At 42.4% G+C, this 128,619-nt stretch overlaps 2 protein-coding genes across 5 annotated transcripts; both read left to right on the top strand.

Moving 5' to 3' along the window:
* Positions 1 to 9,888: 9,888 nt before the first annotated feature.
* Positions 9,889 to 75,329, top strand: PARVB (parvin beta). Of its 2 annotated transcripts, none has more exons than XM_068401246.1 (13): positions 9,889 to 10,173; positions 34,926 to 35,015; positions 37,882 to 37,952; positions 46,861 to 46,963; positions 50,323 to 50,463; positions 51,353 to 51,468; positions 57,194 to 57,252; positions 58,933 to 58,952; positions 60,695 to 60,756; positions 62,454 to 62,522; positions 64,777 to 64,878; positions 68,344 to 68,416; positions 75,177 to 75,329. In XM_068401246.1, the coding sequence occupies exons 1-13, from the start codon at positions 10,059 to 10,061 to the stop codon at positions 75,251 to 75,253; spliced, it is 1,098 nt and encodes a 365-aa protein (XP_068257347.1). In that variant the 5' UTR covers positions 9,889 to 10,058; the 3' UTR covers positions 75,254 to 75,329. The 2 variants fall into 2 exon arrangements, with proteins under 2 accessions (XP_068257347.1, XP_068257348.1); XM_068401247.1 differs by lacking the exon at positions 9,889 to 10,173 and adding an exon at positions 32,181 to 32,315.
* A 5,433-nt stretch (positions 75,330 to 80,762) lies between these two features.
* On the top strand, positions 80,763 to 106,985 carry PARVG (parvin gamma). Of its 3 annotated transcripts, XM_068402125.1 has the most exons (14): positions 80,763 to 80,934; positions 86,774 to 86,875; positions 87,382 to 87,446; positions 88,966 to 89,022; positions 90,376 to 90,478; positions 91,531 to 91,671; positions 92,079 to 92,194; positions 94,120 to 94,175; positions 95,070 to 95,092; positions 97,180 to 97,241; positions 97,353 to 97,421; positions 98,610 to 98,711; positions 102,424 to 102,496; positions 104,405 to 106,985. In XM_068402125.1, the coding sequence occupies exons 2-14, from the start codon at positions 86,797 to 86,799 to the stop codon at positions 104,482 to 104,484; spliced, it is 1,026 nt and encodes a 341-aa protein (XP_068258226.1). In that variant the 5' UTR covers positions 80,763 to 80,934; positions 86,774 to 86,796; the 3' UTR covers positions 104,485 to 106,985. The 3 variants fall into 3 exon arrangements, with proteins under 3 accessions (XP_068258226.1, XP_068258228.1, XP_068258229.1); XM_068402127.1 differs by lacking the exon at positions 88,966 to 89,022; XM_068402128.1 differs by lacking the exons at positions 80,763 to 80,934; positions 86,774 to 86,875; positions 87,382 to 87,446; positions 88,966 to 89,022 and adding an exon at positions 89,050 to 89,151.
* Positions 106,986 to 128,619: the final 21,634 nt, after the last annotated feature.

Here is a 128,619-nt window from a genome sequence, read left to right as displayed (position 1 = left end):
TTTTATAAGGTTGGACTGATTCACTAGTTTAGCACTAACAACTCATTTTTGAAGATAGTTTCATATTATTTTTTTTTACGTGTATCAATCCTGAATTGTCATTATCCTAAGAGAACCTGAACCTAGAATCCACTTTCCCTGCATCTAAATTTACATTTTTTTTTTATTAGGTGTTGGCAAATTTAAAATCATAATACAAAGAAGATTCTGGGAGAGTAGAACATAAATACACAAGCTATTGTACTCCTGATTTCTTCTACTCAGCTAAAGACACAGGTTTAGAGTTACTTGACTTTGCTGAATGCTGTCAGGATTCCCATGAAATCTTGTTCCCAGTCAAGTTAGCACTGTGACTCCACTCTCTTTAAAGAGACCACAGTTTTATACATTGCTTTAGCACTGGCATGTATTGCTGTTGCTGTAATAACTAAATCTGTTCATGTTGATAACTCGCCTTCCAAAATATGAAGGCTAGAAACTGACCTGCTTGGTTGTGCAGAGCTCTGCTTGACTAAACAACCTTCCCTTTGTATAAAGTTGCAGCAACAGGCTTACAGACGTTCAGAACAGAAAATTGTGTGAATGACAGAAGTCAGGTCTATTTCAAATACCAAAATTTAATATAAACTTGTGTACCTGATAGCTACTGTAGCAAATACATATTTAACAAAACATTTCCGATTATTTTTTGTTGTTATGAGATAAAATATGATACTATGTGAAGAATGTCAACAAATCTTACTGGTTTTTCACCAGCACTATCTAAGTTTTGACATACAAAAATATTTTTAGTGGGAAGAATAGGAATGTTTAGATACCAAAATACTGTTAGGATTTTCTCCCAGGAGTTCAAAGTTTATTTTGGCCCTGTTGATAAAATTTGATGTATGCTGTTGCCTTAAGAACTCCTTGTTGTGCACACTGTTATTAAAGACTGAGTTCAAGTGTAGTACTTGAGAGAGTACTAAGCTAGTATCAGTTGGCCATTTTAGAGGGGAAGGTAGCCCTCCTGAGTTGAGCAGGCTTACAGAAGTAGCCTCAGCCTGCACACTGAGAAGCAGCTAGTCCACAGTTTTTGAGAGAACTGAGATCTATATGAGAAATAGAGGATGAATGGAGAAACTTTGCTGAAGGCTGAAGAGGCCTTTCAAGCACATCTGCTGACAGACCAGACCACGCTATACTGCACACCACAGAATTGTCCAGTAAGAATAAAGGGAGAAAAATCATGTTACATGAGCCTTTACCTGGGCCACTCTTTCCCTACTTGTATTGCACTACATTGAAAGATAACATTTTCTTATGGCATATAACGAGTGCACAAAAGCTATCACGGTACGTAAAGTATTCCTGTATTCCTCTGGAAACAGCATCTGGATTACACTGTTACTCTACAGAATATTCATATAATTAATATATTCCTATTTGAAATTTGTTGCAGAGGCTCTAATAATTAGGATGGGTAAGACAGATATCAGAATCCCACTAGAAGCTGCTGTAGTGCTAAGCACAATCAGTGGTAGAACAGCTCTGGACAGATCTGAATCAATTCTTCTCTTGGCTGATTGCGTTTCTGGCCATAACAGGCATAGGGAAGGCCTGCAGTTGTAACTAGTTCAAAAGCATGGTATTTGCTTAAATTGATAGTTTTGGATATCACTTTACTTACTGAGTAGTCAAGATGCTCTTGCTTTTATAGCCATGCCTGCTGTTTGGCACAGTAAGATGGTGATAAACACCTCCAAATGGCACACCTGGAACTGGACTGCCCATGTGCTTGTGGACTCTTAATTTTATGTGAACGGTGCTGAGGTTGCACATACCATCTGAAGCAGAGTTTCTTCAGCTGGGTTGTTACTTTACTGCTTACAGTCCTTTCTAGGGCTAAAAGAGGCCTGGGGAGGAGAGGAGGGCTTTTTGGGACAAATTCTGCACAGTCTTGTTGCTGTATTGCAGTCACCTCTGAGCCAGTGAAAAGAATGCCGTAATACCTCAGGGCAGGGCTATTACTTGTATCACTAGTTGTAAGACAGTGAGTGATTTCTTGGAGCTATTCTACCTACATAAAACCATTGAAAACGCTCTTTCTGGTGATATAAGGTACTGCTAATGAGCAAGCTGTTAGCTTTGGGGGAAGGTGGAAGAGGAAAATGGGAGGTTGTTAGAATGTAGGGGGCAGGTTCGTTGTCATATTGTTAAGAGCATGACTGCATGTGATTTATAAATACTAGCTTTAAAAATAAAATAGGGCTGACTTTGAATAATATGGAAGCGTTCTTCAACATAAGTACGTTTGCTGTTGCTCTGTGCCTTTTTTAGTACAGGTCTGTACTTGCTGCCAATGGAAATCTCTGCAGAGATGTAGCAACTAATGTTTAATACCTACTGCCTTTCCAAAATAGCTGTTGGTTTTGTTGGGCATCTGTGCAGAAATTGCTGTCCATGTTGTGCCCTTTGAGGGAAGCATTCAGACTCTTCCTCTCCTGTGTGTGATAAAATGTACAGGCCCACAGAAAAGGGAGTAGGGGTCAGGTTGGCTCTGCCTTCTCTGGGGGGTGTGAGCAGTTACTCAAAAAGTGTAAATTTTTACTGTGATGTTACAAGAAATCACTCAGGAGTAATATTCCCCCTTACTCCTTTGTGGGAATATTAAGGAGTTGGTCATGTGTCTGGATATTATCCTGAACTCTGTATGGGATAACATAAGAAATCACCCTAAAATTACAGAATTTGAGTGTATAGGATTGTAGGTTTGTTCTGCCATTCTTGTTTTTTCTTTGAAAGGGCTGGAGCCTGACAGCCACAGCGGTAGCGATCGTTTTCAGGAGGATTTTTACACAGCTTCTCTACCATGGAAAGGTTTTTGAAAGTGTAATTGAATGTATGTTTCACAACAGCAGAGATAAATTGCTGTTAGCAACTGCAGTGCTCTTGGATGTTTTTATCTTAATTGGGACAAGACTTTATGCTGGATGTATTCTGTGCAAGTCGGAGCATTTGGCTTTCTTCGGTTGTTAAGCGAAAAATGCAGCCTGGCCTGCAGCTGGTACAGCTACTGTCTGCGTGGAATAAATGGTCTTTTAAAAAGTTTTTCAGTTAAACAGAATATATAATAGAAATCATTCTGAAGCAAGTCAGTAGCATCAGTTAAGTGGTACATTTCTACCTCAGTATTAAATAAGTAATGTTACTTAAAAAAACCCAACCAAACACCACCACCCCCTCCCCAAAAAAACCCACATTTTCACTCATTTGGTAGACCAGGAAGAAAAATTAACAGTGTCTTGTGTCTATAAGGTATCTATCATCTTAGAAAAATCAGTAAAGGTATTATTATGATAGAACAAGACTGTATGTAATGATTTTCTAGTTTTAAAAGCAGGTTGGTTTGCTTTGCTTCAATATGTGAAGAACTATGAGAGACCGTATATTCAATGTGAGCATTATTTTGTGGTACGTCTAATTAGACTAATCTCTTGTAGTCTAAAATAATGAATACAGTATAAAATGCTATGAGGCTAAAGTAGAGGAAACAGAAAACCTCTATAAAAATAAGGCCAGCAATGTCAAAATGAGCAAATGTGAATTCAGATTTTTAAATGTTCAGCTAAATATTAAAGCTAACAGTTCAGGGCTGAAATTAAAAACGGATTTCGAACTAGGTTTAGTCTTTCCAGTGTAATTGTCTATTTCTGAAAAGACATGCTTATGCTCTGACAGATTTCTTAATGAATATACACTCACAGGAATCTCATCCCTGATGAGAGGTAGAGTGCCAGAGAGAATTTTCTGGGATGTAGAGTGCTGGTACCTCATTCAGTATGGAAGGTTTAAACTAATAACCTTTCTGGCCTTCTTTATACTTGTCTTTAGACAGAGTATGCACTTCACAGTGAAGGCCATTCAACTCATGCAGCAGCAGCTGTGTCACTTTTAATGGCCATCAGCCAGTGAAGTATTGAAGACTAACACACACTTGATGAAAAGTACTGATACAAGCTCTTCATTTCCTATTTAGAAGAGCACTGTTTGTTTGAAGCACCATGATGTGACTCAGAATGACTCCAGGTTTTGTTTTGGTTCGCTTGAAGTGTAATTTTACTTTCTTTTGGCATAGGCTGTCTCTTCTTGTTTCAAACAACCCAGCCTCCTTTTACTTTGCAATAGGCTGACATACTTTTTCTACTTCTGCTACAAATTTAAGCATTTCTTTATAAATACACAGGACATCAAAGTCAGAGGTGAGTGGATCTATCTGTGTGGTTTTATGTCAATTATTAAAGGATACTTGCTTGTAAGTCATTACATCTTGAGTGCTGTACTTGAGTCAGTGAAGTTTTATATGCGGTTTGGACTATGTGTGTAGCATGTGAACCAATTTGTGTGCTTTCTTCCTTGGAAGTTTGTACTCACAGGTTTTCTGATTATGATTTCATAAAACATTCAGGTATGAGAACTGGTTGATTTTTATTTTTTCCCCAGAGGTTGGATGAAATGCTTTTTCCACACTGCCTTAAAGCTAAATGTCATCTAAGACTTCAGTATGAATTTTATGAAATGGAAACATCCACTCTGGTGGTCCTGTTGCAGATCAACATTTATGTGTGCTTTGGTGTTACGAGTGTTTTTTGTATGGATTCAGGTTATTTTTGATGCATTTGATGCACTGATCATTTGGCTTGTGCCAGCAGAATGCAGTTGACGTCCTTGCTAATTATTTAATTTTGCGAAGATGTATAATAACCTTAAATGAAATGGTCAATTTAACCAATGAATGTCTTTCTATGTACTACTTCAGCATAATTAAGGCTACTCCTTTTTTTTAATCTCCTTTCTGACTTATTGATTGTAATGTTAACTTACAACATAGAAGTGCAGGGACTGCTGTTCTCTGTGGATGCGATGTGTGCCTGGTCTTTGGGCGCATTGCTGCATGGGAGTTGATTTTACTGTCAGTGTTTGTCTCATAGGTCGTAAGTTCTACTCTATGAAGATTTTGAGAGCATTCCTCCAAAAAGCTGGAGGAGCTGTATTTGAATTAAATTATTTAAGAAATGATGCAACTTTTCAACACTCACAGTACTGGCACTGCTGCTGTTAAATGCTGCAACAACACACTTGACCGGCAAACTTGGTACTGAAGGAGCGTGGCAGCTGTGTTTTTGGGTATGTAGACACAGAGCTGTGTGAAAGATGCATATATGCATACCGTATGTGAATCTGGGTGGCAAATTGGATGTGCATCTCATTAGCAACTCCAAGGGTTGAAATATTCACTAGAAAAATGTGTAATAGTTGAAGTGTAGGTATTTGAACACAGCAGAATAGCTAAAGTTTTTGGTATGCTAATCCACTTTTTCCACTAGCAAAAGCACAGGGAAGAATTCCATCCTGCACAGGAAATAAACATAAAACATTCATTACATATAGCCTGAAACCTCAAAATCATTTAAGTGAGAGGCGGTTTTGTAACTGGTATTGATCCCAGCCTCAGTAAGTTCTCACTTACAGTCTAAAAGCCTTTGCTATGGGCAAGACACTGTTGTTTCAGGAACTAGAATGTATTTGTTCTTCCAAAGAAATAGCATCGATAAAAAATAATCATCATCATTGCCTTTATGGGCAAACACAAGACAGGCTGATCTTGTTGTGAGGTACAAAGATCAAGTATTTGCAGGGAGGAAGTTAGTTTACTAACGGTGGGGCAGTGGGCTGTCTAATTAAGAGTAAACTGCTCCATTTTAAGTTTTAGGTTTCCTACACATTCCTAAACCAGCATAGCATAAAGTTCACAGCTTTTTAAAGGTAGTGTTATCTATGAGCTAAGGCAAACATTTCTGTAACAAAGCAAGACACGAGTGTCCTGGTGCAGCAGTAACCTTTAAAGAAAATCTGAGCTGGTTAGGGAAGAAGTGAGCATGTGAGAAGAATACCATAGTGCTCAGTACGCAGGAACATGGAGCTGGGAGGGTGTGGAACGAGACTGTGTGGTCCATGCAACTTGCATCAGCTATGCATTAAACATGAATGCACACAGACCCTTGTAAAATCTCTTCCGTATGCTCCCTGGAACATAGATCACAGGATGCTTCCTCATATCCTGCAATAAAACCATTGGCAGGTTTGGGACTTTTCAAAGAAACGGGAAGAGAAGTTGAGGTTATAATCAATGTCTTAAGCAGGATTTCCACTTACTGATTTCTGAAATTAGGAGAAAGAAACTTTGGGAAGCAATGAGAAAATAGATTTTTTGTAAGTTTCAGGATACCTTATTGATGAGTGCTTAAAGCAAGAAATTACGCTTTAAAAAAACCTAGAGTGCAAATGTAGGGCATACTTATCTGGACACCAGTTTATCACATGAGCCCTTAACTCTGGCATCATCTTCTGCTTGTGCAGCTCCTAAACTTGACAAAGTGGTTCTTTTCATTCTGGGCAGTGCCACTTAGCTACTAGGGCTGCATATGGGTCATCATAACTATTAAACTGTTTTACACCCCTCCAAGACAGTACATGGGCTGAATGAGTGGTTTGGTCAGCGAAGGTCATTTCCTGAGGTTCCTGGAGCCTTTGTTGTAGTCTACAGTACTCTGGCAAGAAGAGGTGGGCACCAGTAGTCTGGTCTGGTCTGATCTGGGGACTAGACCTACCGGAAGCTGGAAAACGTGCAGAATGCACTGTCGATCCAATGGTGCCAGGGCATGCCTTGTTTGTATGTTCTTTATAATATTTCTCACTGCTCTTTACGCAAACAAAATAGTGAAGTTTTATAATTGTTTCCATGATGGATTCTATGATCAATTAGAGTGAATCCGTGTGTTGCACTCAGGTTTGGGCCAGATGTGAGGGACTGCCCTAATATACATCGGGGCTTGCTGTGTTCCCTAAAGTTCTCAAGTATAGTGCGCTTACAATTTTGGTTTTGCCTTACTTGATTTTAGGGAAGTCATACTTTTTTTCAGAGAGGCTTTGTCCAGGATTTCCTGAGATTTTTGTCACCAATCCATTTTTAAGCACAGTGTTCCCAGGGCTCCTGAATGAAGAAGCTCAGCCGGGCAGGATCACCACTCAGCAGCCTGGCTAGCGGAACAGACCACAAGAAACATGGCTTGCAGGAACACCTAACGCTGCCTGCACAGCCAGTGAGAGTGACCATTATGTTACAATCCACAGTATATATTATTTTGTGAGATATTTAAATGATGTGGTAACACATAACGTAATGGTAGTATGGGGCTGGAGGAAAATATGGATGTGGCAATGCTGCTTGTTAATCTGAGGAGGAACCCTGGTCCAAGCTCCCTGCAATGCAGGACTTCTGAGACATAGAAACAGCACTCCCATTTCTTGGTTGCTTTTGCCAGTGATGTACAGCGGTGCTGTGGGCGACTTCGTACTTCGCTGCGCTGGAGCAGCAGGCAGCTTGAGCAGAGGAACGTTATAAACTTGAAATTTTATCCATTAAAGGCGAACATTAAAAGTAGCTGCAGGTCCTCCTCCAAACCTGTGACTACCCCTCATTTCTATGCTTTGAAACAGTATTTGTCTCTTTGCCACTCGCCTGTTGATTTGCAAAACACAACAACAGAAATAGAGCCTGTTAGGCAAACCTATGGTTCAAATGCAGAAAGAAACTCAATTAGAGAAACAGGTGTGGGCAAGCATTGTTTGCTTGAATCTTTCATTAGCTATTGTGTTAAATATTACTTTCAACAGGCAAAAGCAAAATCTTTTTGTACAAAAATTTACAGATTTTTTTACAAAAATATACATTTTTTTAAATGCAACGTAGGTAAATTAACAGTATTTCTATATTTAGAAACTGTTCCATGTTCTGTTAACAGCAGTTATAGAGAAATGCAAAACACTCATCTCTTTTCTTAAGAACACCTTCAGGCAAAATAAAACTACATCCTGTGCTGTGTTCTTCTTTGGACAAAAAGCCACATTCCAGTTCAAACACCCTCCTGTTTCGGGCTTGTATTCTGAAGAATCCTCCACTGCTTCTGTCTCACTTAATGAAAAGGCATTTTCATTAAATGCTGAGTGTTGTGCAGCTTTTCTTTCCCTGCAATTTAGGGCAGCTCTGTCCTGTTTGGGGTAGTATCATATTCTCAACAGACACAGTGGGATAGGAGCTGGGTGCAGTGGGTCCCTTGGGCCTGTGACCTCAGGGTGAGTTAACAGGCTCTTGATTAAAGCTCCCTGCTGTGCCCCGGCTGGTGGATTGCACTGCCCAGTCCTGAAATGCGTAGCTCTTCTTAAAAAGCATTTGAACTTCTCAGTACCCCTCCTGTTCTTCGGTCCTGTCTTTATAATTGCAAAGCTGGATTAAAATGTCCAGTTTGGCACCTTCCTCTGAAAGCATCATCCAAAAAATTAAAATAAAACATGATTTTAAAAAAGTTAGTGTTCACTCTTGAATGTATTTAGAGTTGGATCCCCAAAGAATTAATGTCTACTCAAAATAAGTCATAATTCCATCATATATCAGGCTGCAAATTCATTATACTCCAGTTCACAGAAGTCTGTGCTGCCATTTGGAAGGGTCTTCCCAGCCCCAGTCATGTGTTCCCTCCACTTCCCTTCTGCTGGCACTTGCCCTTGTGTGACTTTATGCTCAGTCACACCAAAAAGCTGGGCAGGGTGGTTTTGGTTTTTGTTTGTTGGGGTTTTTTTTTAATTAGTTGCTTAAATGCCTGTAGAAAAGCAACACGCAGATGGAGGTAAGGGACAAGAGTAGGTCTTCGTGATGGAGAGGATTAGCTCTCCTTAAATCTCTCGTGAAACTACACACTCAGAAAAGTATCTGCTATCTTACACTCTGGATGCATCATGTAGTGTTACTTCTGTGTCAGGTCAAGCATGAAAATCTGTCCTGTAAGCTGGGTGTGCGGATTCTGTGCCAAGTTGCATTCGATTTGAATATGGTTCTTTGTTGGGGCAAGGGCTGCTGACAGGGAACTACTTGCAGGAACATGGCCAAAGGTTGTGTATGACTTTAGGTCCCAGTAGTCTCATTAAAGCCAATGGGACCACTTCAGGGGCTTAGAGTGAAGTATGTGCATAAGACTTCGCAGGATCAGAGCCTATCGCTATAAACTCTTCAGGATCTGTTTTTAATGTGGATGCTTGCGTCAGTGCTCAGAGACCTGGGAGGTGGTGGCTTCTCTCTCGGAGGTGCCTGTGGGCCTTCATGCGTGCGAGCTTGGCAAACATGGAGCCTACAGCCCCCTTCTCCTCATCCTTACCACAAGGGAGATGCCAAACAAACAGGCCAGGAGGAGAAGGCAGGCTAGTCTGATAGAAGAGGTGCTTGGCTGCAGAATCAGGAGGCAAATCTGAGTGTAGCCAGCAAGAAGCTGCTAAGCAGAGCCCTGACAAATGGCACACTCTTAAGAGTTTGCCCTCAATTCTGTCTGCTGGTCTGGCTGTGATGGGACTCAGGGCTTTGCATTTCTGTGATGCTTTTTACCCACTTTTTCTCCACCTTCGTGGGTTTGGCCCACGTGGTCCCTGTGCATCTGCCGGTGCCTGGGTGCGAGGCCCGGGGTACCGCAGCCCCTGCCAGGCCGCAAGCGCACACGCACAGCTGCGGCGCGTCCGACCCCCGGCCCCCTTTCTCAGCCGTCCCAGCACAGCCGAAGAGGGAAGAAACCTCCCGACAGGTAAGGCTGCGATGTTTGCCTGAGGCCGGCTGGGTGCCCGCGGGCAGGGGGTTCCCCTCGGGCAACTCCCCAGGGCGGTCACCGCCCCGCGGCCCCTCAAGGGGCGCCCAGGGCGGCGGGGCCGGCTCGTCGTGGCAGTCTGCCCCCGCCTCCCGCGGACTTCCCGGCCGTGGCAGGGCGCTGTGGCCGCCGGCAGCGGCTCCCAGCCCGCCCCCCGCCCTCCGTGCGGCGCCGGCTCGCACACCCCCCGCCTCCCGCTGACGGCTCTCCCCTCTCGGTCGCGGCTGGCCGGGTGATTCACCCGCTCCCGGGCTTTGTTCGGCTTCGCGGGCCGCTTCAGCCCCCGGGCAGGGCAGGGCAGGCTCTCCCGGTCACCCCCCGGTAAAGCCGATGTCCGCCGCTCCCGTCCGATCCCCGACGCTGCGGCCTCACAGGATGAAGAAAGACGAGTCGTTCCTGGGCAAGCTCGGCGGGACCCTGGCGAGGAAGAAGAAAGCCAAGGAGGGTGAGTTCGCCCGCGCGGAGGGGAGGAAGAAAAGTGCATCCGACCGGCGCGACTTGCAGCGGTTCCCCCGTCCCGTCCCGTCCCGTCCCTCCGCGGCAAGCCTGCGGCGGGGGCGGGCGGCAGGCTGCGGGCAGGGACCCCCTTTGTTCGCCAGCCCCCACGGAGGGGGCTGCAGGCGGGGCCGGCGCGGCGGCGGTCTGCCTCCCGGCGCGGCACGGGGCCTCGCCCGTCCTCAGCCCGGCTGGGGGCGGCGGCGCGGCGGGAGGGGTCTTCGTGCGGCCCGCGGGGCCCCAAGAGCCGCGGGCGGGCGGTTGGGGGGCGGGAGGGCTGCCGGGAGGTCCCTGCGCCTGGCAGCGCCCGGCGCTTCCCGCCGCACGCCGCTGTGGGGTGGCCGTTCATCGGTGACCTCGAGGGCGCCGGCGGGCTCGGCAGCTCGCACCGCCGCTTCCCGGCTCCCCTTTTCGTACGCCCGCCCACCCGCTGCCGGGAGGGGAACCCCCGAAGCCGCTTTCTGCTGTAAAATAAACTTCTGGTGACCAAGGAGACTGTGGGCGTCGTTTCTTCTAGTCTGAGAGTTGAGGAAGCCACGACGGAACGATTAAATCCACCCGTGTTTCGTTCCAGGCCCGCTTCATCCATAGGTTTTATGTTGGTGTACATACTTTGCCCAGAGTGGTTTTTGTAACCAAATACATTCAGCAAAAACACGTAGCCCTCGAGCACCAGGATTTTGCACTAGTACACTTACACCGGGGTGTATCAGCTGTGTTCATGTGGGTTGTCACCGCCAGCACAGTGGGTGCCAGCCGTGCAGGGAGGCCTTAGCCTTCCCCTGTGGTGCGGGGAGCCTGGAGAAGCTCCCTCAGCCCGAGCCCAGTGGGCTGGCACCTGTGTTGGGGTGGCTGAGCCCCCACTGCACACCCACCCCTGACGCTGTGCGGGGCAGGTGCCTCTGCGCGGACTCGCCTTGTGCTGCAGCCCCGGCCTGGCCTCCTCGCGTTGGGGGCACGCGTGCGAGGCGTTCTCACAGCGATCTGCTCGCACCAGAAGCTGTACGGAGATAGCGCTGTTTACTCTCAAGCAACATGACTTTTTTTTTGTTATTGTTGTAGACGGGGACGGCGTGTTGCCTCTGGACTTGATAAAGGCAGTCCAGCCCTGTATACACAGAGTGTACCTTTCTCCTGAGTGTCGTCTCCTCCGAGGACGGCGTACTGTCCTCCTCTGCTTCTCTGACCAAATACTGGCTTTTGCGGAGAAACTCTTCCTCCACGTTACCCCCAAACTGCTGCCATCTGCTAACAGGAAAATTGGGTGTCCTTGCCTTACGCTTTAATGAAATGTAGACTTTCTGGCCTTGGTTTTGTTCTAGTGTGTGATGGGTGTCGGGTTAGGGACGTAATGCGAATTTCAGCCTCCTTTCAGCTGGCTGTTGAGCGAGCACATGTTTTACCCATATTGAGTCTATCAATTGCCAGCAACATTTAGAAGGCAGCTTTTTAATATTTAGAAATAAAAATTTGGCCTCAAAACCTGTCTCAAGGAAATTGCTTCCTTTTCCTTCTACTGACTGTTTTGGTGTGGCTTACTGCTATTTCCTTTATTATCTATTTTTAATCAAGTTTGTCCAATGTGGTTGTGCTGAGGAGCAGCAGAAGCGGTTGTGCCTTCCTGGTGATCTCATTTGCTTCTGAAGGAAGACGGTGGAGAAAACTCACCTTCACTGGAGGATGCCGACCTCACGCTCTGAAAGAGTGTATTTCTTTCAAAGGTGACTTCTCAGCTTAAACAGGTTGGCAGCGTCCCTTCTTAAATGAGAAATTTTGGCATTGCTAGGCGATGTTTTTGAGGCGACTGCTTTTGGAACGGGCCACCCACTTGTTTTGCCGAGTTTGTCCATTATTTTGCCTACTCTTGGCGGTGGAAGGGCCCGTTGTGGTTACGGCCCTCAGTACTTAGTGGGGAACCACTGCTGCGGTAAAGCGTGGCGGTCACGCTTCTGTCAGTGTGACGGGGAGGGAACTGGAACATGTGACTCAGCTTTTGGTTTGAGTATTCCTTCCAGTCTGAAAATGCGAAGGGAGAAAAGGCCGTTTGCCAGCCCGTGGAGGCGCCCGTTGGGTGCGATGTGCCTACACACAGCGCTGTGGGGATGCAGGCGGCTGAGGCCCTTCGTTGTAAGGGGAAATGCCTTATTACCCTTTTACGTTTTCCTCCATTGGCAGTTTTAAGGCCAGAGAAAGGCACATTTTGTGCTTTTTTACCCAGTGGGATAGCTCTCAAATGCAGGCTGTCCAAACGACGGCTGTGAAACTGGAGGGGGCAAAGGGCTAAGCGGTGATGAGGTGGTGGGGTGGGGTCAGCACCAGGGGGGAGAGAGGCTGGTCCATGGCTTGTGGTAGGACCTGGGCAGCTGCAGGAGCAAATTTCAGGGCTAGAAACGGGATCTTTGTATGTGAGCGTGAAGCAGAAGTAAATTGAAAGCTCATCTGAGTGGCATTCCTTGAATGAGTTGACAGACCATATAGGAGCCATGTGGTCAACTTCTCCTGTGGGCTTGGGAACTGCTTTGCCCTGGAGTTTTCCTCCCTTCCTCCTCCCTCAGGCAGTTTCTGCTGGGTTCCTCTGCGGGGACCAGCAGAGGTCAGAGTGGTCTTCCCGGAGTGAGTACTGCCCGCTCCACCAACTGCTCTCCACCACAGCAAATGGAAGTGCTGGCTGCTGATTTCCCACAATCAAAAGTCATTTTTGCCCCCTCTGCCTCTAACAGCATGAAAAGCAAGCAAGCCAGAGGGCTCTTTATATGTCTTGCTTTCACTGCCTGTGTTTTGTATCGTAGTGTAAATACAGGCCTGCTAGCACCATCCCAGCTGTATTTATGTAATGGCCTTTAACCTGGTCTGTGCAGGAGCTGTAATCCAGTTATATTCATCCTTTTCTTCTTTGTGCAAAACTTCTGAGCCATGCAGCTCAAAGATCCTTATACTGTTACTGGAAAAGTTTTCGTTTGTTACTTATGTGGTTTTCTTTTTTTAATCATGGGTGGCAGCTGTGTTATAAATAACCATAATGTGTGGCTACCAACCCATAAGCAACTAAATTTAAATGTTTTTTTGGCTAACTACTTTATAACATGCTGCAATCTATTTTTAGAGAGGCTATATTGGGAGAGGAGGGTTCATTAGGCTTATCAAGGCGGCCAGCGTTAAGCTCATACTCTTTCTTTATGACGGGAGGATAAATAAGGTTCCTAGGTACGCTGGTGATAGTCACTGTGCCAGTATTCAAGGTATTTCTTGTAGCATGTAAACAACTTTGCTGCTGCTCTTGCTTTGGCAGTATGGCGTGACATAGCACTTTGTAAGAGGGTGCCAGTAGGTGAGGTAGGGTTAAGATTTCAGGTCAAATTCATCAATGTTTTAAGTCAAATTCGATAGGTTGCCTACACGTTCGAGGAAGCCTTTGAATTTCTACCTTGAACCTCTGCTTCACACCATTACACCTTATATTTATGTTTCTGAATTTTTATGGCTGAACTGACTTACTAGGCAGCCCTGACTTAAAAGAAACAGCAGCCACCGTTGTTCAAGGGGAACCCATTTTTACCCTGGTTTCCTATGGAAATACGGGGAGCGTGATCTCACTGTCTGTTTGGCTCCTCCCTTCCTCTTCCTTCCCAGGAGTATTTTTAACCCATAGTTTGGCTAAAAATGTCCCTGAGAGAAAACTACCGGTTTTAAGGATTATTAAATGACTGCAGATTGTGTCAAAATGGATCACCAATGAGTGACAATAGAAAGACCTTAGTGGAGTCCTGCAGCAGGAAAACCTGCAGATGAGCTCAACCCTTACATGCTACTGGAGGGCCCATGTGGGAGGGACACGGCTGGAGAAAGGACCTGTCTGTGAGGAGAGCACTGCATGGAGATGTGCATTCTCAATCTTACCATCAGTCATGACACACCTCCTTAACTGTGTTAGTTCCAGTGCTTGTGGGACTGCTTCGTTTTTACTTCTCTCGGCCCCCCTCCATGAGGCTATGTGGGAATCTGCAAAAATCTAAGTTTGCCTGATCTTACTGTGACATGGCTCTGTCTAGGTCTATCTTGGGCATTCAAGATGTGCCACATCTGTAATGTGATTAATAAACTTATCACACCTGTTCAGAAGCTCCAAAATCCACTTTAGGAAACTATTGGGGTGCTGGCAGGGCCCATAGCAGGACACAGTTTGTAAGCTAGATGATCCCTTAGCTTCTTTTCAGACCCTGTAGAAGATACTATTTCAGATAGTGCTGTGTTTCATGTCAAAGTGTAAAAGGGACTTAAAAAAAAATCTGCCCTTTACTGTCGTCCAGAGTGATGTCTTTGTACTGAAATAAAGTAGGGGTTTTGCTGCAAGCTTCGCTCCAAGCCTGCTTGCAAAACTTTGTTTTCTTTTCCTCGTATCACATTGTATGAAAGATCTGTGCAGCAGGTGTTTGGCTAAATAAACCTTCTATTATTGTATCTGTGTATGTGTGTGTGTATATATAGCCTATACGGAGGAGTCAGTGAGAGAAATACAACAGACTTAATTGATTAGTGTTGTTTCCCAGTGACAGGATTGAGGGTGGGCATAGGGGTGAGGAAACTGCTCCAGAAAAGAGCGATCTGTTGTGCCTGATGAAATCAATAGGAGGGGGAGGAAGGAGGAGAGAGATGACAGTGCTACAGAGGGCAGGATTATTGCAACAGCAGCTGAAGAATAATGAAGGTTTTATGCATATCAAGGGAGGTTAAAGTATTGTTCTTGGGGTCTGTGGCTCAGTGTGACAGTGAGATGGTGTGGCTGTGAAAAGTTTGCTGTTGCGTTTGCCTGCAGGCACACCAGTTTGGTAAATAGCTTGGAAGATGCCTGTTTCACTAGATGGCACGATTTTTCTCCCAGAGAAAGGTGGCAGTTGTTGCCTCTGTTTTGCAGGGAGAAAAGGTGGAGGGTGAGGAAGTGGAAGTGATTTGTTCAAGTCATCTGGCAAGCCAGTGACAAAGCCAGGGAAAGAAACTGTATCTCCTGAGTCCTCTCTGGTGCCCTGATCCTTAGGCAAAGGTGCTGAGTAATCTGCCTGTTTCTCACAGCTCTGCACATGCTAAAACCCATCTCCGAATTGTTCAGGTGGGACTGCTTGTACTGCCCGATCCACTTTGGCTTTCTGGAGCGAAGAACATGAGGAAATAAGCTCCACAGCAGAATTAAATTGGAGGAAACAGTTTCTTTATCATTCCTTTGAAACTGATGGGACTGCTTATGTGGGTAATTGCTCTCTGGAGGAAGAGGTTCAAAAGCAGTTCTACTTCATTGCCTTTGTATTGATGAGCACATCTCAAGTCTGTAAGGCATACCCTTGGACACAACTGGATAGGGGAGTTGGACTTGCTTAGAAAATGGATCTCATCTTTCATTTGAATATAGTATACTGAAAATAGTTAAAATCTCTTTTTAATGATGTCTATTAATCAGTCTCCAGAGAAGTATCTCTGTAAGCAGACTGCAAAAAAATTAACTTCTCTGTCTCAATGTGCTGCACCTTTGCTTTAGCCACTGCCTGGTGGCTGAGACTTCTAACAAATGTATTTAGCTTTAAAACAATATTGAAAGATGCCTGTTCAATAGATCCTAAAAAGATGTAAAGCTGTAAGGCAAGCTTAACTCAATCTTCAGTCACCTTGCAGGTGACGCTCATGTTGGTCACATTCATGCCTGGGATTTGTCCTGATCACAACCATTCCTGACCATTGCAGATTATGTTTCATACTGGCTGTGCCCATGTATCCTACTTTATGATCTGGTACTGGTGGAGTAATTACTCTAACCTCTCTGATACTGAAGAACTGGGACTTGGGCATTCCCTTGGTGCCTAGAAAGGTCAGGATGGAGGTGTGCTACTGATGTGGTGCCTGCATTCTAGCTTTTGTCCTGAGGCATGTCTGCATTTCTGAGTAGCGGTGAAGTGCCAGGTAGCTTGCAGGGTGCTGGCTGGTCTTGTATTTCTCACCCAACAGGAAGCTTCATGAGCAAATCCGCCTCTTGCAGATCCTTGAGCTGCAGTCTGAGATAAGCTGGTTGCTTCTTACTGTCTCCTGACCTGATATTCAATGTGTTTTTAAGGCTCTTCCTTTCAGTAGACCAGTGTTGGAGCTCACCCCCATCTTAACTTACTTTCTGTGCTTGTAGTATGTGCCAGTGAATTCTTAGTCAGATGATTAGACAAATACAAAGTATGTACGGTCTAATTCTCTTGTCCTGGTTCACAGAAGTATGTTTGCTGCAGTCTGAGAGGATACTGGCCTGGGGAAGTGTGTTTGTGCATTGTAGTGGGTTACTGCTGCTGCAATATCCAAACAGGATAAGCAGAATTACTTGCTTTTTAAGAGAGGAATTTGCATATGATTATATTGAAGATACATACTGTTCTAGGCGTGTATGTATCCATAGAAAGACTGTGTGCAGACATATGCAAATTCAGTTTCAATTTGTTATCCTTTCTACTACTAATTTAAACACAGAGAGACCTAAATTTCCAGTTGGAACCTGTGTAGCCTAATTGCCGAGTTTCTTCTGTGGAGCTTAGACGGACCTCTGACCAGGTCTGGTTTCAGTCTTTTCTTGCTATAGCAGTGACAGTTTGCGTTCTCACACTGTTCTTTTCTGGCAAAAGCCCTACTGTCGATATAACTTGTGTCAGTGTCTCAACCGAAATGAACTTTACGTGCGCAGGAATCATCCTTTTAATGGTGTCATAAACCCCACGTTTTTCTCCTGTAACTGCTGCTAGGCTGGGATGGTTCGCCCAACACAGCTTTAGGCACAGTCTCACTGTGAGACAATAGAGTTTTGAATTACAGCTGAAAGCTTTCTTCCAGACAGGATGCAGCAAGGTATGCGAAATAGCTCTGTAGCTCTCCAGTAGTGGATTGAAGAAAGTGACTTACTTTTATTTAAGAAAAACAAACATTTTGAAGTTGTTTTATTTTCAGAGTTGCAGTCATTAATGTAAGATTCATTGTAGGAACATTGTTATGTTGCATCACAGACCTTAGCAAGGTGGTTATCAACACTTTTAATTTTCCAAAACCAGATTTTAGAATTTCTTAAAAGTACTAATGCAGAGATTTGGAAAGAGACTCCTTTTTCTCCTTAAAAATGAGTCTACCCTTACTTAAAGGCACTTGTTCGGTGATAGCTGTTTATTTTAGTTTCTTCTAAAGATTTTATTAATACTAATATCTTGGGAGAGACTTCTAGAAGCTGGCATCTGGCTGTTTGTTTTGAGGAGCATGTGGGTGAGCCCTGTGAGACTTCGGTGTATGGAGGGCTGCACGTGGACCTGATACGAATGGGGGGAGCTGCCAAGTCATGACTTTATGCAAAGCCTGTGCAGATGCTTTCTGCTGGATGGTGTGAAGGGGGGGATTTGTGGTCCCACTGGTGGATCTGTGCAGGGAGATCAGGCTGTGTTCTGCAATGCATTGTATCATACGGACTTAAATACTTGTTTTTTTATTTAAGAGTTGTAATATTTAAGATCTCTTTATTAATATAAATGCATCCTACTGATCTGCACGGCAGCAGTGCAGGAGTCCAGAAGATTTAGTATAGTTATGCATAACACTGCTAAATGTCTTTTTATATACTTTAAAAACTGTTACAGGCCAGCTGATCTGAAAACAGATGAAGCTGGTGGAGTTTTCCAACGTGCTGCTTTGAGCTTTGGATTATAGTGTGATGTTAGGAGATTTGGGAGATTAGCTGGCAAGCTCTTTCCATTGCAAAAGCATGTCAGAACAACTTGTTGCTAGGGGATCCAGGGTTACGTGGTCTATGGCAAGACCAGCATGAGGCAGAGTCTGGCGATTGCAAGAATTGGTGTTTCAGCAGTTACAGCTTTGCTGTTCAACTGGGAAGGAAATTTAGTGTGTGTACCTTATGCATGCAAGTGTCATGGACACAGCTGAGGAGATTCAAGTTTGTAGCTGTGGAAGTGCCAGTGTAGCTGGTACTTCAAGCTGCTCATGAGGGATTTGGATGCAAAATTGCTGTTCATTTTCAAAGGGAGTCAAGAGTACAAATCTCTTGAGCACCACTAGAAATCTTGGCCTGCAAACACGTACCTGAGAGGTTGTCTGTGTCAGGGTTCCTGGGACATCATGTCTTGATGTGGACGTACGACCGTACAGAGACACTGACGTATCATAAGGAGGAGGAATTTTCTGCCTCTCCTATAACATCATCTGTTTGTGATCCTTCTCACCCTTGCTGCTGCTGGCAATGCAGGAGGCTCTGTGCATGCCTTCTTAGCCCTGGAGTCTTGTTCCCTTTTCAGCATTTTCAGCCTGTCCATGTTCTTATGCTGATGGGGCAAGGTCTTCACTGCAGCAGCAGGCTAAGGGCCAGCCTTCAAACTCCTCAAAGTCGTTTCAGGAGACCTGAAGGCCAGAAAGAGAAAAAGAAGGGAGGGAAGGCTTGTTTCCCAAAGGCTTCTGCTTGTGCTGACCTCTGCTCATTACAGCAGTCATGACTTCAGCAAACCTCCAGGTTCTTTGAACTAACGGGATCTGGGTATTTTGTTGTAGAAGCCAGAGACCTGAAAGTCAACCACATGGCTCCAGAGAAAGATCTGACCTGTGCCAGTGTCTGGATGTGACTGCTGCACGGGCTCTGTTCTGGTCAGCTGTCATGGTGTCCACTGAAAGATGCCTCACTCTGCACAGCCCTTTAATTGAGCTCTTTTGTGTGGTGACTTTGGTAGTTGCTTGTCCTCTCCTTCCTACGTCCTCTGTCTGCTCTGTGAAATGTGTTATTTATACACATTGTCACTGAGGAACCTTATTTTTTTCCTCAGGGCATGGTATAATCAACTGATACGGTTGTCAGAGTTGTTTGCTGTAACTTGCAAAGCGTGTGCATCTGCGGCAGGTTTTCCCCGGGGTGCATGTGGCACACATGCACTGGCCTTTGCTTTACGTGCTGTCCCGGTGGCTGCGGTGTACCTGCCTCTGGTCACTGTCGTAGGCAGCATCTGCACTTCTTGCCCTGGGCAGTGGAGGGAAGCATGGCATGTGTTGTGGTGAGGAGGAGCTAAGTGGAAGGGAAGGAGGGGCAGGGTGAGCAGTGGGAGAGCCCTGCTTTTCAGGGGACTTTTCTAGGCTGCCTGCAGGAGGAGTGCTGGATGCTGGGACCTCTGCTGCAGGACAGGCCACTCAGGGATGGTGCATGCTGTCCCCACCATCACAGGAGGGGCTGCGTGTGAGGGATCTTAAACCAGCAGTTCTTACGTGGGTGACAGTGATCCCCATTTATCTTTGGGGGTCGGCTGAGCTTGGAGGGGAAGTGGGAACAGGAACCTCTGAGTTGCACAACTAGTAGATCAGTGGCCAAGTGATCTCTCCAGGGTGAAGCGTATTCAGCCTGCTTAGGTATAGATATCCTAATTTGGACTCTTCTGTTGGCCAAGTAGAAAGCTGCAGCCCAAAATTCGTGACTTCTGTTGTGTATGTCTAGGTTAGCTGGAAAAGTGTTATGGCTAACATACGTGGTTTTAGGGTTTTGTAATTTGAACCTGGTTAAGTCTTACTGTGAAAACCAGATGTGGAGAGAACATGCACACCTGGCAGCATCTACTGGCCTAGAGCAGTGGCTCTGTACTCTTCAGGCTCTTAAATCACTGTCACTTCCTTGTGGAGGAACATACATCCACACAATGAAGCTTCTAATTATAAATCCTGTACACATGATTTGTTTCCATGCACCCACTGCAGACCCCTCTCCAGAGCCCTGAGGCTGAGAGGGGAGGCCATGGGACGAGATTTTGGTTTTGGCTTTGCTAGTGACGAGCAACAGGATCTTTGGGAATTCTGTTTTGCCTCTCAGTGATTGTTTCTCCAAGTTAAAAAAGGCTTCTTTATAATCCCCAAGACCTGTCTGGCAATCAGATATAAACTCTTCTAAAATCTCTTTTCAATGTATACTGCATTTTGGTTATAAAACAAGCAAGCTGTTCTGGCTCCTACAATTCCAGTTCCTTCTTTAGTACTTCTTTCATTGCGTGGTTGAACCATAATGAAATCCACTGAAAAAAGAAATAGTGTATTTTCCATTGTAGCTGCCATATGGCCTTATTGCTAATTTTTAATTAGCTGAGATGATTGCGTACACAATTTCTTTGGAGTAAGGAAGGAGACTGTGAGAGCTGGATGAGGAGGAGAGCTATTCTGGTGTCTGTGTGAAGGCACGGTGTCTTTTTTTCTGTCTTTAAATAGAAGAATGTGTAATCCTCAGAAAGTGTCTTTCCACTAGGTCTGTTTGGCAGATGTATGCATTTGTGTTATTAAACAGACGCAGACACTTCTGACATTTTAAAATAGAATAGCGTTGTTTGCTCTCTGGCTTGCCTAGACCAGCAGATGGATTTAGAGGCTTTACAAAATTGACAGGATTTTCTTCAGAGATGGTAGAATAGGACAAAGTACCAGGGCATCCAGGCTTGCATTTTCTGCTTAATATTCCTCCTCAGGAACAGGGTTATAAAATTGCCCCTCAGGATTACAGTTTGGCTTCTTCCCTGTATATGGCTCTCAGTATTGTTAAAGTGAATTGGTTCCATTGGAAAATTGGGCAGGCTGCAAGAATGCTAATACTATAGATGTATCTTGGATCTCTACTGAATTTGGTCTGACAGGGATCTTGACACTCTAATTAGGTAATTAAAAAAGCGTGTATAATGGAGCCGTATCATTGGGAAACTGCATTTTAATTGGGTGCCGGATGTCATGCTCCAAATGGTCCTGCTGTGCCAGGTGACAATTGTCTGGGAGCATACCAGACCTGCTGCCTCTATAGCAGAGAGGCAGTCTGCCACACAAACTGATAGGGTTTTTTAACGTGTGGAAAGGGAGAAGCAGTCATGACTGACCTTATCTAGTGTGGCAATAGTTTAGCTTCAAGCTGGACCTTGGCAGGTCCTTCCAAGCAACATTTCTCTGATTCTGTGGAGCTGGATTTTTTGAGGGTCCCTCATCAGGGAGAGAGACATATGGTTATGGGAAGGGAAGAGTGACTGGCCTTGGTATCCACTTTCTGCTGTATGATTGAAGGAGAAAGGTATATATTTGTTTCCATGATGTGTCTGGGATAACTGAGTGCTTGTGAGTTTTTCCTCTGCCTGCTCACACAGATTCAGACTAATAGTTTCCCTCTTGACCACTTATGATGTGCTTAATTAGACCACTGTCTTGAAAATGCCCAGTTTTACTGCAGCACTGCAGCTGTAGCTGCATTAGCACAGTGAGGAGCCATAGTTTAAATCATCACCTTGGATCCTCAGTATCATTTAGCTTCGTATCATTTAGTTTCAAAAACTAAACTGTGGTGGCTGTTGCTCTGCTGACATCAGTAGTAAGAGCAATAAGAAGACTAGGGAGCTATGCTTGGACCAGGACCAAGCCATGACTCTGACATTTAAGGTGTTTGTTTTATACTGTCTTTCCAACTCTATATTTCTGATCCCTTAATTCTTGTCATTTACATGTTAACAAACAGATTACAGGCACCTAAATTTGCCAAGCTAGGTCAGCATCTGGTAAAAAGTCTTTCTTGGTTAGCTCTTTAGCCAGTGGAGAACACTTGTTGATTTTCTTTTCTGTGGACAAACTGGTAAAACAAATTGTGGTTTTCAGTGAGTGACTTTTCTTCCCAACACAGGAGGTTCCACATAAATATGAGGAAAAACTTCTTTACAGTGAGGGTAACTGAACACTGGAACAGGCTGCCCAGAGAGACTGTGGAGTCTCCTTCTCTGGAGACATTTAAAGCCCGCCTGGACACGTTCCTGTGTGATATGGTCTAGGTAATCCTGCTCCGGCAGGGGGATTGGACTAGATGATCTTTCGAGGTCCCTTCCAATCCCTAACTTTCTGTGATTCTGTGAATGGCATTACGTGCAGATGCTATACTGCCCAGAATCTTGATAGAAGGCATCCTCACTGGGTTCCTTCATTTGCTAAACAAATACGCTGTTGATCCAGTGGTTGGTAAGAGGTTTCTCCAAGAACGCAAACACAATTACATTGAAACTGTCTGAGCTGAGAAATTCCGCTTTTGTACTGAATGCATAGGGGATGGGCACTGATGTTCCAGGGAGACTGAGTAATTTGGTGTGTCGCAGCATAGTTGGCCAGATGATTCTGTGGAGCTGTATTGGGAGTGTGAAAGATTTAATCTCTATTACTTTGGAAGAGTAAAAACAGAGTAACTGATACCTGTGCAAGAGAAGGGGAGAAAGATCCTCATGGCTGCCTGCGGCACAGCCCCTATGTCGTGTGATCTCATGGTCTGTCCTGGGATGTGTCCTGTTTAAGATCTTCATCAAGGGCCTGGAGGAGGTGATGGAGTGCATGTTCTCATGGTTTGCAGATGACACCAAACTGGGTGACCAGCTGATACACTTGAGGGCCGGGCTGCCATTCAGGAAGACATAGACAGGCGGGAGAAATGGGCTGACAGGAACCTTCTGAAATCCAACAAGAGCAAATGAAAAGTCCTGCACTCAGGAAAGAAGAGCCCCCTGCAATGACAGGGGCTGGAGGCTGCCTGCCTGGGGGGCAGCTCTGCTGGAAAGGCCCTGGGGGCCCTGGTGGGCAGCGAGCTGACCATGGGCCTGCAATGTGCCATTGCTGTGAAGGAGACCAGCAATATCCTGGCCTGTATTAACAGAAGCACAGCCAGTAGATTGAGCAAAGCGATTATCCGCCTCTACTCAGCACTCCTTAGATCTCAGCTAATACACTGTGTCCAGTTTTGGGCTCCTCAATGCAGGAAAGACATGGCTAAACTGAAGCACCTTCAGCAGTGGGCCACTGGGGTGGCAGCTGGAGCACTTGTCTTGTGAAGAGAGCTCAGGGAGATGGGCTTGTTCAGCTTATGGAAGAGATTGCTTCAGGGAGATCTTTAATAAGCAGTCTGCTGATACCTATGAGGAGGTTATTGAGGAGATGAAGCCAGGTTCTTCTCCGTTGCATAGCAGAGGAGAGAGACAACAGGTAAAAACTGAAACGAATGAGGTTCAGTCTGGACAAAAGGAGAAACTTTTTCATGCTGGGGACTATGAAGCAGTGGGACAGGATGCCTAGAGAGTTTGTGCAGACTCTGTTCTTGGAGGTTTTAAGATGTGACATGGTAAAGCCCTGAGCAACCTGGTCTGATCTCAGAGCTGACCCTGCTTTGAGGAGGTTCAGCTACAGACCTCCTGAGGTCCTTTCCACCCTGAATTATCCAATGATCTTACGCGACTCCCTGGCAGCTTAGACCCTTCAAAGGACATTTCTTGAAGTCTGTGGATTAATGATTTATGGGCGTGTGAATACAAGGGTGTGCAGTGGAACTGTGCTTCTAATCAAGGTCCTTTTACTGGTTTTGCACTGAGGTACTAGTAAAAGTACAATTTTTTTTTTTCTGTCTTTTTTGACTGTCTAACCTTTCAGTGAGGAGGAAAGCATGGGTTCCACTGGGCTCCTGCTCTGGCTGCTTCTTTAGTGAGGGTAAGTTGGAGAGGCTGTGTAGTTAGAAAGCTATTTTGGGACTGACCAATAGCTGAGCTTGAAAGTCTTTTAAGATATTTAGCCCCACTGAAACACCTTGTCTAGCCCATAGGACCTGGTATTATTGGTACAAAGGCTATAAAAGAGACCACAGAAAGCTAGAACTGCAAATGGTGTAAATCTTTGGTGTGCTGGCTAAGTAAACAATAACAGCTGCAGGTCTTTTTGATACTTGGTGAAATGTGACATTTTCTTGTGCTTTGGACTTGTTTGGGCTGGCTGTTGTTTCATGATTGCATTTTGTTATCCCTTGAGGGCTGTGTTTGGGAGACTGGACTGGAATGGCAGTCGGAGGCCTGGGCTCCACTCTTTCTACATGGTCTTCAGCAGCTCCGTTAGGACATGGTGGTGTCTATTTCCTGGCAGAGTTAAACATCTGAATGCTTTTATGGTAGCTGCTATCTTCACTGTACCTTCCCCTTGTGGGCTGGCTTTTATCTGACCATGGGCTCTGACTTCCAGACTTTCTTTTACTGTGAGGTCTGTAGTGCTTATCACCGAAGTGTTTGTCTTGGCAGACTCCTCCGGTGCTCAAAGCAACAAGTAAAATAATTTTCCACATATGTCTTGTCTGGAAACCATTGAGAAAACTCTTTGTATTTATCAGCATCTGCTTGTGTAGTGAGATATGTCAGTTCATTTTCAGTACACTGCTTTACTTGCCCTGGATGCAGGTAGGACACAGGAAAGGTAGAGCTGCGTATGAGCAACCCCAGTATAAGGTACTCTGAAAACTGTGTTGCGTGTTTGGGTTAAAGCTTCTAGTCTGGAGCACTGCCTATCCCTCCATTGGTCCTGTGCTCTGTTGAACTGAAAACTAGTATTAACTAGAAAACCCTCAATGTGTGTGTTGCAAATGTAGTTGCTATATATGAATGTTTTTCAGGGTTTTCCTTGTCTTTCTGGCTGACATTTGGGCAACTCCACCGATTAGGCATGTGCACTTTTTGTGGTTTGCAGGGTCATTTATCTCAGCTTATTTTTCCTGTGGAATAATGTTGCACAAGAAAAAATGTTGCTTTTTTTGAATTGCAAGTCATAGCTGTAGCCTCCTTTCCCTTTGCCTGAAGTTGGTTTGTTAAGCTCTGTCCTATCAGCTGGAGAAGACAGTGCCTTTCTGTTACTTCTTGTAGTCACCTGCCATCACTGACTTCAGAAGTGAGTCTGTTACTCTGTACTTCTCTTGACATGCTCAGAAGAACAAGCAACATCAAATATTTTCGTATTTGCACAGTAGACTGTTTTTGGTGATGTCTGTTAACCTTTTCATGCCTTTGGAAAGGGGGGCGAAGGATATGGGGAAAGCAGTGAGCTGAAGCAGGTAAAACTGCTTGGGCTATTAATTAACTGAGGTGGTTTAGTTTGGGTACCTACTAATGAAGTGTCAAACCATGAGAAGGAAGCAGAAAGAAGTCGTTGGAGGGATGGAAACCAGCTCAGTTGTAAAATGCGTTACTACGAGCTGCAGTAGTGACTTTTTGATGTCAAGTGTTCTGCTTGGTAAAGTTTGCACAGTTAGATTTGTATGTGGGATCAGAGATAGAGCTTGTAGGAGGGAGTAAACTGAAGTGCTGTTTTCTCTCTGATTTCTTCATGATGGAGAAGACAAGAATTGAGTGAACAGACTAGAAATCTCTATTCCAGAGTAATGCTATTAGTTCTGCATCTGACTGCTTCTGCTGTCTCTCACTTGGTGATTTGCTTTGGCCAGACCCATCAAAAATGGATGCCTTAAGTAGTGAGCTGATTATGGTTTCTGGAGTTGCTTTGGGTTAAAGGGATCTTGTCAGTGCTTGGCATCTTGCAGAAATCAACCTGCTGCGTTGGGTTCTCAGACTGAGTCCTAGACTGTGAACGTGCTGCTCCATACCTGCTTCTGCCCATCATCTTTGGTTGTAGGAGTACACAGAAGCCTTGAAGAATACTACGCACTATATAGTAGAATACAGCATTTCATGGAGAATTGATGGCATGAAATTTAAAATGCCTTGCAGGTTTTCTGCTGGGGGCAGATACAGGCCAGAAGTCTCCTTCAGTCCTTTCCTCTTACCAGAGTTTTTCTTTCCCTCTGTTCTCATCAGGTGGATTTGACTCCGCATCCTTCTTTCAGGTGGAAATAGTCATGGTGCTCATGCAGTATGCTTGGGAGAACGTAGTCCTCCACCAGTGCTTCGTGGGAAGAAATGACGTTTTGTATGTTGTGATGGAATTGTAACTGGGAGAGGCTGAGGAAGCACCTTTTCCCTGTTTTCAAGTAGAATTTGTGTGCAGAGGGAGGAGTGTAGCTTTCCCTCATTGCTTTTAGGGTCCTTTCAAGCTGTGGTTATTGCCTGTGATGTTTGAGGCAGCAGCTGGGCTTTTCCCTGTCAAAAAAACTCTGGGATTGAAGCCATCTGTTTATAAGTTTAGGACCACACAAGTGCCAAAGGTATGCTCACTTCATGTCTTGTAGTGTAGAAGCTGTATAGTTTTGGTGTGTATTGTGTTAGTGCTTAGGAGAGCTGCGTAAGGGGTAGATGCTTTAGAGATTGTTTTATTTTTGTCTTAGAAATAAAATATACACATAAGGGTCTGGGGACCCTCTTTACCTGAAATGGTTTCCCATTTATTAACAAGTCTGTGCAAAAGCTAGTGCGAGGGGCAGGGAATGGGGGAGAAAAATCTCACGACTGTGAAATGAATGGATACATGATGTTAAGTTGCAGGGTCCTGCTCCCAGCCAGGTGCTGGTTCCAGACCTCGGGGTGTGCACAGGGACTAAGTGACACTGAGCTGTGACAGCCAGTGTGTATCCTGAGAATACTGCAGCATGTTACGAGTAACGAATGCAGCTTGTTGACCTCTCCTTGCCCATCTGCGTGAAGGGGAATGTTTTTCCATTTTGGGCAGGGAGGACAAAATGTCAGAACTGTTCACTAGGAGCTGCTTAAAAATATACTTATGCCTCTCAGGCATGAGGAAATGTGATTAAAAAAATATGCCATTTTCAAAGCCGTAGGGTTGCTGCTGTAAGGTCAATGTAGGGAGACTGAAGCAGAGCTCACAAGGTCAGTGTGTCAGCTCAGTATCCTACTGGGTGGCTTTTTCCATACTTGAAAACCTTGCTTTTGTCAGTGTAATTTTGTAAATACTTTAAAACACCATTCTTGTCCACACTTTTATTTCTTCTGGCTTTTTATTTTTCTTTTCAGCCAGCATTAGTGTTTGTGTGTCTACACAGTGAAAAATAACTTTATATTTTTTTTCCTTTCTTATCTGTTTAGTTTTCAGGCACACTGTGTCCCTGCTCTGTGCCATAATGTGGCTTCTGCAACCACTAGTGCCAGCAAAAGGGAAGTGGTGAGTGGCAGCTAGGGATGAAGGCGAAGTCTGGAGTGCCCCTTTGCTGACAGCATGGATGCCTGCCTGATAAAGACAGCTACACAACTTAAGCTTAAGATAATAATTAAAGAAACAAGAAACAGGGACTTACAGAAAAATGATGAATCCCAAGTTTGACTTTTAGTTTTAGCTCCGTAGTGCGCTGTCAGCTTCTCTCAAAGTCTGCGTCTTGCTTTTCTGCTTTGCAGAATACGTTTTGAAGGATTCCTGTTTAAGTATTTACTAAGTGGGTGTTAGTCCTGTTGCATGAGCTGAGCAGAAGGGGACTAAAACAGCTGGGGAGCCAAATGCTGAAATGAATTCTGGCTTGGTGCTTTGGTAGCTGTGGGGCTTGAATGGGATCAGTACAACTGCTGGAGAGAAGACCCGAATGTTAAATACAATGGCTCTGTGTGGGTACTGTGGGCTCGTCTTGGCTTCTATCACTGCCTATTTATGCCCAGGCAGCTGCGGGTCAGCTCTGGCTTTGTCAGTTTGTCCTCCTGCAGGGAGCTGGAGCAGAAAACTGGTTCAGCACACAGCAGCTTCATTTCGTAGGGTTCAGCTTTCTTGCTGAACTCAAGTGGGCCACGTACCTGGCTGAAGATCTGTCGGCTCAGTAATTGCAGAGTCTCATTTTGTGTGATTCGGTGTTCGGTTGCCAGTGCTGGTCATGTTGAAAGCTGCGTGCGGCCGCTGCGGTCTGTTTAATGCCCCTCTCTCCCAAGCCGCTGCTTCTCTGGCTGTTCCCATTCTGCCTCAGCATACCCTTCCTCTTTTCAGGAGGGCTGGTACCTGTGCAGGGCTTGGCCAGGATAACTGTAGCAGTGTTAATATTGGCTGTCTCAATGCAGATGTCGTCCAACAAAAAATACAAATTTTTTTTTTCACCAAGATTTAAAAAAAACCCAAACAACTTGATAGAAAGATAAGAATTTTCACGGGAGAAAAACTGAAAGCAGTATTTCACCCTTATAAACAAAACAAAACCCCAGCTTCTCATAAACGTTTCTCACTGGCTCAAGTATTGGATATGCTGCTACCATGATAGATACATATCTTACCCCTGGAAAAAGTAAAGGGGAGAAGAGAAGGCTCTGGGGAAACCTTATACCAGCCTTCCAGTACCTGAAGGGGGCCTGCAGGAAAGCGGGAGAGGGGCTTTTTACAATGACAAGTAGTGATAGGACGAGGGGGAATGGTTTTAAACTGAAACAAGGTAGATTTAGATTAGATATTAGGAAGTAATTCTTTACCGTGAGGGTGGTGAGACACTGGAACAGGTTGCCCAGAGAAGTTGTAGATGCCCCCTCCCTAGAAGTGTTCAAGACCAGGCTGGATGGGGCTGTGAGCAACCTGGTCTAGTGGAAGGTGTCCCTGCCTGTGGCAGGGGGGTTGGAACTAGATGATCTTTAAGGTCCCTTCCAACCCAAACCGTTCTATGATTCTATGATTCTTTGTTCTGGCAGTCACAGAATAGGCCACTCATCTGTGTAAGTTTAACACATCCACCGTATAAGCAAGCGTGGCCTGCTCTTTGCAACTGAACAAAAGGATTATTACAGCCCTTTCCTAAAAGTTGGCTTTAGCTCTAGTCTTCCCTTTTTTTAAGTCTTTCCATTTCTTTTAAGTGACAGAGCCTGGCTGTTGTGAGTGTCTTGTCTGCCTACTGAGGCATATAAATAATTTCCTTTATTACTGCAGTTCTGCTTTGAATGCAGTCCCTTGATGCAGTGCCTTTATGTGGATTTGATCAAGTCTTTGCCTTTGATCTGCCTGTGATTATTAATTCTCTATTATAATTAATGGAAGCTTTGTCTTTCTCCTGCAGTCTCAATCAAAAGATCTCAGAGCCTTTTGTAAATGTTAAGTGATTAGTAATGCAGTAGCAGACTGATGAGTTGTGTGTGTGGTTTGTCTCTAGAAATGAGACAAAGAGTCTCAGTGTATCAGAATGCACTACGTTTGGGGCTGGTTTGAAGTCTTTGAGTAAAACAATTTTTCTTGGAAAATACCAGTTTTTATAAAACTTTTTTTTTTTTAAATGTTCCTAGAAGACTTACAGTTTTGAAGATGACTTTTTGTGAAAGAGTTTTAGGTGTCAAGTGGAAATTCTGGTCTGTGATAAGCAAACAGAGGAGCAGGTTGAGAGACAGACACTGTAGGGTCTTTACCCACCAGGGACCTGTTGCCTTCTGGTCCAACACCTCATGTGGGAAGTGGGAGCTCCAGCTTGATCCCACTTGATCTTTTATGCAAGGTTTGGCTGCTTCATCAGGGGGATTTGTCCCCATGGCCACGTCTCACTTGAGGTCTGAGTGAATGAGGGTCATGTCACTGGTCTGAGTGGGGTAGAAATGTTCTTGAATATGGACTTTCTATTTTGCACAGGATTATCCGAACTCTTAGGATATGAGTTGCAGGCAGGTGAGTCACTGTCTGAAAAAGTGCAGCTGGTTGCGGTTTTGTCTCTGGGAAGAGCAAGGAAACTCAGGAAGCAGTAAGACGTTGCAGGCAGGAAAAGAGCTTCCCATGCAGTTTGCGTTACGTGGTCATCACACGTTTCCCTTCTCTGTGCTGATCCAACCAAAGAGGATGACAAAGTTACTTGAACAAATCATCTGTAATGGAGCCAAGTGTAACAGACCAGTCTAATAGCTTCCAAAGTTAGGGTTTAATCACGAGATGAAAGTACATTGTGTAAAAGTTGTGGTCAGGCAGTGCTGCGGAGCCAGCTGGGCGCTGGTTGAATGCGAAGGAAAGTACCGTATCCAGAAACCTGTGATTAGCGTCACGACAGCTGCTGCTTTCTGCAGGGTGGGATTCGGGTTTGCAGTCAGAAATAACTAGAGCGAAAATTAAGTAGCATTTACCATCTGTTTTTGTAAGAGGCAGAGGCTTGCGGTCAATTTTTTAATAACATGGCAGTGAATGGTAAAGACTTAAGAGGTGAACTGTGCTGTTGTTGATATCTTTTGAAATTACACTATAATTATTAAGAGTGGAGGTAGAAAGGATCAAATTGTTGACATCAGCTTGCTCTTTCTTATAAAAAGGAGAAAGCGGGGACTTATCTTCTTTTTATAGCGCTCCTGCTGACTTTAAAGGCCATTTTCTGATTTGTGAGAAATCCTCGACAGCTCTGGTGATGCTTCCAACTTTCTGCAGTTAATTGCTCCTGTTCTGTGCAGTTTGCCTGCAATCCTGTGCACTGAGACAGCCTGCCTGGCTTACAGATGTACTGCTGGATAGCATGTGTGTACGCGATCCGCTCATTATATTAATTTGTTTGAAAGGCCAGCACAGCTTCCAATGTGACTAAATCATGTTGACTGCTGACACTGCCAGGAGATTGTTAAAACGTCAGAGGGCTGCCAGGAACCCTTGCTGCTTTCCTGGGGACCAGTAGAGAAGTGACCTTTCATTAGTGAATTTAAATTTCTGGTTTAGGGAAATACTCAGGGTTTTTGCTGAATGCTTTGGCCACTTGCCCGTCCCTTGTTACATTTGGATTTTGCTAGTGCTGGCTGAAGTGGTTTGGAGGATTAGTGCTGCCTGTTAATTGAGGATCTGCTCAGAGAGGAGATCTCCAGCCAGAAGGGAGGGAGGCTATAGCAGACACCTGGGAGAAATTGTGGCTAATTCTGCCAGATACCTTTCCAAGGCATAGTCTTTCCGTGCCTGTAGTTACACCTGACTTGTCCTGTGTAAGTTCACAGCTGAGTCATTTAGACCATCAGCAAGTTTTATGTTAAGGCAGAGTCTGTATTGTGGGTCAAGGTGAGGGTAAACTGTTTTCCTGGACAGGAGAGTGTTCCCTGGACGCTGGGGCTGCTCCTACGAGTTCTGCTGGTGCATCTTAGGGACACCTCTGCCCTGGCGTGATGTGGTGTGCCAGTGGGAGCAAACAAACCGGCCTGGGGCAACAGGTATGGGAAAGGTTCTGCTGGGGACCAACCTGGACTAAGTGATGCTTCTCCAGCCTGTCCTCAATTTCCTACCCCTTCCTGTCTTCCCCTACTACAGATTTCCTCTGACCGGTCTACAAAATGAAATTATCAGGCTTTAGAGGAAGGTGTTTTACACAGATCTCATTTAGAGAGCGAAGAACTATGCCAACACAACAGGTGAAGGTGTTTCCTGTGGAGAAGGGAAGGGGAAAAGAAGGGGACCTGTGAATGGGCATGTGAAGAGCAGGCAAGAAGCAGTAGTACCTCACGTGGCACCTACCATGACTGTAGCCTGTTGTGCAAGCACAGCTCTGCTCTACCAGTAAAATGTCCTCTTGCCTGGATGGCTTGTTTGATGTAAGGATCTGGTATAAATGTTGCAGCAAAGCCAATGTTGCTCATACAAAGTCGAGGAGGTTGTAAATTTGCATTAAAACACCTGTCAGGTTCTTCTCAGAAACGTACCTGTTGCTCCATCCTGACTATTGCTCTTAACTGCCTCCACTTGCTCATTTATGGGTTTTCTGTTTTTTCCAGTGTTGTGGCTTGGTTTCCTTTTCCTGCTTCTGTTTCATTGCTCAGCAGTGATAATACTGGGGGCAGCGAGCAGGGAAAAAGCCCTCAGCATTTGTTCAAACACAGCGTGAAAGGGTTCTGGAGTGCAGCAGGTGTTGGGAGTACCCGGGCAAATTTATGTTCCTGAGCGCAGTTGCTTCTCTGCATGCTGGCTGCTGTTGCTCTGTGAACCTGTGTGTTCCTGGGGCAAGCTGTCAGGTGGGCAACCCAACTGTGCTTTGGCCAGAGGGTGGAGATGGCTTTCTCAGGAAGCTCCGTGCAGAGAGAACGCCGTCTTTGAGGTGCCTGCTCTTAGGCAGCCAGCAGCAGACCAAGGGAGACACTTGGCCATCTGCAGAAGCAGCAAGGATAGGGAGGGATTCCTGGCTGGGAGCCAGCGGCCCAGTGCTGTGTCCTCCCTCCCGGCCCCCACCCCCGCCTAGCAGCTGGGAGGCTATGTTAGTGCCTCCTCCTGTCACCCTACCCGAATTAACGCAGGTTTGGCAGTCCCGAGGTGGCAGCCCCTTATCCAGTTGCTGCTGCTCCTTCAGCATTCAGACGGCCCACGCAGTTCATCTGCGACCCGTGTGTGCTGCCGGGGCCGCGATGGCAGGGCTCCTGTGCAAAAGGCGCAAAAAAGGAGGTAGGAAAGATTACGCTTGTAGCAAGAATGTCTTCCTAAGCTACCTGCCTAGGGTCTGGTGTACGGGCTGTCTGGAAGCGGGGCTCTCCCTGGGCAGCAGGCTTTGGGAGGCTTTCTGCTGGCGTAGCCGTGCTTTGCAGGTAACCATAGGCGAGGGTGATTTGGTCCTGTGGGATCTGGCCCAGCCACGTGGGATCTGAAGGCAAGTGTAAGGGTTTTACGTGGCTCTTCAACTTGTGAGGGAGGGGGCTTAGTACACAAATCCATGTTAACATTCTTGTCAGTTCAGGAAATTGCTCAGAAACAAGATATTTGTGTTAGGAAGAGTATGATTATTTTTATGTTTAAAAAAAATGAGGAAGTGTGTCATCTAATTGAACTTTTAGGAATGAAACTGGTTTGTCTGCATTTAAAAATGTTCTGGCTTGAAATCTATGCAATATTTTGTTTATATAACATCCACTGAGGACAGTACTGTGTATTCACTGCCCTGAGGAACTTAGCATCTCTCTTCTGCATTTGCAGGGCATTAGGAACAGCAATGCCCTGACCTTATCGAATGCTTGGCATTCCCAGAATGACAGAAATGCTATAATAATGAAAAGAGTTACCTCTAGAAAGAAGGCTGGTACTTTCAAACAGAGTGTGTTTTAAGTGAAATTTGGGCATTTATAGTCCCAGCAGGGTTTTAAAAATCTTCACCTGTAATGTCTAGTTTCCACACGATTTTTCATGTGCCTCCTGGTGGCTGTATTCCTGTTGGCGTCACAGTGTAGGAGCTGCTCGGGTGAGAAAGCTCTAGTTGGACGTAATGCAGACAGGGTAAAGCATGCTGTGAGAGCTGGTTTGGTCTGTTGCATGAGGCCTCTCAGCTCCCTGACTTTTGTTTGGAGAGGTTTCCAAAAAATAAGAATGAATGCAGAAAAGGGATAATTAAGAGTTTCTTGAATAGTGGCATTTATTCAGGAGGTTAAATCTCAGCCTGCAGACATTGTATTCTGGTTGCAGTCGAGAGTGCTATTCTGTTCCCTTCCCCGTGCAGAGGGCACACAATACAGAACACCAGCCGTGCTTAGTGCTGGCAGGCCCCCTTCCCTGCAGGCTTTGTGCCGTGTTAGCTCTAACCAGCCACTCTAATGTGGTTCGTAAGCCATAAGGTCTCAAAAATATGGGACTGGTGTTTGTTGCTTGCAGAACATAAGAACAGAATTCCATAACTGAGGATTTTAGTCATGTTCAATATCATGCTGTGAACCAGAATTAGCTAACATCTTGGAACTGCAATTAAGAAATGTGGTAACTTGTTCTAAGCACCTTCTTTTCAAGTATCTGTGAGAGAAGGAGTGGGGATTGTAGTGTGTTCTTCTTCCCTCTCCTCCTCTGAGGCAGTAGGAGCATTGTGCTTTACCCTTCTATTGAGCAAGAAAAAAGCAAGTACTGATACAGGATTTTGTAACCTTTGCAGATTGTGTGCGAATGATTAGCCTGGGGTTTGATTTTCCAACTGGAGAGGGGAATAGTGACTATTCTTGAAGGAAATGCTTGTTGGAATACTGTGATTATTAGTTAACTGTTCCTCCTTTTCTCTCCCCAGAGAAGTTTGTCTTGCAGACCTTATTTATTTGGAAATCCTTGCTTTCCCCCTGAAAGAGTATGGGACTTGGACCTCTCCCAAGGAGACTGCGATACCACAAATGCTGCCGCAAATGATCTTAGCCCTCACTAACACAGAACTGTCACTTATTACAGGGTCTTTGTATCCCCTATTTCAAATGCATGTACTTCAATAGCTTGGCTTATAATAAATAATCATTATTGGAGTTTAGGGGGAGATGTACCTTGGAGAGTGTAAAATTGTTACAGTGTTTCTAGTGTTTTTCTTACTGTAAAGCTCTGTGAAGATACTAAACAATTATTCAGTACTTTTTCTCAAGTTCAGTTCCTCCCATGTGGCAGGACGTAGGAAGGTGGTTTAATATCCATTTTATTGATGAAGGGTGCTTTACTGACGTTCCCAAATGAGAGATCTAGGTTTGGGATAAGAGCTTGAAATCACAAATTCCAGATTTGTGTTCACCAGGTCGTGCTACATCTATTTTTAGCCAGTGGCAATGCTAGAATTAAATACATTTTCATCTTTATTTGGTAGGTCTCCCTGGGATTCTCTGGGGCTTTTAGTAAGGCCAGTAGCAAGTTGCAGTTCCTGATGTTCTGCAGCTAGAAAAGGTAGTGAAGAGTGGTGGTCGTTCTATCAGAAAAGGAGTTTGTTTTTACAGTTTATCAGATCTGAGCCATCCTGCGGACAAAGCTTGCACCCCTTCCTTCTGGAGAAGCAAGCATTCTGAGGTTACTCTTACCACAGAACTGGGTTTCTTGCAAAATATTTTCAGCCAGTAGTGTGGTGGCTCGGTTTAATAAGAACCCATAAAAGGAAGTAACTTTGATTTTATTTTCCGCAGTGGCTGCAGTTCTTAATTCCATAAACTGTGGGCCCATTTTGAAATGACTACCAGATGTTTTCTCTTATTATGAATACCCACTTCAAACCCTACGTATCTGCAAACTTCGCATTTATTACAGCCTTTCTTTCTGTTTTTTCATTCTCTTCAGTGAGTGACCTCCAAGAAGAAGGTAAAAATGCTATCAATGCACCAATGAACCCAAGTGCCATGGACATCCATCCAGAAGACACGCTATTAGGTAAAGTACTCAAGCTACAGACCTCAGCTAAGCAATTATTAATGAAGATGGCCACTGTGACCCCCATCCCCCATATCCATTGCTTTACTGTTGAATGTAGATTGCTCAGTTGAAACTGAGAGAATTGGGCATGAGAATTGAGAACTGTCACGTGTAGACTAGAAATTAGAAGGGCTAAAATGGAATTTAAAGAGCAGTGCCAGCTATGCAGATACACTTCAACTAGGTAGTTTATGGGAAAATTGACTTGTTCAATGAATTGGCAGAGAACTTGAGTTCTTCTGTGGTCACCCTGAAAGCAAATAGAAAGTTGAGATTTGCAAAGAATTAGATGGAAAATACTGCTGAATTTGTCTGCTTAAGAGTTACTTCAGTTCCATTAACCCACTGGCCAAGTGGATCTCCGTCTTTATTTGTCCTCATGGATATCCTTCTTTGGTAAGGAAGTGGTATCTTCTCTCCCTGTATATATAGACGGGGAACTGAAGTGCAAAAGGACCAATCCACAGAAAGTCTGTAGCGAAAGTGTGTGTCATGGTTCCTATGGAACCCTTAGACTGCCTTGTCTCAATGTACGTACTACACTGTTGTTAACTAGTGGATGCCATGTTCCTCCTTGGGTTACTGCTGCCACTTGCAAGTGACAGGACAGCAAAATGGGACCTGATACTGAATGAACAGATGAGCATTTAGGCTGCTGAAAATAGTAATTAAATGTGATTAGGACAGAAGTATGTAAAACAAGGAAAGCTTTTTATAAAGAAGGTAAATATTAAAATTCCTGTTCTCACTCGGAGTCCCTACAAGAGCAACAGCATAATTTAATAGCAAAAAGTGTTTAAAACTTGTTGGAATAAAACACTTTTTTCTTTCCTAGCCATATGTCTCTTAATCTGTGGAATTAGCTGAAGCAAGCTGTCATGGAGACAAATAATAAAACAGGAAATTAAAAACAAGAAAGTGTTAGTAATTTAGATTTTCTGATTAGAAGAGTAGTAGGAAACGCAAAGTGCTGTTCTTCTGAGATGTGGGCAAAGTGTTGATTGCTCTGTGTATATGTATGGCTCAGGAGTGTCTCCAGTGATTTCTAAGGTGTGTATGACTTTAGAAGATGCAGGACCACTCCTGAAGGCCTGTCATGCAAAGACATGACCTTAAGCAAAGTTCTGTGGTGAATCGTATACCATTATGGGTCAAATCTTGTTCAGGGTTTCAGTTAGCAGTATTTTGGGTGTGTAGTGGGTGTCACTTCCTTACAACTAGACTGCCTGACTCATCCCAGGAAGTAATGAGGAAGTAAAGGAACAGAGGGGAAAAAAAGGCAGCAAAAGAATTCATGTTTTTTCCTAGGTTTGTACAAATGTGTCAAGTACATTCAGATAGCAGGGTCTTGTTTTTTTTTAATAAAGGTTAGGGGCCCTGGAAAATACTGAATCCAAGTGTCTGGGTGAAGTCTAAGGTAACCCATCTAGATGGTATAGTCTGTTTTGTGTCTAGGGTGTGTGAGTGTCATGTTTCCCATCTGACAGCAGTGCAGTCTAGCACTGCAATAGGCAGTCACTGTAGGTTGGTCACTGCTGGAAAGTGATCAATGTGATGTGGCAATGGCCTGACCAGTGGTCATACTGAAACCCCTCCTTTGTTGTCATGCTGGAAGGAATTGGGAAATCAGTAGGAAAATAGGACTCCGTATGGCATGTCTAAACTCAGCTAAAGATAAATGCATGGGATCTATAAATAATTATTTTAGCTGGAGAGATGTGGGTCCCATCATGTAGCTGTGACACTGTCACCCATCCTTGTGTTCCTGTTATGTAGTAGCCAGGGTTTGCTCTCCACTTAAAGGAACAGATCTAACCTAGATCACAGCTACCACTTCGCTACTAAAGGAGCTAAAATGAAGGGTGCAGGGAGAGGTCTGCTACTTGAAAGCAAGCGCCAGAATTTAAAATACGAGAATTGCTCCAGCTGCTTCCTAAATACTGGTATCCGTATCTACGGTAACATATAAACATGCATGTGATGCACATGTCCGTATATGCTGTTGTGAAGATAATTCTGCCAAAGGTTGTTTGGTTGTTAGCCTTACTGAGCTCAAGTTGATTTTGCTATCAACATTTCTGTATCAAATCGTCCCTTCTAAAAATTAATCTTTACGTTCATGCCTCTTGTGGTTGTCCTGCTGGCTATTGGAGAGCATTTCTCACATCTCTCCACCCCACAGCAGCAGCAGAAATAGAAGACTGTATGCCTGAGAAATCTATTTTGTGTTCTTCCCCCATGCACAAGTACAACTGGTGTAAATTGGGGTAATTTTCATTCTCCAGCTTAACCAGAGGTTAAGGAGTTCAGGCACTCAGGGCCACATGTGTGACCAAGTTTCAGGGAACCAGAGAGCAGAGGCACAAACTGTCAGCCCAAGTCTCAGCAGTTGCACAGTCTAATGCCATAAGCTTGCTATAGTCCTCAAGATGGTGTAATTTGGGACAGGTGTTTTCAAATAGAAATTAAATACAAATTGAGGAGAGGGAGAAAAGTAGTTGACTGCACTTTGTGGTGTGTTAATATTAACGTTCCCCACAGGGTATGGAGGACAGTGATCTTCCTGATGTATTCTGCAGGGTCTGGGTTGGGGAAGGTCAGTCGGAACAATCTTATTTTAGGGAAGTTAGGGCTGTGCTATCTTTCTGTGTGTCTCTAAAAATGCCTAACACTGCTCATCGGATATTCCCTTGCTAAGATGATGACTAGGCACTGTCATTTCTTGATCAGCTGACAGGCCACTTCATGATTAGGAATTGTTGCAGTATTTCAGCAGCGTACATTTCAAGTGGCTCTAACTAAGTTCCCCATTTTACTTGGACAGAGGAGAACGAGGAACGCACTATGATTGATCCTAACTCAAAAGAAGACCCCAAGTTCAAAGAACTGATCAAGGTAGGAAATCACTATTTTGTCCTTCAATTTAACTAGGGAGCCGGAGTCATTTACAAGCTGGTTACCAAGAATACCATTGAGGAATACATCTTGTTACTGATGTATGTCTGTGAAAACTGAGGTCATCAACAAGGTAAGGCTACAAGCAACGAGAGAAACAAGAAAAGGCTGTATGTCAGAGTGCTCATGGTAGTTATGGAGTAAATCTCCATTGTCCATTTATATCCTTGTCATTATCACAGTGAGGATCAGTGCTTAGCTTGACTCTACCTGCAGTCACTGCCTGTAAATCTAGGTTCCTTCTGTCTATGAAAACAGGGAAGGAGCTTTGGAAAGCATTAGTGAGATTTCAGGAGAGGAAAGAGTAGGACTGAAATGAGTAAGGGCATGGTAGAGGACAACGAGGAGACCTCTGGTGTTATAGGAAAGTTGAAACTGAGATTCTTCTTGCCCTATATTCTGTTGTTTTTTTAAAGAAGACAAGTCCTCAATTTTCCTGTGTGCTAAGGCAGAGGCCAGATTGTCCTGAATCTGTATTGTCACTGAAGACACCTGCCCAAGGTGTTGATAATGGTGTTCCCACCTGTGCTGGTGTGAGGTGTGGCTTTCTGCCACAGTGCTCATGATGGAGGATTTGATCTTGAGGGATTAGTGTTTAGGAGAACCTTTTCTGTGTGGTAAGTTGTTGAGGTTAACAGTGGAAGCTTGACCAGGGAGAGAAGGGCCGGCAATTCTGAACAAATGTGATCCCTTTCCAAAAAGCATTTGTGCTTGTGTTGAACTTCCTACTACACTTCCTCTTTATTATTTTAAAATTATTTTTTTAAATTATTTTTGTTAGAAACAACAACATAGCTCTAGCTGGGTGGGTCTGAAAACTTTGGATAGTGTGTTGTGTCTCCAGAGAGTGGGTCAAGCTGTGGCACATTCCTTTCAGGAAACCTTGTGCACCTGGCTGCACACATATGCTTTACAGAATGCCTCAGCAAACTGCTCACCTGGTACATCTTTAAAACAAGCCCAGTGATCTGTTATCAACACTGCAATAACATGTTTAGGATTATAAAACCATATCAAACCGAGTTTAGGAAGGAGCTGTGCTCAAATTTCTTTGTTATTCTAATTCACCTGGAATACATTGTGGTTTTAAATTAAGTGAATTTGCACATTCTTTGTTAGTACTAAATCCATTAATTCTCTGAAAAGGTGCAGTGGTCTTGCAACACTCTTTCAAAACGTACTGTGGTTTCTTTGCTAGTGAAGCAGCGATACTATGAGTAATTCAGCTGAACCAGAGTTGTTGCAGAGCACGAACCAGATGCACTCTGTGATGCAGGAGACTTGATATTGAGAACAGAATTGCTTTTAAATTGGGAATTTTGCTGTTGGATTTAATATGAGTAGGTAAGTATTCGCTGGATGTCATAGTCTAGCAAGGTTCTATTTTCCAGTTTAAAAACCTAAAAACCTTCAGAAAGAATGAAAATCAGGGATAGAGCAGCACTTGAGAATGTTTCTGCATAGAGCACATAGCAGAATCAGGCTCTGGCACACTAGGCCACTTTACACTTGCGCGAGGAGAGAGTAATGTATTACCAATTGAACTGGAGCAGCTGGTTCAGGGAACAACATGTAACTGGAGATAGTTTCCTTGGGATCATCCTCAAGGACAGATGTGTCCTGTAGAGTGCCTACTTGTAAATTATGTAATTTAGGTAATTGCCAATCATTTGCATACCTCTCAGAAGCTGAGAGTTTTTACAGAGATTTAGCTGAAGAAATACTTGGCACAGACTTTGGGTAATGCAAAAAAATGAGCAATTTATTCCTTGTTTTCTGTTCTTCAGTGGTTAATGACATTTTCCAAGAGCCCCGGTGCTGGATGAGAATCAGCTGTGCTAAGTGCTATAGAGCAGCAGCCAGCAGAAAAGACTGCCTGCCCCACAGAGCTTGAAATGAAAGATCTCCACGGACTAGCAAGGAGTGAGGAGTTGAATAGATAGAGGTTTTTGTAGTTCAAAGTGGTTCTCTCTCTTTTCCCATCAGAGAGGAATGTCTCAATAGCAGCAATAGAGCCCCATGCCTTTTGAAATTTGGCAGTATGACTTAGTTTCATTGGTGCCAGCCCAAATCTCTTTCAACACCAGAGTTAGACATGCCAAAGGTTTGCCATCATTGATTTTGAGAGTTTCTGTTCTGTCAGTCACATGCAGTTGGGTAAATGGATCTTAGTGCAAAGAAGCAGCAGAGATATCTGTTGCTGACACTGCTTTAATATCTCTTTGTCTCCACACAATGTTGTTTTAATTTCTGCTAGCCTCATGCCATAGGAATTATATGCATAGTGGATTGCTCAGTGCAAGCTTGTGTTAGCGTTTGGAAGTGATTTTGACAGAGGCTTTGTAACTCTGGAGAGACAGATTGTATAGCATTGTGGTAACACGGAGAGACCAACAGAAAAAAAAGCCTCATTCCTCACTCTTCTTAAAGTGAATATACAGTGAATCCCTTGTTGTAGGCTGCTTAGTTGGGGATGCTAAAATACCTACTTTAAGTCCTCTTGCACATATGAAAATTATCAGGAACTACCATTATGCCTCAAAGTGTTGTTTGTTATCATCATTGATGGTATTCTAAAAATAGATGGCCACAATTTGTCAATATGAAGTGTTCAGCTAAGTTCCCTCTGTCGCCAGCAGCCTTTTTTTCTTCACTTCATTTGCTCTGTGTGTAATCAAACACAGTTTGGTACATGGCTGAACAGACCTAAAACTGAAAATTCAGATCAGGGAAAGAGAGATGAGTTATTGTTCTATTTATATATATGTATAACTAATTTATTCACAAAATATTTCTGGTGTCTGACATGTGTGAGCTTCTTTTACTCATTGCCCAATATTTGCCAAGTGACAAGTGCACAACTAACTTAAAGTAAGCATTTGAATTATAAGTTTGAGCTCTTTTGTGATTGGATACCGAGGTGTCCTGTGGTACATTGGTTCTTCTTGTTTGCTTCAGAGTCAGGTTTCTAGTCTATCTGTTATTGTGAATTTGTTTAAAATTCAGTTTCCATTAATACACAAAGTTCCCTTAGTTGCTCCTTGTCACTAATTCTAAAGAGTGTTTGGGAGTTCTTCTACCTCTCTTTTGAATACTTAAAAAAAAGAAAGGAGGCTGATCTACGTGTGCTTTCCTTGTTGTTCATGTGTGTTTCTTTGTGTATTGGGTGTAAAGGTGGAAGGAATCTTTTTCCCTCTTCTGGTTCCGATATGGCTGAAGGGTAAAAGTTTTGAAAGCTTCATTGCTGGTTGTCATCCTAAACATAGAGTTATCAGGCTGTAGGAATTGAGTCAGAGACTTTGAAAAGATATTTTAACATTTCACATAAGTGGCAGATTTCCTAGGGTTTTCTCATGTATTTTGGTAGGAAAAGTATGAAGAAGAGCTTCTATAATTGAATCTAAAATTTTAGAACAGCAGCTTGCAAGAATTTGGTCTCATCTGAAAGTCACAGTTGCAAGATGCTTTCCCTCCCTTGCAAAGACTTCTGTAAGATCAGCTGCTACTGCAACAACTTTTGGCCTTTAAAGCCTCATCTAAACTTAATATGGATCTAAACACTGCTACTCTATATACTGCCCGAAATGAGTAAATGTTCTTATTTGTAGTAAATCATTCACTGTCCTAGAAATTACAGCCTTTTTCCATGTCTAATTTTATGGCTTTTTTTAAATTCACTGTGGTGAAATGAAGCCCCTGTCCTTTTGGTAAGGTTTCACGTGTGACCAGGTGAAACAGTGCTTCCTAAACGCTCCATGATCTGCTTTTGAAAAGAAGAAGCTTTCTCTTTGTTTACAGGCTGCGAGTGCTTTGTGCTTAGTCAATAGTTTCCAGGCCTGAATATGAATTTTTAATATTAATTTCCATGCTCAACCCTGAAGCTGGTTAAGCTTTCATACCTTTGATCTCTGCTTCCTAATTCTTCAAGAAGTCGGGGAGGAAAGGGTCATTGAAATCAGGGTTTTCTTTCTTTGCTGGTGACTGGGCTTCCTGTTTTCCCATTGTGCCAGATGTGCTCATGTATTTTGTCTTGTTTTTCATTTTGTTCATTACTGTATAGCAGGGACTGTGGGGTCCTTATGCCCTTGAACTCTGCAGATTAACTCTGAATGTGCCTCACCCCCATGGGAGCAGCCAGCCTGCAGAACAAAAATACTTCACCGAGCTGGTGAAGTTTGATGTGAAAACCCATCTTGCATGAACTAAAAAATAACAAATCGGCCAGGCAGACTCATTTTTCCTTCTAGATTTCTAGCACTCTTTTGTTTCAGCTGTCTGCCTCATGGCGAATTTCAGTTTTCAGCCCAGTGTTTAGTAATGCAACATGGGTCATTTAACCAGACATATTCATTTGTCCTAAAAATGATACAATAAATGGATGTGTCAGAATTTAAAGCACCGCTGGAAATTTTACAACTACAAATGCATGTGTCTGAGCATTTGATGCAGTTCAGAGATGTTTTATATGAGTATGGACATGCATGAAAGGGCAGGCATGGTTTTGAGGACATGGGGATATTTTATTAAAGTTTTAAAATCATGCTGCTAATGCTAAATTACTATAGAAAAGCAGCCTTTTATGAAGGTATGATAAGTTAAGTGACCTAACAAACATTTTTATGTACCTGCATGCTGTTTTGTGAGTCTCCAAGTACTGAACAAGATGAGTCTCAGGTGTATTGAAGATCATTAGCTACATGTAGGATCTTGTGGCTTCACCAGCCGTTGCATATAAGGAGAGGCATGATGTTAGGGTTGACACTGGGTGAACAGGCTTTGCGATAAAGCACTTCCTCAGTCCTGTGCAGTGTTTCTCTTACACCCGTTATTTAATGCAGCACATGCAGCCTGAGCTTAAAAGGCAATGTTGAACTGCAGATGTATGAAGTGCAGGCACAGAAATGAAAGAATGGGTAGAGGAGTGTGAGACCACTCAGATCGAAGTTAAGCTTATTTTTCTGCACAGGAAAAGCTCTCTATCTGCACCTTCTGTCTACTTCCCACCAAGTGGTCTGTGCCTCTATCAAGCTGTTTAAATTTTCAGACGTTCAGGTTATTGAATATTTTCTGCTGCTGTCTTTGCATGAGGGAGCAACCATAAAAACTGGAGAGCTGACTTTCCGTGAGCAGAGAGTCAGAACGTATTTCTGCATGTTCATCATTTCAATAAGCAATAAGGTGCTTTATTTCTCTTGTAAAAGTTAAAAAAAAATTCTGTGCAGAAAGATTTTTCCAGGCTCCTAATTAAGACACAATCAGGAAATAAAGAGATGGGACAGCAGATTTTTGGGGTTTGTTTGTTTTTTAATTACAGCACTTCCCAGTCTTCAAGGGCTGTTAAAAAAAAATTTGGATTTTTTTTCTTAAATATAAGTTGCAAATTCATTTTTTCTAGCAGAGCTGGAGTTGTAGTCTGAATACTAAAGAAGTTAGAATGTTCTTTGGGATATTTTTCTTTCATTCAGGTGCTGAACTATTAAAATAATGAAATAACTATGGCTAGACCTTGTTTAATTTGTATCTCTTTTATGTATTTTTTTGCCAAAAGTTTGAAAAACTATATTTCTCTGCTAAATTCCTCTGAAACATTTAAGTAGCATCTAGTGTAAGTATTTCCCTTTTTTAACACCCTGTACCCAAAGCCACTTTGTGATTCCTATGTACGTACACTGTTCGAAATGGGATATTGGCTCCTACATTAGAAGATACTTCCAGACTTTTATTTTTAATTCCTTGGCATTTTCTAGATTCTGACTTCAATACCATTCAGCACAGGACAGGCAAAATAAAATGTTAATTAATGGTTTCAATTAGTTTAGCATCCCGAGTCTTCCTTTAACAAAGCTTCTGAGGGCTTTTGGAAATCTGGCCTCTTCCTATAGGGACTGTAGAGGGAACTGATTATCAAATGATAATTTCAGGTGAACTTCAGATAATTTTTGAAAGTCTGCTCTGTAAATCTCATGGAAGACCTAAATCTTCTATGACTTTAGTTTCTTCAGTTGTTTTTCTGTTGATGTCTATGTGTGTCAAACTTGTATTGTTTTGGAATTGGGTAGTCACCTTATTGACAGGCTTCGAAAATGTCTTTCTAGATGATCTGGGAAAAGAAAGTATCTTGTTATTTAGGACTCACTTTTCTGTATCACTGGTGAACAGTTTTCGAGGTGAACGATAGTATCCCTCTTCTCATTGTCTTCCAGCTGTGGTAAGCCTTTACTAACTTGTCTAATGTGTCTCTCCCCTCCTTTACCATAAATGTCCTTCTATCCCCTGAAAACGATTGAAAGAGACAAGAATAGCTGATTGGAGTTTTCTCTCCAAATGTAGTCATGGTTCTGCACATGCAGAGCAGAGCTCTGATAACTTTTGTTTAGGCTGCATCTTCTTGCATTTAACTTTTGCTGGCTGTAATCTTTGATGAGCTGATTTTGGTTAGCGTTTTCAAAGGAAATCCAAAGTTTTGATGCCCTGTGCCAGGTGATAGCTGACATATTATGATTTTTTGAAAACCCTAGCATTAAATCTAGAGGAGAAGGGCTGGGCAGGGAGAGTTTACCTGGTCTAGAGGCTGCTTAAGAGGCATCCTGAGAACTGCTAGAGGGTGAAACACAGGAAGAACAATCGTCTTGACATTTTTCTCTGCTCATATGTGATATATATATCAGGCTGTATGACATAGAAGCAAGATGGTTTTCAGGGCACGTTGGAACATGTGTCAGGAGACAGGCTTCCCAACAATGCTCCTATGACCACAGCCAAAGTGAGAGGATGATTGTACCTGACAGGGCACTGTGCTGCAAAACCCCTTTCAGTCCAAGACCACAAGTGCCAGGGGTAGCCAGTGTGCCAGCAGGCTGGGCTGCTCAAGCAGAAGTGCTGTTGCCAGTTCATTGGGAGTGCAAGCCATGAAGGTGTTGCAGGAGGGGAGCATGAGGCAGGGGAGAGAGAGGGAGAAACTGTATGATCCTCCTGCCCAACAAATGGCATTAAGGGGATGTGAGAGTGTGGAACAACTTGGTGGCGTGTGTAGGAACAGTGGTGGTAGCTGTAATTGCACAGCGGAGGTCATCTGATAGAGGAAATGGCCCAAGTGATAGATAAGGTTCCTACAAGGTCACAGGGGAGCAGTGGGCCAATAATACTGGTGCAGAGCACATTCTCATATATCCACATCTCTCTTCAAACGTCGCCTCCACTTTTCCTTTACCTGTTCTAGAGAAGATGACTTTTAATACAAGTTGTTGATATTGGCTAGTGAATAACTTCTCAGAAAAGCTTTATTTGAAAGAAAGCTCTTTAGAGGAGTCATTTTTTATTACTGAGATTTTTCATCCCTCTGGGCAGCTTAGAGGGCAAAAGTGATGTACGTACGTGAGCATTGATGCTGATCCTTGCTTTCCATGAATTGACTGGTTGCCATATTACCCAGCTAAAATTTGCTACTTACACTATTTTTAGAGCTGAGTTTCAGTCCTGCACATTTTCATTGTGCTTTGGAAGTACTAAAGATCTAGATTAGAGGTGCATGAAGCGTTAGTGTTTCATGTTTGGATTATAAACTTCTTTGTGGACACTAAGCCTAGCAAAACTTACTTGAGGTTGGTAGATTCAATGAACCTCAGTAGCCAGGCTAAATCACTTAAATGTCCTTGTGACCAACATATTCAAATGCTTGTGTTTTCTAGGATTGCCAAGGTGGGTGTTTTCCAGTGCAAACCTGTCTATATTTTGTTTATTTGCTTTTGTTTCACAATCTGTCTCTTGTGTATTAAAACCCCAAAACTTTCTTAGCCATCATGACTGAAGTATGATCAGGCAGAAGTATGGGATCTAATCAGAAAATTAATTTAAAGAATCCACAATTTTATATGAAGCAAATTAAAAACTGAAGAATTTTTAAATGAGGCTCATTGCTTTAGGTGGCTCTAGTTAATGGATTTTGCATGTCTATGATTGGCAATACTCTTCTTCTCTTACAGAATCTAGGATTTAGCAGGATTTAACATTGCGTCTCTTCCCACAGAACTATATTATTTTTGCAAAAGTAATTTAATTTTCCAAATAATAAATTGGAGGAAAGCACTACTACCAACTTCAGTCAAGGCTGTTTTTCCTGTAACTGTTTGGAAGTTGTTATCTCTGGCATCTGAAAAACTTAACTCAGTTCCTTTTCTTTACGTTCATTCCTGTTTTGCAGGTGATTGAATGATTTTTACGGTTACGATAGTGCATATGGGGACTATTATATATGTTGTAGAATGGATATCAGGCCCATTTGACCAAAATTTTAATTCCAGACTTCTGTATTCTGCTATAACTTAAGATAAAATGCCTTGTCCTGTTGCTAATGGCAGGGATCTAGCTAGTGGGTCTGTTTAGCTCCTGTTAGTAGGAGCGTTCTCTCTTTCCCCTCTGAAGCTCTTCTTTCTCGCACACCAGTCACGTCTATTCAGGGTGGAGATCATGGTGGGAGTGTGGAACTATTGTCATCTATAGGCAGGTCTGCTGTTCACATAAAACAGGTAAGACATGAGTTTTGGGACCTGGAGAACATAGATACTAGCAAAGGTTATTGTTGCAGAGCTGCTAGTTGCTACTTGCTTTAGAATTGGTGCAGTAAGGAGACGTTTTAATAAGGAAAAGTAGAGGGTGCTAAAATTACTATGCTCCAAGATCTGAATTAAAAACAATAGAGCAAAAGCATCTCTTTGTTATTTCTCTGTAGCTTGGAAATACATAAATATGGTTACTCTTGCTCTGTTTTATATTCCTGATTACTGCCTTGAATGGTAGGAACATGTTTCAGTGGTTTTTAGACATTTACTTGCTTTTTCTGTACTTCCAGGTTCTAATTGACTGGATTAATGATGTGCTGGTGGAGGAGAGAATCATTGTCAAACAGCTTGAAGAGGACCTTTATGATGGGCAGGTGCTACAAAAGCTGCTAGGTGAGTTCACACAAGAGAAGGCAGCCCCAAAGACTGGAAGGGGCCCAAAGTTAATCTCTTCCAAAGCTGCAGACAGCAGCAGGTCTGTGCAGCAACTCACCATCTCACCAGGGATACAGTTTGTTTCACTGACAGCTAGAGTGTCACCTTCTCCATCTGTTCTTCTCAGGCTGTCTGCTGAAAGGGGAGGAAGTCCAGATGATTCTTAGGTATCTGTTTCATGGACTAAGTATAGTCCAGACAGCTGAAATATGTGGCAGAAAAGAGGTGAAGAGATTCATGTTTACAGTGGAGGACCAAGCAGAAGCCGTGTGGTCCAAAATTTTGTCTATATCTTTTGCTTCTGAAAGCTTTTGAGCTGAGAGCTTTTTTGAGGTCCTGATAGAATTATTTTTAGGAGAAAAAAATGAGAAAAAGAAGAATGCATGGCAGCAGGCACATACTCATAATATGCACTTATGTGCGAATGATTCATGAAAGGATATACTCAGTTAAGCAATTGTGATTTTGCAACTCCGTTATGTCTTTGCAATGTGTCTGTTCATGCAGTAAGCGCAATGGAGAAAACCTTATTTCAGTGATTTATTGGGGTGCTTTTAGCAAACAAAGAGACTTGAAGCTTCAAGTGCCATTGTAAATCCACACTGTTTCTTGGAGACAGATAGTCAGACTGCTCTCAGTTTACTTATAATGTGTTTTCAAGAGTGGGCTGGGACGTGGGATGTGTGTGTCAGAGTGGGGCAAGAGGACCTAGTGGTGCGAATTCCACTGGTGCTAATGGGTGCTGCTTACTGAATTTTCTGCGTATGCCCCTTAAATAACAGGTCTGAAGTGTTTTGGTGAACATTCACAAGCTTTTAAAATTGATTAACAACAGTTAACTTTGTGTGCAATTAAAACTCCACAAAAATAACTTGAGGAATAGAACACTTTTAACACTGCTTGGTTAGACTGCGGGTGGGACCCTCCAGACATGGTGGGGTGCAGGGGTGTAGAGTTAATTTTAGCTGGGGAGTATTGTGTGAATACAGTTGTTACTTCTTAACATATAGACACTGCTGTTTCAGCAGGTGGTAGTGCGTCTCACTGTAGCCATTTGTCATAGGTATCACTGCTTTCTTACACTCCCTGTGGAGGCCATGGTTCCACCCTCACGCCTGCAGACATTTAGAAGGTGCTTAGTTGTATATACATACGTACATACGTATGCAGCTCAGTTGAACTTAGCATATCGTACAGGAGGAAAGGTGGGCATGTACATCTTGCAGTCTGAGACTTCATCTGGACTGTTTTTTCCTCATTTTCTTCCTGTTGTGCCTCTGACTGGAGAGCAAATGCTTCTCCCCAACCTGAAGCTATCACAACTCAGCCCCAATTTTGTGTTGTTCTTCAGTAGTGTCTTAGTTTCTTCAGCAATACGTGTATTACTGGATCTGTCCATCTTCGTGCTGTCACGAAGCATGTCATGCTTGTGGTGGTGCTCTTGATGCTCCAGGCCTCAGAATTAAGTCAGCCCTCTGTTGTGCAAGTCATCTTCTCTGGTGCCTGCAGGAAAGGCTAACAAAGTAGGGTCATTAAACTTCAAGTAGTAGTTATCATTCCTTGTGTGTGAGAGATGTTTCAAGAAGATCTGTCTTGATAGGCAGACACAAAAAAAAGATGAAAGACAGCAGCTTGTCAGTGGGCTTATTTTGAAGCAGTTTGGAGTAAGAGTTTAGCAAATGGCCATCTGACTGGTTAAGGTGTGGAGCTCCTTGTTTAGTTAAGTTTATGAAGGTGCAAGTAGTGCCCCTCAGAGAGGCTGGAGTGGCTTGGTACACATGGTGTCACGGTGAGAGGAAATAAATTCCTGCTTGCTGACTGGCAGCTAACCTGGACTGAGAATAGGTAGGAGCTGTAACACATGACCAAAAAATAAATCTTGTAGTATAATTTTTCTTAAATGTCTAAAATAATTTAAAATAATATTTGTGTGGTTTGGTGGTTTTAAAAAGTCTCAGAGACATCTTGGCTAAAGAACATTTTTCCAATTACTATTATTCAGATATTGATAAAAATTTCCTACTGTAGACTGATAGAAACAGTCAAAATGTGCAAAGTATTTGATAACCTCCAAGTCTCTTCTGTTTGGGTTATTAAAGTACTTCTGTATTTCTGTCACTTTTAAATAAAATAGAGATATATATCTTCAGCTAGGTAAAATGTCCAGAAGAAACATACTCTTGAACTTGAGAGCAGAAATATTTCCATTACGGGAATAATAGGTGTTGACAACTCTGAAATGTTTCTGAAAGGATCTTTAGAGTCGAAGCCCCTCCCATTTTGTGAAAACAGTTTTGGTGAAGTCTGTTTTTTTTAAAGACTGGAATAATAATGTGTAATTGGAGTATGTTCAGCCAGTCCTGACCTCCTAGTCCTAGCAGCAGAGTGAGTCTGACGATTTTTTTTCCCGTAGGGTGGAGGGAAAAAAGAGATCAGCTGTTCCCATTGCTCTGGTAGCTGGGGGACTCGACCCCACCTTCCTCAGTGTTCTTTCTTCTTTTTTTCTTTTTTAGAGAAATTCAGCTTCTATGCCTTTGGCAAGGGCCACAATGCAGAGGAAGAGAAGAATGACTTGTCTATGACTTTGGGAACAAATATTTATATTACAGAAACAGAATTCAAATTTTAGTAATGGCATTTTACAAAATTTCCTGCATTAGTTCATTTTTGGAAGTAATCAACCATGATGTGACAATGTCATAACGACATGGCAAGATTGTACCAACTCACTTCTTTCTTTAAATTAGTTCCACTAAGCCAGTACAAATCTGTCGGTCATATGAATCTATGACTCTTGATGGTTTGAGGAGGAAAAGTTTGCTTTAGCTTAAATTCATACCTTCAGCTAACCTGAAATAAAGCTTATCAAGCTGAAGTAAATGTTTACACAGTATTTCCCCTTTTTTTGTCCTAAATTAACTTGTTATTAGAAAAGTCCATTAAACCTGTGCAGATTCCTTGTTTAGTGAAGGGTGTGTTGTGCCAAATGCTTTTCAGCAATGAAAGAAAATGGGAGGTACAATAAATATTGTTACTAACTTGCTGCCTATCTGAAAGTGTTATATATTTTGACACCTGATTGACGAGCAAGTTCTGCCAGACCTTACCAGTTTTCTATCACAGGTTTTATTGGAATTGACACACTTTGATGAAAGGTTTGCTTTCAGCTATTTTGCTTTCCGAGCAAAATAATTCTCTTGGAAAATTTCTAACAGAATCCAGGTCAGCCTAGTGCTCTGTGCTCATTATTCCCACCTGGGCCCTTGTTTAATGTGATTTTTGCCTATTCTTTTTGTTGTTCTTTTTTTCAAATACAGAAAAATTGGCTGACCGTAAACTCAACGTGGCAGAAGTGACGCAGTCTGAAATTGGTCAGAAACAAAAGTTGCAGACGGTCCTGGAAGCTGTCCATGATTTACTCCGACCCCATGGCTGGACAATCAAGTGGAACATTGACTGTAAGGACTCTGTTATGCTTTCTGTCTCAGCCTCACAGGCAAGGAGGGTATGATAATCCATAGGTTGATCATATTCTCTGTGATGCAGTGTGTTTTTAAAAATTAATTATTTATTTGTGTAGAGGGTGTTACCACATCCATGTCGGGATTGTAACTGGTACCTTCTTCTGTGGTCTTTGTTTAAGGACAGATGTACACGGCTATGGGATAATTGAAATAGTTTGTTCCTTTAAGGATATGCTTTCATTAGGAAGTTTTATGTTTGCTTACTGAATTCGAATCCCTACAGACATGAGAAATGTGTTAGTCATTCAAGTACAGATGGTGGTCTAACCCTTCAGGCCACCACAGTGAGAGTAAAAGGACCCTGCATCCTGTTGGAGGATGCAGCTTCTGACAGGCTAAGCAGAAAGTGTCCTCTGTTCCAGCATGGCCTGTTACAATCCGAAAGTGAGAATGGAATTTGAGAGGTCCCTTCACCTAGGCAGTGGGTGGGGTTCATTGGAGTTCATCTCTTAGAGCCAGGAAAGCTTGTGTTAATGCTTTGGAGGTCTGCTAAAAGCAGAATTCACCAGTATTCCCCAGTACAGTGGAAGGCAAATGATTGAGTCTGCTTGTCTTCATTGACTAAAGAGGGAGCTGAAGTGTTTGGACTCCTAAGTTAGGCATGTAACTTAAAGGGAGGCTTGAATCTAGGCTTTGCTATCTGTAAATTTATGTTGGAGGCCTTGTTAATTTAGGAAAAAGAGCAAGAAGGATAAAAAGAAAACAGACTGTCTTCACCAAAGGCATTTTTCACTGCCTTTTTTGTGCCTTTTTCCCAGAGCTCTTTGTTTAAAATAAGGACTCAGTATTCTTTTATTTGCTTCATTTTCCTTGTTCCCTGCAGCAATCCATGGCAAGAATCTGATTTCCATTCTTCACCTTCTGGTAGCTTTGGCAATGCATTTTCGGGCTCCCATTCGACTGCCTGAACATGTGTCTGTACAAGTGGTAGTTGTACGGGTGAGTATGAACTCGTAAGAGAAATTGATCAGAACGATCATTGTTTATCAGTCTGATTTTGCAGTACTGTGCTGCTCCCATCCATTGCCCCCCAATCTCTTGTCACGTAGAAAATTCTTGTCCCAGTTGGTTAGTGAGTCCCAATCCTGGGAATGCATTTTTGGTGTGCTTAAATGTGATCCCAAGAGCATCATGCCTTTAATATGTTTGGGACCACCACTTGCTACTGCAATATCAAGCTAAAAACATGTGATTGGATTCTGTATGAGAGAGAGTTGTGTGTGTCATTTCTGGCACTTTAGTAATGCTTTTTGCCACGCATTTTTTGTAGAGAAGCCATTGAAACACAAACAGCACAGAAAGGAGTTTCAGCACGTAAAATCTCCGTAGTCTGGGAAGTCTGTTACTGATGTTGTTTTTCCCCAATGACTTACTGTGCAGACTTAGACACGTTGTTTTCCTTGGCAGGCTAATAGACTTTCATCATTTCTTTCATAGCCTTGTGTTTTTGTTAGCTTTCCTTAGATATGGAGAAGAGATCTGACCAGAGGAACCCTGACTTCTTCCCTCCTGCCCTAGATATTGCGCTAGTTATTCCTTTCTCTGCTTGGTGTTGACCATTTACTTTCACTCTACAAAGACTCTTTTTTCAGAGCATATGTAGTCTTGCTTTTTATCTCTCCTTCTATCCCAGCTGAAGCTCCTGTGGCAATACAGTCTGTAGCATGCGAACCCAGCTTTTCTCAACAGCTGTTGAAACACCAGGCAGAACTGTTCCAGCTGGCACTCTGATCATGCCGTGACTGTTTGCTGTGGTGCTCAGTGCTGTTGTTGCAAGGCAGGCTCAGCTGCTGGCAGCAGGCTGTGGAAGTCCTTACTGTATGTGCCATTTACTGTTAGAGCTGTCATGCTGTAGTAGGTTTCTACTACAGAGGAATAAAGAAGATAAAGTAATCTCAGACTCTATTTTGCAAATGTGGATACCCTTACAAGATGCGATTGCATGGTGGTCAATTAGGCAAGCCTCATTTTGCTTTACATTTAAATAATGGCATTTTCCAGGCTGCCTGCCTGAATGCTCTAGAGGTATAGGGTGTGATGTAAATGAGTAATTGATGGATATTCCCTGTCTCACAATAAATGTATGTATTATCTTTAAGAGGTGATTTTGAACTGCTTTCAGGCTGCTGTAGTTCTTTCATTTTAAGAAGGTGAGTTAGGTATAAAGTAACATGAATGTAGATAGGAGACTAATTTCTTTTAAAATTTCTTTTGACTGTCTCGGAAAGGTAAGGAGGAAAATGTAAGGTGGTCAACAGTCCTCAGACACCCTGATGCTAGAAATCTCCTTCTGCCCAGTACAGTGAAGTGTCTTCCGTAAGTCAGAAAAAAACCTTAGGTAAAGAGATAAAGCCTCCCTTTCCTTGTCCTTAGTTCAAGCTTCAGGACCCTCCATCTCTGTAGCAGAGGGAGGACTGTGGGGAAGGTGTTCTCACATCTTTTCCTGTTGGAGGGATATAGAGAAGACACCTACTGTGAGCATCTGGTTCACCAGAGTCCCTGCATCTTGAGACTAGACAAGGCTGAGGTGAAGACTGGATGAGATAAAGGCTGACAGAAACTAGGGAAAGAAAGAAAGAGAGAAAGAGCAACTCCTGTGTCCCCAGTGGAGTGCCTGAAGGTGTCAGAGCAATGGTACAATGAGAGTTAATTTAAGCTTGAGAAGCTCTAGGCTCTTGCTCTTGGACCTAGAGCCTGGAGTCCTGGAGATGGTTATGGCAACTGCTGGCAGTGAGCCTACCTCTGCTGCCCCCATGCAAGAAGAGGCTTGTTTCAGCCCCCCTATCCCACTGCTAAGAAAAGCTTGCAACTCTTCAGCTTTGTTTATTTAAATGGAAAGCAAGGCACAGTATAAACTGAAGCATGTTTCTTCTGGAACAATAACTTTTGCCTTATAGTTTGGTAAATTGAATTTTTGTAGTTCAGCATTCATAATCTAGTCTAAAAATACATGCTGGTTCAGTAACACAGATCTCTCTAAATGGATTTTATTTAGCTTTTGTTATACTAATGACAACCAGAAGAATCATAATGAGGTTAATATTGTTCCTAATCCAAGTAAGAAAACTACTATTAAGAAGATTATTATTATTATAATTATCAATTTGTTGTTAAATGATCTCTTATTACAGATCCCAACAATGATTAGGGTTGTGTCAAACTAGATCACAATTAACATAAGATGTCTGCTCTGAGAAGTTTTAGTTTAAATGCCTCTTCTTGCTTGAATGTCCGTTTAAAGGGATTATTCAACATTTTATTAAGTGACTGCTTTGTAAGCTTTTCAGAATTTTCTGCAGCAAGAAAACCTAGCAAATTTTGTGGGAGTACTGTGCAAGAACACACCCACACTGAAATTTTCAAAACTAGTTGTCTCACTTTCATGGGTGACTTTGGCACTTAGGATTATCATTATTGACTTTGTTGAGCCGTCCTCACACTGTGCAGATGCATGATGTGCTTCTTGCCCTGAAGGGCTGTGCTTACACTATGAAAATAAGAGAGTCATACTGGTTTAGCAAGTTACTGCTTAGCAAAGTTGTCTGCATTTCCATAGCCCATCCCAGAGCAATGCAGAATACTTTATTAGTTTGTGTAAGTGGTGTGAGTTTTTTCTTCTCTAATTTTTAGTGTCCTACTCCACAGGACAGGAGATAATGAGATAATATTATGACAGCACTGTGCTACATGGAAAGAATTTGTCAAGATCTTCTCAGACTGGTGGTGATTCTGCCCTTCCCTTAAATTCTTCCCTTCCTTTGGCATCTTGAGATGACAGATTGAGACTTTCCTAAGGTGCTGTATTTTTTTTTTTTACTAAAACCAGTTAATTTAGAGTCTGAGAAAGATCTGTAGCTGGATCGATATCTGTCAAAAAATACACTATCCTTTTTTGGTCCTGCACTGTGTAGTTTGCTCAGAAACACACAAGCGTTTTGGAGAGGACTTTCTGCTTTACCTTCCTCATCAGGAAGAACCTTTACCTATCTATCTGTCTGTCAATATTACCTAGAACAACTACAAGACTAACCCAGCAGAAAACACTTTTGTTTATATTATTTTATAATGGGCACCATGAGGTAGGCCCTGTCAAGAGCAGAGTTCATGAAACCTAGTTACTTTCAAACCTTTTTGAAATCAACCGCCAGAATTGGTTTTCTTGGTGGTTTTTGTGTGAAATAGAAAATTTTGTAACCATGGCAATATATGTTCAAGTTATACATGAAGTGTCCTAGCAGAGCAAGGGTTTAGGTGGGTCTTCTAGTTAAGATCCTGTTGATAACTACTCTAAGTGCTGAGTTAGAGTCTAAGATGATACATGTTTTAATACTGGTGTCACTCAGCATGGGCCTGTTGTTCCAGCCCTCCTCAGTGAGGGCAGGGAGGAGAGAAACTTTGTTGTTTCAGTACATGCTTCCAGTGAGAATTGAAAATCCTGAGATTTTTCTTCCACCTGACTCTATTGCCTGATATTTAAAACGTAAACTTGCATGATGAAGAAATACCCTAATTCAGGAAAACAAAAATGTTCTCAGAAATAAGTGTAAAAATTGTTCTTAAGGCTCATTGTGTTGGTTATTTTTACAAGGCTCAGGAATTGTTGTCTTTTGCGCTTAGCTTTCCTTATCCTCATTTTTAGAATTGCAGTGTGTCCCACCTTGGTGCTGCTGGGAGATCTGAGGTATTTTTACAGTAATTCCCTTGTAGTCTGAGTTGCAGACTGAAAGGTCAGAGGCAAGGCTGGATGAAGAATAAATACGTCTGGTGGCAGTGGCGCGAGGAATTGAAGTTTTGTCAAAGAATGACATTTGCTTTTGGATTGCAAGGCCAAGGGACCTAGGCTTGCTGTGAGAGCAGCATGCTCAGCTGCCTTGGGGGGGGCTACGCAGAAATGCTGCTGTTTCTACCTATTGGGAAGTCAGCGTTGGCATCTGTTCCTCTTTCTTCTCAGGCGTTTGGAGGCATTATTCACTAGTCACCACTTACTGAGTTTTTGTTCACAGTTTATAGCATATTCTCCCTGGGGTACGTAGTGCCTGGAAGGCCCAGAAACCTGTGTTAATAAAGCAGAGACATGGTGGGGTGGAATAAAGACAACATTGTTTTGTATGCAAGAAAACATTGCCCTGTCAGATGGTTCCTCATTTTTCCATCCATGCTGTCATCCTGGCTTGTTTCACCAAACCTTCTGGCACCGTTCCCGTGGCTCCCTTGGGAGAGCAGGATGAGATGTATGCATGATAGGGAAGTGAGGGGCTGTGAAGACAGGGCCAGCTGGCAGCATCCAGCACAGGGCCCAGCTCAGGCACGGAGCTGTAACAGCACAGTGCTGGGAGACCACGGCTCCCGATGTGCTTTCAGCCAGGCTCCCTGGGTGATGGCTTGAGAAATCAACGCTGCCTTCATTCGTTGAGGAGGGAGTGGAAGGGCAGGAGTTCTTCTTACTGGTTTTTAGATTTCAATTTTTATTTCTTAGATTGCTTCTGGGGAAGGATGTGTTTCTCTGAAAAAGCTTTTCTCCCTAATAAGTTCTTGTTTGGGGTTCAGCTGGTGAAATTGAGATGGCATATGTGTATGGAGCTTGTGCCTGGGGGCAGGGGGGGTGGTTTCCCTGCTTACCTGTGCTAGCAGCTTTATTAACCCTGCCCTAAGTCATTCTGACAGTCCGGTTCCTAGATGGCTGCTGAGAGTTGAGTTCTTTGTGTCAGCTTTTTAAGCATAGAGAAGGGAGGAAAGAAATTCCTCCATTCAGGCATAAGGCTATATCCCATGACTTTGGAAGGGCCCCACAGAGATATTAAGAAAGTTTTTGATTCGGGTAAAAGCACTTCCAGCCTCTGAGAGGCACATGTCATGTCTCCAAAACTCTGGAGAGGCTCAGAAACGTTTAACCCCACCTGTGTCAGGGGGCTGTGTCTTAACAGAGCCGAGGAAGCTGTTGTAAAGCTGTTTGGAAACTGAGTCTCACCGTGTGCTAACTCTCTGTTGGGCAGAAGACTCCTTATTCATGCACAAAATTATCCCAAGAAGAGAAAACCGGGTAACAGGGCAATACTATTCATTGTGAAATCACTAGTTGGGCTTTTTATGCTCCCTGCCTTTCCTTGTTGGATGTGTTCCTGACAGGTGTGTGGCTGGTGGCCTCAGTAACTTGCCTGCTCTAGGAGAGCCGCCCTCGTGCCCAGAGAGCTTTGCCGGCACACCGGAGCCCTGGCCCGGGGGCAGCTGCCTGTGTTATTTCAGCCCCAGACCCCTCCAGAGAGCCGGGCTGCCAATCGTGTCAAATTGTTGGTTGAAACCGTGACATGAACAAGTGCCCTTGGGGAATTTAAGACTGGGCAGACAAACTCTCTCTAATTTGTGTTCCAGGCACGATGTTGACTCTGGTCTCAGGAGGAGAATTGTTAGCGTGTTTGTTGGCTGCAAATATATATATATGTTTCCCAAACATCCATTTGGCTGTCAGCCTGATAAATGCCACTGTTCTGGGAGTGAGCCCCTCCTGTGTCAGCTGTTTCACATCTACCTCAACAGAACCTAGCGAGCATGCTTTATCCCGTTTTCTCCTCTGGGATTCCTGAAAGATGCTGAATGCTGCAGAGCCCCTAATGAGCTTCTCCTTTACTAATGCCGACTCAGTTTCTAACTCCATCTTCCTTTCCAGAAACGCGAAGGCCTCCTCCAGACCACTCATGTTACAGAGGAGCTGACGACCACGACAGAGTAAGCACAAAACACTTCGGCTTCAGAGTGTGACTGTGATGCATGATGCAAGACCATTTACAAAGACAAAAGGGAGACTTAATTTTCCCTCTGCCCCTGCTAAATTAACAAAATCCCTTAATGTGGTGCTTTTTTTAACTATATAGAAATAACTTAGTCTCTGGAAATATGGTACAAAGGAAAAAAGTGTCTTCTTGACGTTCTTGTGTTACAGAAGCTTTTAACTGAATAGTAGTTGAAAGTGACCTTTGTGGGCCTTCTTTTTTTCCCCTTGCCTTCTGGAGGTAGCCATATATAACTAATTTCTGCCTCATGCTGTTGCCTCTCTCAAGTGAAGGGCCAATGTAGATATTTTGGGGAAGAATTAGTTTGACAAAAGGCAATTCTTTGAAATACCTCTCCAAACTGAAGTGACACCCTGTAAAAATTGTAAGGGGAGATGATCTCTGTTTTCAATAGTACTTCAGGACTAGAGCTCAGCAAAAATAAACATATTCCCTCTCCAGTTTTTGCAACAAATTACTTTACTTTATGTTTTTACAGTCCTTTTTATAAGGAGAAGGCTAGAGATGCACTTTGGCTGCAAATAAACGCTGAGATTTTCTTTCGTGTGGCCTGAAGGCAACTCTTCTAAGAGGGGCTTACATGAGCCCTCCTTCAGTTTATCAGTGTATTGGCTCCCTGTAGAGTTCGCTCAGCTTTCCATGACTTTGAAGATAAATGAAGTACCATGTGGCTAGCTCAGTGGGGAAGATCTTTCAGATGGTAACACTCAAAAATGAGATCATAACATCTCTGTGCGGACATTAAAGATCTCATAGTGTTTTTTGTAGGATCAGAGCTCTGCCTTAGGTTTGTGGGCCACAATTCCTCCCCTTACTCCTGTGCTCTTGAACAATGTAGTTAGCTTGTCCTCTTCTTCAGATGTGGTTTGTAAGATGTAATCTACAGAGTGGGGTTTAGACATTTTTTAGCAAGAAAGATGTTTACAGATTTGCATGTGTGTTTATACATGTATTTTATTAAGTTATTTAATGTTACACAATTTTAAGAGTTTAATGTGTTGCATACCCAGATATAAGCATAGCTACAGAAAATGCAGTGATCAGCAGAATCCAACATTCATTGAATACTTTCTAATTCCTCTGTGCAAATCAGGGCCTTATTCTCAGCTGATAAACATCTGCATGTGTCTGGTGATGTCACTGGCTGTGTATATAATTCATACGTGGCAGGTTTATTTGCGTAATATCCAGATACGGTGTATGTTTTCTTTCTTCAGAGAAAACAGATTAAAGTGGGATAGATAGTCTTGCTCCTTCTGAGCTGTGTAGTATAGCGTCTGATGATTCTATTTGTGGAAACTGTACACAGAAGTACATTTGTTCATTCACTCTTCATCATGAAAATAGTTATGTATGAGAAATCAGAATTATCTGTAAAACATAATTACGCATTTCCATTAATTTCAAATGTATCTCCCTGACATCACTGGTGGTCTGCTCAGGACATTCCTGCATCATGTTGGGTCTGGTCTGCAACATGCTCAGCCTCCTAACTTGATAGGAGTAGTTAGCCCTTGGCATCTTGCAGGAAAAGGCCCGTCAAGCCCATGGTCTTGTCTTTTCAAAGTGCTTATTCATGAACTAACCCAGTATTTTTGAATGCTCTGACTTGCAGGATGATGATGGGAAGATTTGGTAAGTAACAAAGTTGACTCGGAATTTTTTTTTTATTTATGTCAGTCACAGAAATCTTGTCTGTTTTCCTTCAGCAGATCAAGACAGTGGATTGAGGAATTCCATGGGGTTGGAATGTATTGTGGGGGCAGGTTTTGTTACACCACACAGATGGGGAGCATAATGGGTAGAACCAGATCATCCAGTATACTGCTTGAGCTGGTCTCTGCTGATTTGTTTTCATTTGTAAGTAATGAATAGCAAAAATGCTGCACAGGGCAATATTTCCTAGTCCTGTTGTTAGTGGCTTTCAAGTAAAAATCTTTGCAACCCCCAGCAATAAGAGTTACACCTTCTTCATAGTGTGACCATTTAATTTATATGTAAATGAACACTGAAAATTACTGAAGCAAAGGTGTATGGTACGAGGTCTAAGAAAGCTCTGTTTGTTTGTCCACTTTCAGCAATCAGTCAGCCTTCTCTAATTCCTTTGCGTGGAGTATCTTATCTCCTCCATGTTCACTGGATTTTAGAGTTTAGACCTTACCAACTGAAGATCTGGTCTTCTAAACAAAAAACAATTTTTTTGGTGTTGCTGCCAAGAGACTTCTCTCTTTGCATTTAGTTTTGTTAGGGGCAATACGTCACTTCTTCTCACTGAAGAGATGTAGGCTCCTGTAAAGGACTGTGTGTGATGAAGAACAAGTCATTTAGTTTCTCTATTCCCCAGTTATAATATGTGAACACTAACATTTCCCCTTTTGCAGAGTATCTACGTTAATAATTAATAAGGTACTCGGAAAATAAGTAATGTCAGGGAGCTATAGGGGCTAAATAACATATCTTCAGATACCGAAGGAATTTGGTTAATAAATATTTGTTTATTTAAAAATAGAAAACTATTAAAATGTGTTCTGTAAATAAAAATAATTTGAACTTGGAAAAACTGTTAAAAACTATGTTGAAAATTTTAACAACTTAAAACCTGCACACTTTTCCAGCATTTTTTATGCTTTTTTTTTTAAATGCAACTGCAATTGGTTAGATTTCTAATTTTTTCGTGTTTGACCTGGTGATAACAGTTGTCATCCAAAAACCTCAATGTCTGGAAAGTTTCAGTCAGCTTAAAGCTGCCACGGTGTGAAATGTTGCACTAATATAGTCAATTTAGTAGATTTTAGATTGGATTATGTATTGTTATACAATGCTTTGAAGGTATAAACATTTAAATCTTCATGCTGAATGTAAGCTTTGCTCTTCATACACTGCTGAATCAGCTTTCACTCGTTTTCAGTTTTAAGCTTTACTGGAGTGAGGGGTACTACCAGTAATTTTAAATTAAGCAAATGAATATCTGATGTTGATGCTGAGTGGTGGATGTGACCATAGCTATCACTGTAGCTGTAGTGCACCAAAACCAGGTGCTGTTTCGGTGGCTCATTGTTTACGTTAGGATTGGAGCATAGTCAAAATTTGTGTTTTATTTTAATTTTTCTTCCACCTACATATTTTGTGTACCGATTATGAATGGTAGAAAAGGGAAATCAGTGAATGATATGTTTATTTTCAGTTGCCTCTAAAATTCCCAGGGGAGTTTGCTCTGGCATTTACTTAGACACCAAAATAGGGTGATAACTTTTAGCTTGAGTCTCTATTACGTGGCTTTCTGAGAAAGATCTTTAAGCTTGGGACACATATCCTGCTTCCCATACTTGTCTGTTGGAGGTATATTGATTGATTTTTTTTTTTTCCCCTAAAACCAGAACGTGATGCCTTTGACACACTTTTTGATCATGCACCAGACAAACTCAGTGTAGTCAAAAAGGTAAAAAATAAAATTCCAGTTTTATTTTCTACATTGCTTTTTTTCTTATGCTTTTGGAAAGATATCCAGAAAGATCTGGAAAGTAGCAGAAGAGGATTCTGAAATAGTGATAAGGGTGTTTATCCCCCAAGGGTCACTTTTTCAAAGCCAGATGATACCTGGATTCATTGGCTTCGGTCAGGCTTGTCTCATTACTCTGGTTTATTGGCCAAGGCTTTTCTAGATAGCGCTGCTAGATTCAATCAAAATGATGCAGGTTAGAAAAAGCTACTCTGCAAAGTATTCACAGTGGTACAGATCATTCTGACTGAACAGTCATACACGCTTTTATATCCCAGGTGCTGTCCTCCAGGGAGGAGAGGCTGGGCTGTAGGCTAATGAGCGGCTGGTCGTGGTGACCCCTTCGCTAGGCTCAACGGCAGCCAGTCTCGAGCGTGTGTCCTCAGCCTCAGTCTCCCCAAGAAGCACTCGCTGTTTGGTTTTCAGCTCATTCTTGTACTAAAGATGATCTTCCACAACTGGAAGATAGTTTCCACAGTACCCTGAAATGAGATTCACCCATAAATAAGTTTGCTAAATATAAAGCTTTTACAGCACAGTTGCTTTTGTCCCAGGGCTCTTCTACTTAACACTGATTCATATGGTACTCTGGTCTCTCCTCCGAGGCTGAGCATCATTGCAAAGCACACTTATCCAGACATACTGTTAACGTGGCTCTTTGTGCTAGGCAGAGCAGAGGGGTAAAGTAGCTGTTGATCTCTGCCAGCTCTTGTTAGTTTTAGAGAATGCATAAGGAAGAGACTCCACGTTGTTCCATCAGCTAGTTCCAACATGGCTGTTAAGCTGTTTATTAGAACAGTAGTATGCAAAGGTCAGTGTTGTAATTTGTCGCTTTGCTTTGTATGAAACAGGATGTATGCATTTAAAATAATGCTTTGAAGTCTCTGGAAGATTTTATCTTTCCGGTCTGAAATGTCTTCTAGAAAAGTGTTTTTAAAGTTGATAGAGAATTAAGTTAACTCTATCCACACAATAAAAGTGTTAACACCCAACTCTGTGTCCCTTTCGGAAGCATTGTAAGCAGGCTGGCAGATCTCTGTGCTTCAATACATTAGCATGTATCTGGCTCATAGGATCTTGCATGTCTGCTTCCCACAGGAATAGAAATGCCAGACTTGGGTTATATCCTGACTGTAATTTGCTAATTGATATGCACACATCACTGCGGGAACAGAGGTGTGTGCAGAACAGTGTGCTGTTGGCATCTTCTCTTGGGAGTCTTAGCTCAATGCTGCCGATGCCTTGCTCCTAGGCAGTGGATCTTCTCCAAGAACCTGAAGAGATTAGTGTGGACAGTAAATGCACCTACTGCTTGCTTCATCTTCACAAAGAACCTACGAAAGAACTAATGTCATCACAGCTTTTTCCTATGACACCAAAGTATGCTTTATGTGCTAGGAAAAATAACTAGTAAGCTGTATGTAATAGCACCATCTGGTGACTTCTGGCATATGGTGCAACAAAAATGATGATATGACTGAGTTGTTTTCAGCTTTATGTACTTACTTATGCAAAAGCAAATAGCATGCATGCATATTTATTATGCTTAAAAATATCTTAAAAGATTATGTTAACCCTTTCACATAGGCACTGACTGTAGTGCCTAATATCGCTGGTTCTGGTGTTTTCTTTTATAGTCTCTGATCACCTTTGTGAACAAACACTTGAATAAACTGAATTTGGAAGTAACAGAGTTAGAAACCCAGGTAGGAGACTTTGTCTTTTTGTATATAATCTAACTGTGTAAATGCAAATCTAGGCCCTTGCTTCATAAAACCTTGTTATGGAACTGTTTATCTTTGGGCATGTTAATTTATGGGATCAGGGCTCTGTCTTTTAAGTAGCAGTGACATTCACTGATGCTTGCTTCCTTTACTTATGTTTACACGTACTTCATATTGCTGTTGATTTGTATTATAAGGTGAAATTCTTGGATATTTAATAGAGTCATATTAATGACTGTAGAATATGGCTGGATTTTAGGACAGCTTGTCTCTCAGATCAAAGTGGAGTGCTGCAAAGCAGTTGCTGTAGTTATGGGTGAATAGGGGGTTGTGTCTTTTCCAGCTGTGAGGGTTCATGATGAACTGGTGTAAGCTCTTAATAGCTGGCTGCCTGGGGCTCTCGGGAGGAGTGTGGACTGCAGTGTGCAGTTCATCATAGAGGTATCAGTGCGAGCTTTGATCATATCAAAGTGGGACTGGAAACGATTTTGCTGTTCCAGCAAAGGCCTTCATATCCTCCTCTTTACCCTGCTATCTTGTGAGCACATGCACTGTGCTTCTCAGCGGGGTGGATTAATGACTCAGAGCTCCTGTACCGCAGCAGCTTGACTGCCAGTGGTATCCAGGTTTGTTTGTTTAAAGCTGGCAGAGGTGACTGTCAACCACCACCTTCTGCTCTGAGGAGTTCTCTGTCTCTGGGGCAGAACTGGGTACCGAATATGCTTGGAAACCTTAAGTAAGTGTGAATTTCAGTGTCAGTGGGGTAGTTCTCACTTTAGAGGTTAAGCAATTTTCAGGCATGGGCTTACTATGCAGAAGGAGATATTCTTTCCAGAGTTCACTGAACTGTGGAGTGATGGTTATCTTATTGTCCCAGCCAAAAAATAAGCACAGCATCTAGAGAATTATACCAGGAGTATGGGTAATTGGTATGAGCCTGGCTTAGTTTAATACCAGTCATTCACTGGTGTTTTATAGCTTTGCTGAAATAAGTGGGTGACTGGATCTGATTTGTCACAAGAAATTGTTGCTTAATGCCTTGGAAGTACCCAACAATTTATTTTTGAAAAGGTTAGAGGATGTCACATGCGCCATATCAGGATCACAAGTGAGAAGTCTGTTAGAAATACATAACGTTACCCCCCTTAGCCAGTAAGTAGTCGTCCTGTCTGGTAGGAATACTGAATAGTATTGCTGACAGTATTTTGTATATTATTTAGTATTTACTGAAACTCTAAACAATCTATTTTGACTTGGAAGAAAAAATTCTTCTGTGAAGTTAAACTTCCTAGCTGTGACAGGGGAGACTTAGTTTCAAGTTCTGATTAAGGGCAGAGATTTGAACGTCCAACATGCACAACTTAAGAGGGATTGTGGTTGAAATGACCAGGTACTGCAGTAGTAGGACTGGGACTATATAACATGCAAACATGTTTTCCAGGAAGTATTTTTTTTTTTAAATCAAAAAAAGCTTTGTTAAATACTGCAGTGAAGTTGGCAAGATACCTCAAGCAAATAAAAAAAAAAAAAAGGAAAAGCAAGAACAGACATACCTACTCTTAACCTTACCCCAAAACATTCAGTAGCCTAGTAAATAGGTAACTGGAGATAAAGATCATCTTGTTTTCAGTCCCTGCCTATTCAGACCAAATACTCTGCACAACTGAGGAGTACAAATTGTAGATAACTCCCAGGTGAATTGCTTTTCATTTCTTCTGCTTAGAGCTATTTACTGTATGTAAGTAATTTAAATAGTCGTAGGCACATGATCTTGCATGGGTTAATGCTATAGCAGTAGCTGATGGGCTTCCTTGTTTTGTTCGGGAAATGAGGGTAGGGGAAATAATGCTACCAGATGTAGGGAGAAAGCCTTGTATCCTGTGTTTTTTTATTTTCTTTAGAGAACTGATGAGAAAGCAGCTATATCAACAGGCTCTTAAGAAAAGACTGATTTATCTTGCTCAGCTACACTGGTGATTGCAAGGGTATAGGTGAATCCAGGTAGCAGACGAAACAAAGCCCTGAATGCATGTTATACTTGCTGTCCATTCCTTGCTATGCCTGAAAGGAGCAGTCTGTGACTCCTGAATCATCTTACACTTCTGTGCTAGCAAACAACAGTGGTAGAAAGCAAAGTACATAATTTGGTCCAAGCGTTCTTTCTTCTGCTTGTGTATGAATGCTTATTTGAAAACAGATGCTTTCACCAAGGAATGTCATCAGTATTTCTATTTAGTTTGCAGATGGTGTTTACTTGGTTTTGCTCATGGGTCTCCTTGAAGACTATTTTGTCCCACTTCACAACTTCTACTTAACACCTGAAAGTTTTGATCAAAAGGTGGGTAGAAACTCCAGGTTATATTCTTTTTGCTTTGCTAGCACATGATATTTTCCAGTCATTGTGTCCTTTCTCTTTCTGCCCAGTAAATCAGAACCTGGTATATTCTTCTCTTCAGGAGCTGTAGCAAAGATGCACTGGCTGTGACACTTGATAGTTAATAACACTAAAAGTTTCTTGTGAAATGAATGGGTAAATTCCCCGTAGTTAAGGAAGAAAGGTATTCTGTTACTAGCATCAAATGACACATAAAGCTCATGAATATCCGGAATGAATAAATCAGTAATAAGTGCTTTGTACTGTATAGTACTTTGCATAATCAAAGTGATTTATTAAATTGTAGTACTGCCTGAAGTGTTTTTGTGCACAGAGATGCCTTATTGCGCTAGGCAGCAGAGCTCCGGCCTGGCCTTGCCTAGTATGTACTGTGTAAATAGGCAAGAAAGAAAAAAGGTAAGAAATGGGAAGCTCTGCTTTAGCTGCATCCTGTGCACTGGGATTGACATGGAGATAGAGCTTCTTCCCAAGGTCACAGAACGTCATCCCTAAAAACTACCCCCTCATCTCGTTAGTATCAGTTGCCTAATACCCATTAGTTCTTTTTCTGTAGTTTATTTGATGTTCCTACAAACCAAGTGAATAAATATCATTACTTGATATGTAAATGAGATACTGTAGTAGAAGAGGTGATATGTGGGCCATGTTCTTTGGTTAATCTGGGGTTAGAAACTGTATGTTGAGTGCTCACAGGTAACATGTTTTGGAGCTGATCTAAAGCCAAGACGGATGCTGTGATCCTGCCAGGGAGGGAGCATGTAAAAAATTGCCCGTCTGAAGTCAATTTTTGAGCGCAGACATCTGTTTCTGTGTCCAGTTCCTGGCAGGATTGTTGCCAGTGTTGCTGACTTTAACTTTTGAGAGAATGTGCTAGCTTGTCTTTTTTGGATATTTCTTTCTGTTGGGTAAGGTGTGAATGACTTGCTGCCTAACAGTGTCTCAGAGAAAATGAGCTTTGAGGAAGAAGACTGGATTCTTTGTGCTCTTAGATTGTCTTACTCATAGTCAGGGTGTTAGAGATGGAAGGAGATGAAATAAGTGTCTTGCTCTTAGCCCCACACTTGTTCCATTGTCCTGTGTCCTTCCTAGTGTTAACAACGAGAAGAGTGCTTAACACATATTTTATTGTCATAACCAAAAGGTTGTCTCTTCCTGCAGTTGTTCCTGCACATATGTGCACATCTGCGTATATTTGGTGACTGGTATCAGAATACTCTGTGCCTGGTTGTGCTGGAGTAATGCATCTGCCGCCTGCTTTTTATTCTGCCAGATTCTGCAGTGGAGAGGATGCAAATATTGTGTTGGCTGAGCTGGAGCAGGAGATGGCTAGATCAGGAGTGGAAACATTGGCAAAAGTTAAAAGACTGAATGCTATGTAAGGTGAGGGCAGTTTAAAATGGTGGGTTTTTCATAATGACTTCAGCGTAGATTGCTGCTGTCAAGCACCCCTCAGCAAAGGTACACGCTCTCTGGGGGATGGGACTTCATCATTGGTAGAATAACCCAGCTTTACCTGGGTGGATCATACCAGCATTGCAAGAGGAAATTGAGCTGCACTGAATGAGTGCCGTTACAGACCCAGGCTAACGTGCTGAGCCTGCTGGTTCTATAGGTTATATAGGGTTTGTTGACTTCCTCAGGAGGTGACTAGTTGCTCTTTGGGAGCTTAAAGGGGCTCCCTGAAGGCAGGATATCAGGTTCTAGTAATAGGGGGCTCTTTAGGTGTTAAGTTTGTGACTAGGATGGGGATTAGTTAATTTTGAATGTTGTATACTGCACATAGAGCTTGATAGAGCAGTGGGAAAATGGTTATCTGTTATGTCTTGTACAAGCTCTTCTTTATAGCTTTCTCTTGCTTTTTTTGTCCTAGTATCTTGGATTTTCACCTTTGTAGAAATGCAGGATGCTGAGTTGTAGCCAGCACCTGTTCAGTTATGATTTTGTTAACGATTTAAATTCATAAAGATTATCCAGTATTACTGAAGCAGTAGCGTGGTTTTATGTGGAGGCTCTGCCTTGAGGAAGGGGGATTTGTAAATCAAAGAAGGAGAGGTAGACTCTGTGTTTTTGGGAAAGGAAAAAATATTTTCGTCTTGAAAGTGATTGGTTTTGTCACAATGAATGAGGATGAACTGTAGCAGGTAAAAAGAAGTTAATAAAGTCCTGAGCAATAAGTGCCAGTGAAAGGGCCTTTCGTCCTTGTTGTAGGGGAGCTTTGTATGCGTAACTCCCTGATTTTCAAGATGAGTAGCTTCAATTAAATCTCTCCTCCTTGCTATGTGTCTTCAGAGCTGTCATTTGCAGTAACAAAAATGCACAGAATTCGTAATCCAAATTACCTTGCTTAAATTTCCATGAGTGTGGATGAGAAAGCTGCTATGCAGCTTTAAACCGTAATGTTCGCTCCTCAAGGGAGAGATTAAAAGAAGACACCCACTTTCTTGCATTTTTCCTTTTTGTCCATTTTCTTTCCTCTGACTTTATGTTCATGTATGATCCTTGTGGCTTGTTCAGGAAGCTCTTTCTGTACAGTTGTGCCTAGCTTGTTTTGCAAGTTCACTGCATGGTCTGTCTAGGAACTGCCACCACCAAGCATTTTTTGAAGCATTTGCTTCATTAGAGAAACTTAATTTGACTTTTATCCCTGTTTTCAAGTGGAGGAAGCCAAAGGACCAACAGACTAAGGTATTAGCACAAGGTCGTGCAACAAGCAGAATGTCTCCTTGATGAAGTGATGTTGATGTTGCTTGATATGCAGCTGACAATAATGCAGAAAAGACTATTGTTGTTTGAAAATAATTCCATTTAGTGTCATTATTTCTTATTTCTTACACACCCATATGTATTTTCTCATCTCTCTTCCATTACAGCACTTTTGTTACATTCCTTGTTGCCTGGATGGCGAGTGATCTCTTGCCTTATAGTCAGAAATATTGATCTTGGACTCGGGGATTGGACTAGATGACCTTTAAAGGTCCCTTCCAACCCAAACTATTCTATGATTCTGTGATCTTGGGTATAAGCAGGAAGAACTCAACAAAATGCAGCTCTGTTGTAGTTGTTACTGGGAGCTCTCTGGCCTCTACCATAGAGACTGAGATCGGGGCTTGATGGGGTTTCCTGGTTCATGTGATGCCCAGTCACATTTTTACACTTGAAATTTGGAACTCTTAAATTACTTCCTTTGTATCAAAAAGTGAATATTTGCCCTACAATGATACAAGCTTTCATTTCTTAGTCTCATACGTGCTTTCTGCCATGCTTAAACGTGTAAATGTTTAATATTGATTTAAATAGGATTATCATTCTCTCTGTCAAGTATAGAGAGAATAAAGCATTTTTAAAATTTCATTAAAGGTTTTTAATACCTACATAACTTTGAGATTCTAAACACTTTACCTCTTTCAGGTCCATAATGTTTCCTTTGCTTTTGAGCTGATGCAAGATGGAGGACTGAAGAAACCAAAAGCTCGCCCTGAAGGTATGGACATGCCATGTGGCTTTAAACTGTATATAAAGACATAATAGCAGGTGCATTTCAAATGCAACTCTATTCGAAGACAGTAGCAGTAATACCACAAATTGGAGCTGTAGATACGCCCCTTGACAGTTTTCCAAAGGATTCATTGCCCGTGTCTGGGCTTTATCCTTACCTGTGTTTCTTGTCTGGAATAGATTCACGGAGGTGTACAAGTCTACGTTTAGTAAATGATCCAAGAGCTGTTCAGTTCTGCGTTATAAATTTGGCTGGTATTCACACAGAATCACAGAATCACAGAATGTTAGGGATTGGAAGGGACCTCGAAAGATCATCTCGTCCAATCCCCCTGCCAGAGCAGGATTGCCTAGACCATATCACACAGGAACGCGTCCAGGCGGGTTTTGAATGTCTCCAGAGAAGGAGACTCCACAACCTCTCTGGGCAGCCTGTTCCAGTGTTCGGTCACCCTCACCGTAACGAAGTTTTTACTCATATTTATGCAGAACCTCCTGTGTTCCAGCTTGCACCCATTGCCCCTTGTCCTGTCAAGGGATGTCACTGAGAAGAGCCTGGCTCCATCCTCATGACACTTGCCCTTTACATATTTATAAATATTAATGAGGTCACCCCTCAGTCTCCTCTTCTCTAAGCTAAAGAGACCCAGCTCCCTCAGCCTCTCCTCATAAGGGAGATGTTCCACCCTCTTAATCATCTTCGTGGCTCTGCGCTGGACTCTCTCTAGCAGTTCCCTGTCCTTCTTGAACTGAGGGGCCCAGAACTGGACACAATATTCCAGATGCGGCCTCACCAGGGCAGAGTAGAGGGGGAGGAGAACCTCTCTCGACCTGCTGACCACACCCCTTCTAATACACCCCAGGATGCCATTGGCCTTCTTGGCCACAAGGGCACACTGCTGGCTCATGGTCATCCTGCTGTCCACTAGGACCCCCAGGTCCCTTTCCCCTATGCTGCTCTCCAACAGGTCTGCCCCCAACTTGTACTGGTACATGGGGTTGTTCTTGCCCAGATGCAGGACTCTACACTTGCCCTTGTTATATTTCATTAAGTTTCTCCCCGCCCAACTCTCCAGCCTGTCTAGGTCCCTCTGAATGGCTGCGCAGCCTTCCGGTGTGTCAGCCACTGCTCCCAGTTTTGTGTCATCAGCGAACTTGCTGACAGCGCACTCTATTCCCTCATCCAAGTCATTAGTGAATATATTGAATAGAACTGGTCCCAGTACCGACCCTTGAGGGACTCTGCTAGACACAGGCCTCCAACTGGACTCTGTCCCATTGACCACCACTCTCTGGCTTCTTTCCTTCAGCCAGTTCACAATCCACCTCACTACCCGATCATCCAGACCACACTTCCTCAGTTTAGCTGCGAGGATGCTGTGGGAGACCGTGTCAAACGCTTTACTGAAATCAAGATAGACCACATCCACAGCTTTACCATCATCTATCCACCGGGTTATGTCCTCATAAAAGGCTATCAGGTTGGTTAAGCATGACTTCCCCTTGGTGAAGCCATGTTGAGTGCCCCTAATGATCCCCCTATCCTTGATGTGCCTAGAGACAGCACCAAGGACAAGTTTTTCCATCACCTTTCCGGGGATGGAGGTGAGGCTGACCGGTCTATAGTTACCCGGGTCCTCCTTCTTGCCCTTTTTGAAGACTGGAGTGACATTCGCTTTCCTCCAGTCCTCAGGCACCTCTCCCATTGCCCACAACTTTGCAAAGATGATGGAGAGTGGCCTAGCAATGACTTCCGCCAGCTCCCTCAGCACCCGCGGGTGCATCCCATCAGGGCCCATGGTTTTATGGACGTCCAGGTTGCTTAATTGGTCCCTGACCCAGCCCTCATCAACCAAGACAGATTCCTCCTCTATCCTGACTTCTTCTGGGGCCTCAGGGGTCTGGGGCTCCTCAGGACAGCCTCCAGCAGTATAGACAGAGGCAAAGAAGGCATTCAGTAACTCCGCCTTCTTTTTATCCTCTGTCTCCAGGACCCCCACCTCATTCATCAGTGGGCCTACATTGCCTCTAGTGTTGGTTTTACCTGCAATGTATTTGAAGAAGCCCTTTCTGTTGTCCTTGACCTCTCTTGCAAGGTTTAATTCCAAGGAGGCCTTAGCTTTCCTAGTTGCCTCCCTACATCCTCTGACAACAGACTTATATTCCTCCCAAGTGGCCAGCCCCTCCTTCCATGATCTGTACACCCTCTTCTTCCACTTGAGTTTGCCCAGCAGTTCCCTGTTTAACCATGCAGGTCTCCTGCTACCCTGCCTTGACTTCCTACCTGCTGGGATGCTCTGATCTTGAGCTCGGAAGAAGCAGTCCTTGAATGCTAACCAACTCTCTTGAGCCCCCCTACCTTCTAGTACCCTGTCCCATGGGATTTCCCCTAGCAATTGCTTGAAAAGGCCAATAACAATCCAAGCAGGAAGCTTTTTATGGTCTCAATTCTCATAATTCTTACAGTTAGCTCTAGCATGGACTCTTGTGATCGGATTTCAGTGACAGATAACTGAAAGTCTTTTGTTTTTTTTAGGAGAACTGTTAGCAAACTCTCTTCTTGATTTATGTGGGCTCGGGAGTCAGAACTGAAAAGTGTAAAAATGGAGTTTTTCCTTTAAAGTCTCTGAACCTTGAAATTAATTAATGATGAGGTCTGCATTGTTCCTTGCACTAGGGATAAAAAGAGGAATTAAAACTTTATGAATGCTAAATGAGCAATTTTTATTCCTGGTGTTACAAACTACATGTGTGTTAGAGGCTTCCTCAGAACAAAGGAAAATGAGGAGCCCCCAAGAAATTTTCAGTCTGACTTAAAATGAGACAAAGTGGTGATAGTAAATAGATTAACAAATAGTGGAGCTGGTTACAGTGGGGAAAAAAGGCAAAAGACAGTATTAAATGCATATGTATCCTATCAGAGCTGTTCTTTTAAATTTCGGGATGAAAAGTGCTCTTGGAGAATTCAGTGAAACAAGACACTGACTTGGGAAAGTAAAGGAGTGTTCTGAGTATTGGTGCTGAGTCAGTGGGTATATGAGGAGGTCAAGGAAACTGGAGAAATGCGAATGCACAATCAGGAATGGCAGTTTTTTGAGTGGAAGGGTTAGAGATTGGAGTAGGAAACCAGGTAAGCTAGATAAGCCTGTTTCAAGAGAGAGAAAATATTAAAAACCTAGGAGAAGACTTCTCTAGTTGAAAACTTGTCCTTTTGTTTTGTTTTGTTTTGTTTTCATCAGTTGATCTAACATGAGGAGATTACCTTCCCGTAAGTCTATCTTATAGCCTTATACTATCATGAGTGGTAGAACACTGTAGCAGATCTTTTGTTTGCTCCAGACAAGGTGTGTAGATTCAGTAAGCAGCAGAATATGTTTAAGTGTATTACTGATTGTAAATTTAATTATTAATAGAAGTTAGAGAGACAAATTACCTCATAGAACATTCCTTCTTGCTTTTTGCTGCTGCAGGCTGTACAGTCTCTTGTGTGTATTCCTTCCTCTTCTGTGTGTGTACCCATTCCTGGCAGCAGTAGTTCACAGCTGTTGGCATGAGTGTGCTTGTGTGGTGTCTGTGTGGCTGGAATTGCCTGTAAAACTGAGTGTTGTTCTGGAAAAAGCTGCTTCTGTGGAGAGGACAGTAACATCTTGGGCTTTGCTTGTCACCATAGTTTCATCGAATCCTCTGTAGGATCTTGACAGTCAGTACAGTCATGTAATGCGTGTTTCGTAAAACAAGAATTCGTTTTGTCATAGACTCTGATGCTTTGCAAAAAATTTGTATATAGTATACTCTGTCAGTGCCATACTGATTTATTGTTCATTCCTAAATAGGCTGGAAAACCTGTTAGGTGAATCCATGTCCTTTAGCATGAATTGAATTATTAGTTGTAGGATTTTCATGTAAAACGTTGTCTAGAGCAGAACATCACAAGTTTTATTTCTATAGCCCATGCTTTCTGCAGTGCTTGCAAGAAAGAGGTCTTGTTTAATATTTTAGTGTGTCTTTGTACAGGTGATAAACAAAAATAGGAGCATACAGGACAGCTCCTCTTCTCTGTTTTTCCAGCCCAATTCAGTAGATTGAGCCAGCAGCAGAACTTGATGCTGAGTTGTTGCAGAAAAAGTGTGTTGTAGTAGATCAGTTTATTAGCCTCTAACAGGGTTGTTATGGAGTGTGAAAGTTTTAAATTAATGGAATATTTTAAACTATTTCGATAATTTATGGCCACTTTCAGTTAACATTTTATTAGTTGTTGTTGGTAATGTTATGACTGTGCATGCTTCATTCTAAAATAAGAAACGGGAGGCTGAGAATATGCTTATTCCTGGGAATGCCTGTTAGACACTGATCAATAAAGAGCACTGTAATCGCCCACACAGGGAGGATGCATCTCACACTACCGTACTCTTTAATGCAGCAAACAAAGGCATAACAAGGTCTGAAAGTTAGGAAAATGTCAAACCGGAATTACAGTATAACTTTTGCAACAGTGAAGGTAGTTAACCATTGGTCTGAATTGTCAGGGGGTAGAGGTGCAATTTCCACCACTGGAGGATTTAAAAAGAAAGAAAAAAACCACATGGAATGTTAAGCTTATATTTTAATTCAGCCACAGGTTGGTTCATAAGCTCAATACAGGATTTCCAAGGTAAAGTTCTCTAAGGACTGTATTGTACATGAGATCAGACTGTGTGACCACAATAGTTTCTTCTGACCCTACATTTACATGTCATTACACTGCCAAATAAAAGAGCTAGGTCCATTCCTTCTACCTCTCATTCCTCAGGGTAATCACCAGGGGTGATCAGCAGCGGGTACCTAGCTCAAATTGCTGTTGGAGATTAGTAGGAGTCAGCCTTAAATGCCTCCATGAGGGCAGATGGACGGTACCTGCCCAGCACAGTGCTGCAGGTTTGGACCCCCTTCCAGCTCCTGCTTCTGCTCTTTCTGGTGCCCTTAGCTCTTGCTCTGGCACTTTGCTGCATCTTACTCCCACCTGCTCTCTCCCTGGGACGTGCCCTGGTTTCCTAGCTGTGCTTCTAGCTTCCAGCGATGTTTCTGCTCTACTCTCCAGATTTCTATTTCTCTCCACTGGCACCTTGATCTTGGTTTATAGCATAGGCAGTTCCTGCCTCTGAACTGGTGTCAACCCTGCAAGACTTGATCACACCACTTCATGCTGTCAGCAGAGATGGAGGTTACGGTGGCTCAGAGAAAAGATCCATCCTGCTTTCAGTGGGAAGCGGAAGATGAGTGGCATGGGGAAAAGAAAACCATTTGAGAGGAATGGGGCAAATACATACTACAAATCTCTGAACACTACAGAGCTGACTGTTTGGGCCAGGTTTTTTGGTGTTTTCATAGTGCCAGCACTATTTTATTTAATTGTTTAGCAAACAAAAGTTACTGCCAGCATCAGTGGGTCAAATCTGCTGGTAGTTATCTCTTCTCCAGATATTTGCCTTGATTTCCTAGATTTAGAGCTGCATGGCTGTTGCAAAGTGTTGTTTCCCATGGCTAAATTGGCATTTTAAATCCAGCTCTGAGGGAACTGGGTCTTGGTACAGAGGAACCAATGCTGATTCTGGCTGTTACCTTACTGAGAATGCTGTGGTAGTAAGCAACTTTCTTTGATACCTGGAAAAATTAGAAATGTGTTTCATATTTCAGTTATCCAGGTAAGATGTCTCTTTTTTTTCACAGCAGTTAGGATCTTTCCTTTCTTTGGGGCAGGAGAAGATTGTTTTGCAACTGCAAAATACAAAATCATAAATGAAACATTTAAATAACGCAGGAAAAAGGGTAGAAAGAAAAGTTTGAGAAGTTACTGAAAATACCAGTTGAAGTGTTGGGGTTAGAGTGTTATCTAGTATGGGGTGGGAGGGAAGGGTGGAGAGGTCCTGGCGATGATTCTTCAAAACAGGCAGTAAGTGTTTACCCTGGACCTCACATTAATTGTACTTAGTCTGTTAACTGTTTGCTGTCTTCCTAGTTCTTTGAATGATTTTTAATTACCTGTTCTTCCTTACTTCTGCTTCCATATATATTGTTTACTGTGTATTTTTTGCTTCCTCCTCCTCCTTTCTTACGTAACATATCCAACCTTTCTTTCCACCTCTTCAGCCTTCCCTGTGCTATGTCTCCCCCCATAGTCCCTGGATTACGTATGTGGTATTTCCTGGCATTTTATTGTATTAATAGGTTGGGAGGTGCTAGCAGAAAAGCTTTTTGTTGAGGACTGTTTCAGACCTATTCCCTGGCCTAGCGTATTAAGAAGGGATATTAGATAACAGAAAGCTTTGCATCTGTTAAGAGAATCCTGGCTTTGTTCATTCATGGACTGTATCATTGCAGGGCTGTGGATGTATGAGGTTAAGTATCTCATATGATGTGTGTGGCTACTTGTTTGCTGCTTCTGTGGCCAGTGAAGTCATCAGTAGTATTTCCCAAAGCCTTTGTCCCAGATCTCGACAGAAGTAGACTTTCTCTGAACCAATTTTAGATGAGGGAGGGAATTATCTTTCTTCCCTTTCCCAGAGAAGTTAGCTGTGACTGTATTATCACGAAGGTGTTTTGAAATGCATCATATGGGACATTTAAAAAGCTTGACTTGGGGAGATCAGAACCCCGTGGGGTTTTTTTGTGGCTGATCCCACTGGCTCAGAGATGTGGGGACTTCTGTTTCTTTGAGGACACGATGGAGAACAAAAAGCAAATTAAGGATTTCTCCTTTTCTTCCACAGATGTTGTCAACTTGGATCTGAAGTCTACCCTCAGGGTTCTATACAACCTGTTCACAAAGTACAAGAATGTTGAATGATCCTGGAAGCTGCTGAGGTCTTCATCCTTCCAACCTCCTTAGGCAGAATTACAATAAACACACCCTCTGCACGCTCCCATTGTGCCTTATGCATTCTTCGTACCTATACTTCATGCATTCTTTCTACAGTTGTTGTGGTCTCTCTGTAACTGTCTGTGTGACAATCCCACTAAAAATAATGCATGTGTATTCTCTAGGTCACTTGAAAATGTGTAGATATTTCACACTTCTACCAGAAGATACTGTTCGCTCTGTTGTTTGTTATGATCAACAAATGTTCTTTTGATAAAGGAAATATACCACTAACTACTTTAATAAGCAGGGAAAACATGAGATCTTCCTCATGGCTGGAGACTCTTTGATTCTACAATAGACTTTCTTTTGCATACTCCTTGGTTGCAACTAGCATTTGATGATTTTCCAGGTTTAAGTGTTAGCAATAGAAAATCAGCATTGGAATTTATTTAGAAGCTGAGCCTTTTCTGTTGAATAAGGATTTGTATGCTCTGTTGGGTGGGTGAGGCTGAGGGGAATTAGAGGCGCTATCTGAAGCTAATGGCAAAAGCTTCAGTTTTTGTGTTAACCTCATGCTACTCAGTGTTATTTCCATTCAGTGTTTACACAGAACAAGTCTTGCAATGGGATGACCAGCTGATCTTTTGATGTCTGTTTTTTATTTCATCTCCTTTCTAGGAGAGATATGGTTGCTAGAGCCACTGTCATCTGTTAAGCATGCAGCTTCAATCAGGTCAGTCAGGAGCTGATCAAATAGGCACAGGCTGGATTAGTGCATTTTGCCCCTCATCCTATCTGAAACAAACACGGGGAATAATGAGCGGCAGTTTAAAGGCTGACTCTTCATTTCACGTAGCTGAGTTGAAGGGTCAGATTCATTCCTGTTAGAGTCATTGGCAGCTGTACAGTTCTGAGAGTCAGGCTTTTATAAACAGAGTTTTATGTATTTTCTTTCCTAAAGAGTAAAACTGAATTCCTGTATAAATAAGAGCTTGCCTGTGCTTGTGGATTGCACTGGGCTATACAAGACGTGGTATACATAGTGCAAGCCAATGGTTAGCACTCAAATGTGAAGCTTTTCAGTGCTAAGTTGTGCTTCAAACTAATTTCATTGAGTTGGCCTGTATCATCCCAAGGAATACGCTGCTAGGCTCTGGCCTAGTCCTGTAGTCTTTTAAGCTGTTATGGATTTTAGTGGGAATCTGTTTTAAAAAAGGATTGCTAGATTTGTCCGCTAGACTCTAGTTACCTCATAGTACTTAACAGGTTTCATCTGTAGAGCTGTTCCTGGCTGGTGATGTGGTAGTTGCAGCAGTGTGTACAAGGAGGCTGTGCTGGAACATGAGCCATCTGAGTAGATTTTTGAGGAGAGCTGTGCGAAGGAAATGGGATTGTAATTTCCAGAGTAAATTAATTGTGGAATATGCATATAATAGCACTCCTTTCCTTGGAGTGCGCAGCGGAGAGATTTGACAAATGCTTTTATATATCAGAGCAGCAACTTTTCTTTTATGGGCAGCCATGATTTTGGGTGCCCCAAAGAGGAAGCAGGTAGTATTGCTCTGCTCCATGGGCTCCCTTGAGTCCTGTTGTAAGCAGGCATCTTCTTTCCCTAAAAATGGATTTCTTACACCAAACATTATTTACCCTTCTGAGTTCAAGAGGAAATGTGCTATTTGAATGGTATAATTTTACAATTGGGATTTTCTCCTTCCCTCCTTAAACTAATCTCAAAGGGAGAGAAATGGTCTTCTGCTTGTTTGTTTTGTTTTTTTGGGTTCTGAATTCTAGTATTTGAATTATTTGTGTCACCTCCCTTCACACCTCCAAAACAAAGATGGAAGGAAGTTGCCCTTTCTTTCCATGAAAAATTCAGATCTCATCTACTCTGTAAGGTTCTGTGGGGAATCATTGCTTGCCTGTGCTTTAGGAGGGAGCTGACCTCTCGCTGTTTATACAGAGCCTAGAACAATTGGACTTGAATTTCAGATCGAGCTGCTAGACTCTACCACGACGCTAGCAGTTAGTACAGAGGAGACTTGCAGAGGCTCTAAGGCCTGGTGGGTCAGCTCTTCTTGCAAATTAATGAAATTGTTCTAAATTCCATGCTGTGATATAGGGGTATCATGAGGCTGGAAGGTGATTGAACTGAAAGGTCTCTCAAACTTTCAGTTTAATGCAGTGTTACTTGTGGGAAACAAGTCTGTTAAAGAGCTGTCATTCCAGCCACCTCCCTTCAGGTGATGTGGAAGTGCCAATGCTTTTTATATTCTCTGAGTTGCTGGGAAAGACCACCAAAGAATCTAGTTTTTGAAACTGCAAGCAATATTAAAATCAAAAGCAAACAGAAAATAACAAGAGGAGATTGATAAGAGCAGTTTGTCTTTGGGAAGGGAAATGGCTATTTCTGAGATGGGATTATACAGTTGGCATCTTCATCGCATGTGAGCAGATGTGAGCATACCACCAAATTTTAAGAGAATCTCTTTTTTGCTCAATTATGTGGTTCTGGTCACTCTGCAGAAACCTGAGTGCCTCCTCTGCAACCTGAGGCAGGGGTCCCTTTTAGCATTCCTTACATTAATATCCCTGTCTGTCAAGACTGCAGGCTTGATGCCCTGAACAGGTTGGGGATAGGTGTCATACCCTGTTTTGTTACATTTTTAAGTCTGTTGGTAAATGTTGCACAGGGAAAATACACTTTTTATTCCTTGGCTCCTTGCTGTCTAGCCAGGTCACTCTTCCTGTAGACACTGTATTTATTGTTAACTGGACTGGGAGGGGGGTGGATTTAACTGAACTGGAGCTTCATCCCAATCAGTCCAGTTTCCAGGAAGAGCAATGTAGGTAAAGCTTCTCTAAATACCTGCTTTTGTCATGCGTTTCTGTTACATATGCATGATACTTACTTCTTTTCCTCTCAAAAGATAAGTCAATGGTAAAAATGTTATTCATGAACTCTTTGTGTTACCGGAGTTTTAGATATGTTTCCTGGGTGACAGTGGGGTAGATCTGAATCCTGTTGTGTTCATCTGGAATTCTGAATGCTCTGCAGCATTCAAGCTTCCACATTTGTAAGTATTTAATGAATGTCTGCCTTTTCCAGTCCATGCAACTTGCATTTTAGGTGCATCTGCTTGACATACTCAGTTCCACTGAGCTATATTACCACAGAAGAAGCCCAGATACTCCTCAGCTGCATCCTGCTTTTCAAGATGAAAAACCAACAGTGGCAGATTTTTTTTCATCAGTTTAAACCTTATAGGATCTTTCACCCCTCTTCCCCACACCCCAGTGCTTTCAGTATTAATGTATTTTTTAAGAGTCTTTTGTACTGTTTTTAACAGTGTTTACTCTGGATTTCTAACTACTAAAAACCAGCCTTGCAGATAAAATTCTGGACTTGTCATATGCTGGAGACATCCAATCCTGTGACAAGAGTTGTGTACTGTAAGCAAGTTACAATGCAATGCTATGTTTGCTAAAAATCACAGCAGGAGTGTTATGCATGGTTTGTGACAGTTGTACTATTTATTCAAATAAATAAATAATGATCACTTGGTTTACATCTTTTTTTTTTGCTAAATGGACAAGTCTGTGGGAAGAACTTTTGAAAGGTGAACTTCAACTGTCTTCTTCATCAAGGGTCCTAGATATATGATCTGTGCAGACCTAGCAAAGCAGTGATCTCAGGTTTCTTGCCCTGGTACAAGTGATGAGATTGTATGGGCAGACACAAATGAGCTCTTCTGTAGGTTTTATGAGCTGCTTTTTTTTTTTCTTTTATGCTCAGCTACTGGACCTGATCAAGTTGTTTACCTTTTTCCTTCCACAAGAGAAAAGTAACTGAATTACACTCTTTGATGCTATTAGAAGACTTAGGGCCCAGTTCTTCTGCAGTGGTGCAGGAGGGAAGCCTGGCATGCTGAAGCCACTCTGGTATGTGTCTACCGAGCACTTGGGAAGCCAGAAGCTCAATATCAGTCTGGAGTGACATTGAAAATGCCTGTGCTTCCCTTTGCTCTGGTATGGAGCGAGCATAGAGTGGCTCTCCAATAAAGCAAGGCCGTGTGGAGAAGCAGGAAAATGCATTATCAGAACGTGTTATTGGTGGGAGTGCTGTTGATTCCTTGAATTGTTCTTCAGTGGCTATTTTTGTGTGAGGGCCAGGTGTGTGTGGGTGTGCATGAGGTGTGCTTTGGGAGTGTACAGAAAGACTCTGGAAGGGGAGAAGGTGATGAAATCAAATGCAACTCTGATACAGAATTTACTAGTGCTGTTCTACAGAAGACTGGATACTTCATGCACTGGTCGCAACATCAGTTTTTGGAGGAAAAAAGATGCTTGTCCATCAATCACATGTGTTTCAGACTTGTTCTTTTAGCACTGATGTGGTGTATTGTGAATGAGGCTTTCAAGAAAGAAGTCCTTTGAGTTGCCAGTTGAAGAAAGGAGAGACCTAGTAATTACAGATGGATTTCCCAATGTTTAGTTCTTCCTACTCCCTCTTCCTGCTGATACAAAAATGGATTTGTCCAAGGTTCCCAATAGCATCTCCAACTATACCTTCATTTTGTTTTTTACTTACTACATTTCTAGGCTGTGGCACGCACTTCTGCACAGGCAAGAAGGTACTCTGGGTCTTTGCTAATGTGATGTATTGTTGCGCTTGTTACCTGCTTAGAAAATACAGTTAAGTTTGCTCTTTGATTAAGGATTTTGGGTTAAGTTCTCAGTTACTAAGAATTCTGGGCAGCTGGAAATCTGTTTTCAACCCACTTTCTGTTATCCCATTTAGCTCATGCCGAACTGTCTGTTCTTGTCTATGGCATGGAGCTAAACACAGGAGTCAGTCCCTTGACAGCGTTAAACCAGACCAGCTTAATTAGTGTGGCTGTCTACTGTCTCATTCGGGGATTTCATGGAGGACTGCAGAGTTGCTTTTGCTTTCTGGAAGAGTTAACAAATGTCACTGGTACCTGAAGGAAATGTCCAGGGGAAGTGGTTGCTGTAGGAAGCTTTCCCTCTTTAATCAATGATGGAAAAGGGAAGGAAGAGCAGCAGCACTGCCCAGGGCAGATAACTCTTGTCTCAGGTGAACATCTCCTTCTGCCTAGGTTTCTCCTTCTACCAGGTAGGTAGAGCACATAAAGTTTATCTGCTTTATAAAATGCTCAAAGGACCACAAGTAAAAGGTGTAATGTAGCATGATGATTTTTTCTCTTGTTGGCCATTTTATTATTATATGCAAAGAAAAAGTGCACTGTGAGTCTCCCCAGACGCAGACTAGCAAATAGTCGTGCCGTGCAGTACCATGGAAGAGCGATCGTATCTTTCTAATACTTTCTGGTATTTCAGGAGTTGAGAGGCTGCATGTTTCCTGCATTTGTATTTCTGTTTATTTTAGTCTCCAGCAGGGACCAAGCACATAGACAATTAAGTTCCGGATACGACTGTGGTTTCGTTTTTAAGAGTAGTCGGTTCCGCACGGCACGACTTCCCCGTCGCATACCCTGTGTGCTTCGCGTGGCCCTGCATGGGCAGCTGCAGCTTCGGCGCGGGACGGTCCGAGCCCGGGAGTCAGTCCCCTCTCCCCATAAATTTCATTGCGCCTGCTGTGAGAAGATCTTGGAAGAGCTTTTGGAGAATTACTGAAGGAGAGAATAGTAAGTTTGGGAAAAGGGACTCTTCTGGGTGCTCTTTTAAATTTTTATTTTAACTGTAAGACTTTCTGTGTCTGCGTGGATTGTTCTTGCTAAGACAACATCTCTTCTGATGTTAATGAGCAAAAATGGCTCTTGAAAGGTCTAGTACTAAACAAGGAAGTAAAAGTAAGTTTAAAACTGGGCATACATATTATCTTTTTTTTTAATTATTTATTTTTTAATTCTCATTTTCTGAAGGCAGAAATATTACTATTATCATCAACATTCCCAGTTTGTTTTTGTTCCCTCCTTTGTGTGATCTATTTAGGCAACTGTTCCTAGGAAATGTGTTTGAGCTAATGTAGAGTAGGGCTTTTGTCTTTTCAAACAGGAAATAAAACAGTTGAAACAATTTGGTAACGTTAAGTAAAGTGCCTTGTGTATATTCTACAGCTAGTTTGTATGCCAGAGACCGCTGGTAGCTCTTTAATGCTTTATATTGTATATCAGGGATATCTGGGAGCCAGACTGGTTGAAGACTCACGGAGGAAAAGTGCGCTGATACGACCCAACTAGAGAATTAGTTGTTTTATTGGTAGTTGTGGGATTACAATGTTGTGCAATAATCTAGCTCTTGGCCTAGGAAAAATTCACTTATTGGCTGCCTCAGCATGTGGCATGGGAAAAATAAAACACCTCTTGACTTTAAAACAACAAGCCTGTACATCTATGACATTCTCAGAGAATGAAGAACCAAATGATGCCATTTCATTTGAATAGTCAATAATTAAACCTCAATTTTATTTAAAAATGTCATCATGAAATGCCTCTACAATCAGTATTCAAGCAGTTGTCTCCTACAATGATCTCTTCTCCAAATGCTGATAAATGATGAGTGCAGGAGGATGGAGGCTGGAAAAAACAGCATGTCAGTCACAGGTCTGAATAGAAAATTTGAACGATGGGCTGCAGAGGCTGGTTGCAGCAAACATGGAAGCTTGCATGTGAGAACCAAGGCTTCCATCCCTTCCTATTTCTCATTAAACAGCTAACCCCATGAAAGTGTCCAAACCCAGTCATGTTCCATTTTATGTTGTTTCTGCAGTATGTTATTCTTTGAAAGGCTGCTGTCTAGGACCAAGCCTCACAGAAATGCAGCTTGCCACATGAAGGACTGTTTGTGAATGTTAATTATTAGTAATAAGCAGAGAGTCTATTAAATACTAAGGAACTGCAGTTTTCAGGCTCAAAAATGGCTGTCGATAAATGTGAGGTGAAATACATGGGGGGAAAACAATACTAGCTCTACAGGTAAATGACGGGCTCTGAGTGGTGTGTTGCTATTTAGGAATAAGATCTTGGGGATACAATAGATAGTTCCATTAAAGTGTCAGCTTGGCGCTCAGCGGTGATCAAAAAGCAAACAGCGTTAGGAATTAAGAGGAGAGGAACAGAACAACACTGTGAACGCTGTGGTTCCCAGAGCTTCAAAAAAGGCTGTGATAGTGCTGGAGAGAGTTCAGAAAAGGATGACCAGGATGATCAAAGGTACTACGGAGTGGTGTCCCTGTGAAGGATGACTAAGATGTAGGCTGTGCTTCCTCAGTTACGGAAAGAGATGACTGTTGAGGGTGCTGGATAATAACACAGAAGTAATATGGAGTAGTAACACAGTGACATGATGAATGTGATCAATTGGTCTCCTTTGTATTGTGTGTAGTGGGGAGCTTCAGGGGAAGGTGGCAGGTCAGAGCAAGCAACAGGAGATGGCTTTACCTTGCATGAAGCACTATGCTCTTCAGCTCCTCACTGATGAATGATGGGAGATAACACGTATTTGAGGGGTGAATGGGAGGTTCATGGGAAGTAAATGTCTTGACAGCTTCTAATTACCAGGATCCCAGTTTTGATTTAGGAAGGCTGAGCTGCAGGCTTTTGAAGTGTTTTAGGGAAGTATCTGTACATGCTTGCTCTGTTTATGTTTTTTTTTTCCCCCTAAGCTTCTGCTTTTGGGTGCTGCAAGGGACTGGATACTAGGCAAGCTAGTCTTACCCAGTATAGCAGTTTTAACGCTCTGACTGAGTAGGACACACAGGATGAGGCCTTAGAGGATATTAACTATTGCAAATTCTTAATTTCAAGCCTTTTCTTACAGGCTTCCAAGTTTTAAAGAGTGGCTTCTGATGTTTGGGTTCCTTGGCCAAACAGAGACCAAGGATGTGGCAGGCAGTACACATCACTTTGATGTGTAAATGGTAAAAGGAAGTAAGAGATACACAAGTTGAGTATTGCAGCAAAGCTGAGTTAGTGTAAGTTGTGGTTTACACAGGCGATTACAGAAGACTTATGAGCAGGACTTCCAAGGCATAACGCTGTCAGAAACCTGATTTAAAAGTAAGTTGTCCTTAGGTTGCTCTGTATTAATTAACTTTTCTCTCTCAGTTAATTTCATCTGGGCAGTCTAACCTCAAATAGTTCAGTTGTTCCTCAGGCACTAAATGACTTTATTTCTCCTATCTTATTTTACCAAGCACCTTTTTAGAGACAGCATTCAGTTTTGCAGCCACCATAATGAAACTAATTCTCTCATGACCCTTTCCCCTAGTGGCTTGCTGGGAATTTTGTGCCTAATTTGTTTTACCAGACTGTGCACAAGTATCCAATTGCTATTTTCTACCAATATTCTTGGCTTGGCAAAATCCGTCTTAAAATGCATGTTCGTAAGGCACTTTGGCTGGAGCCTTTAATAAATATGTGAGAGAGAGCCTGCAAAGCAGCACCATGCTGTTTGGCGTATAAAGCTATCAAGGAGAGAAACGTCACTTTGGAGATCTTCTATGGGCAGCATGCAACAGCATTGGCAGCAGCTGCCTTGCTCCACTCTCCTTACAGGGCTGGGTCATTATAGCTTCTCACTTCAGGCACCTGTGGTAGCAGCTGAGGCTGTCTCTTTGGTAAGAGAATGGAGGTGGTAACTGGAAAATGCAAGCCAGGGCTGGACCCTTGTTTAAATGCTCTGGATTGCTCTTTAGAGGTACCATGTCCATTCATTACATAGGGAGCCTTGAGAGACAGGGCTCCTAATACAGGCATCTCTGGTAGACAGTAGGAGCCCTCTCCTGTCTGAACTTCTAAGATGGGGCATCTTGCTTTCTGTTAAAAAGGAACAAAAAGAGTCAGCCTCCCCCCTCCTACAGTGGCCCTGCAGCACTGAACTTCAGAGAGAAGGGAGAGCATTTCCCATCCACAAACAGGTAGCACTCCCAATTAGAGAGCAGAGCAGCAGTCCGTCTTGCCATGTACCCTACATCCAGCAGCATCTGGGATTTGATGATTCAGAGGAGTGTAAAAAGTCTTCCTGGTCATCATATTGTTGTCTCCTCTGCTCTGGCTTTCATAGATTTTAGGACTGTTGGGAAAGATGAGATCTCTTACTCATGCTAGTACAGATGCTGCCATGACACAAACTGTATGCTGCCATGATTGTCCAGGGGTCAGAGCTGTGATCCTTCTGTAGTTACCTCCACCTCTATAGGCAACCATTTATTTGTACAGTTGCAATATACAACTCTGATTTCTTGCACTTAAATCAACATACATTTCGTTTAATAAAAAGCCATCTTACTTCTTGCATGGTTGGATGGCTGGGCCCAAAGAGTTGTGGTGAATGGAGTTAAATCCAGTTGGCGGCCGGTCACAAGTGGTGTTCCCCAGGGCTCAGTACTGGGGCCAGTTCTCTTTAATATCTTTATCAGTGATCTGGATGAGGGGATCAAGTGCACCTTCAGTAAGTTTGCAGATGACACCAAGTTGATATGCTTGAGGGTAGGAAGACTCTGCAGATCTCTCTGCAGAGCCTGGATTGATGGGCTGAGGCCAACTGTATGAGGTTCAACAAGGCTAAGTGCTGGGTCCTGCACTTGGGGCACAACAATCCAATGCAATGCTACAGGCTTGGGGAAGAGTGGCTGGAAAGCTGCCTGGTGAAAAGGACCCGGGGGTGTTGGTTGACAGCCTGCTGAATATGAGCTGGCAGTGTGCCCAGGTGGCCAAAAAGGCCAAAAGCATCCTGGCTTGTATCAGAAATAGTGTGGCCAGCAGGACTAGGGAGTGATCATCTGCCTGTACTCAGCACTGGTGAGGCTACACATCAAATTCTGTCTTCAGTTTTGGGCCCCTCACTACAAGAAAGACATTGAGGTGCTGGAAAGAGTCCAAAGAAGGGCAATAAAGCTGGTGAAGTGTCTAGAGCACAAGTTTTATGAGGAGCAGCTGAGGGAACCGGGGTTGTTTAGTCTGGAAAAAAAAAGGAGGCTCACAGGAGGCCTTATTGATGTCTACAACTACCTGAAAGGAGACTGTAGCGAGGTGAGTGTCGGTCTCTTCTCCCAAGTAACAAATGATAGGATGAGAGGAAATGACCTCAAGTTGCATCAGGGGAGCGTTAGATTGGATATTAGGAAAAAATTCTTCACCAAAAGGGTTGTCAAGCATCGGAACAGGCTGCCCAGGCAAGTGGTGGAGTCACCATCTCTGGAAGTATTTCAAAGACGAGTAGATGTGGTGCTTAGGGATATGGTTTTGTGGGGGACTTGGCAGGGCTAGGTTTGCATTTGGACTTGATGATATTAAAGGTCTTTTCCAACATAAATGATTCTATGATTCTATAATACACTTTGTAAAAGAGACTGTTCACATTCTACTCTCTGTAACTTTTTATTGAGTTTCAGTCTTTGCTAAGCTAAAGCATCCTAGTTTTTTAGTCTTGTGGACTTGACTGAAAAACCTTTATGCAAACATTAAGATTGCAAAAGCAAGCACTTAAAACTGAACATTTCCTACCATGTAAGCTGCCTGTAGAGCCTGGCTTTATCTTTTGAGTTGTCTGTGTAGGCAGTGTGGCACAGCCTTACATACGGTTAAAAAATCAGACTCATCTCCACTTGCACTGTGGTTTGAGTCATGGCTTCTAGAAGAATGGGAGATATCATTGCCAGCCTCTTATTCGTAGATAGTTGCTGGTGACAGAGATTAACTTCAGCTGGGTGTTTGGTAGGACAGTGCATGTAGATGGCTGTGCAGCCTCTCCACCCAGCTCTGACAGCCCTATTCCTTTCTCTGCCTTCTGCTCTCCTCCAACACGACTCCTAGCTGTTTTGGAAAACCTCGCCCACAGTTTTGTGTTTGTTGGCAAGGTATTTTCACCGCTGTATTGTGTATTGTCATTCTGCTTTCATTTGAGGACATCCGGGTTGAGAAGGAAAGTCGTTCTCCAATCTGTATTTAAAATAAAAAAAATCTTTGAGAAGCCATGCAACTTAATCTTAACATGAAGGTGGGATTGTCTATCCAGAAACATGTCATTGTTACCCCACATCTATACCAGCAGGTCTAGTAAAGGAAACTGCTTATATTTATAAGCTTGTCTCAGTAATTTAACTACTGTATTCTTGATTTAATACTTCTTAAGCATTGGTCATTTTTATAGCAGATATCCATTGATACATAGGAACTGAATGCTTTTTCATTTCATTTGAAATGGGATTTTACTAATCTAATTCAGATGAAACAGAATTAGATGGAATTAAGGCAAGTTTTAGTACTTCAGGGCTTCTTTCCTACATTTTGAAGATTAACAGAAAAGAAAGGAAAGTTCTTTTTAGCTTCTTTTTCTTTACACACATTTAAATACATTTTCAGATTTACTTTAAAAAGCAATCCACCAGTCGTGTAACTGAACTGAACTGAAATAGTAGCTGAATAAAACCCTTCAGTTTGTGTGTTTGTTTTGTTCTTAGCACTAATTTTGATCTTTACAGGCCTTTACTCATGTTTCTTTTCCCCCCCATATTTTTACCAGTTTACCAGGAGTGAGAAAAGACAATGGACCCAGACTTCTTAAATGTGTTTACACAGCCTGCTACACTTAATCAGTTCCTAGCTGAGAATGTCATTGCTCAAGGTATGTACTTTATGAACCAGGACAGAAGAAGGTCCAAAGAATGACCCGAAGAACCATGCAGAAAATGTGCAGTACAAATGAATCATGTATTTTTCAGCAGTGGTCCCATGGTTTTATCAGCACTGAGTAAGCTCTGTGTGTGTAATTTGGCTGCTGACTCTAGAGGCAGATCATGAAGAAGCAACACAAATTGTAGCTGTTTCTTTAACTGAAATTTAAATTTCACACGTAAGGATCTGACCAAGTTTGTTTTCCTCTTTCCAGAATTGTCCATCTAGATCTTACTGATTTTAATTACATTGAAGCATAATTGCCAACAGCAGTCTTAATAGTCTGATATACCATTTTCTTGCTCGTAAGGAATCAGTTAAAATAAAAAATGACAGTGTTTCCACATATGGCAGTTAGTGGTACTGAGTAATATTAAACTGATAGCAGATTTTACTGCAAACTTGCATTACTTATATCTGACAATTGTAATGGATTTTGTTTGCTTCCTTTCATAGGTGAGAAGAAGAAACTCATAAAACCAACCTCAAGCAACAATGCCAAATTGGAAGAATTAAAACTGGTACCATTTATTTTACTATATTGTTTAACTCTCACCTCAAGTTGTTTTAACGTGTTCTGTTAATGCTCAGCCCTGTAAATTACCCAACTCTTTGGCCCCAGTCCCCCACTCTCTATGGATGGGGACGAGCTCTGCTTTTGGCGGTTGGGCTCCACCCAAGTAAGCCAGAGCTTTTGCTTAAGCACAGTGCCAGGATGGCTGGGGCCGAACAGGACCAAGCTTCAAAAGCCTGCATCAGCCAAGAGTGGTCACTACTGTGTGTAAAGTGGAGTGTAGATTTAAAAAGTGAGTTTCTTCTTATATGCTACCTCTTCTAACTTGGGATGTATGGATGAGCCACACCAGAAGTACCCAGTTGCTACTTCATTGTAATAATAGTGTAATAGCAATGAGAATCCAGCTGGAACCATGGGCAGCAGTCTTCTGTCTTGTCTTCTACCTCCGGTGGCAGCTGGCTCAGCTGCGATGCAGCCTGACGAGGATAGCGTAGAGCAGAGGGAGAAGGGTTGAAGGGTATGCAAGTCACCAAGAATTCAGGAGAAAAGCTTTCAAGCTGTTGTATGGTTCATTATCTGCTTGCGGTAACTGTGAAGGATGAATCCTATTTCATGGGAAAGTGCTTTATTTCCAAGTAATTTTGAAAGTCTCCCCTGTGCATTCAATCACCGTGTTTCTCTATTGGCACAGCCCAGGGGAAGACTTGTGTACTGAAATTTCCTGGAAGAAAAGTGGCATGTCTCTTATGAGAGCAGCACTTCTTGCATTATGGAGATAACTAAAATTGTTATAAATATTATGAAAACCAGCTTAGACTATGTGCTGATATATGTATTATATGGCATTCATAAATCCATAAATATGTGCGTTTCTATATTACATTTTCTTAAACCTTCGTGCACATTTGGTCAAAAAGATTTAATTTTTGTGTCAGGTTTTCACAATGTTTTTATACAAAAGAGAAAATCTGAAAGATGGTGCTGCAAAATGCAATTATGCTGTCTACAGAGGCACTGAATTTGTTCTTTCCAGACTGCCAAAAATGAAGAGCTTTCCTCAGTTTCTGAAGATTTCTGTGAGCTTCAGTGCTTAATCCATTTCCCATCAGAGACTCCTGAAACTATGTTCTTCACTGTCTAATTTCTTGTCTTTGGATGATGAGGAGGTGGAGAGTGGGTCCCAAGGGAGACTGAGTCCTCTGGGTGCCTGTCGGTGCCACTGATTGCCTTCTTAATCTAAAGAGTTCATGGCTGCTCTAGAGAAGAGATTGGGATGGAGAGGAGGACAGGGAGGTATCTTCAAGGGAAGAATAAGGGAAGTAAAGAAACTCACTTGGGAGAAAGACTGTTCCACTGCATTTTCATTTTGAGGTGGCTTTGGGGAACTAAGAAATGTGAAATGGCTCACTGTAGTTACTATAAATATCAAACTGCATGTAAAATAGAAGATGGTTACACTTGGAAGCCAGTAGCAAACTTCTTGAAGTATTCCTTTTCTCCTTTCCCTATTTACTCATTTTTAGACACAACGCTCTGCTCTGCAGCTGAGTGGGGCCCCAACAACTGGACTGAAGGCAGAGGTGTGTGAGCTGCGGGCTGTGGATGTGGCTGTTTAGAGCTGAGATAGCAAACGAGGGATCTCGTAGATCTGTACTCAGCAGTACTTTCTGCTTTTCCAACTTCCATCTGGTTGTACCGTTATGTTTGAGGTACTGTTCTATCCCTCACACATCTGAAGCATCTCCAGGTCTTAACCTGCAAGCATTAGCTGAGGAGCACAGCTTTCTGCTGTAGAAAATTCTTGTTAGTCCTTAGCTGAGGAAGTATATTACAAACACTTTGACAGCTTCTCAGTTCAGGCAAGTGCCAGCACAAGGCATTTTGCTTCTTGTGCCATTTCAAGCATCTTAGAGATATAGCGGGTTTTTTTCAAACTGCTTTTTACATTTCTGTTAATGTTGGCGAACTTACAGGGATCTGCTATGAATTTTCTCCTCTACTTACAGCGTCTGAGAAGGGTATTATCCACACAACAAACTCCAGACACTCACTTGTAGCAATAGTAGCAATGCAAGCAATACCTATGCCTCTTCCGAGAGATTCTTGTTAACAGCCAGCTGGGGCTACTGTTTTCAGTTCTGCTTCAGCAGGTCATCTTCCCTTTCTATCAACATATGTGAGTAAAACACATGCTTGGGGAAGTGCTGAGGAGCTCCTTTGGTCTCCTGTGTGGGAGCACAGTGCTCAAGGAAGGGGCTGCAGGGCCAAGGGATGTAACTGGGAATGTGTTTCCTTTCCAGTTGTAGCCAGCCCTTGGCTTCCTGAGCAGCTTCCGCTTGCAAAGGCAGGAAGGATATGGGAAAGGGTGGTGGGAGGACTGCCACCTAAGAAAGTGAAATAAACAAAATGCTTTTTTCCTCCCCAAAAGGTGTTTGGAGACAGATTAGTACAAAATTTCACAAAGGTAAAGAAAACAAAAATAGGAGAGAAAAGGGAGGAGTGCTAGTAACATGGATGACTACAAGAAGCAACCAAGCAACCAACAGAATGAGTGAAATCTCTTCTTAGAAACTTCGGTCTGATGGTTGAATTTGTGATGTCTAATGAAGGCAGGGGTTGGGAGTGTACTCTGCAGCCTTTTTCGTGATGGAAGCGGGAGTAGGGTCTGTCTCTCCACCTGTATTAACTATTTCTACAAAATTCATAGGAATATAACTTGAGACCTCTGTCTCACTTAAAAATTAGGGAGAACTAACTGATACTTAACTTCCCTTTAAAAAACAGCCAAAAAGCACAAAGGAAGTGGAGGCTGAAAGTAAACCAAGATGTGAGATAAGGAACTAAAGAGAAAGGTGAAACACAATATAGCACTGAGTGCTATACTATCTAAACAACAAGAATATAATTGCCAGTTGCTTTGTTTTCCTCCGCAGTTATTGATTGACTGGATTAACACAACTCTGAAAGAGGAACACATAGTAGTTAAAAGTCTGGAAGAAGATCTGTATGATGGGCTGGTACTTCATCATCTGTTGGGTAAGCTGCTGCTTTGAATTTAGCTCACAAACACATCATGGAGGAACTTTCAGATCAGAGAACAGACCTCACAAATTGCAATAGCAGCGATCCGCTGGAGTCTCGCTTCTCACAAACGGAGAAAGCACTACACTGTGAACCGTCTGTGATAATTGCAATTCTGAACAATTGCCTGATGATCCCCTATTGTTTTTATATAATTATTTTTCTTCTAAGAAAGTCTTTTTACCTGCTGGTTAACATAATAAAAAGGTTAACTTTGAAGTCTGAAATTACAGTGCATGTGAAGGGAAGGAGGGCTTCGTAAGCCAGGAGCACAAAGGTGATTTGTGATTCTACTAGAAACATTGGATGGAATCAGCACTATAATATATATGGTTTTCTGCTTTAAAAAAATAATAAAAAGTTCTAGGTCTAAAGCATTGGGCTGGAACTGGAACTGATGAAAATGTAAGAGGCTCTCTACACTACAGGGTGCTTGTATAAAGATGTGACCTCTTGGAACAGCATGCTGGTCTGTTTCTATTTCTCCATCTCTCCTGTCCTACTTCATTTTTCTTTTTCCTTTCACTCTCTTTGAGGATGTCTTTCAAATCGTATCTCCTTTTCACCAAGGCTGAGGGCAGCAGCGTGAACAGGATTGGCTTATTTTCATAGTTTACTTGCCTAAGCTGGGATTTCTTCTATATATGTGAGTTGATGTTACCTTTCTACACTATCTATAAGAAAGATTCACTTGTTGGATTCCTGTAGCTTCCACTAGGAAAAGGAGGAACGTGGAGTGCTAGGGTTGGGGGATGCTGCTGCAAGGAATGACTTGAGTCATTTCCCATTTGCAGAGCTTCACTGATTTTACTGAGGCTTTCAAAGAGCGCAGGAGTTTAACAAGACATACAGCTGTGGGGTGTGGGTCTGTGGAAGCTATTGGGTGGTGTTGAACATTTAAAACAAGACTTTGTGTGCTTTGCTGTCATTTTATGTTTGTGATTTTTTTTTTTTTTCCTATGGTGGTATTAAAATACATCCTTCTTCCTGTGGACTCTCTGTCAAAGAAAACCTAGGATCTCTCAAGCTGGATGTTGACAAGATTGCATTAACAGAAAAAAAACAGCGACAGAAACTCTCTGTGATTCTGGAAGCTGTGGCTAAGTGTTTGCAACTGGAAGAAAGTCAGCTGAAATGGAGTGTGGAATGTAGGTGCAGAAGTGAAATTGGAGAAAATTACCCATCACGGGGCTTCCTCACGAGGCAAAGGGGTTCCAGAACAGTAATTGAACAACCTGTTTTCAATTACTAGTTGAATCAGAAGTGAGACAGGAATATCTGACCTTGACTGGGTCATTCAAGCTGCATCCTCTTAAGTGTGTGGCTTGTGGACCACTTAACAGCCCTCAGTGTCTGTGTGTATGTCTCACAAAAAGGACTATTAAGGTGTGGTATTGCTGAATTGTGATATTATATAAACCCCAATCTGATGTCCCACCTGTGGTATGGCCCTCCATGACTTTGGGATCCTATACGCAGGGAGAATTTATGATAGTAGAGTGAAGTTTGCTTGGTTTGCACACTAAACATTGTTTTCTTTCTTTACATGGAATAGCTATCTTGGCAAAGGACTTACTGAGCACACTGCATCTTCTGGTTGCAATAGCAAAGCACTTCAAACCCAACCTGGCCATGCCTTCAAATGTTCAAGTGGAAACAATCACCATTGAGGTAATTATAGTTTCAATATTTGTTACAGATCCTAAAGACCTTTCACAAGACTAATTTGCTTAGAATTAAGGAGAAATGTGTGTGCAGCTGTGAAAGAGATACTTGTATTTTCTGTGAACTGTGCCTTTTAATTTCTGAGTTTGCTGGACTAAACTGTCATTTTGTTCTCAGTTCAAATACTGTATCTTTAAATGGGTAGAAACACTATGCTGTTTTTTCTTTGATGAAAAAAAGGAATGGTCCAAACTGAAAACAGCTGTTGATCTCTGTAAAGAAGAAAAAGAAGAAATTCTGCTGTTACTATCTCTAAGTGTTTTAAAATAGAAGCCTGCACTCATAAATTGTGACACTGATTTAATGCTGAGGATTTGTTTCTTTAGGGGAAGAGAGTTTTTACTCCCTTTCCATTGGGGTTACATTTTGATATTTTTCTCTGCAAGCTGAGATCTAGATGCTTTCTTCCTCTATTTTGTTTCTTAAAGTCAACTCTGGGACTTTAGGAGAACATCAAATATCCCGCAGTTTGGGATATAATTGCAAAAACTAGCACCACTGAAGCATGCCCTTGAGCTACTTGTGTCACTTTAGGAGGTTTAAAAGTGTGCTGGAGGGACAGCTTCTTATGGGACTTGGTTCTTCAAAGGTAGCTGTTGTGGCCCTGTCCCAGCCGAGCGCTTCAGCAAAGGAGTGGTCTCTCTGGTATCTAATGGGAGTCCAGATTGTGCATTGCTGCCCCACGCTCCTGTTGCGTGGGTCTGATCAGTGACTCTGAGGAAAGCAGCTCTCCATCTAGTGCCTTATGAGGCTGCGAGTGTCTCAGCTGCGCAGAAATTCGGAGCGATTATCTGTGAAACCGCAGCATCGGAAAGGGCTGTTAACCCTGAGCAAGAGAGGAGCGGCAATGGAGACAATGGGGTTGTGGTAGTGAGCTGGTTCCCTGTAGAACTCAATGCCCCTCATGGGAACAGTAATCATTAGGTCAAAAGTCAGGAAAGCCCATGAAGGCACAGCTCAGAAGAGGGGTCGAGGGCAGGAAGGGGGAAATGCTGAGGAAGTCCATAGGAGACCAGAGAAGGCCTGCCTTTCTACGACATGTGCCTGCAGGAAGGACCTGCTTTTTCCCTGGTGGGGCTGGGTGTGCTCCTCTTCAGTGATGAGTTTACCCAAGGGAGTTGACTCAGTATGTAAACAGAGGGTGTTTTCTACTGCCTAAAAGGGGAGAGCAGCAAACACCAAAGACTCTTCTGTGATAAGAGGTGCTTGCCAGGTACCTGAATAAAGCAGCAAGCACGCCCATCCTCTCCTGTTTCTTCGGGTTGTCGGTTGGGTTGAAGCACTGTTTTTTTGATGTTTTGTGGAGTACTAGGATTTATATAGGAACAAAGATATATATATTACATAGAGGACATAAGTAAACATCCCAGGTGGCTTCAGAAATAGTAAGAATTGCCAGCCTAAATCTAAACAACCCACCAAACCTAAGTCCTCTTGCCGGGGGGATTCATTGATGGGTGGCAGGCCATGCCGTGAGGTGGTTATAAGGCAGAGGTGACCACCTCCAGTGCTGTAAAACTGAAGAGTCCTTAATGCAGTGAGGTGCGCAAGGAAATTGTTGCCTGCCCAAAGCAGCATGATGCATTCATCAAGTCTCCAGGTGAACATGCAAGCCTCTGAACTTCACTGTTTGAGGGACCACATACTTCTTTCACTTTCTCTGGTGGGGAAGTAGGTAACTTCTGGTTGAAGAGTGAAGATAGCAGAAAGGAACAGCAACCTCTCAAAGTATCTGTACTAATTATACTGGATTTCTTGAATAAATGCCCTCTGGTAGTCATTTAAGGCAGCAAACAGGTCATGAAAGCCTCATTAATGCTTACAGATTTTTTGTGTAACAAAACCAAAAATATTTATTGTCTTTTCAACAGAACACCTCTAGAGGATTAAAGACAGCAAATGCGGTGGAATATATCACAGAAAACAAGTAAGAGGGGATATACCTGGTTTTTACACTGTCAGTCAGAATGGGAATATTGTGGGTGTTTTCCCCCTTAGGAAAAATAGCTGGGGTCATGATGATGACAAAAAACATAAACGTAGGCATGCATATGCATGCGAACTGTTTCTCTGATTTCTTTCCTTTTTTTTTCCTGTTCAGATTTGGTATTATGGTATAATACCCTTCTTTACTCTTTATGTAAACTTCCCTAAAATAGTGCGCATGACTATTTCTGAGGCTTAGTGTTTGTCATTGCCATGGAATATAACAACAAATATAATAATAAAAGTCGAGTACTGTCAAGTTACCTGTGCCAGACTAAACTGGAAATTTTCTAAAGCCACAGTGGTTTAAATCTTCTTTAATTTATTGTTATTATGTCATTAAATAAAGAGAAAAGAGGCAGTTCTTTTCTTATTTTACTGTGAAAGAAAGGTTTGAGCTTGCTGAGTTTGTGAAGTACTGTCATTATTAAAAGAATTAAGTAGTAGGATACTATTTATATACTGAGAAAATACGGACATCATTCCAAGAACTAGAAACAGATTATTTTACTATTATCTTTTATATGCTAGAACATCTTCAAACTCTAATATCATGAGCAGCTTATTGGAAGAGGATATTATGGATTGTGCTTATAAAATAAATGTTCATTGGTCTGTGGGCCAGTTAAAATCTCATATAGTTCTCAGATTCTAGACGGATATGCAGTGTACTTAAAAATGTCTGTTGGAAAGTTACTCTGACATAAAGTTAATGGTGCTTTGTACTGTGTCTCCTGCTTTACAAGATAGCTGATGGCCCAGATAAGATTCACTTATGAATAAGATTAGAGCTGCTGAATGCTTTTCTAATTCTTGCTTTTTATTGCACTTTTAGAGAGAATTTAGAAGCGCAGTCAAGTAAGTACTGGCATTGCCAAGTTCGGTGTTTCATTATTACCTCCTATTATACACCACATTCTGATCCATTTTTGCCTCATGATAAAATCAGTATGCTTCCACTAGAGTTAGTGGAGATTCGTGTATTTCTCCTAGTGTTTTTCTCCAAATGTCTTCTGGTAATGTGTGTTCATATCAACACAACATAGTTTGGAAATTGGGTGGTCACTTTGCCCATGGACTACAGGCAACAGATGGGAGGTGAGACAAGAAAAGAAACAGTGGGTTTATGTCCCAGCAGAGAAGACCTGCCTGGGGACAAAGTATGTCTTGGATTTACACATTGTCCTCGTTCACTGTTGCAACTATTTATGAGCATAATGGCTTGAGAATTGTGCTTCTTGTTGCTACCAGTTCCAATGTAGTTTCCTTTCTGCAGTTTGCAAATGAGGTTTTGAAATCTACTGGTACTCGATTATGGATGGCAGCTCAATAAAACCAGTGTCCCCACAGTTTTTACCCTTAGGGATTTTGAGGGGTGTGAAACACTTGAGGTGAAAAAATGTTCACGTGTGCAGAGCCTGCAGGCGGTCTGGGCACTGCTCAGGCTTCAGTGTGAGCTGCTCTTTCTTGCTGCAAAGGAGCACGTTGCATCCCCAGTGAATCAAGGCAACCATTTTAATTCTCTGCTGTGCCCTTATGTTATCATTTTCATCCTTTGCAGTGGTGCAAACTGTATCATTTAATATATATTTATCACTTATTCCACTGAGTGGTCTCTAGTGTAGGCTGAAATTGTGAAAAAAACCAAACAAACAAACCTGTAATTAGGAGTTTCTTCCAGTAGCCTGATTCTGGTGAGAAGAGAAATCTGCAATTCACTCTTCAAAATGCTCATGCGCTCTCATTTTTGACACAGCTTGCTTAACAGAGCAATCCCAAAGCAGGCTCCAGAAGAGGGCTCTCTACTTTGCGAGACCGTTGCAGGTTTCAGACAGTTGCTCAATGATTTTGATTGATGGATTCCCCTCTTCCCTGACATTGCTCCTGCAGCAACCCCCTAACAGGGAGAACAGAGAAGCCCAAGGAAACCCTTTTGCAGTGGAGGCTTCTGTGTCGCTGGCTTTTGGGAGGAATCTTCCTCCAGCAAAGCTGCCTTTGCTTTCCTGCACTGTAGAAACTGGTTCTCCATTTAGTTATGCTGCCAGAGTGCCCTTGATTTTTAAGCGTGTTTTAAATGCTTTGTTCATGCTTGAATCAGAGCAGTCTTGTGGCCAGGTTACCATGAGGAGATGTATCCTGCTCTCACTAAACCTGAGCAGAAAATGGAGGTAAGGATGAGCATTCACACGGACTTCGATGAATCTTATCTGTAAACTTGTGCTAGTTGTCCGGTGCAGCGCTGCTGGCACCGGCCCAGTGCCTGCCTTTTAACTGTTTGGCAGCACTGGTCATTTTTGAGGTCCATGAATTTTCAGAGGAAGGGCAGTGTCTCCAAACTCCATATCTAGTTTGTGGTTTTTTGAAGGAAGGGGGCTGTTTTTCTGCAAAGTTGATGTAACTGACGTTTCTGTTGGGGGAGAGCAGAAAAATGTATAGCTCTTCTTCTCTGCTTACAATATTTTATCCCAGAGGTTCGGGGCTAAAAAAACATACCTGAAAAGTGATAAACTGTAGAGATGCGAAATTTACCCATTGCTGACTGGTGGCAGAACAAATCTTGAGAACCTCTGCAGGTGAGGATTACAAAGCTGAATGAAGTAAATTGTTTTCTCTTGCGTAGTCAAGCTGAAGGGAAGACTGTCACCGTGTCCTCTGATAAATACAAAAGCCGGATTTTTTCCCATCTCTCTGAGTCTCCTCTGGAGAGATTCAAAACCCGCCTGGACACGACCCTGTGTAATGTGCTCTAGGGGAATCTGCTTTGGCAGGGGGTTGGACTAGATGATCTCCAGAGGTCCCTTCCAACCCTTAACCATTCTGTGATTCTGTGACTCTTTTCCTCCTTGGCTTATAAGGTGTGAACACCTTTCTCTTTCTGGAGCCACTTTAAACCTCTGATGTGACAGTTATTTCAAATAATACCAATTAATGTTGTTTTGATACAGAAGGTGATGCCTTTGATGAGTTATTTAGCCGTGCTCCAGATAAACTGGATGCAGTAAAGAAGGTAATTTACTTTTTTAATAGACATGAAAATTTGTAAGGTAAAACATAATTCATGACTTCACTGAAAAAAGTTCTTTTCTTCCACCCTCTCCTCCCCTGCTGTTTTCTTTAGGTATTTTTGCAATTTGTCAACCAGCATGTTGGAAAATTAGGATTAAATGTGAAAGACATCGAATCTCAGGTATCCTGCTCTAAGCTGCATGTTAACCATGTTTTGTCAGCCATTTGAGTGTTTCCTCTCACCATTAGGATTCCTCCTTTTTGTTATAGTAGTTTGAAACTTGGCAAGATAACAATTATTTCTAGCTTCAGGTTAAGAGATCAGGCTTCATTCTCTGAAATTTCTGAAGCTAATAAGTAATGAAAAAATACAGCTTTGTATTGAATGCTGCCCTTTGTAATGCAACAGGGAGTAATTTTCAGAGTCTGCCCAGCTCCTGTGGGTGCTCTTTCTGTCACGACGGAAATAAAGGTGTTCTGACAATTAAACTGAAAGCCAAGTTGGTTGCCGGTGCTTAGTGATTTTTAATGCTGGATTTGCTTCACAGTAGGCAGGCCTGATTTTCATTACATTTCAAAGTCCCATCCTCTGAATGTCAGGCTGCTTTAGAGTCCATGAAATCGCAAAAGAAGTGCTCGTTAGGTACCTCAGGATCACCTCCCTGGGCGCCGGTGAAGAGAGGCACAACCGCACCTCCGCTGTCCTCCTTCGCTGCCTCCTGGTAGGGCGGACGGCAGCTCACTCGGAGCTGGGGTGCTGCAGCATCCTCCCCACCCCTCTCCAGGGAGTGAGTGAGCGATGGGAAATTAGCTCGGGGACATCCCTCATGGCTTTTTCTTTCCCTGCTTCTGCAGACGCGCACGCAATAACTGCGGGAGAAATCAGCCCACAGCTCTTGCTTTGCTCCAGGCATTCAAAACCTCAGTGCAGTGGTGGTCCCTGCGATTTATGCCATGCAGATGAAAAGCGGAGCTGTGCTATGATGCTCTTTTGGGTTTTCCTGGTGGGCAACTGTGAGACAGGAAGTTTTGCAAGTTGTTTTGTTGTAAATCTCAGGCACTAGGCACAATTTTCTTTTATTGATAGTTATGCATTTGTTGCTTGTGGTCGTCTGAAGTCTCTTCACGTCTGGAATAGTTTGTTTTAATAGCTGTCCTTTTACAAGGTTGTATTTTTACTAATGTGAACTTGGTAGCCTTATGTAGCTAAATACAAAGTTCACTGTAGAAGGAGTTGAGGGAGCTGAGTCATTAGGCTGGCTGCTTGTCAGAGTATCATTTAAGTTCCTTTATTGATAGAATGGCATTTAACTGAGTAATTTACTAAAGGCCAACGTAATAAATAATATTCAGATCATTCTTCATCCAGTTTGCAGATGGAGTTATCTTACTTCTGTTAATTGGACAACTGGAGGGTTACTTTCTGAATTTAAGGGATTTCTTCCTGACTCCAGCCAGCACCACAGAGATGGTAGGTTGTTATTTAACTACTTAGAGCTTGATGCTTCAAACATCTTGTGTATTTAATGCTTCCATATGTCAGTGAAGAGCTCTGCCTCTTGCTTTAACTGCTGCTGCTGCGTATGAAGTCACATGCACGCAGTGTTTGCAGGATGGTGGTTTGGGGCAGTACAAATGCACGCACTCGGTGCTGTTAAAATACCTTGGAACAGGTTGGTGACTTCTTCAAAATTATTATCTCATGGGAGGCAAAATGTTGTTACTTGCGTTTGCTAGGCAGATACATCCTTCTGAAGTCTTCCGGTGAAATACAGAGGCTCTGTGTGGCAGGGAATTGGTATGCTATCTCCTACAAGTCTGTCCTGCAAACATTATTTTAAGTGGTTGACACCTCTTGCATAACAGAACTGGATCCCTGTAGGTTTCCTTACATTTTCCTAAAAATATACCTTAATCAAGACATGACCAGAACATTTTGAAGGCTCCCTCTGTGCTTAGAAAGCTCTTGAGAATTTACATCTTTTCCTGCCCCAAGGCTGGGAGCTGTAACCTACACAGCCAGACTTGCTTGACTCCTTTTTCAACCTCTACCAGGCAGATTTCATCAGTGCTTTAAAAGAAAAAGGTGGCATCAGCCAGAAGGGAGTGCATGCTGGGCTGACGGTGTAAATGCCTCCTCCACAGGTCTAGGATGTTGAAATATTTTGAAATATTTTGAAATATTTGAGATATCAAATTGTCTCTGGCGTGGGTGGAGATTTTTCATTTAGGTCACTAAATAGCTCTGAAAATCTTGAAACTGTAGCTATTTTTGCTAGGTTATATTCAGTCTGAAGGTGAAACGTCAGATCCTTTTTGCTTGAGAGCTGCCTGAGAAGGGAATCTCCTGGCGTGGTTTGCATTACAGCTTCCCCACACAGACAAGGCTTTTGTCTGATTCCTGACCTCCACACAGTTAATCTCCCTGGGCAATATTTATTTGTAATTAAAATTCTCAGAGGTCCTGTATTAATTAATAAATACTCCCGTGGAGCTTTTCATCAAAACATTTAAAAGCACAATTGTCTAGACCGGGGTTCAAATTTTGTCAAAAATTCATTGCTGTCAGTTGATGACTATTTAAGGTATTAGGAAAATTCAAATTTTTTTAAATCTAAGTTGATTGAGAATGGGGAAAATATATTTTGAAGAGTTGAATCAAGCAAAATCAAAACATTTCCTTGCAGTTGTTTTTGTTCTCTTTCTGCTCCTCCACTCAGTTTTCAAAATTGTTTTCTCCGGTCCATTGACTTGGGAATAAATTTTTTAAATTTCCATTAACTTTATTCAGAGGGAGTCATTGAAGTTTTTTTTAATTTAAAATTTCATAGGTAACCTTTTTCTTTTTGGATCAGCCTCACAGATATCTTTCAAGAAATGAGATACCCCTACATTTTAGGGTCAAATCAGAGCTCAGACTTGCATATGCTGGTCACTGGCCTCAGAGAAGTATATAATGGGGTTGGGTACTGGTTCAGTACTATTCTCTACATCCTAGTAATTTCGTTTTAGCAAGGTTACTTCCAAGTACTGGACTTATTGTTGAACGGTTTTTCAAAGTGGTATTTACCATTTGTTTCTCTTCAGATGTTCATTACAAGATGAAAAGCGGGATGACAATATAACTAAAAATACTGAGCGACCATAGTTCAACTGTCATGGGTACATAAAATACGTCTTTCAATTCCCCTGTGCTTTCTAGCTCCCTGTCATTTTAGATGTTAATTGGTACAGTAAAGTATGAAAATGTAACCTTTGCTGAGATTTAAAACACATCATTTGTGTTATAAAAATGGTGACAACCACACGCACCGTTATGATCGGTGTGGTGCATCAAATTTCATTTCAGCAGAAAGCTTGAGGTTCAAAGCTGGTATGTACACCTCATGAAAAGCAAGGAGGGGTAACTGGGATGGAAGCAGTGACAGTGAGGAGGAAATAGAAACAAGAAATAGGGAGGGCAGGAGCCCGTGTTAGAGGGACAGGAGGGGTGAGGAAAGCAGGAGCAGAAATTTGGGAGGTGACCCACCTGCAGGTGCAAGAAGACAACACTGCACGTGGGGCAGGTTTGTTGCTGTTTTTCTGGGTGTTTATTACCAAAAAATGAGGTTTACAAGTAACTGTAAAGTAAAACCAGCTCTGGGCACCCGTGTGTAGAAAAGTATGTATTCTGAGGCAAAGAATATAATCACAAAATAGATCAGGCTGAAATTAGGGGTGAACTTGTGTAGCCAGGAGAAGAGGAAGAAGATGAAGAAGGGCTCTTGTGCTTATGAAAACTGCGTGAACTCGATACTTTTGCCAAAACAGTCCCAGAGCTGAAATACCCCAAATGTCCTGACCTCTGGCCAATTGTAAATCCTAGAGAATTGTCCAGCTCTTTTGAGTCTGGAAGTGCAGCTGGATGAAACAACCTATTTTTCTAGGTTGCCTTTCTTTGGTAATTATCCGTGTTTCTGTCTGAGGATTTATTTTGAAATCTGCATGTTACCATTCCTTGCAAATCTCATACGTGTTACAGAGAGGGAAATGTGCCCCTTTTACCTATGCTGGTTCATCATGGAAACATTTGATTTATTCATTCCAATCAGAAAATTGTGTAGATCTCTATGAGCTTAAGCTCTCATGTCTACTGGCTATCAGAGGAAGAAAACAAGCCTGAATCCAAACTGTCAGTCTCAGTTACTTGTAAACCAGAGAACCAGGTAAAACATAAATCTACCGCTTCACTTCAGAGCACAGTTTTTGCTTGGCTTATGTGTGGGTGACTCCTGTGCTTATTGTCAGAAGGTAACAGGGAACAGCATGGCAGCAGTTACGATGTACCTCCCAAAGGATAAATTGCTCGGGAGCCTCAGGAATATATGAAGAGACAATTTGAAGTTTGTTCAGGTCATGTTACTTCATTAGAGGAAGGGAGCTTGCTAATTACGAGGCAAGTAAACAACTGCCCTTAAGCTGTAGGAAGCTAGTAATGGGATGTTATATTACTTTAAAAAAATCATTCATGACTACTGCATATGCATGTGAGGCTGCTTTTATGTGGGAAAGGGAGAGAAAAACAAGTGAGGAAAAATCAGGAAAAAGACCCCAGCCTTCACTTATGGACATGTGCTTAATTTCTCATGAGTACAATTAAGTATGTCACCATTGCTCTTATCATGTATAGATGTCTTCGTATGTTAAAGCATAATCTTCTAGCTCACAAATATAGCTGAACAGGAGATTTCTAATCTGTAATTCTGAATGAAATACAGAGAACTCTTTCCTTATGTATTTTTTGTTTGTTCCGAATGTGGTAAGCATATGGGCATTGTTAAAAAAGTAGAAATAAATTCCATGCATCTATTAGATCCAGTTATGAATCTAGCCTCTTTCCCCAGTGGAACCATCCATTAACACAAGACTTCCACATGAAAGGTCTATTTTTAAATAAATAGATTCTTCTGCCCACCTCATGGGATAAGTTTTGTTGGAGATGGATTTTACATCCGATTTTATATGATAATTGGTAGAAATTCTGAAGAGCACTTCATCAAAACTAAGGTGATGAATATGATTACGTATTTATGAATCAGTATCTTCAGCTACTGGAGAAATGCTTCTTAAAACATCCTGGCCACTGCACCGTGGGTGGAAAATATTTTCTGTTACATTGATCTCTCTATCTCTCTCATCAACAGCTTCACAATGTTAACCTTGCATTGGACTTGCTGACAGATGGAGGTCTTCTGAATTTTTCTGTGAACTCTGAAGGTGAGTCATGACTTAGAGACTTGTCTGGAATAGAATTGCTAATAACCTGGCTTAGCAAAAGTTAGGGTAATTGAAGAAAGTAGGTTCTGCAGTGTGATGCTGACACATTGCATTATATGGCTGCCCCATAACTACTCATTAAGAATGAATAGCAATAAAGCTGAGAATTGTTTTGAATAATCGTTATTCCTATACTAAAAATGTTGGATTGTTATAAGTTTAGTAACTTTGCACTAAACTTAAACTGTTTGGTAAGTCAGTATTTGTTAAAGATTTAAAACAATGGCAGCTCCTAGGGAAATTACAGCAGCTGAGCTGGAGGGAAAACTATTTTCCTATCTATCTCATAAAAACTTTTAGTGTGTTAAAAACAAGCTTGTTTCATGTGGGAAGATACCTCACAGAATATGTCCTGAAAATCAGAAACACTGACCGCTCTGTTCAAACACAGAAAAGCTGGTGGGTCAATCTCCTGAATGTGAAATTCATAGGTTTTAAGTTGCTATTCTGCCTAGTTCAGACCTAGGAGCCGAATATTGATCTCCTACATCCAAGTGAATGCTTTCATTGCTGAGTCAATGTACATGCATGTTCCTCTCTCTTGCCCCACCACAAAAAAAAAAAAGTTTCCTTTGGATGAGTCCAACTTTCCAATTAAAAAATGCTCCACAGAAAAATTTTTGACCAGCTCCTGGTGGGATGAGGGAGGTGGCTACATTAATGGATGGTCCTGTGACTGCTTAGCCTGGCCTCTTGCAGGGCACGTAACCTCACCCCATCATTCCTCCATCAAGCTCAAAAGCCTGTTGTTGAATAAGGAAGTCAAATCTTTATTAAAAATAAAAAGCATTATCTCTTCCCCTGTTAGTTATTCATAAGCAAGTGGGTGCATGTGTTTAGTACGTAACCCATGGCGTGATGGAGAGGGAGGATAGAATTTAGGACTTTCTTTGGTTTTTCTTTTGTTTTCTTTTTCCGCTAATGCTTTGGTGATGTTGGCAGTTTGCGTAACAGGCATGCGCGAATTGTGGGCTTTTTGCCATATGGCACAGAACTAGGACTTTGGAAAGATATTTATGTTAAGTTTGAAAAGAGTAATCTGCGTGAGCTCAGGTCTCCATGCTGAGATCTACCTTTTGTATGAAAGGAGTTAACCCTGTGCTTTCTTCCCTTCCCTCTGGCTATTCTGCTCTGCCTCAAATACAGAGTTGATCAGTATAAGAAATACTGGTCCTTTAACTTCACTGGGAAAATCCTCATCTAGTGATTGAGTTTAATATGGTTTAGGGGTACTTATTACAGCTACACTATTTAGACTGTTCAAGGGTCTCATTTACTAGTGTTTCATTGTTAGTCTTTCTCACGGTGATTTAAAGCTCTGTAAGAAGAACAGTAAACCCTCTAAATCAGCTACTCTCTTCCATTGCAATTATTAAATACAAGATCCGTTTGTTTAGCCAAGAACATGGAAGCTGAAAACTAAATGAAAAAAAGAAAACAGCCAACAGCGGCAAAACATGATGGAAACATTACAACCAAAAAATAAAGTGTGAGGTAATTACCAACATGTTTCCTGCCATAGAAGAATCATAAAAAACTAAAGTCCTATTAAATAATCTACTCTATTCTCTGCTAGTGAAGAATTATTTCTTACTATGCATTATTTATCCTGTCTTCCAGCAAGATAGTGCAGTGAAATGTCCCTTTTCTTTAAGTTCATTTAATAAATAAATAACTTGCTAGCTCTGTAGTTCCTGTTTTGCTTCTTGTTACAATTAGATTGTCTAAGTTCACGTTATAATTGGGGAAAGGTGGAAGATTGTCTTTGGCAGTTGCAGTCTATTTCTGTTCCAGGGATTTCTAATACTTCCCATCTGGTTTTGTTGTTTCTGGTTTGTGTATCCACAGATATTGTGAACGGAGATATGAAGGCTACAATGCGGATTCTGTATTGCTTGTATTCCAAATACAAGACCAAAGAAACATGAAGAGCAAGGCCAAGAGTTTGGGCTTTTTTTTTTCCTTTTTTTTTTTCTTTTTTTTTCTTTTTTTTCTAGCATGTCATGGCCTGATTTTTGGATTCCCAGCTCTGTTTGCCACTGTTTAGGCGCATGCACTTGTGTTTGACACTTGCTGTATTAACATTGTATATGCAAGTATATATTCATGCAAGGTTTCACATACACAGCCTGAGTAACTGTAAGTATGTGTGTGTTCAGGGCCAGTGTACTGTGTAATTCTGTGGCTGTAGTGCTTGCTCCAGACCCTGTCTCTTGTTCTGTCTGAGCCCCCCTAATGCTGCAGAGAAGTGCAATGTGTGTTTATTCTAGAATCTGGTTTCTTCACTTCTGGAGATGAATTTGGAAGCTGTTATTGCAACTTCCCCACTTCCCTGCTTCTGATTCATGCTGGAAAATAGAGAGGTGAAAGACCCATCATGGCATCTCTGGGAAGACTGCAGACACACTTGAAGCTCAGGGTCAAAACCTTCTTTAGGCAGGTGGCCAGCTGTTGTCAGACGAGAGGATATGGATTGGACACCAAATGAATAGGTAGCAGAAATGAAATCTGAATTTATGAAGTGTTTGATAAAAGTTTCACCATTTGCCTGCTTGAATATGGAAAAGGGACCCTGAGTAACATGCTGATGTGGGGCTGTCTGTCATGGATGGGAGTAGTGAAACTCTCAGCTTCTGCCACTTCTGACAGCATACTCATGCTGTGGGGACTCTCAAACTCCTCTGAGACTCTCTTAGCTGAATTTGTCCAGCGACCGTCCCCAAGCATCCCAGCAGCCCCCTTGGGATGCAGCGAGACCAGCCGCAATTTATGTTAGCTGTCACCCTTGGTCTTTCTTGGGAGTCTTAAATGAGAATTCCTTCAAAACTACCATCTACTCCCCTGACCTTAAAATTATGTCATGTTTGTGTTGCATAAAGCTTGAGATCTAATTAAAAAAAAAAAGATGTTTTGATATTATTTTGGCTTCCATCTAAACTGATTTAATTTCCTGTCATCAGTGACTCTGACATTTGATCTCTGATCTGCTCCTCCATCTGTGTGTTAAGGGCAAACCAAAGCTCGCCTGGTGCGAGTGCTGACATTTACAGATGAGAATTTGTTGTGTCTACTTCTGGATCACACAGCCCAAGAAGGATCCTTAGATAGCAGTGCTGATAAGTCTTTGAGTCCTGCCTTTGAAAATGGTAATACCTCACAGCTGCTGGAGGGAAGAGTTCTGCAAACTGCCCTGAGCCGAATCCTTTTTGCACCAATCATTACCGTGTTGTGTTTTTACAGAGAAAAATCCAATGTGTGGTGCCAATGAGCTACAAGAAGAGCAGCTTGCATCTCTAGCAAACGTTAGTTGTGTGTGCTGTTTCGAATGATTTAAGTCAGAAATACTTGTTTTTTCATGTTCAAGTCTCCATAGGTATCTTGCTTTATTCCTTAATGGGCTTCAAACAATCAGCTGGGAGACCTGAGACATTTGTTCTTACTTCACAGATCCCTGCCACCGTTGCTGTAACATGGCAAGTGGATTGTGGAATAAATCATGACTGAGCAGATAAAACCGGGATGTGTCTTGTGGAGAGCAGGGATGAGGGGGCAGGAGGGTGTTTGGTGGTGATACGGTGGCAGCATGGCCTTCTCCACCGAGGAAGCCAACCTGAATCTCTTCCCCTGTGCTGGTGACCAGAAGTCATTTCCAGTGCGTGACTTTAGGCATAACCTAGAGGCTATAAAAAAGTCAGCAGTGGGGGGATTAGCTGGTGCTGCCCTGGTCAGGTGGTTATTACTGCTCAAGGAAACAGCTGGATTTTTCTCTGAGTGTTCGGAGTTTTCAGGTCCACTCCTCCAGCATAAGTAAATCCTGTGCTTGTACTTCTGCACACTCTTGGCAGGGGAAGTCTAGTTCTTGGTATTTAATAAATTAAAGGATCATATTCCCTTCACAACACCAGTTCGCCTAAACCTGTTATGAACAAGTCATTCTTTTGAAAACACGGGAAAAAATGACAGATAATGTGCTTGAATCAAAAATACAGCAACACCAAAAATGAATGTTTTAATCCGTTTTTTATGCTGTGAGCCAATTTGTAACATGCTTGATGGCTCTGAACACTTTGATAAAGAGCCTGTGTTTGATCCTAAAACACGCTACAGAATTTTACTAATCCATCATACAGGCAGCTACTCCATAAATTGGTGTAGAATATACAAGTGCACTGTTTATATTGAGATGTAGTCACAGGCTTGGCATAGCTTTAATAGTAAATATGAAGTGACAGAGCTAAAAAGGATATTCCAACACTATGATACTGGGAAAATAAGAAATATGTATTATTCTCAGATTTTACTTTTGCCTTACATCAAGATAACCTGCTTCCCTTTTTTCTTATAAATATGAGTTAGTGAAAAACAAAACCACTTACTGTTTAAGCTGGCAAATTACCTATGATATTTTGAATAAACTAAGTTCTCTCTATGCGAGCCTGTTCATTGACATGTAATTGAGTTTACAATTTTCATGTTTAAATCCTAGATAGTAAGCTGTTTGTGATGGAAAAGTGTGATGGACTGTTAAGGTGTTGCATTTTTCTGTTGTGCTCCATAGCTCGGTATGCAAGTTTAACTGTGATGACTGTTCAGTTTTCCAACGGAGTCACTGACTGACTGTGGCATACTCTGTTTCCAAGGAAGAACATGTAGTCTGTTTATCTTTTAAATAACTGGTAAATGGCCCAAGAATTTCTGAGCCAGAAAAGAGCCCTACAGGAGCTTCTGTTATTATCCTTGTCTCAACGATATGTGGCACGGTGGCATCGTGGCAGGGCAATGGCAGGGACATGGAACAGATCTGAAGTGTTTCTAACTCCTGCTTGCTGTCATTTTTCTGTTGTCCTGTCTTTCCAAAATAGACAGCCTCGTAACTATAAAGATGTCTTTCCAGAGGTGGAGTGGCAAGGGCCTGTGGAGAGAAGCACTGGTGGAAAGGGCAGAGTTACCATGATGACTTTAAGGGAAGCAGCAGATGCACAAAAGTTTTTGTTAATGGGATCAAAGGACTGAGGCACGTACTGGCTGTAAAGCCTGGGAAAGCAAACTGGAGATCTGTCACTGCTGTCAAAACCCCTTCTCCTCCTCGGGAGCTACCTCCTGTAGGATTATGTTGCCATTTTTCCACGCCCTCATGTGGCTACAGCCCTCTAACCAGGACCATGCTGGTGTGCCTCTCTGGGAACTGGCCAGTTAAACTCCGGAGGGAAAATGCTGACAGCCACCAAGTGCGCTTGGCAGGTGAGAGCAGCACCTATACACCTCTGAGGTGGTGCCTATTCATAGTGTCTATCCTTTTCTTCTCATTTTTTCCCTTCTCTTATTCTTTTCCTGTGATTTCTATTGTGTTGCTTCTTTCAGGGAGACATCCCTGCAGTCACTTCCAAAAGTTTCTTTGGCAATTAGGCTTTCAAACTGTGAAAGCAGCTAATTCAAATTATTCCTCTCCGTGAGCTCGAAGGGCGTGTGTGTGTTTGTGTCTGTGTGAAGGGATCTTGCTGTTCTTTCTCTTACAGGCTTCTAACATTTCCCCAAAGAATAAAAGCCATTGTCAGTTTTTACACAAATGATTTTTTTTTCTAGTCAATTAATATTATAATAAAGAATAGATTAAAGTGTTACTTTGGAGGAAACAAAATAGTGTATACAAGCCCTTCTGCTTGCTGGGGAGTCAATGGGTTTCCTGTGCTACTCAACATTTTCTAGGATTGTGACAAGGTGAACAGGACACAAAGAGTAAGATATATAGAGATGAGTTTTGAGACTAGAGATAATCAAATCAAGAGGGCAGTACTGTAGACTGGAACCTCCCTGTCCCCTACCCTGTCCTCTCCATCAGCTGGTTGTACTTTCTGGAATATTAAAATGAAAAAAAAACACAACAAACCACCTCTCTTTCTTTGGCATTTTGATTTGAACAAAGTGCATCAGCGCACCTTTGACTTTTCCCCTTAGCACCTCCAGATTTCTAAGCCTTTCCCTGCCATGTTGTTCCATTACAACTGGAGTCCCCTGAGCCATTCTGCTCCAGCCGCTGGCTAGAATTAAAGTTTTTAAGGACTTTGTCCACTGATGTCCTTTCTCAGGCTGGACTTAACGAATTTCACACACCTCAGCAAGAAGCCAATAAAATACTATGAAGTAATAGATAGATGTTAGAGGAGAAGGGAGGAGCTTGGTCAAAAAACGGGTGAATTTTATCTGTAGAAAAATGGCTGGCTGCTTGGATGAGAACAATCTGAATTTGGGCCCTAAAATCTTGCTGTCATGAAATGCTGGGGAATTGCAGTTCAGGTGCTTCATGCTATCCCCTGCACCTGTATTCCAGGTGCCCATCAGGCTTTATCTCCTACAGAGAGCTTGCAGTCTGCGCTGGGCTTGTCCTCATGCTGTAGGGAGCACGTGCTCTGTGGCAATTGGGTGGTTTAGTTTCTTTTGGGAAATGGAGCCCGACCGTGGAGTTGTGCCCATGATGGTAAATGGAAGGTTGAAATATATGAACTGAAATGCCTATGGTGTAATGCAGATATGTTCTTTTTCCATCTTCTTTCATCTTTTCCCTACTTAACTTCCCCTCCCCCCCTTTTTTCCATCTAAAGCCCAATTTTCACATTGGGGAAGCATTTTATTTTAACGAAAAATGTTCACCATCACATTCAGTCATTCTGCCCTTTCATGCAAGGGCAGTCTGTGTCTCAGGATCCTAAACTGCAGAGCATACTTTCAGTGAAATCTCCAGGGGGGTGATAGAGATCGGTTTGTCCCTGGGCTTGGATGCCTTTCAGGACCACCTGTCGCATAATCCAGTTGCCAGCCTCAGGCCAGAGAACATAATAAATATTTTAAAGTCTGTAAGCACAGCACTAGTCAGGCTTTTAGGGACCAAAAACCAGGAAAAATGGAATGTATAGAGTAAAAATCCACAGGTTTCAAAGTAGTTCTTGTTGTGGATGTTTTTACTAGAAATACTGTTGCAAGCATATGATATGACCCTAAATGCATCTAAAGAATGCAATTCTGTTACGAAACAGAAAAGAGTTTAGATAGTTTGGACCACATTAAGTTATGATACTGTCATAATAATATAAATAATTCTTAGTGTTATCAGATCTATGTATTTTGTCAGGTTATTCTACAGACACACCAACTAAAATTATGCAAAAAATGAAACAACCTCAATGTACAGCCTCCTTCTGGCACCCGGCTTTTCTGTGTATTCTTCCCCCTGCGTATTTCAGTACTTTGGCAGTTTGACTCCTTCTTGCCCCCCCAATTTTCCTTCCTCTTGTGCCCCCTCATGCTGCTGGCCCAGGTAGTCAAACAGCAGTGCTGGTGCTTTCCCCTCTCTGTGCTCAGAGCTGCCAGGGTGTCACTAGGAAAGTATCTTCTAGAGAAGTCATATTTGCAATGCAAAAAAGCTGTGAAAAAATATCTGGAAACACCAGCTGGCTGCTGTGTATAAGAATTTAAAATGTTTCTCAGTGGTATGCAAGAAGAATTCCTTTGTTCTTCTTCCAACATAAAAAAAAAAAAAATCAAAGATAGAAGATAACATTTTGACTGACCCAGTATGTTAGGGATGCAGAGGTACATCCAGATCACAGTGATGAGCTAATTTTCCATTCCCTTTTTACATTTTGATGCAAGGCAGCTAGGATATATGTATATGTGTGTAGTTTTCCTGGATGTTGTTCCCTTTTTTGGCAGGAAAATGTTGAGTAGGGAAATTTTGAAAATTTCTGAATGTTTGAGAACTCTAACAGATCAGACTCTTCTGATGCAGTTGTTGTACACCGGGGTTTTTTGTGGTGGTGCGTGGGATTTCTGGATTTTGGTCTCCTGGTTGGCACTGGTGGGAATGTACCCTCTGCTGTATTGTCATGTGTAGCAGTGTAATTTCTCCTGGACGTGTCAGGTTTGCAGTGTGCAAGTAGAATTAGATATGTGTAGGACATACCTCATAGTTGTGACACCTCAGGTTTGCTCTGTGTGTACTCCACAGGCTTTGTGCACATACTTCTGTATAAGAAATATTGTCTTGATGGTGGCCTGCATCAATAGCAAACAGTGACAGAAGGCTGGACGTCTCCTAAGTGAAGCTTGGAGGTTGTTTTGGGCGCAATTGCAGCACAGACAAGAGGAGTACAGCTCTCGCACTAAGACTCTCCCAAATTAGTGTATCTTAGGTAAAAGAAATTTAAGCATGTAATTTCTATATGTAAATACCTGTGAAGCTTGCATCCTAGTAGTGTTATGGAACTTGAAGAGCCACAGGTTTGATCTCAGTGCTTTCTTAGTCCTTAAAGTTACTCATGAGATCACCAGCCAGATACGCTTTGGGAAGACTTGATTCTCCTGATGGTGTAGAGTCTGTCTGGAAGGGCAATGAAGTCTATAGGGAAAGGGATTTTCTAGGATCTTAGAAATGAAGCCAAAAGGGCAAGAGCTGTTGATAGAATTTCTTATAGGGGATCCCCACTGTAGAAATGTTGACTGTGGCTCGCTGCTTAGTTTAGAAACGATGTAAAACATGTACCATGCACTTTATACAGAGCAGATGGTACAACAGGCTTTACTGGTTGCAGTGTGTCAAATAACAGATTGTCTAGAAAAGTTTGGTTGCTTTTGGCAGACAATTTAATTCAGCTCATAGCATGTTACTGAAGTTCACTGTGCGTTTCTGCAAAAGTAGGCAGCTAACACATTTTATGTCATCTGCTATACCAAAAGTTTCTTAAATAATAAAAAAAAAATGTTAGAAGTTGTGTCCCTACTTGTTCTCTTGAGCGGAGGTGGGAAAAAGAGTCTCAAGTGTGTGAGTAGAAAAAGCAATCTGAAATCCGTGAAATTGATTCATATTCCAAAGCCACAATCTCAGTGGTACAAAATTGTATTTTCATTCTCTTTTTAGTATACTTTTTGAAATAATTCCTCCCTTTATTTTGGAATGGGAGAAACATGAAAATCTCAGAATTTATCGCAAAAAAAATACAGTTTCTACAAACTTCTAACATCTACACAGAATAGTCTATTAGGTTTTGTACCAGCTATGATCAGACAGATTCAATAAGCCAAAGTATTGTTTAATCTTAACAATAAGAACTGAGCATACACAAACATGGGTGTTAAAGTACTAATAAAGATATCTGTGTACAGCTTGATCATATTCCTGCCCATGGCAGCGGGGTTGGAACTAGATGATCCTTAAGGTCTCTTCCAATCCAAACCATTCTATGATTCTATGATATTAAGCATGATCATATCACAAAGGGATCCTAGGAAGGACTAGCTTCTTCAGGTCTCTCTCTGTGTGTCATTGCATGTTTTTCTCTTCTCTGAAACAGTTTCTCAAAAACATCGTTGTGTAATCCAGGCAAAAGTCCTTAGTTGAGCTGGCTGTCACCTGGACTGGTCTGGTATGCTCATCAAGCAGGTCCAGGCTTTGCATCCAAGTGACTTGCTCTTGCAATGCTCTTCTAGTTTTGTCTAGTTTTGAAACTACTGTCACGTTACCTGCTTGCTATTAAGCTGAGCTAATAGATGGAGCATCCCAAAGACCAGGTCACAGGATGGTGTTTACAGGTGATATCTGAGGAGCTTGAAGTCATACAGACTGTGATAGTATGTGATTCCAAGGGGTGGTAATGTCTTTAATGGACTTTTTCTTTAAAAAGTATTGTATCCATAGCTGTGAATCACTATGCATGTTTCACATTTCATTCCCTTGTTGCACGTCTTGCATGTGAAATCCATTTGCTAAGGTGTCTTCTGTGAACCCATCTGTGCCAAACTCAGAGGATGAGAGTCAGTAATATTATTGAATTCTTCAGTGTGAGCCCCCAAAACGCATATTTTTTCTTCTGCAGAGCACTAGTCCAGTCACTACCTTGTGGTGGCCAGCACTGTGTCAGATGCTGTGACTTATCTGTAGGTGCAAGGTGAGACTTGGCAAGGACAAGGATGGGGGCAAGGAGGAGGTGCGCTGGCATCCTCACTATATACAATTCCTACAGGCCTCCGAGTTTTTCAAGACACAGACGACAGCAGGTTCCGCCCCGCAAATCCAGCCTGCTGACAGACGATGCTGTTGCCAGCTGGCATGGTTTTATTATGACTTCATTATTAATCATGATTTGCTAGTTTTCTCTTGCTCAGCCTGACTGCCATTTCTCATTATCACCAGTGGAGCTGCCAGTGCCCCCAGTGAGGCGAGGGGACTGCCATTTTCTGTACCTCTTTGCCACGGTCATTGCCACCTCTTAGGGTTTCCAGGGAGAGTGAAACCTGCCCAGAGTCTATAGCTCTGTGGAAGAGGGGAGGTGATCAGCATCTCTCTGAGGATATGACCTGTGAGGAGCAGCAAAGAGCCCGTGACAGATGTGAGTTGTAGCAGGGCAATGAGGGAAGTGGACTTAAGTGCTGCAAGACGTTGCAGGGGAATGTGTTACCTAGAGGAGGAGAGTAAGGGGGCACAGATAACCTGGAGGAGGAAGAGACTTGGCTGGGACTGAAGGGGGAAGCTGGGAGGTGTACATGGAAGATTTGTATTTTCTCAGCAGTGTCACAGTTCTTCAGGTCTTACCTTCAAAGGAGATGGTGACTGCAAGAGGAAACACTAATACAGGCAAGAAACCTGCCCAAACCTCGACCGGGCAGGAGCAAGCTGGGTGGTTGGGAACCTTCAAGTTTGGGTCCCTTGGAGCAAAGGGCTCAGTGACCAGCAGGCTGAGCACAGTCTGCTTTAATGTCAGCTACTAAGGTCCTAATCTTGTATTGCTTCTGCTGCCGCAGAGCCTGAGAAAGGTGGTCTCACACCACCTTTCTTTGAGGGGCCCAGTCTTTGCTGGGGCCGTATCCTATATAAGCTGTCGCTTACATCATGTGCTCACAACAACATCATTTGGGGAAATGATGGTGGGCAGCCACTACTTCCGAAGACATTTTTTAATGGATTGGTAATCAAGCGTACCAAAATCCATAAGCAAACAACCTTACTGAGCATACTGGAAAATTCTCTGTTCTCTGACTTCTCACTGCCTTGCTCCTTGTGAGTTTGTTCCTACAGAAACTGGGTGTGAAGTGCTGTCAGCGCACAACAGTGGTAATACACAGGCAGCTTTGCACAGGAGTAAGTGACCACACAGTATTGAGGGCAGAAGAGAAGAAGGTCTCTCAGTGGCAACCATGTGCAAGGAGAGGTGGAACGCATGCTGGGGCAGGCAATGCCTTGCCTCCTACCCCCTCTGCCCAGAGGAAACATTGACACTGTCCAAAATTTGTGCTCTGGGTTCTGTGGATGGTTTTTTTCAAGACACCCACCACTGACTTAACTGTGAATTCAGTGGGAGTTAAGCCAAATTAGAGCATTTCGGAAAATCCTTTTCAAAATATGTAGTCTACCATTCGTGGGGATGTTGCCTGGACGCCTTCCAGAACAGCTCCCAGGCCAAGCAGGATCATCGCTGAGTGCTTGTGAGCGTGACAGACTCCACCCGTAGGATGCAAATGGAAGCAAGGATGGGATGAGTGTGGGCACCTGGGTGCTGACCTGTTACAGGGAGAGCTACGGACATGCGTGTTGGAGGTGATCCTACCTCCTGCTCACAACTTTCCTCTGGAACAAAATCTATTATAAACTTGGTGGTTCTAGAAAATCAGTTTGTTGCTGGCCTGGAGCCAGTCCAATCAAAAAATGCTCCTTTGCAATCCTAGTAGCAGCATGAAATGTTCACTTCAGTTTTGCTCATAAGCTATTTTTGATTAACTGCAGACATTTGCACTGACTTTTCAGCGACAGTCTCTTCGCATACTTAGCCACATTTGCATGTAGCAAAGGGTATTTGAGCATGAACAAGGATATTTCATTATTACTTTCTGATATCTTGGATTTCTTCTCATCCCAGTGCAGCAGCAAATCCAGTATTAGTGGTTTAAGAATTAATTGTCTATCAGGGAGCTGAAGCAAACAGTTTATGGAAATCCTGCTTGCATTATCTTTGAAGAAATGACTGGAAAACCAGTACTTCCCAAGGAAGGGGGTTGGTTTTTAACTGATTGATAATCAAACATGGCAAAATCCATCAGCAAATAGCCTGATTTAGTGTACTGGAAAATTAACTAATAGCTGGAGGTATGCTCCTCTCCAAAATTATTCTTTCTGTGATTTGACAGCTCTAGTAATCCAATTGCTGTGAATTTAATTTCCTATTAATTTCATCTTTCTGTGAGGATGTGTTTTAACGGTTGCTTTGACTTGCTGCCCTCTAATTAGGATTTTTATTTTTTTAAAAAAAAACTAGATTGATTTAATAGCAAGGAAAGCCAGTGTTTCTGGATGAGGCGATCCTTGTGCCCTGCTGGGCAGTGGTGGTGGGGACTTGCCATGTGCTGCAAGAGGGTATGGCCGGCGGTGGTCTCTGCAGGAAAGCGTGCCATCACAGCCCCATGGCAGGGGCCAGGCACAGCTTCTGTGAGGGAAAAGGTGACTCTGGGGAGATGCTGCAGCTATGGGGGTCCCTTTGGGCCTGGCTGTGGGTGGGGATGGAGGAAGAGGAGGGGCACTGGGGTGAGAGCAGCTGGAGAGGCATGAGCATGGTTAGTATGTCCCTTGGGCACTGTGCTGCCCAAATCCTTACTAGATTTTGGCCAAGATGATGCGGTGTGGCTTCCTGACTCAGGAACCGATTAATGGTGGTGGTAATGGCGGACGGGTGGAGGCAGCCCCAGGGAGCAGCCCTCCCGTACCCGTTCCCCGACCAGCCGCCTTCCTGAGCGGCTGTTGTCACCTTCCTCCATAAGCAGGCTCATTTCTAACCGGGAGCGTGTGTTTGTGGAGGCGTGCAATTAACGTTGTTGAGTCTGCTCGTAGGGAAGATGCCAGGGTCAGCCCACCGCTCCACAACACCCACCTATGCTGGGGAGCAGCTCCGCTGCTTCGGGGTCCTGGGATAGAACCCCTGCAACTACCTCCACCTCTCAAATGGCTCTTAAAGTTATTGATTCTTGTTTACACCTTGGTTTATTTTTTATTTCGTTTTAATTCTGGCTTTTCCAAAAGCCTCTACCTTCAGCGCACAAGCCAGTGTTTGTTTTGCTCTGCAGCGAGTGGCTGCCAGGGCTCGGACATTTCCCAAGTCTCAGCCGGGGTAAAGGCATCTACTATAAAGCCACCGGCACATCCCTGGAGCACGGTTAATGTGAAGCCATTTCAGAACAACCAGCTCTCCTAGACAGAGCTGCCATGGGTCTGCACGTAGAGCATGCTCCTGGTGAGCTGGCCTGGGGGGTTTATCTGGGTGAGACATGAGTTTTCCTGGTACACAGGGTAGGGGACATCCACCAGCTTGGGAGTCTTGATGGATGCATGCAGAACCAGGTCAAATAACTTCTTTTTCAGACATTTTTAGGCTCTGTTGTTTTTCATTTTAAAATGCTCTTTCATTGGGTGTCTGTGGTGTCTGACACTGTGTACGGAGGGTGTGTGTATGTGTGCTCATCTGGCTTTCTGCATGCTAAATTCTGTACAAAATTCCATTTCAAAGTGCCTAAATGAACATAATGACTAAATAGTGAATAATCCAGTAAATAAGAAATTTCAGTAATAATTTTCTGATATGTGAAGTGAGAATCTGAACAAACACATGCTAAAGTAAAGAATTTTTCTTGGGGGTGAGGGAGAGATACCAAGTTTACTGTAAATATTATATTTAGTTGCAAATCCACATCTCTCCATGATTACAAGTCACAGAATCACAGAATCAATAGGGTTGGAAGAGCCTCTGGGATCATCGAGTCCAACCATTGCCCTGACACCACCATGGCAACTAGACCATAGCACTAAGTGCCATGTCCAGTCTTTTCTTAAACACATCCAGAGATACTCCTTCTTTTTGCAAAAGAAACGAAAAAAGTACTAATGTAAAACAATATCTCTAACAGAGTTGCTTTACAGTGATTCTGTGTTAGACACTTGGAGGACAGGTATATTTGGGTAAAATCTCCTAGCCTTCAGTGATGAGATGGCTTGAGCACTGACGCTTGGAAAGATCATGAATCTTTCAAAACAAATGGTGGTCGCCTATGAAAACAACCCCCTGCAAACAAGAAATGGAAACGGTCCAACTATATGTGATAAAGACAGAAACTGAAAGCTCTGCAACCTGCCGAGAAATGTTTTCAAGCCTGGGAAATTCATAAGGCTGGAAATACTGTGAAGTCTAAGCAAGCCAACTGAGACAGTTACTATATGAAGATTACTTTTTTTAAGGCACAGTGATTGCACTTCCAGCCTTTCTTCTGTTTTCCAGATTCCAGTGTCTGAGGTATGCTCTGATAATTATCATGGGGAGAGCCATTGTGATAGTGGTACCTTTGTGTTCTCTTAAAAAAAGAAAAAAAGCCAAGAAAAACCTTTGAGGTGATGATTGAAATTTTTTTTTTCAATAAAATTCTTCAACGATTGCCTCAAGTCGGGGCCGGGGGGGTGGGGGGGGGGCAAGTGAGAGAAAATCTCACGTAATGGACCTAGAAAAATAATAGCATTAGCAACTTGCTCCCACTAATTCCTAATAGAAATATCCAGGCTTATCTGCTTTCAAAGGATACTCCACTGGCTTGCTGTTTAAAAAAGGTGTGGAGGGGACAAAAGCTGCTAACCTTTTTTCCCACTCAGTGTCTAATGCCATTATAAAGTTATTTGTGTGTGGTTTTCTTCCCTTTTTTCTGCCCCTCGCTCCCCTAAGCTTTGCACCTAATCCTAGACCATGTCAATAAATACACTAAGATGCAAAAACTGGCTACAGATTTTTTATTTTGCCTGGCTTTATCTTGTCCTCTCTCTGATGCTATGGGGTCTGGGGCAGGGCAAGAAAGAGAAGTGGGGATACAAGAAGAGGGATCTCTGACATTGCCAGTGTCATTCTGAACTTCTTCTAGAGCTTTTGTGGGGCCACAGAAAGGCACCTTGCCTCCTTCATGCTAATACTCTGTCATATTCGTGCTAAATACATCGTGCTAAAATACTCTGTCAGTATCTTAGAGGGAGAATTGTCCCTTCCTCAGAGGTGTTTCAACCCCAGGTGCTGTGTGCTGCTAGAACAAGGATTTCTGTTCCTGTGCTTTCATCCTGGCTTTCTCTTAACATTTATTTGCTCGGGAGAAATGGACTTGATAAATGAAACAGCTTTATAAATAATCTGCAGATAGTAAACCATCAAAAAATCATGCAAGAGAATGGTTAAGGTGGACAACAGGAGCTTTGTAGTTTGCAGCTTTGCTAAGGAAGTCTTTACAGATGAAAGGCTTTGTGTTTTGTCGGTACTGAGCAGCTAAGATTTAAAACACTGAAACAAAACACCATGTTTTTAGCACCCACACTGGGGAATGAAGTAACACAGAAATATTCCATAAATCAAGAAAAGCGCTGGTAAGGGCTTAGTAATTTTTTTGTAGTCCAACAACCCAGCTTGATACGCTCTGTGCAAGTTATGGATGCTAGGTTTACTCTCTGTACAATAATTCAAACTTCCCAGTATTGGAAATGGCTATAGGTGCTATAAGTGCTTGAACATGATGAGAAGATGTGAAAGGATTTCCTGCGAATTTCTGCCTTTATATTTTAAGCAATAATCCTCTGGTAATGATACATAAACTAGCTTGGTGGAAGGATGTAGTTGTGTTGGTATCGATATTGGGCATAGGGTCCAGTCTCAGGTGCTTGAGTTTAGCCCTGGAGCTGTGTGTACACCGGTCTTTGCAAGACCACAGCAACCAAAGTTGTACCTGTCTGGTGTACATCCTCTAAGTGAATTGACCCTGGCCTCTGGCACTGCTTACATGGTGTGAGGAAGAGGACAGCCTACAGCTTCAGCTGAGTGTCTCATCACAAGTACATTACACGGCTGTCCTGTACTGTCTGGTTGTGTGTTGGTACCAACTCCATAAAAGGCCCAAGATTTTGCTACCTATCAATTTGTGCCTTGGGTCAGCAACAGGTGGTTTGACTAGAATTGGCCTTTTTTACTTATCCCTAGTTTTAGGGCAGGGATGCATGTTATTATTATTTTTCCACAAATATTTTTCTTCTTCAGACTGCTGGAAGATGCTCTGCAACTTTTCTTCCCTAGATCTGAAGAAGAGAGAAGATTCAGCTGGAAGAGATTTGCACTTTATTACCCAGGAAGGACAGAATCACTTGTAATTTAATGGAGTTATTGCCTTATTTAAACACACCTAAACGTGCTCACTGCCTTGAGATGGACCCTGTTTTCAGTAGTTCTTTCCAGTAACCCACTATTTAGTTAAAAAAGAATTTAACTTCTTTTAGCCAGGTGTTGCCCAAGCACATTTTTTTCTGGTGCAGTTCACATCCTACAGGAATAGTTCCACTGCATTAAATACATGGGATGTCTGACTGTGCTTCCTGACCTCTTTGTCATGAGGTCAAAATGACATCAGAATTTATATCCCTTTCTTCTGCAAACCTGTAATCAATTAAAATAGTCAAAGACAACTGACGATGAAGCAGTCCCTTTGAGAAGGAAATGCGTATTAAGTTTGCCTCCTTGACCCCAGCCCTGACCACGCACAGATATGAGGGCAGTGCCTGACTTTTCATAGACCACACCAGCGGCCTTGCTTATTGCTACTCATTTCTTTCTGGGAAGCGTACAGACCGCAGCATTGCCCTGCAGAATAAAAACCCTACAAGTGATATATCAACATGGGATTAATGTTTCATGACAGGAAAGAGCCAGAGTCTTTCTGCAAAGGAAAGAAGTAGAGATACAAACTTCAACCACATCAGAAGCAGCCTAGCACACATTGACCTAGCAACCCTCTTCCCATGTGCCTTTGTTTTTTTTTCAAGCTGGCCAAAGTCTAAAACATCTGCCTTTGTCTCTTAGAAGGTAGTGGTGAGTAATGCTTTGTGCAGTGAGATTCAGAGGATGGCTGGCCACAGGGTGATTTATCATTGGAATTTGTATAGCTGTGCTTGTTTACACATGAAAAGAAAAGCCAATATATCTGGAACTGGTCATACGCATATACCTTTCTAATGGAGAACATCTTGTAATTACGCTGGAAAATTGTTTCTGAATCAGAAAAATGAGTGCTCTGCCAGAGGTCTGGTACACAAGTGGATGTGGTGAAGCAAAAGGATGCTGTCATGCTAATACTTCAGAAGAGCAGGAAGCCTGAACCCAAAGTGCACCTTTTACAGTCAATAGCTGGTGGTAAGCAATATTTTCATTTTACAGCAGGGGTGGGGAAAGGAAGGATATTTTCATATTTATGGGTGTATATTAAGTGGTTTATTCGGCTTCTTTTTAGGCTGTAACTTGCTTCTTTTGCCCTACTGTTGCAAATTGCTTTCTAGATCAGTTGATGCTAGAGCTGTAAAAACCAGAAGAACGAAGCCATAAGTCAGTTTAATTGAGCATAGCAAACTAAACTGCTATATCACAAATAAATAAACTAGCTATAAATCATTGGAAAAGAAAAAAACTGTTTACAGGTAGTGTCACAGAAATGTGACTGTTCTTAATGAAAGGCTTCTGAAGGAAAACTTACTTTGAAATGCTGTGTTTGCCTATTAAAAGAAAATTAATGTCAAATAATGCAAAATAGCTTTATTTTTACCTTTGCTCACTTGTCTCCTTCCTCTCTTTTTTTTCCTTTTCCTGCTCCTCCACTTTCTTTCCCTGGCAACAAATAAAAAACCCTTCTCTCACTGCCCGTTTCCTCTATGATCCAGGTGTTCAATAAAGGGAACTGAGTTTTTCATTTGCAACCCCCTCTCCTCTATTCAAGGAGGAGGTCTAAAGAAAAGAAAAGATTTCTTTTTCAGGTTCTCTTAAACTCTTGGTCAAAAATTTTTCTAAAGGGGATTTTTTGTGAGGAAAATAAAGATTTCTGGGCCAATTCCAGTAGCAAAAGGGCAATGTGGAGTGGGCACATTTGATTTCTCAGCATCTCTGAAGGGACTTGGCAGCTGACAAGTATTGAGGGGGAGCAGAAACATCAGAGATGGCTGGTGATGCCTGAAGAAGGGGCTGGGATGCTGCTGCTCCTGGAAGAAATGATGCAGGCAGCAAACACATAGTTGTTCTTTGCTGATGAAGCAAAAAATAGGAGAGGGAAAGAGAGCTGTAGCTCCAAGGAGACAAGAGCAAGGGTCCTGTCTGGATGTACATATCTGAACTGAGTGGTCCAGTATGGTGGAGCATGGCATTGCAGAATGAGGCTTCAAAGCAGGGAAAGGAGGCAGAGGCTTAGGTGTGAGGAGTTCTTGTTTCTACTAGACTGTCAGGCTTTTGCTGCTTGGTGGTATAAAAACCTAGTACTCCGGAAGAGAAGGGTGGTAGGAGAAGGACAGGCAGGAAGAACATGTCTTGGTTATGACTGTTCTTCATTAGAAAACCAGAAGCTTCTGGTGAAAAACAGCTGTGCGGTGGAGATGCCAACTTCCTTCACTCTGCATGTGTGTGAAGGGCAGGCCCTGCAGTAACACAGGGAGTGCAGAAGAGCCGGTTAGTACACGGAGTCCTGATTTCCTTTTGTGTGTGTCCACAGTCCCCAGACTGACCATTTGGTGTTGAAGCTTGGGCAGTGCTGGGAAACTTGTTCTGAGCCTCCCCTGCAGCCTGGAAGGTGAACAGGTTTCTAGATGGATTAATGCTCCTGAAAGACTATGGTTTGGACAAGGGACTATAGCTAGCGCCTGTTAGTGTTCCTCTTTCTTTCCTCATTCTTATATAGGACTGAGGCACAAGAGCTAATTGCACCGTGCAGCGAACTATGGCCACCTCAGCTGCACCAGTGTCACTCTCCATGACCGTGGGTAACCCGATTGCTGATATACCTGTGCAGCATGGAGTGGAAACAAGTGGGCAGAAACATGGGAGATGACCTCCTGCTATCTGGTGAGTGGTGTGCTCGTGGCGCAAGGCCTCCTGGGCTGGAAAGCAAATGACTGTGTGCTGGAAACTGTTGTTTTTACTCACAGCTTCCTAAAGCCATACTTTAGGGGCTTTTCTGAGCAAATGTGGGTTTTTATCAACAAGTGAGTCATCAGAATGGACTGTAACAAGTCCTGGGAAAGGTGGTACTTCCACAGCTGCTGGAGCATCCCCACCGGAGCGAGGGTGGTCAGCGAGGACAGCCTGCCCAGGCAAGTCACAATAAAGCTGTGGGCCACAGTTTGTCTGTGGGGCTGAGGGACAGCTGATGCTGAGGAGTGGCTGCATCAAGTGAACATGGTGATAATGAAGTGTGAAGAATGTGCAGGCTGATTGCTCTGTTTGCATTAGGCTTTCCTATGTTTGTTTGGCTTACCTTATTAAAGAGCAATAGAAGAGGTGATTTCACTCTGCATACCTATTTCAGAATCAGGTTCCCAAGCCCACATGGACAAAGGATGTGGAATACAGCTCAATACCTTGATGGACAGAGGGAAAAAATCCCAGTGAACAAGTTACCTCCAGCAAGGGATTGCAGAATCTCTTCTCTTGGCACATTTTACTGCCAGAGGACTGCTGTGCACTCAAAGAGCTTACCCCAACAGTCCAAATCCTCCATGTGGATTGAGAGCTACCTCTATTAATTATTCAGCAATACTGTCCTTTTTCTGGGGCCCACAGCAGCTCCAGAGAGTTGGTTCCTCCTGGCATAGTGTGAAGCTGATTTTCCAGCCATGCTGTGGCAGTCACCGAGACGCACATCACTGCTCCTCTTGGCTTCACTGAAATTTTACTGGCTTATTACCACATGCATTTTCCTCTTCTATTACAAGTGTGCTCATTTGCTCCCATTTACAGTCCTTGTTTTCAGTATCCAAATGGCAAGGATGGAGGGCTCCCTGGAGCGGCTAACCACTGCCAAGCTCCCTATTGTCATTTATATTTGTTTAATAATTCCCAAACACAAGCACTTTACATAACAAATCCCATTTTTCTCAGGCCCCCTAAAGTGCTTCAGAAATGCCAGTTAATTGATCTGCACAGTTCTTCCATAAGGTAGGTCATGAATATTATGTCCATGTTATTTATTAGCAACCTGTTGAAGACAGAGTGTTCTCCCTCTACCTTTTATTCAGGTTACACTGATTGCGTACCCTACCCAACTTTTTTAAAGTAGAGGTGCTTAGAACACCTACCTTCTACTCGCTGAGCTTATTCCAAGGCTTTTCACCTCTAAATGTGGCCTGCTTAGAGGATTTCACCATGGAATAAAATTATATAACCCCCCCCCCATATGTATATACACATATGTATATACACATATGTATATATATTACACCGTATCATGACACAATTGTTCCCTGACACAGCCTGTTGACTCTGTGCTAGATGTTTGAGGCAGGGAAGCAGAGCCATTCCATAGGGCAAATTGCACCATTGTTCTCTTTTAATTTGATATTTTATCAAAGTTTTCTTTTGCTCAGTTCCATTCCACTTCCTCCAGTTATATTCCTCTTTGCAGCTCTCCACTGCTTATCTTTAATATTACTTTACATGCTTTTTAGTTTTTCTTAGGCCAAGCCCAACACATTTAACTAGCTTGATTTTTTTTAAGAAACCAGTCCTGTCAGGACTTTAACTTGCTATTGCCCCTTCCTCCAAAACTTTGTTGCTGTGATTTCATTGATACTTCACAGGAGACTTTGTACTTCAAGTGAGACATCTAAGAGGTGAGGAGCTATAAAACATGTATTCTCAGAACAGTGAAGAGAAATCGGAAATATTAAATTACATCACGGGACAAGAATTGCTCTGAACATCTGATAGAACTGTTGTGGGTGGCATGTTGCAATACAGATCTGAGGGAGCTGCAAGCACCATGTTGAATATTCATGTGTTGCACCCTCTGATACCCATGAGAGTGGTTTCGGTTGTGCAATGGAAGACAAACAGCCCCTTGTGGTACACAAACTGGTTGGGTGCGTCAAATTTGCACACGGATGTGGTGCTAAAGACTTTGCACAACGGGAAAGAAATTCAAATCCTGCGTGTGTTACTGTCTCCTGCCAACTGATGCAGTTGAACCCATAAATGAAAGACAAGTGACTGGGAGTGTTAAAAAAGAAAGGGAAAAAAGGGTTTTAGGGGAATGATTCTTTTTAATGAAATTCTGTGAGTGACTATTTAATTATGAAATTACAGCTAATTTAGATGGAAATGGGATTTTGAAATGGATTGCTATAAGACACCTTAAGGCCTTACAGTGGCTTAATCCTTTACTCATTTCTATTCCATTTATTTTTTTTTTCGTGCAACAGAAGAATAAATCCATTCTGTAGAAAGAAATCACCCTGGCAGTGAGGCTGAAATGTGCCTGGAATCACAATCACTTATTACAGCTGAGTTAATCATGGTACTTCATCAAATTTCTCATACAAATAGATATTTTCTCCAATATCTGTTTAAAACAGACTTCTACCCTTATTGACTACAGCATTAGCAGAGGTGAAAGTAAAAAGGATCCAAACGTAATTAAAGCCGATTACCTGAGAATTCTGCCTGTCTGGTCCTGTTTTCTCTGGTGCTCATCCTCTGTAGTGAGAAAGATATAATAAGCGGCTTTTCTCAAAGCCTGTTCACTCTCAAGGGCTTAGGAACCGAGTTCTGTCCAGTTCCTTTGCTAATTTGCAGTAAAATAGTGAAAAAAACCCAAGTACTTCAGTTTGCTTATCTTGTAAAATGGATGAACTGATAGGCATTCGGAAAGGTGTTAGCACTTTGAGTTGCTACTTCTGACAATTTTTGGGAGATTTTCCAGGTAACATCAGAAGCTACTTATATTCAGTTTACTTTTTGTTTGTTTGTAGGTTTCTAATTTTCATATAACTTGCATAAGAGTGAAAGGTATTGCTGGTATTCAACAAATGATGATTTCTTACTATCACTGCAGTACTATCAGTAACTCTCTCTCCATCTCCAGAAGGGCTCCCCTTTGCGTATATTTAAGCAGGAACATGTGCTAAACCATAACTTTGCGTGCCTCAAACGCTTCACTCCCATGCTATGGGAACCCTTCCAACTCGTTGGCGTACACTCAGTTGTAATCCAGGGAAATCACTTCAACAGCAAAAGGCATATTTCCATGATGATGTCTTATGTCTTAATGAGGACAATCCTTTGGACTGCTTTCTGAATCTGCTGTCTTATGGAAGTGAGTATTTATAAACGTGTCACAGAAATAATATCTTGGGTTAGCTCTCTCTTCTGACTCACATCTGCATAGAAATGTCTTGGAAGGAGGAATGTAATTTTTGAATACTGACAAATATCATTACAATCTCAGAAACTCTAAACTGGGAGCCCCAGACATGAGAAGATGGCTCTGGGTTCTTTTCTCCCCCTAAATTCTCAGGGTCTCCTCACCACTGTAATGACCGGTAGAGATCTCAGGCACTCATGGTCAGTGTGACAGTCTCTTCAGTGAATCCTGACAGTCATTCAGATGACCATGTCTCTAATCTAGATGTTGGGGTGAATGTGACAATCCATGGCATGCCCTTTATGCAATTTGTGTGTGACCAAACATGGATTTTTATTTATTTATGCATGCATGCATGCTTGTATTGTACACATATATATTTTATACATATATGTCTATAAATACATAAAATTGATATTTTATATACGAAATAAACGTGATTTTTTTCTGAAAAAAAAATCTGTGAATGTAGTGAAATTTCGGAACAGGTGGGCTGTGTTAGGTTACAGAGGTTCAAAAAGAGGCAGTGATATTCAGCTCGGTAGAAATGTAAGAGTCTTTTGACTTCAGTTTTTATAGTTGCATTTAATTTTTCTTTTCCCTGGCCACCTTCACACCAAGTCTGTGGTCACCTGAGGCACGGAAGAGAGTCTGAGTATCAGAAACCTGTACTGAAGGATGAGGAGCATTCTTTGATGGAGACATCAAGATATGCTGCCTTCTTGTGTTGTGGTTTTGTTGGGAACTGTGTTAATACTTTTTTCTTCCACCCTGAGAGTTTCACATTTAAATTTTACCCATAAAATCAAAAATTGCTTTGAAATCAAACTAGTGAAGACTCTTTATGACAAATAGCAGAGTTCATCAGAAAGCTGCAACTTATTGGGGAGAGCAACATATGCACCAAACTGGCTTTAAGAACAAAAGCTCTTAAAGCTTCAAAGTCAGGGAATGCCATTTTTTAGAAAGCTTGCTCAATTAACATGGTGGCTTTTGCATGCAAACTACAGAAAGGCTATCACCGTCACATTAACGTTTCTCCCCCTGCCATAGAACTTCAGCAAAAGTTACTGTGCGTGTGTCCCTGGTGCATTCGTTGGGTAGTGAATGAACAGATGATTGCCTAACCAGGACAGTGTACTTCTGCCCTGGATGTATGGACTCTGGCCTTTCCCATGGCAAAACCCTGTAAGAGCTTGGTTTCTATGATTTTTGAAATTAAACTTACTGACTTCTTAGTGTGAAATGGTATTTTCATTTAAAAATTGACATATACTAAATGGCATTTAAAAAGTCTGTAAAATAATTATCCTGATAGAAAATTAAATAGGTTGTTTCTATCTGAAAGAAATAGTGCAGGTTGACTGGAAATTCATTTTTTCTTGTTGAAAAATTTTGTACATCTTTTTTTGGATAAACCAAATAGTATTGCTCTATCTATATATAAAACCTAGCTCTGGCCGCTAAGGTATAGTAATTGTAGTGGTAATAGTAGTAGTAGTAGTAGTAGTAATAATAATAATAATAATAAAACAACAACAAACAGCTGTTCCTTGCCCAGGCCTGTTCCTATCTGATACTTGGTCATGTAAAGCCAGCTTTTCAAGAGTGATGACTGGTTGCATCCTCATCTGAGACCCTGGTATCGGGATTTGCAGATACACTGAGCACAGCTGGAGTCAGGCTACTCTGTGTGTATATTAATTTTTGTATTTGTTCACAGGATAGAGGCTATTTATTTAAAAATAGATACAGTACCATTGGCAATAATGTCATGGAGACCCTATATGAAAGCTAATTTCTCTCATTTCAGAAGAAACTGTGAGCAGCAGGCAGTAAATAGAGCTGGGGGCAGCAGCAGCGGAAGCAGGAGGGCTGTCCGTGCAGGGCCTCCTGCGTATGGAAGCCTTCAGAAGCACCCTGTGGAAAACCTGCATGTGATCAGGTATTTAAAGACTGTGTCTTCATGTATACATGTAAGGTAGATTAATTCAGGTGTCCCTCTATGTCTTCAATTTTACACATCCCAACTGCTGGCTGCCTGCTTCTTTGACTTTTGTAATATTCATAGAATCACAGAATCATTTAGGTTGGAAAAGACCCTTAAAATCATTGAGTCCAACTGTAAAGCTAAAACTGCCTTTTTAGTATGTTTGTGTGTGTTATCTGAAGTTGTGGAAAATAAAATCCTTTGTGCAACCTCAGCGTGATGCTGACGTGGACCACCAGCATGGCTGCGGGTCCACCACTGAGAGCTCTAGGGCTAACGATGTGGTGGTAACGAAGGGTAGCAGCAGTGGGTCATTATGCCCTATGTGAAGAAAACCAGTGAGGGATGAGGTATGCTCACTGGCAAACAGTGAACCTGGGACTTACACTTCCACCCCTCGTGCTGGAGAGAATCATGGTGTAACGTGCTCCCGCGCTTCAGTCTTCCCCAGTGGTTGACTCCTCTCTGCTGTTGCCTCCCACTCGTCCCAGTTTTGGTCCATCTCTGCCTTCCCACTGATGGTCTCATTCCTACCTAGCCCACCCCAGGCTCCAGATCCTAAACTTCACATTCGGGATCTACACAGCCTGGCTGTCGTCTGCCACCAGATGTAAAGCATTCCCAAGGTGGGAATGCGCTTGGTGGCACCAAGCAGACGGTGCACGTGTTGGCTGCTCAGCCCTGGAAACTCCATGAGACGTGATGAGGCGGAGCCTTTGGTAATTTTTTAGCTCTCACGTCGTAGCTGTTCTACTGATGGCAAGAACAACGTGGGATCATGAAGAAGCACCTGCTGCCCTGTTCAAGCTGCCACCCTAATGCAGAAAGTAGCAGTTTTCCAAATAGATCAGCAGAGAAAAACACATTTCCCGTTCACAAGCCCACGTTTTCAGAAGCAAGTAAATTATCTTGTCTCAAGCTTTTAATCCAGGAAAAAAAAAAATCTCCTTTAAGGAAGACACCCTACATCCATCTAGATGTCTAATGTGAGGCACAGTTCTATAAGCAACAACAAGTGTGGCTCTATGCAGGCAATACTAAGCACTTTCAATAATAGTTGTTATCAGTCCTGCCTTCAAGAGAGAGGCATAATGTGAGATTACAGTACAGCACCGTTATTCAGCTGTTGCTGAGACATGGGGGGAAACTACTGTTATTATGCATTTGAATTATGGGGCATGAAAATTAATGATGTGCAAATTAGCAGCATTCTACTTCAAGTAATTTTACTTTCATTCACCACTATCATCCCTGAATGCCAACATCCGCTTACATTTATAATGTTCAAATGGTATATTAAATACCAAATTAGATATTGACCCATCTAATTTTCCGTGCTGAAATGCATCTAATACAGAAAAAGTTTTTGCTTCTGTGAACCTCTGCTGTCCTTTTGTCGACAATTGGTACCAGATAACATTCACAACGTGCAGCTTTATTTAAATTGCAGAGCTTCGCGACTATCTAGTATTCTTTAGCTTTTCAATTAGAGACAAAGTATTAACTCTGTCTGCAGGTTGGTCTGCCTTCTCGGTAATTCTCACCTTATCATTATCATATCGTCATTTTCTATGTTTGCTGCATTCCTTATGGCAAATGGATTTTTTCCTGTGGGGACAGATAAAGAGAGTTGCTGCTTTGACTGTCACAATGCAGTATGCTGCTGCTAGGCATTTTTTACCTTGTAATGCAGCTAAGAAGTGTCAGCAGTTGCCTTCTTCCCTCTCCTCTGATTATGTTGTCTGTGGCAAACACACACATTTTCTCATTAATTTTACTGTTAATCCTTTTTTTTTTTTTTCTTTTAATGCCAGGGCAGATACTGTGTGTGTCCACGTACAGTGTTGGAAAATTT

Source organism: Nyctibius grandis, chromosome 5 (genome assembly GCF_013368605.1).
Source record: "Nyctibius grandis isolate bNycGra1 chromosome 5, bNycGra1.pri, whole genome shotgun sequence".
Taxonomy (NCBI): Eukaryota; Metazoa; Chordata; class Aves; order Nyctibiiformes; family Nyctibiidae; genus Nyctibius; species Nyctibius grandis.
Note: the sequence above shows the minus strand (reverse complement) of the source record. Positions and strands in the feature narration are given on the sequence as shown.

Coding starts and splice junctions, on each gene's coding strand:
- PARVG (XM_068402125.1), top strand. CDS start 86,797: ATGGACCCAGACTTCTTAAATGTGTTTACACAGCCTGCTACACTTAAT. Junction 86,876..87,381: donor TGAGAATGTCATTGCTCAAG/GTATGTACTTTA, acceptor TTCCTTTCATAG/GTGAGAAGAAGAAACTCATA. Junction 92,195..94,119: donor TGGAAACAATCACCATTGAG/GTAATTATAGTT, acceptor TCTTTTCAACAG/AACACCTCTAGAGGATTAAA.
- PARVB (XM_068401246.1), top strand. CDS start 10,059: ATGTCCGCCGCTCCCGTCCGATCCCCGACGCTGCGGCCTCACAGGATG. Junction 35,016..37,881: donor TCCAGAAGACACGCTATTAG/GTAAAGTACTCA, acceptor TTACTTGGACAG/AGGAGAACGAGGAACGCACT. Junction 37,953..46,860: donor AGTTCAAAGAACTGATCAAG/GTAGGAAATCAC, acceptor CTGTACTTCCAG/GTTCTAATTGACTGGATTAA.